The sequence below is a fragment of the Maylandia zebra genome, linkage group LG4 (assembly GCF_041146795.1).
Source record: "Maylandia zebra isolate NMK-2024a linkage group LG4, Mzebra_GT3a, whole genome shotgun sequence".
Taxonomy (NCBI): Eukaryota; Metazoa; Chordata; class Actinopteri; order Cichliformes; family Cichlidae; genus Maylandia; species Maylandia zebra.
Genome location: NC_135170.1, coordinates 14,951,503 through 15,068,490, shown reverse-complemented (window position 1 = coordinate 15,068,490; position 116,988 = coordinate 14,951,503). Strand labels below are relative to the sequence as shown.

Here is a 116,988-nt window from a genome sequence, read left to right as displayed (position 1 = left end):
AGAGTCTCCTGCATGGGGTGGGAGATGTTGTCCAACAGGAATGACAGCTTAGCCGCCATTCTCCTGACACTGGCCCTTCGGATCACCCTGTTCAGTCTCTTCCTGTCCCCTGCAGAGATGTTGCCACCCCAGCAGACCACACCGTAAAAGATTGCTGAGGCCACCACAGAGTCATAGGTCTTCAGGAGTGGGCCCTTCACTCCAAATGACCTGAGTCTCCGCAGCAGGTACAGCCTGCTCTGCCCTTTCCTGTAGAGGGCGTCTGAATTATGAGTTCAGTCCAGTTTATTGTTCAGATGAACACCAAGGTACCTGTAGCTGTCCACAGCCTCAATGTCCATACCTTGGATGTTCAGTGGTTGCAGTGGAGGATGTTTGTGCCTGCGGAAGTCTACCACCAGCTCCTTGGTTTTACTAGTGTTAATCTGGAGGTAGTTCAGCTGGCACCAGTCCACAAAGTCTTGGGTCAGTCCTCTGTACTCCTTGTCGTCCCCATCAGTGATGAGGCCGACTATTGCAGAGTCATCATAGAACTTCTGCAGGAAGCACTGGGTGGAGTTGTGGGAGAAGTCTGCAGTGTAGATGGTGAAGAGAAACGGAGCCAGAACCGTTCCCTGTGAGGCCCCCGTACTGCAGACGACCCTGTCAGACACACAGCCCTGAGTCCTCACATACTGTGGTCGGTCGGTGAGGTAGTCCAGAATCCATGTAGTGAGGTGATGGTCCACTCCAGAGTTCACCAGCTTGTCCTTCAGGACCATGGGAAGAATGGTGTTGAAGGCACTGGAGAAATCAAAGAACATAATTCTCACAGTGCTCCCAGCGGTCTCCAGATGAGAGAGGGAACGATGTAGGAGGTGGATGACGGCATCATCGCTCCAATGCCAGGCTGGTAGGCAAACTGAAGTGGGTCCAGTGATGAGCTCACCAGGTGCCGAAGCTGAGCTAGGACCAGCCACTCCAGGGTCTTCATCAGGTGGAATGTCAGAGCCACCGGCCTGTAGCAGTTGAGGTCCTTGGGGCGTGAAGTCTTTGGCGCTGGTACAACACAGGTTTTCCAGAGCTGTGGGACTCTTCCCAGCCTCAGGCTCAGGTTGAAGAGGTGCTCCATCACCCCACACAGTTGGTCCACGCAGGACCTGACCACCCTTGAGCTGATGCCGTCTGGACCCGCTGCCTTCTTGGCTTTAATCCTCCTCAGTTCCCTCCTAACCTGTGTGGTTGAGAGAAACAGACTGGAGCCTTGTGTTGAGTGTGCATTGGATGCTGTTGTTGGGGGTGGGGAGGAGTGAGCAGGGTGAGTGGAGGAGGTGTGAAGTGTCTGAGGTGTCAGAGGTGAGACAGCAGCAGTGGGGGTGAGTGAGTCTGCAGCCGATGTTGAAGACTGCCTCATGGCTGAATCAAATCTGTTAAAGAAATGATTCAGTTCATTTGCCCACCTCACATCCCTCCCAGGCAGAGAGTTCTGACCTTTGTGGCCCGAGATGGTTCTGAGGCCTCTCCAGACTTCACCAATGTTGTTTTGTTGAAGCTGGTTCTCCAACTTCTGCCTGTAGCTGTCCTTCCCATTCCTTATCAGTCCTCTCAGCTCTCTCTGCACCCTTTTCAACTCCTCCTTGTCTCTGGATTTGAAGGCCCTCCTCTTCTGCTTAAGGACGGCTTTAATGCCTGGGTTAATCCACGGTTTGTTGTTGGAGAAACACCGCACAGTCCTGGTAGGCACGGTGTTATCCACACAGAAGTTTATATAGTCCATAATGCATGTTACCAGGCTGTCGATGTCCTCTCCGTGGTCGTCACAGATCACCTCCCACACAGTCGACTCCAAACAATCCTTAAGAGCAATCCGGTCTTCTGTTGTCAGGACTGTCACATCGTGTGGTCTTCAGCTGCTGTAACCCATCTGCTTCAACAGTCAACGTGTTGTGTATTCAGATGATCTTCTGCATACCTTTATGGCAACCAGTGGTTGTTTGAGTTACACTTGCCTTCCTGTCCTCTGTAAGCAGCTTGGCCATTCTCCTCTGACCTCTCACATCAACATTGTATGGCACCCAGAGAAATGCAGCTCACTGGATATTTCTTTCTTGTCAGACAACTCTCTGGAAACCTCTGAGATGGCTGGAAAATCCCAGTAGATCAGAAGTTTCTGAAATAGCTTGGCTGGCACTAACAACCATGCCATGTTTAAAGTCAGATAAATCAGCTTTCCTCCCCATTCTTGAACTTCAACAGGTGGTTTAGACTGTGTCTTTATACTTAAATGCATTAAGTTGCTTCCATGTGATTGGTTGATTTGATATTTGTGTTAAAGAGTGGTTGAACAGGTGTGCCAAATACAATGATCTCTGCACGATTAACATAAAATTATATATTTATTTAAATGCATATGGTCATGGGCCAGTTGCCTTGAGAGCAGCCTGCTCACAAAAACTAGCATTTTAACAGTTTCATTTCAGAAACAGACACACCCAGCCCACACTGTGAAGGCCACTGTGAATTATGCACTGTTAGTACTGCTGCTTATGTCCCAACTGCTAAATTTTGCATTTACACTTTATTTTAAACATTGTGAATGATAGCAAAATAGTCTAAACTGTAAGAAACTCAAATACTCCTTTAAAAATTGTTCTTCACTTAACCACAAGTCATGGAAAATTGCCTCCCTGTGCACTCTGTTCTGACCTTCATCATGTTAATACTCATTCAAAGACATTTATGCTGTGTGTGACCATGAAAACTGAAATCCTCCCACTCCCCTCGAATTCGTTTTATTCTGCAGTGCTTCTACCACTAGAAGCACGCCAGACGCACACACGCACACACAGGCACAAAGAAACACGACGATCTCCAGCCAGACAGGAAGCACCCCCACCTCCTCTGTTCCTGTTTCTCATAGTGTGTACAAGAGTGTATGTGTCTGTGTGTCCGCGCTCACTCCTGCTACTTTAGGCAATCAGCAGGAGGCAGAATGAACAAGGCAGGAAAAAACTACACAAAGCCAAGAGATAGAAGATACTGCTGTACAGAAGCAATATTATTAGTGAGGGAGAAAAATATGCAGAAGATTATACATTGAAAAAGAAAGCAGTCAGAAACATGTGATTGTGGAACAATGCTGGCAGTCAGGCTCTTTTCTTCACCTCTCTCTTCCCTCCCTTCCTTTCCTCTGGTAGACGGAGGGAGAGGCTCAGGCAGTGTTGACACTGATGCAGACACATTTAAAATAATTGCATTTGCTTTTAGGATTACACGGCAACACAAACAATCATATTTTTTTTCAGTTTGCTGAAGCTGTGTCATCCAGACCTTTCAAACACTGCACGAAGTAACCTCATACCAGAATATTATCCGGGAGTTTCAATTAGGGAGGGCCAAAACTCCTCTAGCATACTTGTACAGTGTTTGTCCTGCACAATAAAGAAAGTCACAAATGTATCCAAGCTTCCTGTTTTAGAAGTCAAAGCTCCCTGTTTAAAATGAAAAGAGGAGGACCACTTTGGGGGTTTGCACAATTTCAGAGACATAATGAAAAGTCGCCGTCTTATTCGTGTTAGAATTATCCTTATGCTGCTATCACCAGCCTGTGTTAGATGCCAAGTATAAGCAGGAGAAATAATTCAGCAGCAAAACACCTGTCATTACTTTTCCTGCTATTATTTCCTTTCTCTCACCCCACCCTGGTGAGCTGGTTTAGCTAGGACAATCTGGTTGAAGCCAAAAGACTTCACACACACAAACAAACACAAACGGACTAACACAAGCTACTTTCCGTTGGATTTGCATCCCTAGATTTCCATTCATTTGCGTGAGCATCTGGCCACAGGAGGCACAGAACTTCATACACAGAGAGCCTAAAGAAAGTACACACAAAACAGAAAATGAAGAAACCGAGAGCAGCGACTGCGTGATTTAGGCAGCAAAAGGTCTGCGGCTTCCTAATGCATAAAAAAACCAGTCAGTCAAAAAGGAAATGACAACTGGAACTGTAGGTCTGATAAGAAGGCCAACATTGAAGATCTGCAGTTAGTCATCATGTTTTATCAGCAATTTCTTTCTAAGCTGATGAACATGGATCACTCACAAAAATATGCATACATGCAAACACACGGTTCCCGGCATTTTCACAATGGGCATGTTCTCTAATCACCTAATTATTAGCAAAACAAATATTTTGAGATCAAGGTGATATTGAAAGCCAGACGCTGTACACTAGTCTGGCAGTGTTCATCCTTTTCACTCTTGCACAAAGAAGCAGATAACAGTACTGCTGGTGGGTTAAGAGCCTTCTACGGCCACACCCACCACACCCAGCTCTCAATCAAGTCCATGCTCTTGGCACAGCAATGTTAAACTACCTGTGCAACCTCTGTAGGATCCAGGCATTTACCTAGAGTCACTACATATTACCAGTAGTGACTCTGACCCTAGCCAAATGCAAAAATGAGTGAAGTAAAAGTCAGAAAGGAAGAGGAGGGAAAAATGTGAGTGGCCTCCACTTGTAAAACCAGTTTTGTGTTGGGGTTTGTCTCATTTTTGCCCCTCTAGTGCACCTGTTGGTAATTTCATTAATAAAAAAAGCAGCTTAAATTGATCAACAACCCCCCTCTGCTATTTAACTGACCAGATCAATATCCCAGAAGTTAAATTGACTTGATGTTATACTCCAAAAGAAAAACTGTCCCTTTAAGAAATCCAGTGAGCTAAGCTCAAAATGTGTGTAAGTTTCATGCTTATAGATACAAAAAATATACAGTTACTTGCTGTACATGACAAAATGCTCTTGTTGGACAAGCTATTTTCATTGTGCTCGACCTTTGTGCCCCTCGACTGTTGGAAAGTGAATTTGTGAGTCCAAAAATAGCAAAACACAAAATTCCTTTTGTGAAACACAAAACTTACCATGCCTGTTAGCATGCGTATTCCCTGATATCAGACTGACAACACAATCTGCAAACGGCAAATATTGCATTTGCCATTTGTACGGTAACAAATGTATATATCATCATGTGTACATGAACGCAGTGAAAATACTCTTATGTCTAACATTGTGTGGCCAGAAATAGGCTGCTGGCCAAACTAATCTTCCTTCCTTCACGTAAACACTATCTCAAACACGCACACGCAACCGGCTTCCCGTCCTTGGAACAAAGATAACCCCCCCCCCCTCAGCCTGAACTGTTGCACCCAAGTACAAGAAGACATATAAAGAATCCAGAAAGACCAAGCAAGATAACAATGGTTATCCTGGAGCACCCTGCTCAGACAGAGACAGCTGTACTCGTGTTTTGGCGGCTCAGCTTCCTTTTTTGGGACACGTGCTGTAAAGTAGAAGGCTTAATCTAAGGTAAGGCTAAAAGTAAGTCTCCATAAATCAGGATAATGTGCTTTGACATGGTATTAAATTGTGTGTGCATGTGTGTGTGAGAGAGTGTGTGTCATCCCCCTGCACTGTGGTGAAGGCTGCAGGTCAAAGGTGAGGTATTATTATAGCAGTTCACATTTACACACACAATGATTACACTGTCTGTGTCTTACAAAAGTCCCCAGTTTACTAGCCCCTCTGATTACCCGTGTTTACTTATGAACACGAAGCAGATGCCATGGCAGTGTGGTGATTTTGTTTGGGGGGCACCATTTAATTAGCTTGGTCCTGGGAGCAGGGGGTGCATGTGGTCAGTGGTTTGGGTTGTTAGTGGGTGAAATGGAGGCTGGGGGATGGAAGTATCAAGAGTTGATGTCTGGGATTCCTCGTGCTACAGCCCGACCAAAATAACCACAAGAACCATTTGAAATTCTTCTCCCTCTACAAAATGCATGTACATGATGTATAATGCTGTTGCTTCTCTTCGTGTAGGATATTTCCCTTGCATGCAAAATGTGTTTTGTGAAATTGTGTCTTTAGGCACTTTCTTAATAGCAGCCTGTCACAATAACACATCATTTTTTCCCATTTATTTAGCTGAATCTTCAAAAAGTACCAAAGATAACACACCAACAAAGTGATTCCCACAGAACTATCATCTAAAAATTCAGCACAGTGTGTACTGTGCCCTTAGAAAATTTGAGTAAACTGGACGAGTGGAAGACGAAAGAAGGCCTAAAAATTCTGAATGAATAGAGTTTAAAAGTCATGCCGTTAAGAAATAGGATAAAACCCTATAGACGGGATCTCGAAGATGCATCCAGCCCTTCAGTTGTTCTCATCAGAAATGGTCCCAGTGGAAGGGTGGCTTTGAAGAAGCAATCATTAAGCAAGTGAAACAGAGAGAAAAGTCTGAGGTATTCTAAATTACACAAGAACTTGAGCTAAACAAGAGCTGGTGTTACAAAGGGATGTTGTTCCAAAGTTGGAATTTTTGGTTAAAATCATCATCAGTGTGTCGAAGGTTGGTCTGGAGAGAGGTACAACAGTGAGTGTCTACAGCCATCTGTTAAACACAGCAGAGGCTCTGTTATGGTTTCTCAGCCAGTGGTGTTGGGGAGCTTGTCAAAATTGATGGAATTCTGAACACACAAAAGTGCCATTGGATTTTAATCCACCATGCCATAACATATGAAAAGCATCTGGCTGCCAACAGCTTCGTTTGCTGGAGATCAGCATGGCTATGATCCCATGCACATAAATGGAAAACTCCTTCAGTGTGTCATTCAAGCTCAGCCATGGATTGGCCTCCTCAGAGGCTGGACATCAACGTTATTGAAGCAGCGTGGAATCATGTTGACAAAGAACGAAAGGCTGCCAAGATCCAAATGTAAATGTCCTGGAGAACTATACCTAAAGAGTACTTAAAGAAATGACAAGAAAATTGCCATGAGAAAGTTCATGCTGTGCTCAAAAATAAAGACGTCATTAGAAAGCTTGTTGGAATTACACAAATTGTTTTGGGGGTTTTTAATGCTCTGATAAATCAATGCAGCTATTTCTTGTAGAAATGTGGAGTGGGTCAAGAGCCATGGAAGTGTATTTCCAACTATATAAAACTAATTCTTTGCAGCCTCTCATTTGTCAGTGCAAATTAATGAATGGAGACTCCATGCATTCCAGGAGAAGTGTGTAGCTGTCTGCATCCCCGGACCAACAAAGGGAGTTGCCTCTAACAAGGCGTGGCTCTTGCAAATAAAGAGCGCAGTTTTATTTTATTTTATTTTTTGTTATATACTTTTATTTGATTTTGTCACACAGTGAGTGTGACCCAAAGTTAAGCCGCAAGTTGTCTCATCTGTTGACCGGCATATATCAATTCACTGTACGCTATTAATTAAATATGGCTTAGAAGAGTAACATCATTTATTTGCATGCGTTATCCCTTGGGCAACATCCACAGTCATTTATGCCCACACATACACAAAGTAATCCTTATGGTGTCGTGAAGCTGTTTTGCATAGCCTGTATTTAATCCTAATGTGGGAGTGGGTTACTTTGCATTTCCGTTGCATTGACAAAATGACAAACAATCCTTTTTCTGTTAGTGTTGAAGGAACCTTAAAAAAGGCAAAAATGTGTGAGACACTTTTGAGTTTACTAAATTTAAAAGAAACACATCTCTGCCAATGTCCAGAAACAGAAGCCATGTGGGTGCAGTTTAAGACAGTCTCCAAGGGAATGACCTTTCATGTCTATAGCAACTGAGAATATCATATGAGAAGAAGAAAAAGGAGGAGTTCAAACAAACAAAAAAAAGTGAAGAGGGAAGATCTGAAGCAGGAAGATCATCGAGGTCAAATGAAAACTAGTAATTCTGTTTCTGGAAGCGTATCTATAGACGCAAGCTCTGCTCTGTCACTCTTATTAATAACACCACAGCTCAGTCAAACAAATCTTTGTTTTACTGAGTTACTCTAGGAAAAGAAAAAGTGAAGAGTTCACCCTTCAAAACCTCAAATAAAATCCACAAACACTTTGTTTCCAACTGTGTTTCATTTTCTTCACACTGACTTGTTAACTTCATATCCTGGTAACACCCAAATATTTTTTTTTCTAAACAGCTTACTTCCTCTTTCCTCTTCACTTGGGTGACATCTCTGGCCCACCGCATACACACACCCACACACGCACACACACACACACACACACACAGAAAACTCCCTCTGCTAGGAAAATTGTGAGTTATGTTAAGACTGGCCGTTTGTGTAAATGTGTGTGTGGTACTGCTCCCAGTGTGATGGCTTGGGTTTTGTGCTGAGTAACTCTGTGACTGTCTGTGTGTCTGTGTGTGTGTGCATGCGTGTGTGTGTGTGTGTTTGTGTGTGTGTACCACTCGCTGAATAGACAAAATCCGCCTGACTTCATTATGTGGTATCTGGTCGGCTCGTATTGCCTGTGTAATACCGAGATTTGAAGATGGTGTCAACACTGAAAAGCTACCAAAACATAATGCCCCATATACTTAAAATGCCCAGAGGAGCTGCACGTAATGGTGTTTGTTGATGGTTAATGGTACACACACACACACACACACACCCACACACACACAAAGGGAAGTCCATTTTTTGTCATATCATCTTTCCTCCATTCAAATTATTCACAGAAATTGTTTTATGTTTGCACATCCTATGTTCATAGTTTTAATCCCTTTAAAGGTCCCCACAGCAGATCATCTTTCTCGATCTCATCCTATCCCTGGCATCGTCTTCTATCACACCAACCCTCTGCATGTCTTCACAGTAAGAAAAAAAAGCTATAGATTGTACAGCTAAAAACTGGCAGCAGGGTTGACATCGCCTTGCTATAAAACACAGCCACCATATTGTAATTGTTTTTAGTTTTTACTGTAATTTTTTACAGGAACATACTTTTTTTTAAATGCTGTAGTGGTGCTGTAAATCTTTACACCATTCTTTGCAGTAATAATGTACTTTTTAAAGTGTGTATATGTCTACTAATACTGTAACTTTATCTTTAGTACAGTGATAGTGTCATTTCTACAGTAAATTATCTTGTGAAACTGCAATATTTGAGAGAATATTTGAGAATAATTGAGCCCAGAGGAAATTATGTAACCATGTAATGTAATTATGTAACTCGTTGACTACACAACTGTCCTATCAGTGTTGTAAAAACAAACAACTTCTTGAAAAACTAAACTTTTATTTAAAATATAAGTTTTACATTCACAGACATATTATCAGTCTTCTTAATATTTTGTTAAAAACACTGATGTATTTATCACACAATTACACTGTAATTACACAGTGTGGCGCATCGATCACACATTCATAACACATTGAGTCAAACACTACATCCATTAACATCCTCTGACGTCTTCCTCTTTTCCTCTCTCACTGCGCCCCAACATGCCTTCCCACTCTCTTCCTTTTCCTCCATCTTCGGCCGACAGTACAGTTTTCACCTTGTTGGTCAACAACACCTGAGGCAGTTGTTGATGACCCAGGCCCCAACTGTTCCAGTATGGAAATCTCCTTTATGATCTGCGTTTTTGATCCCTCCAAGACTTTAGGGTAGACGCCCTTCCTGATGCAACTCACCCCATTTATCAGGACTTGTGATTGGCACAAGAAGTACACTGGCACCAGTGAAACCATGATCCTATATTTTGCAAAGATAATGTACAATTATATTTACCATTTAAACAGACTGGCACTATGCACCCCTGCAACATGACAGCTTATTTTATAACTTTTTTTTTTTTTTAATCATGGATATGCTGAGCTTTAAGTGTCTTTTCTATACCATTTTAACACTTACACCCCTGACATTAAAGGGTGTAAAGGGCAGGGGAGGACTTGTGAAAAGGAAACAGGACGGACATCAAAGCTATTTTAAGTACACTCTAGTTGTAATGCTGTTTTTCTCTTCATACAGTCATTACAGTCACTAGGCTCGTCTTAGTGAAACTGACTTTTGGCATCACGTGTGCTCCACTTATTTTCTGTGCAATTTGCAGTCATCTTTAGCTGTGTTCCTTTCGTCTTAGATGACACAGAAACATGTCTGAGAGGAGATCAACAAGCTGCCACACACGTCAAAGCAGTGCACAAAGCTTATTAATGGTTTGTGTGAATAAGTGTGACAGTTAGCAAAGGGAGGGCCAACACAAAGAAAATATCACATTACAAAGTCTGAACACTGCAAACAGTTGGAGGAGGGGAAGGCGCATACACTGAAAAATCACACAGACACACAGGTTCGAACCTTAGAAATGTGAATGAGTGCTTACTATAACAGTACTAGGTAATGCTATTAGACTACTTTGGCTTTTAACACATTATATCCAAGGACACATGCACATACTGGAGCAAACAACATATCTCTTTTGTTTCGCGGTTACAAAGGCGGACAAATGATACTCTCGCAAACAATCACCTTTTCCTGTGATACCAGAGAGCCAATAAGGCAGCCTTGTTCATAAAGTTTAAACGTGTTTGAACACAAACAGCTGCGAACTGTGAAGACCCACTTAATGTGGTGTGTAATACACGTGAACAATGAGAAGAGGAAAAAGGGTTTATATTTTAAATCTGCAGTTTAAAAGTAAAGATTTCAAAGTAAATGTTTGTGATTTGTCATTTTGGTCTATTTTAAGATGAACACTAGCTGTATTGTTGAGGTTACAGTCACTGAATTCTACAGTCCTCCTGAGTCACTGGACTTCTCAATATATTATTAGTCATGTACCCAAATTTATTGTCATTACAATGAAAACAGTGAGATGGAAATTCCATAAAAAGCAGCTTTAATTGTACAGGATTACGACACGGTTGGTCAGAAATATTTTGACTTCAGTAGTGGCTACTGTTGGCTTTGCTATGTTTGATTTGGCAGATTTTCCTTCCTGGTGCAACCTTAAAGGGATTGGTGTTTCCTTCCAGGATCGATATGGGAAGCTATTACAATACACTATGAATCAGGAGTGGGAAATTCATTTTCTCAAGGGGTCACATGAGAGACACAATAAGTTGAATTGAGTTCTGCTCAATTTTAATTTTCTTAATCTCTTGTTGTTCCGGCCCTCCACAACAGTCCATGATTCTCACATATCCCCTTACGAGAAATTAATTGCACACACCTGCAACTTCAGTTCAAGACTTCTAAACCTGAAAATTTGTACCCCACACCCCCACCCTGCACACGTTGGAGCATAATTAAAACAACAACGCTCCCTGGTGGACACACAAGTTGTTTTAGAACAGTTCATTAGGTTTTTTCTCCGTGTACTGTGTATATTTTCATAGAAATGTGGCATTATCACCACTTTTATAACATTATATTATCTTACATTATAAGATAACGCATTAATTAAAATTTTAACTACATTAGGTCCACCGTTACCACAGCATGTGTCTCTGTTAGCTTCTAGTGATACAATTCCCATCCATGGATAGAAAAAGTCATTATCAAAAGTTATTTTCTTCTGTAACACATCTGTGTGAAAGGCCATCATATCCACATCCTCCTGAGACCCAGTAATTCATTTTTGTGCACTGTAGTACACATTTAGTTTTTGCTTGTATCACTCACACTCTACATGCCACTCTGTTGAGTCCTGATGTTTCTTAGAGAGGTCAACAGCACCTTTAAAATGATGTCACATGTGTGGGGGTGTGGCCTTCCCAACTCTCTTTTTCCTACCTTTCAAAATGGCTGGCATGCCCACAAGCACATTTTATGGAAGAAAGACATGTAAGCATGATATCTACATTTAAGATATTTTTTTAAACTCAGATTTTGATTAATTTTCAAAAATAAACATCTAGTAAGTAATTTGAGGGGGTTTTCAGACCTAACTTTATTTAGTTTCACGGAGAAAATGACTAATTTATTAATGTGTACTCTGGTGCACGTCAGGACTTTGTACTTAAATTTATTTCACTTTTTTCTAAACAACTCTTTGACAGAGGCAGAAAGAATTCTTAACACAATCATTGAGGGAATTTCAGACATAGATCTTTCAGAAGATGAGAGTCATATGAGCCAGATAGGAGAGGGTGAAAACCCAGAGAGAGCCAGACAAAGATTATCAAGATGCAGGGTGTAATGGAGAACGACACAGGGTCAGCTGAAATCTGCCGTCATCCTATCTGGTACAAAACCAGCATGTAGGAGAATCAGGAATTTTTGATTTTGAGTGAAAAAAGTATGGGTAACGTGCAGAAATGATTTCCAGTAAATTGATTTAACTTATAAAGATAGTGTAAATGTGTTGCAAGTGAACTATATCGGATATTGGAGTATCTAAATTTTATTTTGCTAAATAATTTTCCATTATCTTAGGTTTATGCCTTTGTTGGAAGAATGCAGAATTGGAGATGATGGTACCCTAATGACACTTAATGATTGGAGCCCACAGCAGTATTTCCAGCAGTACATTGACAAAAAACTAATTCAGGACTTGTCCTTGTTGACCAACCAGCGTATGGTACAGGATTCAGGGTGTAGTTTAAACACAACACCAGAAGAAATCAATAGCTTTTTAGGAATCTCAGTGTACATTGCATGCCTTGGATATCCGAGAATTAAAATGTACGCAGTTATAGCTGATTCCATGACATGTGGTCATTTCTACAAGATCAGGTCTTCGCTGAAAGTAGTCGATGATCTGCCAGAAAATGAGAAAAAAAAAGGATCTCCTGGGGAAAGTCAGACCACTTCTAAAGAGAGTCCTTTAGGTTGCCTCAATCTGCCCAGGCCAACAAAGGTCTGTATGATGAACAGATCGTTCCATTCACTGGCTGTCCCAATTCACAAGTCCCAAGACCTGCAGTGGTTGCAAATATAATATCGACATGGGAGGGGTTGACCTATCTGATCACATGCTCAGCTTCTACAGAATATCTAGTCGGACCAAAAAGTGGACTGTTCGCACCACACGTTATTTCATTGATTTGGTCATCACCAACTCCTGGCTTCAGTACCAACAAGATAGCGAGGACATGCAACAAGCTCAGAAGAACTCCCAATACCTGGAGTTCAAGCGCCTCTTGGCTGAGGAACTGATAAACAAGGGACAAATATATGAACAAGACCTGAATAATACCAGTGATGAAGAGTTCTCTCTAGAAATCAAGAAAAGGATTGAATTTTGTTAGTTTCACATTCGTGATCAATGAACTCCCCTTGTGCACTGTAGTGCACATGTAAAATTTTAATAAAATTAGTTAAAAACAAAATTGTTTTTGCAATGTGTCTTTTACCAACCCAACACTTGATTTATATGGAAAAATCAAAATACTTTTTTTTCCCCTGGGTCTCACCGAGACCCCTGTTCGCTTAATGAATAAATTGTTAAAATGCTAAAATGTCTTTGTTACAACAAAGAATTACTCAAACAATCACAAATTGTCCTCAAAGTTTATCTCACAGACAAATTGCAGTCGACATTGGTTAATAATCTGAGGCTATCTAACTCTATCCTATTACTGATTAGTGTAATCTAACATCTTTGTGAATAAAATTTAACAAATTAATTTCCTCCTTGATGCAGCTGTGGCATCTTTAAGAGCGATAGGGTTGTCTTCATTGTGTAACGGTGAAACTTTTTACTTCATCAGTATTGTTATCTGCCTGTTGGCAGCGTGGACACCTAAGTTGACTGATATCACAGGTGTATCTACTAAAAATCGCGGATGAGTTTTAACCCTGGTGACCTCAACCTCAAGGTCAAAGTCAGAGATCAGGTTTTCTGAAAGTCTTTTGAATTCGACAGCACACCATAGGATTTTCAGATTGATATCAGAGGTGCCTTCACTAAAAATCTTAGACGAGTTCAAATCTCAGTGACCTTGACCTCAAGGTTTTTTGAAAATCTTGTGACCGGTTACAGAAGTAGTTTTAGAATTTGCAATTGTTATACTATGTCTACAGTGACCTCTAGTGGCCAGTGTCTTGTTGTTGCTTTTCGCGGGATTTGGACAGGATATAAACAGGAAGTAACAGTGATCATAATTAATAATAAATAGTGGAGAATACTGGATAAAATAAGAATATGCTTCTTCCTGCTTCTTTAATGTATCATGTTTTCTTGTTAAAATTTCCTTATGTCCTATCCTTTTCCTTTTTTCCTTTCTTATGTTTTTGTTTTGTTTTAGTTTTTAATCTAGCTGCTTTACGATTGTAACATGCTCGAAATAAAGCTTCACAAGCTGATGTATGTAAGGAAAAATTCCTCAAACCGATCCTGAGTGTTTGTATTCACAAGACCGGTACAAATGATATATCTATTGTTTATGTATGTATGTATGTATGGAGTTATTTATTTATTTCCATATTTATTGCTGTGCTCAGTACTGTATTGAGTACATTGAGTGCTGTTGTCACAGTCCCTCGATAAAACTGTTTAAAACTGTACAAAAAGAATAGAATCGACGTTTCACGTTGCGTATCCGGAACGTTTGGAGGGGAAGACTTTAATTGAAGGACACTTTGCAAACATGGCAGACGTACCAGAAAATGCTCCAGAGCGTAAGCCTTTAAACTTACTTTTCTTCAGTTTTAATACCTCAGTCATGTTGTTCAAGTTGTGTGTGGATGTAGGGAATTTACTTTTAACTGTAAGGTCGCGGTGATTGTTAAACACACGGCGGTTGTTCCTCTCTGTTGGAATTATCAACATTAATAGCTTTGAGTCTGTGTTTGAAAGGACATTAATAAGGATGTTTTAGATAAATTAATTTTCAAGGTGTTGTAATTTAATTTAATGAATTTATTACACGTTGAATTCGGGATATTCGGAAAGTTGAATGTGATGCTTATTTAGATCGATAGATAGCTAGCTAGATAGATAGCTTATCAGACATCGTTTGATGTATCACTAAAGTGTTTGTTTGTTTTTATTGCTGTGGGCAAAATGCGCATAATATCCACACAAGGGAATGTGAATAGGTATCGCAGTACGTCTTCCAGTTTTGCTGAGTCATGATGACAGTCTTCTACGCAGTTGTATAATTTATTATGTGAATAAGTTTTAATAAAGTCATTTTAGTAGTCTCTTGGCTGAATGTTATGTTAAGCTGTATATAAATGATTTTAAGGGACCATCGCATGAGAGCAGCTTTTCTTTTTGTATTACACGATCCCTTAGCAAAACTAGATGTAATAAGGTACCCATCAAGAATCTTCTAGAACAGTTCTTTCTGGATATTTGACCACTCTTCTGGGCAGGATTGCTAGAGAGCATTTAAATTTGTTTGACCTGGCTTTTACAGTTTTTCTCAGTTGCTTTGGTGCATTTCTCACAACAGAATTGATCTCTGCAACACTACTAAGGCTCTTCTCAAAACAATTAGTGCAAACTGCAAAACATGGTGGATAACTTGCAAAAGTGAGTCACTTCATCAAAAAGCAAAGTCAGTTGCTCAAAATAAGTAGTCAATGCTTCAAAAGCAAGTCCCTTAATCAAAACAGATAATATATTCATCAAAAGCAAGTACTTATATCAAAGTGTCAGGGCTGTCACAATTACAAGTCATTACACCAGCACCTTTGGTCACAAAATCAAATAGTTTGAACATGTTCTCATTGTGACGGATTTCTTTGTAGGTGCGTCCCAATGACATGTCAAGTCTGGACAGCATGCATGGCATGTTGAAAACCATAAATTGTAAAGGAAAATCAAGACACTTCATATGCACTCTTGATAATATTTAATTGAAACTGTTCACAGCATTGTGCAACTGGGGGAATACAGTAAATCAAACATTTTACAGCAAACACAAACTCACTTAGACAGTAAACCTTACTGCAGTAGTTATGAAACAAAAGAAAACTGAAAAACAGACACTGCTGCATATCAATCATTGCTCTCTAGACGCTCCCGTCTGTCTGCCCATATATTTGCATCAACATCACAGCGAATGTCAGTTCTATCGATGCATCGGGGAAAGTATCTTCTGGAGTGTCAAATCCACCCTCTGCAGGACTCTGCTGTGATGTCATCACAGGGATAGCTCTGTGGAAGGGGCAGGGATAGCTCAGTAGGTAGAGTGGTGGCCCCATGATCGGAAGGTCGGGGGTTCAACTCCACTGAACGGCTACCCTGAGGTACCCCTGAGCAAGGTACCGTCCCTACACACTGCTCCCTGGGCGCTGCATTGGTGGCTGCCCACTGCTTCACTGGGTGAATGGGTTAAATGCAGAGGAACTATTTCCCTATGGGGACTAACACACATTAAAACATTAAACATTATTAAAGCTGCATCCATAGCTGCTAGCAGGGTCATTTGGGTATGTGGATGCCTGTCATATACCTTCCACCTCCAGGAAGAGAAAAACTCCTCAACTGGATTTAGGAATGGAGTGTAAGGAGGAAGAAACTCCATAAGCATCCTGTCGTGTGCTCCATCCTGCAAACCACTGCCTCACTACAGCAGAGTGATGGAAGCTAACATTATCCCAAACCACTACATACATTGTCCGATTGTCACCAGGATCATCCCTTTCATTTTGTGGGATTAGGTCCCTATAAAGAGCGTCCAGAAAAGCCAACAGGTGTTGTGTATTGTATGCACCAATATGAGGAATATGGGTGTGAATGCCATTTTCTGAGATTGCTGCACACATTGTAATATTTCCTCCTCGTTGGCCTGGGACATCAATGGTGGCTCTTTCTCCAATGTGATTGCGTCCACGCCGTCTGCCTTTTGCGAGATTGAATCCCGCTTCGTCAAGATATACAAACGTGTGCAGGTGTTCCCTGGCTTCAATTCCAGGATACGCTATACAAAGGATGAGAATAAAAAAAGTCTGTAATGGTGCATTTGGCACAACAGATTGTACAGTTTGAATTGTAAATAGGATTACAGTAACATGCATAAATGTAAGTCCAGTACATGGCCTAAACTTTTACAGTAAACAGAGGTACATATGCAAACATGTTTTACCTGTACATACTGGTGACGGAGCTCCTTCACTTGATCGCTGTTCCGTTCAAATGGTACTTTGTACAATCGCTTCATGGACATTTCATTCCATCTGAGGACTCTGTCTATGGTGGAAATTGATATTGACTGAATATTTCCGAAGATGGTGTCATCTTCTACGACAGTTCTTTGTATTTCTCTCAGTCTCAAAGCGTTGTTTGCAGCCACCGTTGCACAAATTGTTTCCTCTTGCTGCGGAGTCAAAAGTGGACCTCTTCCGCCTCTTCTAGGTTGTCTGGCAGTCCTTTTTGAGATGCAGATGACAAAACAAAAACATAAATAAGCACAAACATGCTTACAGTAATTGTTACAGGACTATCATTCAAAACTCCTTTCTTTACAGCATTACTGTATTGTACCACAGCACACTATGCCACACCTGGGCCAAGTCTGCACTTCAGTTACAGTACGTCTATATGTAAAGATCTATGAGGTCATGTCCTAATGCAAGTCTCCTGTATGACTATGAAAGTGCAGAGCAAATTAGTTTGTGCTGAATAACTACATTACAGTATGCTCACCTGTTTTCCCGACGAAATGTCTGAATAATAGAACTTACAGTAGTTCTCCCAACATTTGGCTGCACCCTTCGACCAGACTCGGCCATTGTGAGGCCATGGTTTATCACATGATCCACAAGTGTTGCCCTGATTTAGTCAGGAACGTGTCTATGTGGTTGGTCTCTTCTTACCTGGTTTTGTCCTCGTCCTCCACCGATCCTCACCCCTCTTCCACAAGGCTGACGTTCCATGTTCTGCAGTTTTGTAGATTCAGTATGCACCTCATGCCAATCCTGTCTGTTGGTTTACATTATTTATATATATATATATATATATATATATGAATATGATAAACACCCAGCACGCCCCTGCGGGCGGTTTATCCTTCAAGCTCGGGTCCTCTACCAGAGGCCTGGGAGCTTGAGGGTCCTGCGCAGTATCTTAGCTGTTCCCAGGACTGCGCTCTTCTGGACAGAGATCTCCGATGTTATTCCCGGGATCTGCTGGAGCCACTCGCCTAGCTTGGGAGTCACCGCACCTAGTGCTCCGATTACCACGGGGACCACCATTACCTTCACCCTCCACATCCTCTCGAGCTCTTCTCTGAGCCCTTGGTATTTCTCGAGCTTCTCGTGTTCCTTCTTCCTGATGTTGCTGTCATTCGGAACCGCTACATCGATCACTACGGCCGTCTTCTTCTGTTTGTTTACCACCACTATGTCCGGTTGGTTAGCCACCACCATTTTGTCCGTCTGTATCTGGAAGTCCCACAGGATCTTAGCTCGGTCATTCTCCACCACCCTTGGGGGCATCTCCCATTTTGACCTCGGGACTTCCAGGTTATACTCGGCACAGATGTTCCTGTACACTATGCCGGCCACTTGGTTATGGCATTCCATGTATGCCTTGCCTGCTAGCATCTTGCACCCTGCTGCTATGTGCTGGATTGTCTCTGGGGCATCTTTACACAGCCTACACCTGGGGTCTTGCCTGGTGCGAGAGAGAGAGAGAGAGAGAGAGAGAGATATACACACACACACACACACACACACACACACACACACACACACATGTAGAGTAGGGGTTACTATAACGCGATTCACCTGTGACTGGGTAGAAGAGGCTTTTCATTGGTTGCAAGTAAGAGTAACACACACCAATTTTCATTAGTGTGAGATAAGGTTCACCTGAGAAAAGTAATTTATGGAGATGTTCATGGAAACTCCTTAAAAATAGGGTTTTCAAAATGGGTGTACAAATTGTTTGACAAGATGTTCAACAATTTTGAGTGCACTGACACAAGCAATGAAATGAAGACTATTAGTTGTAAGGACAATGACTATTCAACCGGTACAAGTATAAATAATTGTGACATTCATGATAAAAGCAGGGAGATAGTGATGAATAGCAAGTCAAAAGTGACCATTCTTTAGATATTTGTACTTACTCAACTGCTTCATGTCCAAAGGCATTTGGCAATGAACATGAAGCCGCCACAAGGTTGTGCCAAAACGACTACATGTTGTGAAGGTTGAACTAACTATGGTGCAAAGTTTAATTCTGTTGTGAGAAATGCACCAAAGCAACTGAGGAAAAACTGTAAAGTAGTAATTTTCAGTAGGGTTGAGGTTGGGGCTTCGGGAAGACTTAATATTAGTCTGCTTTATCCATTCCAAAACCAGTTTGTGTGTTTGGCTTAATTTTCCTGTTAGAACATCCAACTGCTACCAGATTAGCTGCTGATGTAAGGTGAAGTTGAAGACTTGGGAGGTAATCCTCCTCCTTCATAATTTTGTCCGCTTCATAAATTTCAGTCAAGTTTGAAGGTGTGGATTTTGGAGCAGGGACTTCTTTCTTAGTTGGCATCCTCACATTAAAACTCGCTTTACTGTGAATACAGGGAGTGCAGAATTATTAGGCAAATGAGTATTTTGTCCACATCATTCTCTTCAGGCATGTTGTCTTACTCCAAGCTGTATAGGCTTGAAAGCCTACTACCAATTAAGCATATTAGGTGATGTGCATCTCTGTAATGAGAAGGGGTGTGGTCTAATGACATCAACACCCTATATCAGGTGTGCATAATTATTAGGCAACGTCCTTTCCTTTGGCAAAATGGGTCAAAAGAAGGACTTGACAGGCTCAGAAAAGTCAAAAATAGTGAGATATCTTGCAGAGGGATGCAGCAGTCTCAAAATTGCAAAGCTTCTGAAGCCTGATCATCGAACAATCAAGCGTTTCATTCAAAATAGTCAACAGGGTCGCAAGAAGCGTGTGGAAAAACCAAGGCGCAAAATAACTGCCCATGAACTGAGAAAAGTCAAGTGTGCAGCTGCCAAGATGCCACTTGCCACCAGTTTGGCCATATTTCAGAGCTGCAACATCACTGGAGTGCCCAAAAGCACAAGGTGTGCAATACTCAGAGACATAGCCAAGGTAAGAAAGGCTGAAAGACGACCACCACTGAACAAGACACACAAGCTGAAACGTCAAGACTGGGCCAAGAAATATCTCAAGACTGGTTTTTCTAAGGTTTTATGGACTGATGAAATGAGAGTGAGTCTTGATGGGCCAGATGGATGGGCCCGTGGCTGGATTGGTAAAGGGCAGAGAGCTCCAGTCCGACTCAGACGCCAGCAAGGTGGAGGTGGAGTACTGGTTTGGGCTGGTATCATCAAAGATGAGCTTGTGGGGCCTTTTCGGGTTGAGGATGCTACTGCCAGTTTCTGGAAGACACCTTCTTCAAGCAGTGGTACAGGAAGAAGTCTGCATCCTTCAAGAAAAACATGATTTTCATGCAGGACAATGCTCCATCACATGCGTCCAAGTACTCCACAGCGTGGCTGGCAAGAAAGGGTATAAAAGAAGAAAAACTAATGACATGGCCTCCTTGTTCACCTGATCTGGACCCCATTGAGAACCTGTGGTCCATCATCAAATGTGAGATTTACAAGGAGGGACAACAGTACACCTCTCTGAACAGTGTCTGGGAGGCTGTGGTTGCTGCTGCACGCAATGTTGATGGTGAACAGATCAAAACACTGACAGAATCCATGGATGGCAGGCTTTTGAGTGTCCTTGCAAAGACAGGTGGCTATATTGGTCGCTGATTTGTTTTTGTTTTGTTTTTGAATGTCAGAAATGTATATTTGTGAATGTGGAGATGTTATACTGGTTTTACTGGTAAAAATAAATAATTGAAATGGGTATATATTTGTTTTTTGTTAAGTTGCCTAATAATTATGCATAGTAATAATCACCTGCACACACAGATATCCCCCTAAAATAGCTAAAACTAAAAACAAACTAAAAACTACTTCCAAAAACATTCAGCTTTGATATTAATGAGTTTTTTGGGTTCATTGAGAACATGGTTGTTGTTCAATAATAGAATTATTCCTCAAAAATACAACTTGCCTAATAATTCTGCACTCCCTGTAGTGATGCTGGTGTTTTAGCAGTTTCCACTTTACGGCAGGCTTGACCCTTAGTGGTTCCTGCATTGTTCCTGAACATCTGAACCAATTTCTCACCTGAATATTAAAGACAGTCAAGCGCCAATCAGACTTTGCAGAGATTCTAGATATTTTGTTCAACCACATTTTATTTTAACGACAACCACTCGAAGCAGATCTAGGATATTTAGGTCTCTTTAAGGTGCTCAGATCTTGATGACTGGATTCTGTTTTATCCTTGTTAGACTGTCCGGGTACAACAAGTGAGCAAGCTGGCAAGTCTGCACCATGCCAGGGCTGTCCCAACCAGAAACTCTGTGCCTCTGGAGCCACAAAAGCCCCTGACCCTGGTAAGACCGTGTGCTATTATCTCATCACTTTAATATTTTGATACATATTTGGGCTTCAGCAGATACATTAGGGGATTAGTTAAGAGCTTAAAACATCTCGTTCCCGTGTGTCTGCAGCTATAGCAGAGATAGGAGAGAAGCTGTCAACAGTCAAACACAAGATCCTCGTGTTGTCTGGAAAAGGAGGTGTGGGGAAGAGCACCTTTAGCGCTCACTTGGCTCACGCTCTGGCAAGTGACACCACAAAGGAGGTAATACAGAATATCAGTAATTGTCATGTTCAAGAATCGAGTTTGAGATGATTTCTACCACCTGAGCTACAGCCACCCACAACGAGTGGTTAATGAGTGGTTATTTTTGTTACTGTTCCCTTCCTGTTAGCTTGGTCGGTCGGTTCTCCTTCTACCTCTGACCTCAACAAGCATTTTCACTCAGAGAACTGCCGCTTGTTTGAAATTCAGCAGGTTGCATTGACTAAATGCTGCCGTGTGATTGGCTATTATATTTACACATTTGCATTAACAAGTGGTGTCCAAAGTAGCTAGTGTGTGTAAATCCTGATGCTCTCATATAAAACATTAAAATACACTGACTACTAGAGGTCACTGCAGACATAGAGTAACAATATATTTGAATTCTGAAAGTAAATTGTGTTACACAAGGAACATGGCTGTGGGTCGTCACTGATTTCTATAATAGGTTTGATTCGGATTCACAGGGTCCCGATTCGATTTGAATCTGGGAAATTTTGCCTCAGACAGTCAGAAATATTTTAATTCTGATCATTTATCAGTATTGACTTTTGTGAGACTTCATCAGAGGTGTGAGCATCACAGCAGATTCCTTTGTGTCAAAGTAACTGGGGATAAAGCACAGAAAAACATGAAGGTGTTCCTGGCCTGGATTTTTATAGCAGATGATTAAATTAATTTAAAAACATTAAAAATATTCTGTAATAGATAATAAGCTGAAAAAAACATGAATCAACATATGAATATTACCTGATGCTGCTGAAGTGAAGCAGAGCAAAGTTACAGAGGTTTTATTAGAGACACAGCTAAACATTTTGCAATTTGGTATAATTTTAAAAAGTTTAAATTTCTTCGGTATTGAACAGAAGAAATTAGGCTTTCTTGTCGCTGACACGCTGTACACAACGGTACACTTTTTGCGTAATAAGCAAGCAAATAATGCAGAAAACGGATATTTGAGATGGGAAACTGTTCTTGAAGTACACTGAGAGAGAGAAAGAGCTGTGCGGGAAGTGTGATTTTTATCATGGTGGAAGAAAAACAGCAATAGTAAGAAGGATCTTCTTTTGTTGCTGCTTCAGTGAATTTTGGTCTGAGAGAGACAAAACCTGCAACTGTATAATCAGTGAGCTGTGAGCTATCAGCACCGACGGCGTGTCCGTGCTGTCGGGTGAGAAAGCCGACAACTCACTGTGTGGAGCTTTGTGTGGAATCTGTTTACCTGCTCGTATTTGCTGTTTTAGCTTTAACCTGAGATTCTGGCATTTCTGGCAAAATACATTTATATTTAAAAATCAATTCAGGGTTTAAATCAATATCGCTTTATTCAAGCTAAAATTGATTTGAATTGGAAAATCGATCATTGAAACCCAGCGATAACAAGGAACACAGTGCTATCACTCTAAAAGAAGCCACAGCTTAATCAAGGAAGAAATTTATTAGTTCCATTCAAAACAATGATAGATTATATTAACCAGTAGGATGGAGTTAGATGCCTCAGGTTATTAGTCTATGTCTCCTGCAGTTTTTCTGTGAGATATCTCTCTTTATACGCCAGTTTCTTGTGTAGCTTTCACAGTTTCAAGTTGAACAGGGCAACAGTGTTTAATTAATGTTAATCAAATTAATGTTTTTATTTGTCTTGCATCAGTTGCAGAGTGAGTGCTACATGTATGTTTACTGTAAGCAGCGAACTTGACACTCGATTGTTGACATGAGCAGGACAGCTCTCAGTCCCAGGCTGATAAAAGAACTTGTGTCAAAATTTTGCTCAGCTGCTGTTTTTCATTTCACTTTTTTCCGATAGTATTATACAATGTTAATCACATAATCACAACCTGTTATTAACAGTGGAATGCAGTGGAATTATTATTATAATTATTAATAACAGAACTGACACCAGCAGCAAGCCAGTAAGCAAACCTTACAGATGCAGCACTCTTTCACACATTAAACCCACCTTATCTCATTGCCTCCATCACTACCTATAATTTACTGCACACATCCCTTGATGTACAAATATTTATTATTATTGGCATTATTACTGACACCTGTCTTGGTGATACGGCTAACACAGGGCTTATTAAAGCATTACCAAGTCATTAAAGTTTTTATTAACTTGCAGCCATAAAAGGCTGATGGGATCATTGCTGGCTTCCTGCCGGACGGCGACATGGACACCCGTGTGCGATAACTCAAGAAGGACGTCAACTAGGATTTTAAAACTGGCACCACAGATGTATCTGCTAGGAGGCTGAGGGGTACCACTGGCCGCCACCAGTAGTTTTATTTGACCTGTACAAACAGGCAGGTGGTGGGATCGCTGTTTTATAGAAAACATTTTCAGCTGTAAATCTGCATCAGTTATCTGAGTTTTTAATTCCATATCTCCTGCTCTATCTCCCGCATGAGATGAAGTGCTGGACAACTTTTCTGATGCCGTTTCTCAAATGAGCTGAGAGAGAAAATCATAAATCATCATAAACTGACTTTGAAATCTATAAGAATTCACTTCATTATTGCAGCAACGAACTAAAATGAAGCAGACAATCCTACATCTCACAACTTATTAACAATATTCAGCATAATTCTGCTTTTTTTTTTTTTTTATTCGTATCCACCGATAAACTATTGAACATTTCCACTTTCTAAATCTAACAAATTTCTTCTTTACTCTGGAAGAGTTGAGTTGTTTTTTCCCCCCACAGTAAAGTTTTTAATATTGGAGGTAATATGTTTGCCTCTTGTCCTAATTTATCTAACAGTATCTCTCATTCTTATCAAATTACTGCCACAAGCTCATTTCCAAAGAGTAGCTTCTTGACCGCCACCGTTTCACTGAAACCATGATGAGCCTTCAATGAACCGTAGATGGATAAACTGGAGGGGCAGATTCATATCTTGGGTCCTGTGTCAGGCCGTTGCTGGATTTATTTGTGAATCACCATGTTGGTGCAAAAATCCTATTTTATTCCTGTCAAACTGTCTTATGTTTGTTTTGGGGATTTTTTGTGGATTCAACTAAAGTAATGGGAACAAATCATGTGTTTTTGTGACAGGCCCCTAATAAGAAAGTGCATAAAGATAAAATATGCTTGAATGATTCATAGGTCAGTGTTAAGTGGCTGAACAAACCAAAAACACATTCCTCTGAGAGGGATCAGGGAGAAGGGCGGGAGTGAAGATTAGTGAAAAAGAAGCCAGTGTCCAAAGATAAAACTGTGAAAGACTTCAGGAAGCCTGAAGAACTAAATCTAACAAATTTCTTCTTTGCTCTTAAAGTAAAGTTTCCTCGTTGTTTTCAGAGTAAAGTTTCTAATATCGGCGGTAATATCTTAGCCTCTGATGGCAAAGTGCTCAACAGCACTTTAAATTTAATGAAAGTCAGGCTCCGGTCCTGCATCAGAGGCATCTCAATAGAAATCATTGTATATATTGTTAAGTTTATGTACATTTCTTTAAAAAAAAAAAAAAAAAAGTATCTCATATTGACTATTGCTGTCTCACCCGGAGGTATGTGTGGGAGAATCAGTTTTTTAGACATCTGTCAGGGCATTTTTCTAGAATCTGTCCTCATCTTTCTTCCGTAAGATGTACACCACTGTCTTCTGTTTAAAGTATTCTGTTAATAACACTTTGTTAGTGTCAAACTGGCAATCCAGTCATACCAGAGATGTTGCTTTCCTTAAATCTGCACGGCTTAAAATACTTTGATGAATTTGCAATATCTGTGCAGTTCGCCAGAATTAATGATCAAACCAAAAACCTGCTCGTCAGACCTGAATGTACTTGATGGCATGATTTTCACACTTTTCTCTCTTGTTTAAACACTTTGAAACCTCGGTAGAGAGCTAACTTCAGTATTATAGAATGAAACCAAAGGCACCCGCGGTTGCCTTTGACGGTGCAAAACGTTTCGTCGACACTGTTGTGTTTGTTGGGGAGAAAACTTACATACAGTGCAGCACTTCAGAGTCACATTGCTAGCGATCAAAGATTTATGTAAATTTGACAAGCTGAACGCATTCTGTACTGTAGAGGAGACACGGCATGAGATTGAGTGACAATGGCTACAGCCAATCAGGACACAGAACATAATTCGCTGGGGGGAGAAGCATGCAAAATTGCACAAAGCAAATCTGCGAAACAGCGAGGCTGCGAAAGGTAAAGGGATCGTGTTATAGCGAGGGACCACTGTATTACATAAAGTTGTTTCTTAGGCTGAATATAGGTGAATTTGACATATGAAAACTTAGTGTAGTTTGCGTAAATCATTATTTCTTAGTTGAAAGAAAATCTCATGTTAGACTTAGCAGGAGTTTTTATCTTTGACTGTTACCCATAAACCACTGGAGTACAAAGGTTCATTCACAATGATGTCATCCATAGTAAGGGGATCAACTGGACACTCCCACGCAAAACATTCCACTTCCCAAAGTTTTAGCAGTTCCTCAGAGAAAATGCTGATAAAGCAATGCTTTAGGATGGCTCCTAGTGCTGGGATACAGCCCCATTGTTTTGATGTGCTGCCCAGTCAAGCAGACAGGAAATGCCTTGTGTAGCCTTTCGGGAGACAGTTGCCTTCATTATACTGGACTGCCGATTTTTCATGCTTCCACTTTCTTTTTCCTTTTTTTAGATTGCCCTGCTTGATGTAGACATCTGTGGTCCATCCATTCCAAGGATCGTGGGTTTAGAGGGAGAGCAAGTAAGTCAGTAGGCAGCTGTCAGAAACGGCTGTTATATCTATTGGTGCAACATTTTAATCATAATCTCACATGGACACAAAGATTGAGCTGTCTTTCTGTCGTCTCCTGTGTAGGTTCACCAGAGTGGCTCTGGATGGTCCCCTGTGGTGAGCTGATTTGAACTATTTATTTATTTATTTGTAATTATTTTCCTTATTTAAGCATAATAAAACAGGGGCCTCTGCGTTGTGTTGCAGTATGTGGAGGACAACCTGGCAGTCATGTCTATTGGCTTCCTGCTAAGTAGTCCGGATGATGCTGTGATCTGGAGAGGACCCAAGAAAAATGGTGCGGTAATGTGATGTGTGTATGTGAGATGCTCATGTTTCCAGATCTCACATAGCAACAACCTGTGTGGTGCTTGTGTCCAATCAGGGATCATTAAGCAGTTTTTAAGGGATGTGGACTGGGGGGAACTGGATTACCTCATCGTAGACACTCCACCCGGCACCTCTGACGAACACCTGTCCATCGTCCAGTACCTAAGCGCCACCCATGTTGATGGAGCCATCATCATCACCACACCACAGGTACAAGTCTCGGCTTTAGTGTGAGCAGGTTTACGTTAGTATATGAAGTGCTCTATGGGAGCTTTTTAAAGTCAATAACCTTTGAAAACGCTGCTGTGGTGCAATCTAGGGTTTTCCCTCTTTGTACACACCTGCTTTTATAAAACATTCTCAGATGTTGTTTGACTGATGAGCAGCCAATCATCCTCATACATGTCCAGTTATGAGCCGCTGGGTTTCATGTTCATGTCTGTTTTCACACATAGGCAGTCATGCTCAATGAAGACACACAAACTCCAGGATGACCACCATGAAAACATTTGTAACCTAATGCTAATCAGATGCTTAAAGCCCCTTCACCCAGCTGAACATGGAAATAACAAAGGCGACGTGGCTAAAACTTCAGCTATCCAGGGCTTAGAGTATGGCGTTACTTTTGTGCCACTATTCTGAGCGCACGTAAAATTGAGCGCAAGTGTTGCATTGCATTTTGAGGAGTAATTCATTGAATTTCAGCAAAATTCATAGCTGCGTGCGAAAATGTATTTCAGTGTTTGCTATTATCCACACACACACACAATAACAGCCCCTCTCGCTCAGTTTTTTGCATTTGCGCTTGCTCGCAATGTGTTGCTTGCGCTCTCAACATTTCTGCCCGTGCGCGTTCAACTCTTTCTGTACACCGTTATATTTGCAGTTTGGGGGAAATTCAGTTCAGTTTTATTTCTATAAATCTCAACGATGTTATTGAAAGAAACCCCAATAATCAAACGACCCCATGTGAGTGAGCACTTGGCGACAACGGGAATGATAAGCTCCTTTTTCACAGGAAGAAACCTCCGACTTTATGAAAAGCTAATTTTTGTTTGAATATGCTGTCAGTTATAGTTCTTAGAAAGACAACCAGACAAGGAAATTCCAGTCATTATATTTCAAGATACCCCCTTAATGCTCGCACACACACCTGCAGCTAAACTTCAGCATCTTTCAGTTAACTCTGAACCGTCTGTGAGCTCATTTGAAACTGAAACTTTAGCAGCCCGACGTTTAGCTGCATAGCTCAAGCTGTGTGTCCTAAAAGCTCTCTAATTCTCACTCAGAGGTTTCAGTGTTATTAAAAACTTACTCAGTTTTAGCTCAGCTATTTTACATTAACAATTGCAGCTTTAAAAAGAATAATCTATAAACATGTATTCAAATACTTATGAAAACTACCTGCTATCAGCCTTAAATTGAAATTTGACCTGCAGATATGTCTGCTTTCAGTCCAACGGACTTCACTTGGTGATTCCCTAAATTCCCCCCAAATGATTTTAACAACCTGAACTTCTGTATACAAGTTGAGTCATTTCAGTCATGTAGTATTGACTCTGAAAACCACAGGTAGGCAACTGGCTTACCACAAAAAAAAACTCCGCTCGTTGCATCTTGCCGTATGCAGCTGCCTTCTGTTATGACTAATGCTGCTGCTGGTTTGTGGAATTGGTGGTGCTCCCCCTTTATGGCTTTACAGTATACTGACATGTTTAGGATGTCCTTGAGACCCCTGCTTTTTCAGCCCACTATGAAACGTAAACACAGATGAAATTTGAATTTTGCACCAGCAAATGCAGAAGTCCGTGGATCATCCAGAGTAAGGGCTTTACAGCGAATCCACTCGCACTAATGGTTGTCTTAGAATGCACACGTTAATGCACAAAAATAGTGTTTTAAAAATATGATATGACAGGTTTTAATAGGTTGGATTATATGGGACAAATACATTTGCTGTGCAGGTGCTGTTACTGTTGGCAATAAAGCAATTCCACATGGTCATAATCATGGCGCTATGGCCGAGTGTCAATGAAGATGAATTGCTTTTGAGATGCTTTTAGCATACCACAACCAACAGAGGATGCTGTTCCATCATGAAACCATCGTAAAAAGAAAAGCGAGAGCCCATCGCACAGTAAAATGTTATACAGGTTTTTTACAGGCATGTTTGTAGACAACAAACTGTTAAAGAAATGGCATGCTACAGAGCTGTGCAGAACAAAAATAAATTCAGAGTGTTCTATTGTTGTCTTCCACGGCATGCTTCCTATAAATTTTTCGTATTTAATAGGAAGTCAACTCGGCACAAAAGCGTTTTGCTTCACCTGCTGACATCACATGCTTTTGTTACCTGGTTTGTAAAGGTGATTTTGGTGTGATAAAGCCACAGACAGGATAGGCACAGGGCGGTGTTTTTGCTGAACGGGCAGCAACATGTCTGCCAGCAGGGCATCATGATATTTACACACAAATACTTGGAGGTTAACCCAATGTTGTCCTGCATGCAGACAGTAAAACGACTGTGATCCAGCAGCCGTACTAGTTCTGTCAGTCATGTTTCCTGCTGATGATTCTTAGTGTGGCGAACATTTAGCGCCATGTCAATAAATGTGGCTTACTCTACATGTGCTCAGTTAAGAAGACCTCACTATAAGCTGTGTCAAAGTTCTTATTGTACTTGGTGAAGTGAAGCACCAATTTCCTGCTTCTTAGATTAAGCTCAGTGCGGTGAAGTCAGAAAGCAACAGACACACTTCCTCATTCCGCCTGATCTCACTAACCCACGACCGACCACACACACCCGGTGGGAATTACCAAACAAACAAGCCAGACTAGTGTGTGTGTGTGTGCCCCTCCCTGTCCACCGTATGCTCCCCATCTCCACCCACACATACACACAAACTTCAGCCCTCGCTTTTGCCTTTCTCTTTCTGTGGTTCCTGTTTCCACGTCTGTCTAGGAGGTATCGTTGCAGGACGTGCGAAAGGAGATCCGATTCTGTCAGAAGGTTAAGATGCCGATCATCGGGGTGGTGGAGAACATGAGCGGCTTTGTCTGCCCTAAATGCAAGGTCACTCTCACACACGCACCTGTGCAAAACACAGATAAGCTAAAAATGCACCAGATCCATGTCTCTGTTCATTTTACATCTTTTTTGTCTTTTGTTTTGTTTTTTTGGATAAGATAATTGAGCAAAAACAAGACAAAAATTTACAAATCTGATCTAATCTGGTGAGAAATGTATACAAGCACTGCGAGCATACGCTTGATTAGTTCTGGTAAGTAAAGAAGTGGAGCACACAGAAAAGAGGAACGAAGCAAAGAGGTCTGAAATATGTGCTCACATCTGTGCTATTTTAGCTCATTACAAAAAAAACCAGGTTGTGAGGAGGCTTCGTCTGCTATCCTGTGCAGATATACTGCAGATACACTGAACAGGATACAGTGCACTCATTTTCACAACCACAAGCAAGCTCACCTTGCACAAAATCAAATCAACAAAGTTCTGTTTCTCTACATTTTTATGTCTTGTGTTTTTTCCTTTTAGATGTAATTTCCTGAGGCTCTTACATCCCTTTAAGGGAGGGCCTTATGCCGTTTCCTTTCTATTCAACATCTGACATTTTATTTTTGGGAGGGGAGATGATATAACAGGACCACAACGTCCTTTCCTATCACTAAACAGTGAAATCACCACACTTTAAAGAAAATGTGGGTGAGTGGGAGATGCCATTTAAGCAACTCTTTTAAATCTGATCTCTCTCTGTGCAGCGTGTTTTAGTTTTCCGGGTTACGGCCTGAGCTTCGAGCTAGAATTCCCAGTGGAAAAATGTCGTGTTTACACAGTTAATCAATCCCAAATTCCTCGTGTGTAGATTAAGAAAGTACCTAGCTGATATAGGCATATTTTTTTCTTTAAACTCTTCCTTGTAGAATACGTCACAGATCTTCCCTCCCTCAACCGGGGGAGCTGAGAAAATGTGTGCAGACCTCAAACTACCCCTCTTAGGAAAGGTGCCTCTAGATCCCAGGATAGCACGGAGCTGTGACGAGGGCAGGTCTTTCCTGAGCGAGGTGCCCGACTCCCCCGCTGCGGAAGCCTACCAGAAAATTGTGAAAAGTGAGTTTGTTTTTAGAAAGACACCCACACAAATGAGCATCGTACAATCAGTAACCATAAAAGGCCAAAACAAATCTTGTGTGACTTAAGTGTAGCCGTCAAGGTCAGCTGGACTTGCCTGGAAATCCCCTTCTGACCATCAGCTGGCAATCCTGCAAATAGAATAGAGGTTTTGAGAAGTGGGCGAAGTCACAGGATGCCAAAACTGGTGAATGGGAAGATGGTGTGAAACTGTTGCCAAAACAACAAGAACCAAAAAGAAATCATCTCAGCTCACTTGCAGCAATGTCAACACTATCCCCACCGCTCAGGATGTTACTGTAGAGCTGTCATGTTGTTTTCTCTCAGCTGTAAATGCACACAGTGGTCAGATAGTCAGAGCAGGGATCCAGGAGATGTGCCAAGTATAGAGTTCTGCATTTTATGACTCCCACCCCTTTATTTGCACATCATAAACAAACCCTTTGGCACCTCATACGTCATAGTTTTTCATTTTTCTTAAGAAGGAAGTTAGATGCGCTGTCAGGCATATTCCTCCTTCCAGTGAAGACCCCCGCCGGTTTTGATGACTGGATCATTTAGCTGACGGCTCAATTCCTGATTAAACAATGAAAGAGGAAGCGGTCGCTGTATAAATGGGAAGCAGCCAATCAAAAGAGGAACAGTAGGAGTTGTATCGAAATTCAATTATGCTTAAAGCATGAGATCAAGTTTGTGGAGTCTAATGTGGTTTGCGTAGCAGCTGATTCACTCCTAACTGAAACCATCAGTTGACGCACATTTATTTATCAGCTTCATCAAATCTCCTTTATCATCATCATTCTCTTCTCTCCTCTTTCTCTTCCCCCCCAAAGCCATCCAGGATTACTGCTCCAACAGGGTAACAGAGGAGCAAAGCACAATCTGACCACATCAGATGGCATCCATACAGGAGCAGAACACCGTGGCTGATCACATGACGGCAGACGGGCACCGAATACGAGGCACACGAAGAGCACAAGAGCTCGTACATATCAGAATCGCAGCATTTCTGTTTGACAGTCAGAGAAATCTTATCATTCTTTGTTTTCAGTGATAGATTTCATGCATTGATCAGATGCTGCCGTGCCAGAGCAGTATTTCCTGAAGAACTACTGAGAGTAAATGAAATGAATACATAATAAGAGTCTGTAGAAACTGAAATTACTTCCCATTTCATAAAACAAATAAAGTCATCATCCAAATAAGCACCTGTGCCCGTTTTGAATATGAATGCACTCATTATGGAATGATCTTTATGAGGCTGTCAGGGTTTACAATGATTTACAAATGTGTGTTTCTTTGTTTGTTTTGAAGGAAAGCAATATCACTTTGAGCACTGTAGTTTTAACTACCAGCACATTTGTCGTGGGCTGTTTGCCAGCTGCAGGTTAGACGAACGGTAGTAAAACTGTTAATGGTAGTAAAGGCCCGGCCATGCAAGATGTCAATTTTTGGCGTTTGCATGGGTTTTTTATCAGTTTTGGTGCAATGAATGAAGCTCAGTGGCAAAAAGGAAAAATATGCAGCAGAAAACTCTTTGCCTGTACTGACAATACCGTTTGTAGGATCCATTTTTTTCCTACAGCTTCATTAAGCTTGTATTTGCTTAGAGTGAGTCATTTGCTTCAGGTGCTTTTGTGTACATTATGTCAATCCCCTCAGTAGATGAAAAGGAATATAAGAATATTCCACAGTGCCTGAGCTGGTGTGGTAATGTTTGTGTTAAGAGGAGGTCAGCAATTTGTTTTGTTTTTTTTTGTTGTGTTTAAACTCTTTATGGCATCAGGTTACTGTGATCAAAGTGCAGATAAAGCTGCCAACAAAGAAAAAAAAGTAACTTGGATTTTAGTTCGTCATTAATATCGGTGCTTCTGCATTTCAAATGAGCAGATTGTTTATATTATCCCCTCCAAATACTTCCTGTTTTTGAAGTATAAAGAAGTACAGGTAGGTTCTGAAAACATAATTGAAATTATACCCGAATTTGCTGAAAACAAATTAAAAGCTGGAAAAAAAAGTAGTAAAGCACATCGTTGTTATTTTTTTAATATGCTGATTTCAAATCATTTTCTTGCATTTCTGAAGAGAGAGTGCAATTTTAACAATATGGTGCATTACTAATTTACAGATGACGGTGCAGGGGCTGCTTAAAGGTACAGAACAGCTAAACCAAACAGTTTTTTACTTTTTAAAGAAGTACACTTGCAGATTTCTGGAATTATTTTTAAATTGTACATACATTTTCATACCTGTGTGGCAACGCTGGCATCGAACTCCAGGAAAATAAGTTGGGTTTTTTTTTTTTTATTGAAAAATGTTCAAAGTTAAACTTTTGCAATTCAAACCGAGCATCAGAGATCAAAAGTTACATTTAGGGTTAGGTGATTTTTCACATTCTCAGCTGTCATAAATATGTGGTCATTTTACAAATTTTGAACCACTGGATGTATTTGGTGTTTTCATAATTGTGTTAAAATCTTCATGTCTAATTATTGATGTGACCGATGACCAAATGAAAACGGCATCCATTCATTAAACACGCTTCATTTGCGTTGTAGTATTCAAATTATTTCTTTGTTTTTTTTGGCTCTTTGAATTGTTTTAGTATCAGTGGTGTGGCATCAGGTTTGCCAGGTGTGTACTGACCAGTCTGGTTGGAAATTTTTGTTTCGCAGTCTGTGTGTGTTTGTGTCCTTATGTGCACTACACTCTCCACACTTGTAGTTCCTCCAATGCTAAGCAGAAAATACATGTGAAACTGTATCTGCATCCTGCAAGCAGACAAAACAATCATAACCACACTCTTATAGCTAATGTCTTTCCCACAGTTATGATACATAAAAGAGTAATATCTTTATTGTAAAGCATACCTGTAAAGCTTCACCTTTAGCTTGTGAGTAAAGTTAGATTTACTCATTATAAAACACTCCAGGAAATGGTTGGAAAGGTGAGACAAAGCTGGTAAAACTGCTTTTTCTTCCATTATTTGAAAATAAATCATTATCACCAATAAACAATAAGAGCATTTGACTCCCAATTACTTAAAACGACAACAAACTGGCTCCTCAGGTACACAAAGAAGGTGCAGCTCAATTTCTACTAAGCAAATGAGCAATGCTAAACATGGCACTGAGGCATGCGTAGTTTTGCCAAACCGGTTTTAGTCCCTGCCTAAAAACTTCACAGTATGGTGCATAACATTGTATCGGTTAACACAAGGACTGCACCTTCACATTCACAATGTGACCCGCAGAGAAGGCTTTACATTTATGTGGGGGGGGGGTTCTGTGTGAATTTTGTGTTTGTTCTGTTTATGAGCTTAAGGGGACAAATAGGTAAATGTGCAGCCTTGGTGATTATTTGGTGATTAAGTCCCCAAATCATAACTAAATAGTTTAATAAAATCTATTGCGTGTGATTGAGCTGAAAAACAGCCCACTTGTGCAGAAGAAAGTGTGCAGTGTGGCACTGCCTCTTTCTTAACATGAAAAAGCAGAAAAATGACAGCCATGTAATCGAATTTGGGCAAAATATTAAACCAGCTGTTAAAAAAAAAAAAAAGACGGGTAAATTTGTTTAAAGACAAAATGTGTGATGATGAAAGTTTGAGACTGCCATAATGTCTTCGATCAGACTCCTTTTCTTGTGTAACTTCACTTCCTTATGATACCAATAATAACATTTCTGGCTTTGGGAAATAACACCTCCTACCATTCATGCGACCGCCTCCCGGATAAAATCACAGAGTCCCTTTAAAAATAAAGAACAAACTCAAATAACTCCAATACGCTGCTTCTATTGTTACTCCTCCATGCCCAGGGAGCCGACACTCTTGTCATGGCTCATTTTGAGGAGGTCCTGGACGAAGTCCGCTCGGCTCTGACCTGGGCTTCACCTGCTGAGATCCGAGCTCTGCTGGAGGGTCTGGTGGAGGAGCAGATAATCTCAGAAGCGTACAGCAAGAGCTTGGGTCTGCATCGATTCATTGACGGGCTTGCGCAGGAGCTGCTTTGCGGGGAATCAGGGTTTATACCGGGATCTGATGAGACCGATGGGGAATTTGCTTCTCGAGCATCTAGCACCCACCAGCATCTCAGCCATGGACCGCTCATTAAGGTAGGGAAAGGTGGGTCACAGTCTCCCTCCGTTGACTACCACCTGGCAGGATCAGAGTTTGTCCCATCAGTGGATGATCATTACAGCACAAGACTGGAGCCAGAGACTTGCTCACTATATGAGGATCAAGTTATTTCCAGAGATAAACTCATTCAGGAATTGAGGGAGGGGACAGCAATGGACGAACACTACCCCACACAAAGGCTCTACTCTGTCCCCACAGTGTTTAATGGCAGACTTTCATTAAATGATGAAATAACTGAACTGCTGACAAGTGCACCTTCAATGCAGAAGCTGGTAAGTGATAGTGAAAGGGTAAATCAGGGGAATTTGGAGATTGAGGGGGAGTGGTTAGAGCAGATTGAAGAGGCTGCTAGGCGGATAGCTGTACCTCTGTGGCAGCACTGGGACAAAGGAAGGAGGATGTTACAGCCTTTAGTTTATTATAACACAACTGGATGTACAACTAGTGATAACACAGTGACATACAGCGAAGCACAATGTGCTATTTTAGATCTGGAAGAGGAAATGGAGCTTGCAGCCACTTGCAGGACACTCGATGCGTGCACTGGCAACTTTAACGAAAGCTTCACGCTGGATGCTGAGGACACACCTGAGGAGTTCTATTACCCTTTATATGATGAGTTGGCGACACCTGGAATCTGCATTGATCGCTTTAAAACTTTCGAAGAAGGAGGAAATGCATCACCTGTGGAAGCCTGTGAAGCCACAGACTCAAACAACAACGTCACAGACAATATGGGGGGCCTCCTGGATGCGTGGTGGCCAGGTGAAACTGCAGACGACCTGTGTTGTCTGCCTGAGGACACACAGTGTGGCGCAGGTTCGGCACTTGCACAATTTACCTTTCAACATTTGAGTCCCTCGTTTGCACCACAAGATGCTTCAGTTACAGCGGAAGATGACATGATGGCAGGGGTCACCGAAAATGTTTATGGAACAGCAATCTGGGACATAGATGGAATAACAGGCATAAAGGACACTATGGAGTCACACTGTGGTAAGTTTCATTTAAGCTTCTGTTCAGATGCTTCTAACTTTCACTGGTTTTCCTTCTTTTTCCTTCTATAATTTATCATTTATATGAAATGCCCAGGATTACAGGAACAAAAGCTGCTTTCATTCAGGCATCAGCACAGGGCAGGGACAAATATTTATCCTCTGGTGTTTTCAGTTTGGTCTATTTGGAAACAGAAAGCCTGCTCCAGGCTTTATTCCTGCCAGGGCATGAGTTGGTGGTTAAGGTGTGGTTCACTTTCAGTTTCATTTTGACATTCTGATTTTGGATCCAGTTAAAAATAGGATGTGGTGAGCTTCCAAACACATATATCCTTTTTATTTCCAAGGTCCCCCGAGCTGGTTACTCACTCTCTGACAACAGCTGCAAATTTATGACTTCTAGGTGTAAATATGCCATTGTCAAGAAAGCATAGTGCTGTGAAAAGTTGTTGCCCCCCTTTTGATTTCTTTTTGCATATTTAAGCCACTTAAATGTTTCAGATTGTGAAACAAATGTGATAATTAAGATGACCAAAATGCTGTTTTTAAATGATGATCATTTCCTAAGAAATAGAAGTTATCCAAACGTATTGAGGCCCGTGTGAAAAAGTATCCCCATAATCCCCAAGGTTTAGTTTCAGTTTCACTGGTTACTGCCAGGCCTGTTGAATCAAGACTCTACTTATATAGAACCTGTCCAATAAACCGAAGGAGGCTAAAGCATCTCAAAAAGCAACACATCATGTCACAATCTGAAGAAATGGTTTGTCAGCCTGGAGAGACAAAGACATTTCTAAGGCTTTGGGACTCCACTGAACCACAGTGAGAGACATTGTCCGCAAATGGAGAAAACGTGGAACAGTAGTGAACCTTCACAGAAACAGACAACCTACCAAATGCTCTTACTCCAAGAGGGCACCAACGACTCATCCGGGAGATCCGGAGGTCCAGAGCAACATCTAAAGAACTGCCACAAAAGCCTTACCTTCTCGAAGAGTGGTGGAATGGACTTGGAGAAAGAATTCGACCACGGCCGATACGTTTTTACCCTTAATCGTTTAAATCATCATTTAAAAATTCATTTGAGTTATCTTTGTCATATTCGTATGCAACAAAAAGCTAAGACATTATGAAGGCGTGAATACTTTTTCACGTGGGCCTGACAAATAGACGACACAAAAAGGTTATTCTTTAGATTTGTTAAGAAGGTGAAGCCGGTCAGACTAGTAACCGGCCATGTTCAGCTTTGCTGTGGTAACCTACTTTTGGTTTGCACACAGTTTGGCAAAGAACGCTTTCTGATAATGTTTAGCCTGGTAGAGGTTACCACCTTGAGTCAGTTACAAGGGTGGAGCTTTAGTTTCAGCTTCAGGTTTCTGTGTTATAACTTTGCCCTGTTAAAAGGTAGACGTCATTGCTTAGTTCTGTTACTGCTGCAGCTTTAAAATGAATAAAAAGATCAAGTTTTTGTCTACCACACCACACAAATCTGCAATGAAAAGAAAAGGATGTACCTGAGTGTCTTCTTGGCATTTTTTGGCATTTACAATTCTTTATGATAAGAAAGGGGGGACAAAGAGCAAAGGGAGTGGCATGCTCCACATTGGATCCTTGCCTACTGGAATAGCCTTTTGGCATACCTGCTTAACCCACCGAATTACACAGAGGCCCAACTTTAATTCCTCCACCCCCTCGTTTTGTCTTTACCCACATATTTCTTAACCTCAAATGTGTTGTGTGTGTTTATATTACTCATCCTGTGTGAAACAGAAATCTCTCCGAAAGCATCAAACACAAAAAATCAAGTTGGTTAACTTAGTGTAATGATAAGTCTCAAGGAAATAAATGTAGGCCAGTGCGACATTAATTACAGACACATTACTTTCTGTAAAACGAACGCATTGTTTTTTAAAATGCCTTCCCTCTATTATGTAACTGTGTGGATCAAGCTTGATATGAATGGTATGAGCGTGATGTAAACGTGTCTGGCAACAAGGCACAATCTATTTGGTTTATCTGCCTGGCTTCGGCGAGGTGGAGGTGGAGCAGGTACTTTCCACTCCACTGTTGAAAACTACCCATGTTTCCTTGTCAATTCCAAAGGCCTGGCAGTGAACGCTGATGCTGTTTTTCGGTTGTCTTAAGGTGGTCACAGAGCAGAAACTGAACAACACCTCACTGTGATCCCCAAAAGGCAAACTATGAACATACAGTATTTAGCATACTGTTAGCAATGGATAGAAAACAATGTCATAGTTGTAGAATGTAGAAAAGGGATGACTATTAATGATGATAATATTAATAAGAAAATTAAACAGTAAGAGATTAAAGCAAAATGTGATCCATTTTGGAGCTACTGATGCCTGTTGTCCCGTCCAAAATCAAGCTTTAGATTTGAGGTGAAGTGCAGTTATATCTTAAAATCTAAAGACTTCCAATGCAGGAATGAGGGAGAATATAGTTCACCTAACTAAAACAACAAGCTTTAACCTCCTAAGACCCAAACTCTTTCATTGCATGCATTTTTAATTTCTCTTTGCTATTTGAGCTGATTGGGACCTGATGAATGTAAAAACAAATAATTACGTAATTTAAAAAAAACTTACTTGATTTTTGTTTCTGAGAAAAATGACATCCACATATGAGGACATTGGCTTTAAATTTCGATAGAACAGTGGCAGTATAATGTCCTCGTAATTAGATATCAGGCCCTTGTAAAACAAAATGTAGTATTTTGGTCTAGACAACCTAAAATGTGATGTCCACATATGTGGATGCCAGGTCCTAGGAGGTTAATTAAAAGTCCATCAAAACATGTCATGCAGGCTACATGAAGCTAAGTAGCCTGCAAAATAGTTGAGCCCCCTTTTGACGCTCATGTTGCCAGGGAAAAAACAAAAACAAAGGGATATTTGAGGATGTTGTGGCGACTGTAACGCACGGTGACCTGTTTGCTTTACATCACCGTTGTTCCTCATCATAAACCGGTCCCTCGTGGCGCGCCTCTTGAACGTTTTCTTTGCTTCTTCCGTTGTTGTTAAAACAGACCTAAAACAGTTGCAGGGTGCACTCTGCACACAGAACCGCCCTTTAACGGTTTGGTGCGTTTGGTAAGGCATGTTAGGCAAAGTGAAAGCAAAAGCATTGTGAGCCACAGCAGGTTGCGCACTCTCAGTGTATAGGTCATCTGAGGATATATGCAGCGGCTGATGGAACTTATATGAGACACACAGACTATACATCACATCAGGGCGTTTACAGGACCTGAGCATCACCCAGAGAGACCCGACAGGTAGGAATATCAGCCATGGTGAGCTCCGGTGGGTCTGGGTTTGCGCATTCATGAAAGTGCGCAGGAAAAGAATAATAAGATTTGTCGGGGATTTTCCACACTTTTTTTTCTTTAATTTACAGGGGCCACTTTAGTCATTTTTAAGAAAATTTAGGTTAAAGTTTTAATTGAGCGGCTGCTTCAGCACCTGCATTAATTTTCTGCGTTTGGCTTTGAAAGTTTCAGCCATGACAAGAAGAATCAACTCCATTATGCTTTTGTGTGACCAGATGGAGTCGCACCCACCATCATAGACCCCCACACGTGAAGAGTGCACAAAAATAACAGATCAGACGTTGTCGTAAGTGAAAATAAGTCCAGTTGGGGATTTGCGGGGAATTCCGGGCAACTGAAGTACATTAGCTGTTGAAAATCACTTTCAATGTAACTTTTAAAATATTTTGGTAATAGTTGGCAGCCATTTAGTGTGGGACTGCGCAGGGACAAAGAATTTCACGCACTCCGACTCAGGACTAAACAAAAAATTTCTTTCTTTTCTTTTCTTTTCTTTTTAATATTTATTTTTCACTGTTAGTTTTTAAGGTCTTGCTCTTCTAGTTGTGCAGACAGCATGGTGCTTTGTGTGCTTCAGGTTCCCGAGTTCCTCATTAGAGACATATTTTGTGTGCGATCAGTAACTCAACTGGTTGCACTGTTATTTGTTTGTTTGTTTGTTCAGGGAGGTAATGGGCACATATATACTGCTTTATTTTTAGTGGTTCTCAGAAAAACAATGACAGATTTTAAACAAGGATGTGAGTCGAAAGTCCATAGTCGACTGTAGTCCTCTGTTTCTGGTCTAATAAACAAGGTGTGTGTGTGTGTGTTGTGAACTACCTGGTTACCTGCTCAAATGGCACCACACATGGGCACTGGTTATAGACTGCTAGACAACCACACTGCTCAAGGGCAACTTTATGTGCATGATCTCCTTTAAAACAACTGGAGTGGGGTTTTTTTGCATGAAATCCTTTTTGTCTTTTTTAACTGCCTTCCTGCAATTTGGGTGATTTGTAGAATTAGTCAGTGTAGTGTTTTATTGTACAAGTAATGATTCATCAGGGCAAAAAGTTGCTTTTTGGTTTTTCTGGTGTTGTTGGGTTTTTTCTACTGTCCACATCGTGGTTATCCTAAAGGTGTCTTTAGGCTGTAAAAGATCGCAGTAGTCATCTCTGCAAACAGGTTTACCTGAGCTTCCTGCACAAGTAAAATTCCAGCACAGGCGTTTTTTTTACCCCCCCAGAGTCAAAGTGCATATTTGTAAACACAGTTTGAACAGTTAACCATACAGTGATAAAGTCAAGGTGTTAATGGTTTTCCAGACTGTGGCCGGATACTGTAGTGTATCGTGTACTGACAGGAAATTGATTTACTTCTCCTGCTTTCCTACTTTCTTCTCTTTCAGTAAATCCTCTGTTGTTTTCTCACATTACTATTATTACAACAGGCATTGTGTTTTTAGGGTGTTTCTGTCCAACCCATTATTATTGTGATGGCATTATGTTAGGAATAGCTTGCGGGAATTGCAGCTTTGACAAAAGCATCCCCCTGTACTCGATCTTTAACTACCAACATTTATTCAGCTTATCCTCAACTCCACTCTAACCTACAAATATAATAATAACCAATCAGGATATTTTATTTCTTTCCTATGCGTGTCACCAGATGTCAAGATGCTGGAAGTGGATCCCAATCCCATCGCAGTCCCTTTGGACTTGGCGGATCTGTTGATAGGTTTGCATTGTCACTACTTTGTTTTTCTGCATTGATAATAAAAAGGTGAATTATGTGTTGAGGCAGTGAAAACGCAAACAAACACTTCTAAATAGAAGAAACAGATGGTTATTATCACTCCTTTCTTTCTATTTTTCTATCTGTGAGCAGACATTTTTAACACCAACTATTGAATGAAATGAAGTTTAATCTTAAACAGTTTATATACACTTGTGCTCTACACGATTGTGCTGCATGCAACTTTAATAATTATAAAAACAAGAATTAGGTGCACAAGTTTGAAATTATCTTTGTTTTCCTCAAATCCACACGGGGTCAAAAGTTCACATACAGGCTCAAATACATGCATACTCCACCACTATTAAATAGCTAAATGTCTTTTAGGAAGGTGCACCTCAACCATTAAAACGCTACCAAAAGCTTTTGGCAGTTCTTGCTAATTCTTGCTAGATTTCTGACAGTAATTCTTGGAAGAATTGGTGAATTTTATTTAGTAGTCCAAACACTTTCAGTAGGGTTGAGGTCGGGGGCTTTGGGAGGATCATTGCAGAGACTTAAAGTTAGCCTGCTTTATCATTCCAGAACTGGGTTTCATGTGTTTGGGATCATTGTCTTTCTGTTCAGTTGAAGTGAAGTTGATGAATCCATCCACTTTGGAAAATATACTAGTACCACTGGTAGCTTAACAGTTGAGATAGGGGTGGTCCAACACCCCAAAATATGATTGAATATTTCACTGAAGCAGCTGTTACTGTCAGGAAGGCAGCACAGGACAGTAAAAGCTTAAACAAACAGACTGAAAAACAGCATGTAACACAGGACTAATAATAAATAATAAACAATAAATGAATATTGACTGTCTAATATATCCAATCGATTCCACGAGTAATTAGTAATTAACATATTTAAAAGAGGCAGTGTTGTATAATGAATTCATCAACTTTACATATTTTATATTTTGAAACTGAATTTCTGTTATCTGATGATGGTATTGTTATTTTTTCAGATAATTTGGATGATGATATAAATGAAAAATTGCTGGGTAAGTGGCAGCCAAACATCTATATGTGTTTACTCATGTGTAGTGTACTATATGTAAAAACGCACATAGTAGTTTTCTATTACGTATCTCACATGTATGTGAAGTTTATTATCTAATTATAATTACCTCTGTGCACTTTTTCAGATGTTGATTCCCTCTTTGACTACTTAGAACTCAACGACAGCCGTAAGAACCTCCTTTTGTTACTTTGTACCTGTTGTCACATAGTGCTTAACAGAGCCCACATAACATAATAAGGCTAAACATGTTCTTCATTTGATGTCCTAAAAAAAAGAAAAAACGAACACTTCACTGTTAATTTTGTATCTAAATCCTAGTGTAGATACAGACAGGGGAGGAGAGCTAGAAACATGAGGAAAAAGAGAAGAAAACAAAGAACATGGCAGTGAATCTCTGATGTCAGTCACAGACAATCACTTGGACTCATAAAATAACTGCGTAAAATTAGTTGATATTCAAAGGTTATGATTATTATGATCTTAAGCTATGACTAAGTTTCACACAAATGTCAAATATGATTCTTAATAAGTCATGACTTAATTCATTTAATACAAAAGTTCAAAGTATCAGTGTCATTACTAATCATTATTTGGTCAGATACAGAGAACATGAATCTTTCCTGTAAATTTATTAATTTCATGGTGAGTCTCATGAAGGAAATCTGTCACAAAGACTCGTTCAGCTAAAACTGCTACATTTCCACAATGGATAGTGAAAACAATGGCTCTTTTCTGGCATTTAATTATTTTACTATTACTTTGGTGTAACGTGAATGTAGCAAAAGTTGTAAAATTGAGCAAAATACAATTAAAAGTCCAAAATTTATGACACCCTTCACATTTTCAAAGTCATGCATGATGGGCCGGATCAGAGTCTTTGCCAGGCCAATTCTGCCCACCTGGGCCTTATATTGGACAGCCATAATCTAAACTATAAGCAACAGTAAGGCATAACATTAAAACTGCCACCATTAAATTAGGTAATTCCAGTGTATGTAATGTGTAGGAATCTTACACATTACATAGGTCTGAGTGGTGGAGGCCTACAACCACAACCTGGTAATCTAGTTGTAGAAATGCACCAGTGTTGTTTTGGCCTTCCCGAATAATGAGGAAGGAAGACAAAACACAACAAACGCAGTAGTAAAGAAATGTTTGTGTTTTTTCAGTGTCACAGTCGGAGGTTCACTTCCTCATCTGAACGTTCAGGATGAGGGGCTCATTGAAATTTAGAGTTTCTTAAGTGACGTCAACAAGTAATTCAGTCATTTCAGTCTGTAGTTATAAATTAACCTTTAAGAAAAAAAACATCTAAATGATGACCCAATCACAAAGCAGAGTTAGGCTACTGCTCGAATCTGAAGGCCGGCACTTTGTTGCCATGACCCATTTGGCTTTATTATCCATCATAATGCTTAATATTGCATAAGACAAATCTAGCAATAAGATAAGCGTCTCTTTTGTTGATTATTTTTTCTGTAAGAGTAACTGACCATCAAAGTTACTGTTTTATCTTTTAAATATGAACCTAAAGATTTTTAGCAGAATCTCTTCAAAGGTCTTTGAAGGGGACCACATTACTTTTGCAGCAACAAAACATGTGCACAGGCTGTCATAAATCGTTATAATTGTAATTATGATTATTTATAATTGTCACCTAAACCCTTTCATGTATTAATTTAGTGTTATCCAATATAAGGAGCACAATTAATTATATTTATATAGATTTTTGTATGCAAGTTTTATGCAAGTATTACCTGTAATAGCTTTTACTTATCAGTAAGTAAAAGTAAAATTTCTTAAGTAAACTTAAAATTTCTTAAGTAAATATTAAAATTTTACATTAGTTGCAACAGTGTTTTCATGCAACTAAAAAAGCTATTTTCATCAACATCGATCATTGTGCAGAGAAGCAGTGGTTACTGGATATGTGAGGTGGTTTGCCAGCATTTCTTAATGGTGCTAACCACCTAGCAGGCTAGACAAACAGAGGCGGATCTAGAAACATTTTCTTAGGGTGGCATGGAAATCAGAAAAATCAAAGCCATTTCTTTACACATTTGCAGGTCTTGCATCAGGTAACATTATGCAACATACTCATATTCAGTGTTACTTGTAGCTAGGCTCAAAGTGTTAATGCTAGCTTTTTTGAATAAACTAGGGTGACACTAAAGGTTTTTTTTAAGGTGGCACATGCCACCTCATGCCACCATAGTAGATTTGCCCCTGTACATAAACAATGGTGACTAGATTGCACAGTCTTCCTAAAATAAATATCTACTACAATATACATTTAAACACCTTTGTCGTTATCTTAGTACACAAACACAAAAATCTCCACCCAGCATATTGTAAATGCACGGCCCATAAAATGTAAACCTCTCACAACATCATCAAATGTGATTAAGCCCACAGACAATGGACCGGACTCTGGTCCAGTCTTTACATTTTGTTTAGTATCCACAAAAGAAATGAAAGCAGCCCATGTACATCCTGGTTGCCCCCAAAACTGGGAGGCTGTGTCAATGTAAATAAAAACAGAATGCCATAATTTAAAAGTCAATCAAATCCTACTGTTTATCTAACTGTCACATGATGCCTTGAAGAGCTACTGATTTTTAATTCAGTAATGAAATGCCATGACAATGACAACACGTTCGAGTAGGGGCATCTGCTAAATGCTACATCGACTTTTTTAGTTACTCATCCATGGACCTTTGATGACCTCCCCACAGCAGCTGAGGTACCCATCGCCAACAGCATTGAGCAGATACAGGAACCCAAAGCAAAAGGCCAATCACGAAGGAGAAAAAGACCGAGAGGTAATGATTGGCTCGTAACTACACAAAGAACAGCATCTACCCTACCAGCATCTTTTTGTTATATAAAACTTAATTTTAGGATTCTAACTTGTCATTTTCACTTTATTGTTTAAAGTCCTGCTTGCATGTTTTTCCCTCTCCAGATTCTCAGCCACAGCCATGCTCGGATGAAAGGCCCAAAGCAAAACAGCCAAAACCATCAGGTGACTAACCCAGAGTCTTCCTCTGATTGTTTAACAAACGATGGAGTTTCCAACCCACATTACATTTGGGACCCAGTGGAATAGACACATTCTTAAGCCTACTATAACTAAACTTATAATGACAATTTATCATTTTTATGGTAGTCATAATACTGTGGTGTTTATAGCACTTGACACTGCACTTTCTTACTTTTCTAATTACGTTGGTATGTTTAAGACTAGTGGAAAAAGTTCAAACACTCAGAGCTTAAAATTCAGCCACTAGTTTCCATTCATATCACTATATTAAGAGATGCTTTGGGTTTTTTGGTTTTTTGCTAATCAAATCTGGAATAATACTATTAATAGAAGATCACATGAAAATGAACTACCATCTGGTACAAAAAGAAAAGGATATGTTTACAAATAAAAGGATGTTCTGAGCATGTTTTGTTGCTGTCATGTTGTAATGTTGGTTCTTCAACTCCTGCAGGTCAACCAAAAACCAAAGAGTCACAGGCTGAGCCAGCTGTTGAGCCAGGTGAGTCATGAAAACTGAAACCGTTTTTGAGGCAACATCTGGAGCTTTAAACTTGAAGCGCTGTAAGTGATGTTGATCTGAAAAAGTGAAACTCTGCAGGATAGCAGTTGAAAGAGGATTACCAGGGTTGCAAGATAGGTTATTAAAGTCAAATATTGCAATTCATATCATATCATATCATATTACAAATATCCCTCGAATAGCTCCATGGTAAAATGCTAGCATGAAAAAGAACCACTTTCAGCACGTGCATGTGAGAGTGACTTTTTACAAAAAAGGTAATTCAGATGAAATTTCAGTGGTTAGACTTTTGGATCACAGGGTGATTGTTCTCCACCGATGTGCATGAACCAGTTAGTTTTTTAAAAAAAAACAAAAACAGGAACTTGAAGTTGTAAGTCATGAGTTTACGCCGATGAATTAGAAGAAGAACTCGCACCTTACCCACCTCGCTTCACATGAGTTTGGTGCTTTTTATAGTTCCGATTTACCACGCAATGTGATAAATAAAAAAAACCCGAGCATGTATTTTCATTTACATCAGCAGCTGCTGGTCACTGAAGAGATTTAATGGCTCAGCTTAGAAGGAAATACTACACCACAAATAGAAATAGGAGACTCAAATTTAAGTATACATGTCTGTATTTGCAGAGTAATGCACTTTACTTTGGTCCATTTGTCTTTGGCTTAATCTCCCTTTTCATTTGCACTTGCATGATCACCCAACATGATGATAAGAGAAATGACAGAGCAGAGTGAAACCTTTCAAGGTTAGAAGGTTAAAGAAAGTGATGGTTTAGAGCAAATACCGAATCTATCCTCTCCTTACTGAGTTAATCATTTTTGGAGATATTGAATGTAAGATTTATTATTTCATTCTTGGATGGAAATTGTGTGACAGTACATCTGGGATGAAGTGGTGAAGTAATGCAGAGTAGTGTAAGAAATAACTTTCAATAGGAGGTAAATAGTGCAATGCCTTTTCACAAAGTAATCACGTTTCAAAGTAAATACATAATGCGATTGTCTTTGAGTAACAAGTTCAACAGTGCTCTGCAATGAGGATGTTTGTGACCGTAAATCTTTCGCTGTTTTTTGAAAAACAAACCATTGTTGTCATTTTTCCAACTCCCTTTCTGATAACTCTCAAGGCTGACTAAACCAGTTCCCAGAAACTGATGCCAGCTCTGGTTGTTTTGCAGGCAGTCATCCCGCATCAGGGCCAAGTCCAGCAAAGACTTTACCGATGTCCACCGCCACTCCACCAAGAATTTTTCGCGTTTACCCTTCCCAAACAAGCTCTGCGATTCCCATTCAGTTTATCACTATCTCAGATTCCGCAGGAAATCCAGTCCAGCTTTCTCCTCCTCCTCCGCTCATTAGGTTTCCACTCCCCCGCAGCGCCACTACACCTACATATATATTAGGTGAGTTAAATACCGGCATGCCAAGAGTTAACAGTGTTTCCTGTGTACTGCTATGTCATAGCCCAGCAGAAAGTGACATTTGTGACTCTTCTGGTGTTACGTTTTTATTGACACTGCAGACTAGGGGTGTTGAGCATTATGCAAAGAAAATGAGTTGATGTACAGTTTTAATTACCTTGGCAATCTGACCATAAAGCTTCTTCTGAAAAACTGTAGCTTAGCTACAGCCTTGATTAGCAATCACACCTGTAACACAATCATGTCTATTTACAATGCAAAAAAAGTTCTTTTCAATCAGAATTATTGATTTGCCATTGTTGTTTCTGTCCACTGGTGGTTGTGTTATTCATGTCAGTGACATCTTTAATTATTTAATGTGTACTGATTATTGTGTACACCCTGTACAAGTAGTCCATTGTCTAACTGTTGTTTCTAATATAGTTCCTACTGTGTCACCACCCTCTAAATGCCAATTACCACCACTCTCCCCAGGTAAGTAAAAAAAGGTTAAATCTTTTATCTGGGATGGTTGCGTGTGAGTGTTCATGTGTGCATGCTATTCTCTGCTTCTTGTCTTCTCTGGTGGTGTTGTGCTATTTGTTGTTCCTCATTATGGTTTTGCTTCTGCCTTTTAAGAGACAACATGGAAACTGCTCTCTGTAACATCTGCTTTGTTTGTGTGCCGATGCAGTCATTTCACTCTTTTTTTTTTTTTTGTAGTCGATGGCACAGTCGCTCCGGTCCAAATGAGTTCGTCCCCACTGGGTTCTCTGTCAGAAACAGCTAGCAAAGCCATGTCTCCCCCTTGTACCTCACCTGTATCCCCAGGCAATGGTGAGCATCTGTATCTGTCTCAAATCTTCCTCCTTGTGGTTATGAGTTTCTGGCATGTGACAAACTTCATGCTTTGTTCCACTTCAGAAATGTCTCCATGTAAGGAATCACCTCTTCCTCAGTCTCCCAAGGTCCTTGATATTCCACGTAAGTTGCCGCATGGCTTTTAAGGATCTCTTCTTACTTTGTCTACAGTGATCTCATGAATATACAATGGTTTGTGGAGGACCAGCTTGGTACTCAGTCCTGTTTCTTTTTTAGAGAATGTCAAGGACTACATTCAAGAAGCCAAAGCTCACATGAGTCAAACCTACCAGGATATGGAGGCGGGCCTCAGCCTGTCTTCTCATTATGTAGATGTTCAAGTGAGCCAAAGAGAGGTAGTTCGCTCTGGGAAAAATACAAACAAATGCCTGGACAAGGAGCTAGTCATCAAGGGAGACACAGATCGGCAAAAAACCATGCTGGCACTCAGTCAGGTAGGAGCGTCACTTTTACTGAACAGATTATATCACAAAAGAATTTAAAAAAAACCTTGTTAAACTCATTGCCTGCTTATCGTTTTCCACTCAGATCTTTGATGGTTCAAATGGAGAAAAATCCAGACGTTACATTTTGCTGCTTGGCAATGCCGGCATGGGAAAAACCACTCTGATCAAGAAGCTGTGTATTGATTGGTCCAGAAACTGCATCCCTCAGTTTGACTTTGTATTCCTATTGGATGGCAAAAAGCTCAGTGTGACAGAGCCGGTCTACAGTCTTCAGACACTCCTGCTCAACCTCTCCTCCTCCGCCCCATCCTGTGTGGACCCAGAAGCAGTGTATGCTCAAATCCTGGCAGCCCCTAAACGTGTGCTCATCATTTTTGATGGTTTTGATGAATTGCGCAACTATGAAACTCTACTTCAAGCTCAGGAAAAAGACCTAACAGCTTCACTGCAAAAAGACAGCAAGGCAAAGACTTTCACAGTAAGGCAGTTGTATTCTGCCATTCTTCAAAGGGTCCTGCTTCCAGGCTGCACTCTTCTACTCTCCACCCGGCCACGGGGAACTGCCAGCCAGCTGCTCAGGCGTACAGACAGCCTTCTGGAGATGTGTGGGTTTACCCCAGCAAATGTGGAAACATATTTGTCCCAGTACTTCTCTGATCCTGGCCTCAGAGAATCAGCTTTGGAGAGTCTAAAAAGCATGAGCTACCTAAATCTCCTTTGCTGGAACCCCGGACTATGCCGGCTGGTGTGCTTGATTTTAGAGCAGTCTAGAAGTGTGGATGTCCTGCCAAGAACTTTAACTGGGCTCTGTCATCAGGTGCTGTGTTTAAAAATGGATAAAGACGGCAGGAGTACTCCCACACACACCGAAGCTCAAGCTCAATCCATAAGAGACACTGAAACACAAATTTCAAATACCTCTCAGGCGAAGAAATGTTCGAAAAATAATCAGGGGAAGTCCAGAACGCAGGCACGCACTTCCTCTCGCACCCAAAGGGTAAAAAAGGCACAAGAACAGGAGGCGCAAGCAGACAAAGTGGATCAGGATCTCAGGAGCAGTGGCGGAGAAGCTGTAACGGAGGACTTTGACTTGTTGTCCCAGCTGAGCTCTTTAGCCTGGGAAGGGGTCAAAGCCAACTCTTCCATCCTTCCCACAGGACGGGACATATCTGGCAAAGTCAAGGCATTTGGTCTGAGAACAGGCCTCTTTCTCTCTCATCAGCTGAGAGCGAGTCCATGCCTCTCAAATAGTACCAAGGAGGAAGGAGAAAATGAGACAGAAGCTGGAGAGACAGAACAGAGGACTGAAAACAGTGAAAGGACCACCAATGATTTAACTGATCACCAAAATGACCAGATCCTCTTATGGGCCAACCCTTTCCTTCAGAGTTACATTGCAGGAGTACATCTGGCTTTGTCAAGGTAGAAATCAACCGTTTACAGATTCATCAAAAGCCAGTAGGGCTAAAATATCATAATATCCACTGTTTATATGCTGTTAGATTAAAAATGAAAGCCTTTCCACTTGCAGTCTATTTTCTCTTTCACTTTCAGACTTTTAGAATCCCCCAATCTCCCATGACACATTTTCTCTTTCTCCTTCTCCAGGACTTTAACAGACCGGTCCTTTCTCCAGACCCTCCCTTTCCAGTCTGGAGGGAAAGGTCGTCGGCGACCTCAAAGGGAGGAACTTGAGCTCACTCAGCGATTTGCAGTTGGCCTCTTGTTCCACAATAGGACAGAACTGCAGCGATTCCACACGCATACAGAGACAGCCTTTAGAGATATGGTGGCTAACAAGCAGGGGTTGGTAACAAAACACCTGGAAGGGCTTTCTTACGCTGACCTTACTCCCTCCCAAATCTTGGAGGCATGCCACTACGTCTACGAGGCGAGTTTTACTCACAGTGATGGTGGCCGAGAAGCTGGCAGGACTCAGCTGGTGACACACCTAGCAGCAAATCTTCCAGAGTTCCTGACGTTTCATGGAGTTCAACTAAGCCCGCCAGATGTGTTCACTGTTCAGAAAGCACTTGAACAGGGGGGAACTGAAGGCAGATGTTTCTGTTTGGACCTGGAGGACTCTGGCATCCAGATCTGTGGACTTCGAGCTCTGGTTGGCCTCAACAACATCAACACATACAGGTAGTGCTTATATACAGCTCTAAACCCTACCCTGCTACAACTATCCCACAAACTGTGGCTGTCCAGTCATAGTTTACTTATCCTGTTTAAGCCTGTCCAGAGAACTAATTTGTAATCTTTTGTATTTCTTTACGTTTTTATGGCTCAATCCTCAGGATTTAAATGGTTAAAGGATAGTATTGGGAACTTTTTTGTGACTTGATAGTCGCTGATCTTTACCAGCACCAATAGCAGTGTTAAACACAGTGTTGTGGGTCCTCCAGGTCATGCATTGCTGACGCCATCACCCTCTGGGAGCTGCTGGAGCAGAGTGACGAAGAAAGTCTCCTCCAGAGGGCAGTGTCCAAGTTCACAATCCATCCTTTGAAAGCTAAACAGGTGTGTCATATAGAGCACCTGGAAAAGCTGGTGAACATACACATTCACAAGAGGCTATCAGACAGGTAATACACCACACACTTATGCACACACATTCAGATTTACACTGCAACATACTGGTTTGTGAAAACGTGTTATATTCACTTGTAGCTCCAGCGAGTCTCACTCCATCCTGTCTGAGGGAGTGCCAGCAGTTAAAGAGCTACACAAGCTGGAGTTTGAGTAAGTAGCTCAGATGTTTGATATCTGAATTTATTATGGTTGTCACTGTAAAGCTGGTGACGATAATGATGACACTGTTCCCTGTAGACTTGGTCCAGATAATGGTCCTCTGGTTCTTCCGAAGCTGTGGGATCTCCTGCCAGGGCTGCATAACCTACAGCACTTGGAGTAAGTATACAGCGCACTTTTTCTATTTGTATTACGCTTAAAGCATCGCTCTGTGTTTATGAGATGTTTCTAGTAACTGACAGCCTGATTCTCTCACCACCTTTAGCTTAGAGAACAGCAAGATCGGGGACAAAGGAGCAGAGAAGCTGGCCAGTGCTTTAGTCTCACTCCCTTCTTTGGAGATACTTAAGTGAGTATTTGTCATTGGTGGTATAAAGACACAATTAGTTGAGCTCCCATGACACCCCCCAAAATCATCACAGTCTAGCTTTTAACTTAGTTTTGATATGTGTGTTTAGTTGTGTGTGTTTTTTCTGGTTTCCAGTCTATCACAGAACTGCATAGGAGACGAGGGTGTGAAGAAGTTAGCAGCCACACTGAAGGACCTGCCTAATCTGCACTGTTTAAGGTAACATCTGCCTACAGAGGAACCTAAAAGTGGCACTTACTTTTGACCCACATAATTTCACTTCCCTCTTTATCTTGCTATTTTTTCCAGTGTCTACAGCAACATGATTTCTGATGAAGGGGCAGAGAGTTTAGCAGCTGTTCTCCCACACATGGCTTCCCTCACTGACCTTGAGTAAGACTTGACATTTTTATTTGGAACTGATGGCTAAGAATTAGGTTCTTCTACATTTCAGTGTAAAAGGTTCTGTTTTAGCAAAGGTCTTCCCGTTTAAAAGACTGACAAATTCCACTTACACAGGCAGGGACTGGGTGTAGATGGGAACTGACCACAAGACAACTCATTTGTTTGACAGTTATTTTTCTACATAGTTTCACTTAGTTAATTTTTTTATATACTTGTAAGGTCCTTTTTCGCTGGCTGTTTAGTTATGTTTTCACTCACAGTAACGCACCAGTGACTACTTAAAATTAGGAAGGGGTCTTTAGCTTGTGATGAAAGTGAGTCAGTCTAGCAAGCTTGGATATCAAGGTGCTTCCATAGACTGTACAGATGTATTGCAGTGAGACAAGTTACGAGTTTAGTGCCAAGTAATGTAAAAGTTACACTACAGCACAGCAAACATGACTGAGAGGTGCGGTTCAGTCATTTGAATTAGCTGACATGATGACAGCAGACAGGAGACCCAGGTTTGTAGGTGATGCTCACCTGTCAGTCAAAGTGGCCACACCCCTAAGAATGTATCACTTTAATATGCTGTGAAAGCTTACTTGCCCCTTCCTGACTTAGTTTTTTGCATATTTATCACACTTAAATAAATATGCAAAAACATATTTTGGTATAAGTCAGAGATAATCTGAGTAAATACAAAATGCAGTTTTTAAATGACAAAGCTGAGTTCAGTTTTACTACCCACGTTCAGGGCTGATTACTGGCAGACTTGTTGAATTACAAAGAACCTGTCTGATGAAGTGAAGCAGGCTAAAAGATCTCAAAAAGCAACATCATCCCACAATATAAAGCAACAATTTAGAAACCAAGTAATATGAAAAAGGTTATAACGTCATTTCTAAGGCTCTTGGACTCCACTGCTTGCTTCTGCTTCTTATCCACAGCTTCAGAAAACTTAGAACAGTGATGAAACTTTCCAAGACCACATGAGTGACTCACCCAAGAGGTCACAAGAACGACATCTAAAGTGCAGGCCTCGCTTCCCTCAGTTAAGGGCAGAGTTCATAATTCATCAAAAAGGAAGACAGTGGGCACAAAAAGCATCCATTGTAAAGCTCTGACTAAAGGCAGATGGATTTGGCTCGCGTTTGCCAAAACACATCTTGATGAGGTTTTGGGAAAATATTCTGCGGACTGACAAGAGAAAAGCTGAACTTTCTGGAAGGTTTGAGTCCCATTACATCTGCATAAAACTGACAGAGCATTTCATTAAAAGAACATAACATGGTGGTGGTAGTGTGATGGTCTACTTTGCTGCTTCAGCACCTGGAAGACTTGCTGCAATTGATGGAACCATGAATTCGGCTCTCTACCAGATAGACCTGAGGGAGAGTGTCCAACCAGGAGTTCCTGGCCCTAAGTACATGCATCCTTTGGTTTTGCAGTAGGACGATGATCTGAAATACACTAGAAAGTACACCTTTGAATAGCACAAAAAAATAAAAAATAAAGATTTATTAGCAGCCTAGCCAGAAGAGAGAGGGGGCAGCGACAGTCACTGTTCTTTCCTATCACTGGGATTTCTTCTAGCACGGTATCACTCGTGACTTACTCCGGAGGGGCAGAGCTCTCAACTCTGCCCACTGCTTTGCTGTGTCTCACCTGCACTATTGTCTCACCGTGAGCAGCGATAGGGCGGCGTCCTGCTGCCCTCCTCCAGCGTCCACTCCCTTGTCTCTGTCCTGCCAGGCCCTCTTGTTGGCCCTCTTATTTCCTCTGTGACCTCCCAGGTGTGTCCAATTAGTGATCAGGAGGGGGCTCAAGTTTCTCCGGGACAAGTGAACAAATACATACAATAAAAACATGCAATAAAACCATAAGAATAAAACACTGTACATTATTAAAAGATTGAAACTAATAAAACACAGCAACACATGCAAAATAAAAAACACTCAGTTAAACTTGTCCATTCCACCTCGTGACATATGAATAGTTTTTCCCTAATAAATCAAAATAAATCACTTAAAAACTGCATTTTATATTTATGTGGTATATCTTTGTCTTTGTACGGTGGTCCCAAAGCTGTTTTTATACCAGGTTGCAAAAATGTTTATTTCTGCGATGAAGCATTTTCAAACAGAAGTTCACTGGGAATTCAAGTGAAAAGCAAAGAGCACTTCCACATTTTTTGCTACTTCTGCTTTGGTTTTATTTTTAGCGTTCATGTATTCATATTATAGACAAAACATATTGCGATGTCTGGATTTGCGCTATAGGCTTTTTTCTGTTAAAACACATCTAACTTCTGTCTCGCTTTTCTTTGACAGCGTAAAGTTTAACAAACTAACAGATGTCGGCGCACAGAGCTTAGGAGCCAGCCTAAGAAACTGTACAAAAGTTAAGACTTTAAGGTGAGGAGCTCTTTCATGTTACTTCATCACACATCTTTATTTTTTCCAATTTTTTATGGAGGTTTTTTTCTTACCCTGTTTCATCTCATTTCATCATCCCAGGATGTGGAACCAGTGCATCCCCTTCGGTGTGCTTGAGAGACTCATTCAGCAGGACAGCCGCATCCTATTGCACTAAAATGCAATACCTCTCTACAAGCATATGAACTGTTTTCATCATGCATCTCATGATGTATACTTAAATTGCACAATACATTTTCAAACGTGTGTGCTTGCAAGGAAAGGACACAAACAAATTATTATGTGAAACTTGAGATTGCACTACAACTGACGTACTTGCTGCTTGTTCTCTGCTGCTGGTTCTTCATAACATTCCACTATCTGCATTACAAAATGTGTGTGTGTGTGTGTGTGTGTGTGTGTGTGTGTGTGTGTGTGTGTGTGTGTGTGTGTGTGTGTGTGTGTGTGTGTGTGTGTGTGTGTGTGTGTGTGTGTGTGTGTGTGTACTGTTTTTCAGTACTTTCAACTTAAAAAAGCACAATTGCACTTTTATAGTCACCCTTTGTTATTAAAGGTGGCTGTTTTTTTTCTTTTTCTTTATAGTTGTCTGTCCAAGTTTTTGCCATTATCTGCCTTTATTCGTGCATTTGTGGTGCTGTGTGTGTGTGTGTGTGTGTGTGAGAGAGAGAGAGAGAGAGAGAGGGGGAGGATAACGGTGTTTTTCTGGCTATAAATTATACAGTACTGATTGTTGGTTACTTTTATAATAATAAAATGCTTTGACACTCACCCTACTACTATTTTTATAGTGTTTTCTTTCCACTGATGCCCCTGTGTTCACTGAATTCAAAGGGGTTTTTGAAAAAAATCCTTCTTTTCACTTCCTTCACTGCATGTTTCTGTTCTCCATTTCGATGCAAACTGACCTTTAAGAACGTCAGTCTCTGCGTGCGCACTCAACGAAGTGATAAAAAACAAAATTACATTTGTGAGATACTTCATTACTAATCTCACACGTGAAGCATGAATTGTTGGTAATGAAAGAACTGGGTCGAGATTGAATCTCAACAAATAGAAAGGGAAAATACTGGATTCACATTATGAATAGACCTGAAAGTAAGCAAATGTCCATCTACAGTTCCTGGCAGTACCGCTTCTCGGAGTCAAATCAAATAACAGGCCGTCATCTGGCAGTTATCACGCAGAGCGTACTCCCACCACGCTTTGCAAATTCTAACAAATCTGAACACTTAGCATTGTTGGGGATTTCCATCATCGAATTGTGGAGACTTCAAAGAATTCCCACAATTTGAAGCCACTGCTGCTGTTCTCTGTTGCACTCACTCCCTCTTGTGGTTAAAAAGCAATATGACATCACACTGATGCACATGATTATTAATAAAACCCTCACACCTGCAGAAATACACAAGCTGATGGTTTAAAGAAAGAGGCTACAAGCTGGCATTCGCTCAAAGTTTATTAAATACACAATGGAAAATAAAACTCTACAGTTCATTTGAGCATGTGCATGTCTGCAAAGAAGCCGATGCGGTGGGACGACACAAGCACAGGTTGTATGTTTCCCGCGAGATGATGATGATGATGGTGGCCCTGAACAGGGTAGCATGCCTGGGAAACAGCATGGCCACTGACTTTTGTACAAAATTAGGAAATCTGTTACAGCTTCAGATGCTACTGTTTTCATACCAAAACTAAGAAGCACTGTTGTACTGACATTGGTCAATGAAAAGAAAGCCGCCTGCTAACATTGTTTACAGCATGAGACAGCGAGATTACATACTTCCTTAAATATTATCTCCTATTCACAGCCTTACCTCGTATTGATTCTGTTCCTGTTTGATTAAATTCCACATAAACGTATGGAATACACACAGTATTCATACTATATATTTTATTAGTATCCTGAGTTTTAGTGCCCTGTGGTCTAAATACTGTTTCCAAACACATGTTTTCCCTCCAAAAAAACTTAGCTATGGACATCTTGACAAAAACAACTACCAAAATATCACCAAGGCCTTAACCCACATAAAAAACGATTTGGTATCAGGTATCAATGATCGGCTTTTTGTTAAACTCTGGTGCCAACTCTCTGAAAAACATTCTTAAATTACTTTGTTTTCATCCATGTTCTTGAATCACAGCAAGACTTTTTATTCCCTTTTTCCCTATTAGTTAATTACACAGTGTGGCTGTGGATTATTATCTCCCTATATTGAGTGCTGACGAGGGAAAATACCAGCACCAGCAATCTCGGTGAAAAGCTGCCTAGCAAAATATAGACAATTTATATTTACTTTCTCCCCATCCACAATTGGCCAAGCTCATGGATGAAATGGTTACCTGTGAACCATTTCATTTGTATAACTATGTAACTGATCCATTGCTTGAATCCAGTTTATTATTGCTGTTGAGAATATACACTTCATAAAAAGCAGCTCTAAATTTGTGACAGCACAAGCAGGAGAACACAAGGAATTAAACAGCTGGCTCAAAATCCTCTGAAGACGGTCAGCATAATGCATCTCGTCTCTCAGTAAATTGTTGTTGTTGTTTTTTTTAAAAAAAAAAAGAATGAAGCCTTTCTTTAGAGGCTCCTTTTCAGACATTTGACAGGTTTGGCCAGCTGTGATCACAGTGGTCACCACTCCGCCTAATTACTGACAAACAAAGGGGTACAGCACTAAAGAAATACCTCTTTCTCGACACTTTAATACTCTGACTTGTGGTGAATGGCGTAGTGACAATATTAAAAAGTTTACGGCACTTTTATGTCCTACATCTTCCCCGCCTCAGTTCAGAGACAGTGTTATGCTTCACCAGTGCTTCCATAATCCTTAGCTGTGCTTCTGAGAGTAAGGGTGATGTTAGTGGACCCAAATCTCCGCGAGGATGTTCTTAAGAGAGAATTGGATTCTGTATTAGAGGATAAAACGGTGACTTAAGTTGTTCTGTGAGTGATTAAGTATTCATCATGCTTATTGGACATTGTTTTCCTGCACTTCACCAGTTCTACTGCCATATGTCACATTGTAGGACATCACACCGTGGCTGATGCGGCAAGTTTCAAACACATTTTGCTTTTAGAGTGAACTTCCAGTTCCTGGATAGATCCACATCCCTGGCAACATTAATTTTTCTTCCAAAGGGAACAGCTGTCTCTCTCCGTTCTCCTGCACCATGCTGTGCTTCCATTTTCGTTGTATCCAAAGCGAGGGTAGCAGAGGCCAGCGCTAACCTCTTGTGGTTGCTTGATATTCTGCTGGGAACACGCCTTCCCAAAGTGCTCTTTCCATCAAACAGTCACGGATCATAAGTCTGCAAGAGATGAATCCTCAACCTACCTGTGGACACAAAAAAAACATTTACCATCATAAAAAGGTAGAGCTTGATTTTTAAATTTGACTTTATAACAGATATACTGGCTATTAAAGTGTGCTGAACATATGGTGCTTACTTATTGACTATTACAATCTGGTGTTTGGAGAACTACACAATCTTTGCCTCTGTACACCACCACAGTGGATTTTAACAATCAAACAATCATGTGCAGACTTTCAGCTTTAAGTCAGGGATTGCACAAAAGTATTTAACAGTTTAGAAACTACAGCTGTTTTTATGCAGTCCTCCGTGTTCAGAGCTTCGATAGTAACTGGATTTTAAATTTTAAATGAAAGAACTGCTTGGATAAATATCTTTTGTCTAGAAGTCTTGAACCCATGGAAATCATCACCAAATGAACACTTGAAGAACTACTTTTCAGCCTATGTAAATGGGTGACTATGTATAAGAAGAGGCTGTAATTCCTAAAAAGTTAATGCAAAAGAAAAACTGACAGTCTGTACTTCAATCACAGTGTCCTGGTGTATGGAATCAAAATTGCAAAACTATGACTGTCTAAATACTTAAACGTTTGACTGCACTTGTGCCATTTGCTTACTTTTTGCCTGATGTGCCTCTCTGAACAAAAAGCTTAAGAAACATCCACTTTGAGCCATTTTCCCAACAAACTGCTGACCTGGGAGCACCAGCCTGACCTCTTGATCCCAGCAACATCATTATCAAAATCTGATTATTCCGTTTTTTCCTTCCAGGACCGCCTTGTCACTCCAGATATCCCTCAAACACATCCAGCTCCGTGTCCGTGTCATAGGGAACAGAGGCCGGGTCGGACAGCACCCCGAGGTCCACCAGTGCCTGGTCCATATCCTCAGGCAGGAATACTATCCCCACATTCAGGACGATGTACTCCATCAGGAAGGCATAATAGAGGATCAGGACGTTGACAAAGAACAGGCCCAAATAAAACATATATGGGAGATCGTCCAGGAGCGATTCCACCGAATCTAGCTGGGCATAAATTTGGTGTGTCATAGAAAATAAAGAAAGCCACGGATAGGGGTTCTTGTGTATGTGTGTGTGGCCTGAAGTTGTTGCTGTCAGCGTTAGAAGTCTGTGTGGGTAGCTGGGATTGGGGCATCCATTTCGGCCCGTCCTGGCCTGCAACGACGATTCAGAGGAAGCCCTCAATGTAGTAGCTTATCTGTACGGTCCAGAAGAAAACGACAGGAAATCATGCGGGCTAAACAACATAAAGTCCATAGCTAATTATAACCAGAGGAACACATTCAAATATCACAGCCAGTTAGCTCGACGCATTCTTGGCATTGACTCCGTGAATTTGTTGAATTCACGCCATGCCAGCTGGTGGCTAGAGCTAAAAAAAATTAAAAATAAAAATAAAAAAGTAGCATAGGAGTCGGTCTAAAAAATGCAAGAAAACTACTGCGGACTTGTTGTTTACACACCCGGACAGAAAGAGACGAACTATTCACAAAACACACGTCGAATTATTTATAGTTTATAATGTCCCGTCTTAACATTTCTGCCAACCGCATCAAAACAGTCCCAACCAGCAACCAACCAAAGCGTCGGCATTTGATTGGCCTTAAGAGCTGTCAATCACCAAAACAGTTATGGTCGCGTGCTTTAACCATCATTGATAGCATGGGAAGTCATTGGTTGTAGTTTTTTCTCAGTTCTACTGTAAACCCTCTCGTAGGGAAAAGAACTACAACTCCCTTTGCCCACGCTATTACGTAATGACCCCGCAGTGGCTACCATCACCGCCTATCACCCCCTGTTTGCTAAGCAGCTAGCCGAACGGGAAAGTGGGTGTAATGGATAGATACGAACACTAACACTAGCAAAACAAGGCGCCCGGCAAAATTGCAGTCCCATTAAAACCGCAACCATGTTTGGCCGGTCACGGAGCTGGGTTGGAGGACAGGGGAAAGCGAAAAATATCCACTCCCTGGACCATTTGAAGTGAGTAGTTAGCATGAAATAAGCTAATGTTAGCCTAAGTGGTCGCTGGTTGAAAACGACAGTCGTTTTTTACCAGCGTTATATTTAGCCAAATATTTAGCAGTAGTGAATGTGTGTAAATGCATTTATTCAATCAAATTGTAATAAAGCAAGGATTACTGGATTTTTTTTATTATGTTTTGCGAGGTAAGTAAAATCTGATGTAGTCCTAGCAGACAAAAACCGAATTGACACTATAAATTAAGACGATAAATTAAGTGTTTAAATTAAATTTTAATCTGAATATCATTAATACACGAAGAACTGTATTTACCAATTTTGTAAAGCTTGCATGGAGGCTGAATTAAAAGAGCTCATGCTGGAAAACACTGGCTTTTACCAGAGTACGAAAACATGCATTCGTTTAACCCCAACAGGTGCATGACATTGAGGGGTGATTTCGATCAACCTGAATCAGGACATAAAATCCCGAGCCAGGGCTCTAGTGAGGCTAAATGAGGGAAACCTCTTGTGTGCACAAGTTTCTAGGTTAGTGGTTATTACACTGCACCAGCCCAGTAACAGCGCTACTGCATCTATCAATATTCCTTTGAAACGTTATTAGGTTTATCTAGCAGCTTTCTGCAATGTCACGCGATTAGTGCAGTCTTTGTCCTGATAGGTTTAGATACAGATATGTGAATGTTAATGACTTCAGTCAAATTTAAACAAATGGCTTTTGTCACCTCCTCTTTCACATTTTCACCTTATTTCTGTAACTCTCTCTATCAGGTATATGTACCACGTCTTGACAAAAAACACAACAGTAACAGATCACAACAGGAACCTTCTGGTGGAGACCATCCGCTCGATCACAGAGATCCTCATCTGGGGGGACCAGAATGACAGCTCTGTGTTTGAGTAAGTCCCAGTTCAAGTCTTAGTGTGCGATTCATCACTTTTAAATACAGATATGAAGGTGGTACTCTAATGTGGGAGTTAAAGTGACATCTTACTCTGCTATCAAAGTGATGATTTTAAACATTATCCAGTTTCTATGATGCAAAGTACTGAGGTGTTTACTTCTCTAAAATGAGAACCTAATATTAAACAAAGAATTAGTCTGAGAGCATTTTTTTTAAAGGTGAAGTTTGCGGTCTGTAAGTGCAGAAAGTCAGTATATCGCTGCACATAAATTATGATGGTCTAACAGTGTTGAAATATTCTGGAAAGTAAAGTGAGAGTCAGCTGAGATGCATTTGGGTGTAGTGAGTAGAACAACTGCGATAAGAATAAGAATTACAGTACTGTGCAAAAGTCTTTAGCCAACACTCAGAGGTTGTTCAAGTGCACAGTGCTGTAAATTAAGAATACTGTATGAAAATGATAAATAAACACCTAACCATAATATTAGTAAGCAGGGTAATGTCTCTCTCTCTTTTTTTTTAAAGACATTGTCCATTTTATGATGGTTGTATGTTATTCAGTCAACTTGAATTAAAAAAAAATTTTTTCCTGCTTGTGTCTTATGTCTGTGACCAGTTTCTTCCTGGAGAAGAACATGTTTGCCTTCTTCTTGAACATCCTCCGTCAGAAGTCTGGACGTTACGTGTGTGTCCAGCTCCTCCAGACCCTCAATATACTTTTTGAAAACATTAGCCATGAGACTTCCCTATGTAAGTAGTATTACATCATTTCACTCTCTGACTAATGCTGCTAATAGACTGACATTAGTTTATGTTAGGTAACTATTAATAGAACTGTTAACTCAGGGAAAAATAAAGAAGTCTAAGGGGGTCATTTCCACTTTTCTCTTTTACTCTTTTCCTGTTTTTTGCAACTGCCTACTGCTTACCTTGTAAAAACTGTAAAAGCAGTAAAAAGCACTGACGGTATAAAGTCTGTGAAAACTTTCTTTCATGTGACTATGTTTCTAGCTATTTAGTTTGTGTTGTTAGCTAACAAATCCACAGTTTATCCATACATTAATGTAACTATATGTACTTTAAATGTGTACAGCTAATAATTAAACCGCTAACCATTTCTAATAATATACAACTTTGTATTCACATTTTTAGCAAGCTGTTGTTTTTCACTTAGTTGTTTATCCGTTGTTTTCTGCTAACAATTTAACAGATTTTTATACCATTAATTAAATACTTGAAATTAACATAATCACAGCTAGCTTCTTGAACCCTTTATTCTCTTTTCAACCGTATAAACTTTAATCGTGTTTCCATTTTTTTTACCTTATGTTTTCTAGTACTACAGTTTATGTTCAGTTGTTAACAAACCAAGTCTCTACTTTGTACTTTAACTCTCTGTCTGTTAAGCAGTAAGTGGTTCTTCATTGTTTGGCTAACTGCACTGAAATGGGATAATCCACCTGTTAGCTGCAATATTCAGGTTTATAAAGCACTTTGTAAATGAGCTATGTGTGAAGGAGAATCTGTTTTTCTCAGGTGACAGGTGGTTTACTGGACCAGCAAGCTGGAGTCAAAAACCCAAGTCAATGAGGCCTGTTTTATACAATAAAATAGTCTCTCTTTTCCCAAGCACACCTAAACAGTTTACAACATAACAGGTTACCACATGGTCAAACATAACAAAGTTTCTTACTAACGCAGGAAAAATAGGTTGATGTATGCAATGGACAAAAAAAACTATATTATTTTATTTCATAAAATAGTGCTGATTGCACTTGGCGAACATCTGATTTGCGAGTTGATCACGCGGCTCAGTGCATTCTGTATAAGAGCTTGTCGAGCTGGTGATTGAAACAGACTGTCCTTCACGCTGGTTTCAAGTGCTTTGCAAACCCGAATATTACAGCTAATACATGGCAGTGAGGGGCAGTACAACAGTGATCCCCTTAGACTGATTTTTAAGTTTTAGTCTCCTTATATTCCACTGAGTTATCGGTTCTAACGGTGGTTAGGTAACATAAGCTAATGTAAGTCTGTAACTGGCACAAGATGGCACTAAACAAGTTCTAAAAACTTTAACTTTCAGCACTTATTTCTTAAATCCAACTTCACGGACAGTTTTAAATCTGTTACTGGGGAACCAAAATCTTAGTAGATTATATACTGTCCATTTCACAATGGGTTGTTATAAACATAAACTAAAGTTGGTATTTCAGCAAGGTGTTGCAGTCACCACAAGAGCTTTACCTCACCTTTGCTCCAATAACAGTGAAAGAAAACCTAAGGTAGTGAAATGAATCAGTCCACCTTCAGCTTTTAACACTGTGTCATTTTCTGTAAATGCTGAGCTATTAGATAAATTGCATGACAATCTGGAGGCTTAATAAAAGCCATCTCTTCTCTGTACCCTAAACGTGTCGCCTCCTTTCTCATTACAGATTATCTCTTATCAAACAACCACGTCAACTCCATTATTGTCCACAAGTTTGACTTCTCGGATGAGGAGATCATGGCTTATTATATCTCCTTCCTTAAGACCCTGTCACTCAAACTTAACAACCACACCGTGCACTTCTTCTATAATGAGGTAAGGCTACGGGGGGGAGAAGGGATGGTGTGAGAGAGGAAAAAGACAGGCTAACAAAACATGAAGAACCTTCTGCTCAGTGTCTGCATATCTTTATGAGAGATACGAGGGAGGGAAGGAAGTGGTGAAACATAAGACACTAAGGATGGAAGCAGTGTGCAATGAAGCAAATTTGTAATATCAGCCAACTGTCTGAAACTGCAAATGATAAAACTGGAATTTTTTTTACCCCTCAGTAAGTAATTTTAAGGAATACATATAATACTTTATCTAATTTACTACACACATGCACTTATTTTAATATGCAATTATATACAAATAGTGCTTGGGGGACAGTTGTGCAAACTTCAGTTCACCTCCTTATTGTTAACTTTGTCATTACATTTTGCCACTTTTCAAACTCTCTTAGCAACCCACTGACAAATCAACTCAAAAGGAATTGTAGTACTGACTTCCTGTTGCCCTGCTGTAGGCATACTTTTCATTGTGTGAACTCTGTTCAGTGAGGGGCAGAGAGTAGCATGCAGCTGCACCAGCAGGCCGAGCAGGCTGTTTCCACATGTGCAGTGTTGTTTTTGTGGTTTAATGAGGAAGCTGTAGACTGCACAGGAAAAAATAAGGCATCTGAGTGGTTATTTTGTGTGTGTATATAATCACAATTACTGCACAACACTTGAACTTGTGGCTGTGTTGATTTTGTTATAAATTCACAATCCTTAGAAATGAAATGCCTTCAATTAAACAAATAAAAACACTTAAAGTAAGTTTCAGTCTGGAACCGTATTTGTCACATGCATTTTCTGCCAGTAAAGCTTATCAGTGTGCTTATCCCAACAGGCAGATTAGCAGCAGAACATAGAAACAGAGCTTCTGCAAATCAGCAGCACATTTTCTCTGTCAAAATACTGGCTTCCTGTGTAGAAGCATTGATTTAAGAGATACTGCACACAGCAAATAACTGAATTTTTAGAACGTGGCACGGACACATTATTTCTTGGGCTTGTTTCTAAATCTATTTTTCTATATGATACATATTGTGTGTTTGTGTGTCATTTGTTTGCAAATGAGGTTTTAGATTGTTGCCAAGAACTCTGACCACACTATTCATTTGTGATGTTGCTAACCTCTGATGTTTCAGTGATATCTGTAGTCTTTCCCTTGGCCTCTTTGTGCTGGGGAAAGTTATTGGTGTACTGTTGATGGTAGCGTTACCCCTGAAGCCAAAACCAGACCTGTTGTGTAGATCTGAGAACATTTATGTCTTTTTAAGTTAACTATTACATTTTTGTTTTAATTTGTGTGTTAACAAATATCTAGTGTTAATAACCAACTTGACACATTGTTGGTCTAAAGTCAAATATATTTTTTTATTCTAAAAATAATTAAAACCTTTTTTAAGCAGTTTATATTATTATATGTTATATAAATATTTTAAATTAATCTATTAGTTTGATTATCATTATTATTCATATTTTGGAGTCTTAGCTATAGTTTATTCTCCTGCAGATGGTGCCGTTTGATAACTGCTCAGCTTTCCTCCTTCTCAGAACTACACAAGTCACATTTTTAAAACTATTGCAAAAAGTCGGTTTGGGTTTGGTGTCAGGCTCAGAACTCCTCATTTGCTGTGATTCTGGGTGACTGTTTAAATGCTTGACTCGCAGCTATGACTGCCTGGAGGTCACAGCAACTGAGGAATGGTCGGGTGGACAATCGGGCACTGGCACAGAGAGAGATAACAGTAGTATCCAGAGTTATCAGGTTGTTGTGCAGAATTGCTAAATGGAGCGTGCTGGTATGTTGAGACGTGTTGAGCTTCTAAAATCTTATTATGGTTAGAAGAAGAAGTCCCTGCTGTTAAGCTCATTATGCTCAGAATTAAGTACATTGGTTTGTTCAAATTTCTTGTTGGAACTGGTATGCCAATACTAGAATTTTATAGTTAAAAGATGAAAACTTGAAAAGTTAATGGCAAAACAAACAACACTGCACAAGATTATTATGAGTTATTATGAGTCTAGCAGTACGTGAGGTGGTCCAGGGGGATATACTACGAGGGACGTTTGACACAGCTGGGCTTTCTTTAGCTTAGCTGGCTTGATTGGTATCACAACGGTGGTTATAAGGTCTCTGTTAAGTTGGGTTCTCTAGTCAAGGCTCTGTGCACGCTCATATAAAAAGGAGCATTCCACAGGTCATGTGACCCTTTCTTCACACGCGAGTGCCACCTCTTCCAATCAGACATCGTCAAAGTAAAGAAAAATAAAAACCTTTCAACGGTGTTGCAAAAGGCCAAGAAATTAATGCTGAAGAAAATCATTAATCTGAAGAGCACACATAGCAATAAAATTACAGTTTAATTTTAATTGTATCACTGAGTGCACTCTCTGCTGTGCTGTTTATTTGTAAGTTGACAGCTGCACATTAGAGCTTTGAAACTTTAAGCTATAATAGTATCCAGTTTAAACGTTACTGTCAGACTGCTTAATAAAGGAGACATAGAAATCGCTTTAGATTGTCAGCGCGTAAAAGTCAAATCCATTAGAATTTGAATGTGTGTACTGTGTTCTAGTAGCTCCAATTCCAGCTGTTACTAAGCAGCAGATTAGAATCAAGGATACTAAGATTTAAAAAATATTTTCCGAACCACCAAATTTATGCAAATTGGTTTTAGTGATTTTCAGCTTAACAGTTTGCATATATGAAACTGCAGCAGACAATCTATAAAAAAGAGTGGTTCTTCCAGCCAGTTTAAAACGAAACTCTACAGTGATTTAGCCAGTGGGAAAGAGAGCCACTTGCATGATACAGAAAGCTCTTGATTTTAGAATCAACATAGCTCACTAACTTACTAATCTAGCTTTGTAGTGGACCCCTCTGAATCTCACAAAACAGTGTTTTGTATTTTTTTTTAAGTATTTTCTCATTAAAACAACAGTAATGTTATAAGATTACTGCTCCTGTTAAGTTTTAACCTTCAAAATTCAGCACTCTTGTCTCCTTTAGCAGCCTTCTATCTCTCTCTGTGGTCATTTGCATCCTGAACAAAATGGTGCAGTGCCTTGTCTTGCTCACCAGCGCCCACTCTCTGTCTCCCACACACAGCACACTAATGACTTTGCCCTGTACACCGAGGCCATTAAGTTTTTCAACCACCCTGAAAGCATGGTCCGCATCGCAGTCCGAACCATCACACTCAACGTCTACAAAGGTGAGTGCCGTGAATACGCACGTGCACACGCTGCTTACATCCACACACTCTCACGGGATGCTGGGACCGCCTTTCTCTGTTCTTCCCTCTTCTTGCTGCTGCTTCTGGTGCATGAGCATGACTGACAGGTAACACTGTAACAAATACACACTAAAAAGCAGTCTGGCAAATTTTCTTTCTTTTAATGTTTTGTTGCTTATTTAGGGTCAACATGCAACCCCAGTTGCAAATAATTGGGGACAATGACTAAAATTTTGGTAACACTGAAAGCATTGATTTGCAGATCTCATAAACCAATAATTATATTCTAACGCTAATGGCAGCAACATGTTTCAAAATGTGGGGCATCTGTATCATATCTGTTCAAATTTGGATTCTTCTTTGCGTGATAGAACTTTAACCCACGTTTTTGGATGGCACTGTGAACTGTGCTCACACACAGTGACTTTTGGAAGCATTCCTGAGGCCAGAATTATGCCTGTTTTTAATAGAGCACCGACTGAGAGCCCGGAGATCACGGGCATCGAATTCAGAGTTTTGGCCTTGGCGCTCACACACAAAGATTTCTCCAGATTTTCTGAATCTTCTGATATTAAGTGCTGTAGATCAGCGGTCCCCAACCTTTTTTGCGCCACGGACCGGTTTATGCCCGACAATATTTTCACAGACCGGTCTTTAAGGTGTCGCGGATAAATACAACAAAATAAAACTAGTACCGGTACTGAAAAAAATAAGATTTATTCATAACACACGTGAAAAGACCCAGGAAAACCGAGTTAACGATAAAAACGATAACAAAACAACGCTGAAAACCGATAAAAACCCTGAAAACCATAAATTTCTCACCTAAGCCTCAACTCTCGCGGCCCGGTACCAAACGACTCACGGACCGGTACCGGTCCGAGGCCTGGGGGTTGAGGACCACTGCTGTAGATGGTGAAATATTTAAAGACTAATGTTCCATTGAGGAACATTGAAATTGTTCAAAAATTTATTAACAAGGGTTTTTTTTATTTTGTTTTGCTTTTTTCTTGTGCACATTATTGCATCTGCACATTTTTAATTCTAAACTGTTGCTGATTAACCTAATTAGTTGCAAAATGTTCTTCCAACTGTTTCTTTGTAGCACCAATTACTCTACCAGCTTCTTACCTCCCCCCTCTTCAAACGTTTTTGATATCAGTTCCTGCCATCAAATTAAACATTATTCAGTGCTTTTCATGAGAGTTAAACTTTTCGGTTTTAGTGTTCGGGTTGAATCTGTCTTCTACTGTGAATAAAATAAGATTGGATTTATAAGATTTGCAAATCACTGCATTCTGTTTTTATTTACGTTTTGCTGGATATCTTCCTGGTTATACGCATTAGCCTTTTTAGGAGAATTATTCATTACAAGATTTTGTCCAAGCGATGTTGTTATTTATAACCATGACATGCATTTACTTTTTATAGAATTCTAACTGGATATGATAATATGAATATTAGAACTTTTTATCCACACTTGCAAACTAAAACTATTTATTCTTAACGTTTTTAAGATTCTCGTGTTATTCTTTATAGTCCCTGGAAAGCTAATTGAATGCTTTTACACTTAAGATTTCATTAAAAGTAAACAAGAAACATTTTGATGTAAAAATTTAAATTAGACAAAATAGCAGACTTGTTGTAGTTTTTTTGTTTTTGTTTTTTTGGTTCTAATAAAATTACCTGAGGTTTCAACACACAGGGTTAAAGTTCACAATAAGTCGTGGTAGAATAAACGTTACAATCACCATACTGTAAAGAGACTCTTCACACAGTCCAGCACCATGCACAGTTAGGTGTTGAAATCCCTTCACCTGTAGCTCTGTCATGCGGGGGGCTGCAGGTCTTTCAGAAAGACTACAGAAAGCAGTAGCAGTCTGAACATCGGCACCTTTTCAGCAGCTTTTTCAGCAGCAGTGTTTCTCCTTCCTGCCGTCAATGTGCGATCCTTGTGCGTCCAAGCTATCTGCATTTCATTGCAGGGGAAGCTGGTATTGCCTTGTATGGTTTTGGCTTCTCTGTACATGTCATGCTTATTGTCACCTTAAATGAAACAGCTGCTCAGTGTAAAGGCTTTAAAGTCTCACAAGCTGTTGCTTTGTGTCCGTATCTGTCCGTCTCATCCCGCATGTAACACTTTGTTCTGTACAACATGGCTTTCTTCCGCCGTCCATAACATCCTGATTCTAACTCCCAAAGGTACAACTTTTTTGAACAATATAAGAACAAAAGTCATTTATAAATCAATGTAGTATTAAAGGGGATGTGTCATTGCTAAACTGACCACGGGCTATGCTTTAATAAGGAATCTTTAAAAGCATCATTTTAATGTAGCAACTCTGACTTCAAGTCTGTGAGATTGTCATGGGACCACCCACAACATCTGAATTTTAGACTGCCTACTACACTTGTGCATAATAATAATTTAATTGTGGAAAACCCTTTGCTGATTTAATAGTTGTAATTAGTTGGATTTTTAGAGTATCACAACACTAAAAATATTGCAGTGAAGGTTACTTCGTATTGATGCTCCTTAATGATTCCTTAGGACATGCCTTGCAACAGATGGCCACCTGAAAAAGGATTTAATTCAGAACCCAAAGCATTTAGTCATTGCGTAGAATCAAGTTTTCTTATTGCGCTGATTTTTCAAGTAATGTAACTGTTCTTTTTGGGGGTGGGGGCTGCTTGTTTCAGTGTCTGCTGTTCACATAATCCTCCGTAAAATCCCAAAACAAGTTTTAAATATGTACATTACATATGCAACTCCTTTTCCAGGTGTGCCCTTGCTATTTTTTAATAAATGTTTGTGAGGTCGTTCCCAGCCTCCACCCCTCCACAGCCGCCCCTTTACTCACATTGAACCTGTGTCTGTTTCCCCCCCCCCCCCCTCTCCTTTATCAACAACCACTCTTCCTCTTTTGTCTCTCCCCTCCCTCTTCCTCCTCTTTCTGCGCGTCCCATCTGCCTAACTCCAGTTTCATGTAAGTTGGTTCCATTCATTCAGTCTTTTTCTCAGGGCTTGGTATCCTGTTCAGTTTCTTTACAGTTACTCTTCTTCATGTGTTGAATGATGTCAAGACACCTCAGCTCTATAGTGTTAACTTAGTCTCGGGGTTTTGGGGGGAGCTTTAATGTGAATTGTTACCCTGCCCTGCTTGCTCCTAATGGTGTATTTGTTCTAAATGTATGGAGTATTAGCATAATTCTTTTCAATCATTCTGTATCATCCACTTCATTCATGCAGTAAAAAACAGTCTCATTTTGTTTCTTGGGTTTGTTGTTCCAACGACCTAATTTTCAGCTAAGCCCCACATGTTGGTTTTTATTTTGGTGATGGGCTCAACAGTTTTGATCACTGTGGTTATTTAGTCAGTGTCTCCCTATCCATTGTGTAATTCATGAATTAAATTTGGCTGCTCATGCATTACTTGTCTCAATTTGACCTGTCTGGATTGGAAGTATAATAACCATGTGGTTTTATTTGCATTTTGATTTTCCATGAAAAAGTGTTACTATAATTCGACTGGTGGTGTTTACTACAGGATGTTGCTTTTGTCATTCACCTAAGTCAACACTTAAAGAACATTTACTTCTGTGTTTCTTTTGATTGTCTGTTTTCCCCTGAAAAACCCTTGTATGTTAAAGTTCAAATTAAATTAACAAAAACAAAAAACAAAAAAAAGTCTATTATTGGAGGAGTTCAGTGTAACTGTGCTTGTTAAAGTTCTGCAGTTAGACCCATAAGCACCAGAAACCATATTGACTTGACCAGATTTTTTTTTAAACAAGTTTTTTTCTCTAAATAAGCAGACCTGCAGAACTTTGATTGCATTGTCAGGTTTTAAAAAAACATTTTCACCTTCCAGTTAACTGTGAACAAATTCACTTTGTTCTGTGTATATTTGCCCCAAATAAAATCTGCGCTCTAACACTGAAAGGCTCGCAATATAATAGAAATAAAAATTATTACAGCAATAGGACAGATAGTTTCTTATTTTCTAGTATTCTTCCCCAAGACATGGCTAAGCCTCAATCTAATCTGACTGCAGGCAGTGCAGTGGTTAAAGACTGACCGATTTATCAATAAAAGTTATTTGATGATCCAGAAGTATCAGCATTTTTAATGACCAATAAATGTAATGTTTAAGTAGTAATGACAGAGGAGAAATACTTTTCAGGCATGCTTTCAGCATTGATGTTGCATAGTTTGGCCACCAGAGGGCACTCTGCACCTGCCTCTTGACAAAACACGTGAACAAATGATCCAAGTAGAATGTTAACAACTTAAATGATTCTTTACTAATAACAGATGTTTAGGAAACTTTTTCTGTTTTGTTTGCCTGGAAGAAATAAAATATCAGCAAATATCAGTGTCAATATTAGCCTTAAAAATATCGGTCAAATTCTAATTGTGGCTAATAATCCTGGAGCTGCCTTTCTCTAAGCAGACGTTAGGAGCAAGCCGAAGAGGTCAGGCCCATCCTTCAAAGCTTTTTTTATCCTTCTTTAAATTTGCAGGCCTCAGTTGAATAGCATAACTTAAAGCAGGAAATCAGACTGTGCACCCATTTGATGAACACTCATTCCACCAATACAGTGGTAATCCCAACATATGTAAACACACCTAATGTGTGAAAACTGCTCTTACCTAAACTGGCCACCTCTCAAGAGGGTGCATCTGGAAAGCTCAGGCCACAAGCTTGGGTTAAACAGAGCAAAAACTGATTGGCAAAGCATTTTATTCTTGACTAATTAACATATAAAAGGGAAATTCATCTGGCCTTATTGATAGTGGATTGACAATTTGTGTCCTTATTTTGACCCTTTGGGTATTTTTTTTTAAAATAATTAATTTTTTTTAATTTTAATATGCTTTTAAATGTGTATAATTATCTGGTTATATTCTGGTATTCCTCGAGGATCACATGTTTTGTGTACACATGAATGAGTCTTTGTATTTGTGGAACTGACCTTGATAATAACTCTCCATGCCTCTACTCTCTCTAGTGGACAACCAGCACATGCTGCACTACATTCGAGATAAGACCGCGGTCCCATATTTCAGTAACTTGGTCTGGTTTATCGGCAGCCACGTCATCGAACTGGACAAGTGTGTACAGACGGATGAAGAGTAAGTGTTTTTCTCACTGTAGCCTCTAGATGTCAGCAGTGTCCTTGTTTGAAGCCTTGATCTGGCTCATGCTTATTATTCTATGTTATATATATTTATTTATTTTCTGTCTGTCTTAGACATAAAAACAGGGGGAAGCTAAGTGACCTGGTAGCAGAGCACCTTGACCACCTCCACTACCTAAACGATATCCTCATCATCAACTGTGAATTCCTTAATGACGTTTTAACCGACCACCTCCTCAACCGTCTCTTTCTGCCACTCTATGTTTACTCTTTGGTCAGTCCTGAGACGGTACGTTACTCTGGAGTGCATTTCTGAATACATCTGGTTAGACTGATGTTCACAGGTTCAAAGTTGAAGTGTGTGTTGTGTTAAAGTGGTTTCCTCCTTTCATTTCACACATGCAGTGTAGTACGGTTCTGTTCCGAAGCTAATTATCAAGTTGAAAAATTAAAAAGTTGAAAAATGTTCAGTTTGCAGTAGTAGTTTTTTTTTCTTAGCTTGATTAATGACTAACCAGTGGTTTTGCTTGATCACCTCAGAAAAGCTATGAGTTAGAAGTTACGGTTAGGTTAGGTATTTGCCAGTTTGTGCAGGTGGTGCTGTGTGGGTGACATAGAGGTTACCACTAGGTTTTGAGTTCAAACCATTCAGGGGCCTTTCCATGTGGAGTTTGCATGGTCTTCTGTGCCTGCATATGATTTGGTAAAATCTTAAATTACATAGAACATAGAAAGTATCCCATATGTGTGGTGTAAAGTGCTTCGATTGGTCAGTAAGCCTTTTAATACTCTCTCCCTCTATCCCAATAACACTATATATCATTATAATGCATTTTCTATAAATTCAGTGAATAGTTATGTAATCACCGTATGAAAAGTACTATTTCTTTTTTTACATTTAAAGTAAATAATCAAAAATGAAATAAATATGGGCCTTATGTGGCATTATCCCGTAGTGCAGGGGTGGGGAACTCCAGGCCTCAAGGGCCGGTGTCCTGCAGGTTTTAGATGTGTCCTTGATCCAACACAGCTAATTTAAATGGATAGATTACCTCCTCAACATGTCTTGAAGTTTTGCAAAGTCCTGGTAAACAACTAATCATCTGATTCAAGTGTGTTGACCCAAGGTGATACCTAAAACCTGCAGGACATCGGCCCTTGAGCCCTGGAGTTCCCCACCCCTTCCAGATTTACACACTAGATGACCACACACAACTTCACTCTTCACTCTGGCTATCATTACTGCTCCTGTATGGTTGTCGGGAAACTTGACTCAAATGCAGAGTGTCCTAGCACACTGTTAAGTTCATTCAGAGACGTGTTGTTCTGTTCTTCCACATATCTTTTGCATAGTATGCTGCATTGCAGACACTCCTAATATAAATGAGGCAACTCGGCTTGTGTGAAGTGTTTTCAGCTGGGCATCGTATACCTGGGGTCGAGTGTTTTGACCAGTGCATGAAACCATATATATTTATGAATGCAAGTTGTAATGACTAGTTATCTTGATCTTTATTATATGGTGTGCCATAGAGAAAGCCTATTCTAACATTTAAATGTAAAGTTTAGTTCGAGCACCTGACAGCTAATTTTTGCTTCTCATTCATAAACTCTGCATACTATTTTACACCGTGGTGACTATTGCAAATCGTCATATAAAGCAATGAAAAAATATTGCAACATGTTTTGCAACAGCACAATGTTTCATCATCCAGTGTGTTGTGTCATATCACACAGCCCTAACATATCTATAAAAAAACAAAGGTGAGCTGAAAAGATTATATTCCAGGTGAAAGCGTAATTATTATGAGTTATAAATGCAGATAGTTGAACATTAGACAGTTAAAACACTGTTTAAATCAAATTTTCTTTTGACATGATAAATGTTTGCAATATGGGTCATGACTGTTATATTCGTACTACTAAATGATTATCACACACATTATGTTCTTGTTGTTATTATATATCACCTTAAATCTTCTTGTTTCTTTCTCTCTCTTTAGTCTGAAGAGCGGAAGATCAACCCTCAAGTGTCCCTTTATCTGTTGTCTCAAGTAAGTTACACACACACCTGCCTGCCTGCTGACACTCTTGTGAGTGTAATCTTGCTGTGGCTGCTTAATCCGGTGGTGTATTGTCATACAGTCAAGCTGCTCTTTGTAAAGCCTTTTCTACTAGCTTTATTATGTGAATAATGGAAATAAAACTTTACTTTATGCTGCATTAGTTATTACTTACACCTTATTATTACTTGCTTTAACCAACTTTTACCTCCTGGACTGTCTTAGTTCTGCATGGAATACATTCAACAAAAGTCCTGGAAATATTCCTGAGATTTTGATCCATATTGACATGACAGCATTACAGGTGCTACACATCTATGATATGAATCTCCCGTTCCACCACATTCCAAAGTTGCTCTGCTGGATTGAGATCTTGTGACTGTGGAGGCCTTTTGAGTGCATTGAACTCATAGTTATGGTCAACAAACCTGCTTAAGATTATATGAGCTTTTTGACATGGTGCGTTGTCCTTCTGGACACAGCCATCAGAAGATGGGTGCACTATAGTCATAAAGTATCAGCAAGAATACTCTGGGAGTGTGCACGAAAATTTCTCCCGCACCAGAACTACCAGGAGCCTGAATTGCTGATACAAGGCAGGATGGATTCATGGAGAAACTCATCAGACCAGATGATATTTTTCCAATATTATGTTGTCCAGTTTTGTTGAACCTATGCTCCAAATTGTAGGCTCAGTTTTCTGAGTTTTCAACAAGTGGTTATTTGAGTTACTGTTATCGAAGTTATCGAAGCAGTCTGGCCACGCTCCTATGACCTCTGACATCATCAACAAAGCAGTTTCTCCCAGAGAACTGCTGCTCACTGGATATTTTTGTTTTTAGAGATTATTCTCTGTAAACTCTAAAGATGTTTGTGTGGGAAAATCCCAGCAGATCAGCAGTTTTGGAAATGGTCAGACCAGCCAGTCTGGCGCCAACAGCCACGTTCAGAGTAGCTTAACTCACCCCTTTCCCCTATTTTGATGCTTGGTTTGAATTCCTTGCTCATGTTTACATGAATTCCTGCCAGGTATTTGCATTAACACACACTTAATAAAGTGGCCATTGACTGTAAATCGTGTTAACTAAAGGGAGCCAGTTATATTTGTGTAATTTGCAATGCTTACATGTTGGTGCAGATGATCATGTCTAAATGAATTTTTAACAGTATAATTTATTTTCTAATCAGCTCTAGTGGCCCAGAAACTGATTTTACTTATTTTGTGTTTATGTTCTTGTTTTTCAGGTGTTTCTAATCATCCACTATCAGCCACTGGTCAATGCCCTTGCAGATGTTATTTTCAACGGAGATCTGTCTGTATTCACCACACCGACAGATATTCACAGCACGCACAAGAGCACGGTAACACACACACACACACACTTTGACTGTATATGTTAATGTACTGTAAACTGTACTGTACTGTAACAGGTAAAACTGTGAGTGAGTACAGCATACAAACAAGAAATGTGCACACTCACACCTACGAAGCAACCGCATGGACACATACACAACACACACACACAGTTGTGTTCCAGAAGTGTGCGTAGGTGGTTATGAGATCGAAGGGTCATGGTTTTCTCCATGATTCACCCACATCAAGGCAGCAATATGCAAATTACTTGACTTTTCTTTTTCTTCCCTTTCCATTTTTTGAACACTCCTGATTCCTGTCGTGCTCTCGGTCTTCCTGCCACGGCGTTGGATAGCAGCATTCGGTTTCCTTTTACTGCTCCGTGCCCTTTAATTTCCATCTGCATATTCTTGTAATTTCCCTCTTCTTTTCTGCCACCGTTTTAATCTTCCCCTTTCATCACCTAATGTTCCCCATCCAGTTCCCCTCACCTCTCATTTTCTACTCTTGATTCAGTTTCTCTTCCTTCATCGCCCCGCCCCTGCTTCTTACATTTTTTTTTTGACCATCTGCTTTTAAAGCCAGGTGGGTGTGCCGAGGTAGTGAGCGTTTCTGAGAACCCTTGTGGTTATTCTCTGTGCTGAGTGTGTGTGTCTGTGCGTGCGCGCGCAAGAGCTCTCTGGCTGTTGTAAGAAACGGCCTACCTTTTCAGTGAATATAACTAGAGGCGTGATGTCTTCACAGCTTTGGTGTACCACAACAGGAGGCAGCCAGACCCAAATACGTACCTGCCAGATATTCATTCAAGATCACTTTCCCTGTTTATATATTTTTCTCTTAAGTAAAATCAAGTAGATTAACAAATCATATTTGTTGTGTTTATCCATGAGTTACTGTTTTCTTTTTTTACCGGGGGTAATTTATTTATTTTTTCCGTTCCACTAGGCAACACAAATTTGCGTTTGCACATTAATTATTCTTTTTCTGACTGATTGACATTGATAAGATGGATACCGGTGCAGGTTGTGTGATTTACTGGCATTTACCCTGCAGCAGTGTATTTGGCATTTTGTTCTGGTGCATGTAAAAACGCTAATGAGCACATTAGTGCAGCGAACAAGTGTTATGCATGCCACACATTTGTGTGACATCACCATGGTTAATTGAGGAAGTTCTACTAACTATTCCTAAAGATGCCAAGTAGATACTCAGAAGTTGCACTCGTATCTGCTAAATCACATGTACCGTGTTATAGATTGATTTATTGTAGATAAAACAGCAGACATATGAGGTATGGGCTCTGTTTTTGCGCAGGTGGTCAAATGGCACCTCCTGTTCGTCTTTGATGTGGCAGGAAATTAGGTCACATGATGGAACACTGACAGAGCTGGCTCACCTAACCCAGATCTCTTTCCTGGAAGAAGTGTTTTCTCTCTCTTTCTCTCACACTTTTGTAGATGTGTTTACTTGCAAGTGCACCAGTTAGATACATGTTTTTGATATTTGCATGCATGTGGCAGTATTTTTTTTTTTTTTGCGTAACGTAAGTTCGTGCAGTTCGTTTACTGTGCAGGAAAATTGGGTTTATCTTTTGACCTGCAAATGGCACCCTACTTTCAAGCGGGTGTGTGTTTGTAGATATGTCGTGCATGCTCCCTGACCTCCAGTAATTTCTCAGCATTGGTTTAGACTGCGAGTGGTTTACCAGAATATAGTCAGCTAGCAGGTGTGACACGCACACACACATACATGCACACACACACACACACACACATACATGCACACACACACACACACACACACACACACACACTGATACTGGTTTGTGGTTTGTCTCTGACAAAATACACACTGTGTTTTTAGCAGTAACTACAATGTAATCCTACCAGTAACACACAGTGTATGTGAGTATTTTTAAAGCATGGGGAAAAAAACCTAATAACTAAGGTTTTCTGAATTTTAAATTAAAAAGCGTGAAATAAAATAATAGTGGCAACATGTTTAAGACTTTAATTGTTACAAGAATACCTTTGTGTCATAAGAAATTAATAAAAAAGAAAGAAAAGATGGAGGAGAAAGGGCCAAAGCGAGGGTTTTAAATGATGTATATAAATATGCAGCTTTTTGCTGTGATTCATCCACAATACCTTCACCAGAGGTTGATGGAGAGAAACTGATACTGGGTTTATCCTAGGCACACATTTGAATAAGGAGGATGGTTTCAGACACCTGCTCGTATGTAAGTGCATGTATGTTTTGACGTGGTCACGTGCTCATGTTTGTGTTTGGTGGTTTGTGTTAGCACAAGAACTTCAGTGAAATCAGGCCACCCAGTTTCAGTGTGAGATACAGAGTTTTCTTCCTCTCGGTGTAAGAGCAGGTGAATCTTTTCACGAAATGAAACCAGAGAGAAAGGATTATCTTGGAATTCAGTCCTGTTTCGCATCATCCCTGAAGCCATTAAAGTGTGTGTTTTGTATAGTTTTATAGCCACTACCATCATTATTGTAATTCCTTAATAATCTGATAAATACTTAGTAAATTAATTGCTAAATCAGAGGATGAATGAAATATATCAGTTCCTTTTACGATGTTCCGTAGTTCCTGTTTTTGCAATGAGTTGTTGAAATAGTGGTTGCTCATTTGCAAGTGCACGGTTAGCATATGTACAAGTAGTCCCCATGAGCCCCTCTTACTTGATACTGAAATCTTTTTTTATTTGCAAGGGGAGCCAATCAGAGGACCGATGGCTTAAAGGAAAAAGTAAAGGAGCCAAATGGCTTGTTTCAAACAGTGAAGGATTGCACCAAGGTTTGATAAAAGATCAGGAAGGATGCTGTTTCAACTTAATCCTGCTAAGCTTCTCTGGTAGAACATAAAGCTGAAAATACATGGATCAACGTGGATCTCAGAAGATACCTCGTCATCATTTTCTTATAATTTCTAAAAGAGAAAAAGTGCTGATAACAGTAGTTGCTCATTAAATATCAATCAGTTAGTTAATAGATTAATTTGCTAATTATTGGCTTTATACAGTAATCACCCACAAATTTAAGCTGTTTATAAAACCCTAAACCAGCTCTGACCTATAAGGACATGGTGTGCAGAAATGTTAACACGGGTAACACATGTCGACGTTACATCAACATGAATATGAGACGTTGTTTTCCACTCTTAACTGTTTGGTCAGCTGTTTGTTTAACTGTAATCTTACCTGAAGTCATAACTCCGTCAGACTAGACTATTAGTGCTGTATGTAGAAAATGAACTAGAGGATCATCAAGTTTTGAAATGACTGCTTTATGATTACTTGCAGTCTCTGAAACGTCCTGGAGTTTCATATTCATGTGCAGCAGTAAGGAGTTTGTGATTAAGACGTGCAACAGGAAGATTGTCACAATTACACATGTTATACTTACTGTAAGTGACAGCCCTAACAGCACTGCTCAGCATTTTTTTTTATCATTTACGAGTTGTTTCCTGTGGGATTGTGTGCATGTGCAATTTGGTGTCGGTTTGGGGGCTGTATGTGGAAAGTGGGTTTCTCAAAGTTCGAGTATGGCCACACAGAAGGGCCTCAAAGCGCGTGTGTGTTTTTGTGTGTGTGAGAGAGGAACTAGTCCAAAAATGTATGAAGTGGGAAGTGGCTTTTTGATTAACATCAGTGTATGTTTACTGTAAGACTTTGTAATTAGTGTGACAATAAATAGACACAAGTAAAATTATATATAGATGGAATTAAATACGCAATTTCTGCAAATACTTGTGTTCATGTGTTAATTTTTTTTCGGGGGCTCATCGCATTTCCTGTTACCACCTGACAGCTTTCCTTTGTTGTTTCTCTTGTTTGGACCACTGCCTATCTTTTGCCCTGCCAAAAAGACTTAAATACATGATATCTAGTTTACATAACTGATTTTAATTGCCCTGCAAGTGGGGCTGTTGGATATAACGATATATATCGGATGACGATATAAAAACATCTATCGTTTCATTTTACGCTATCGTTTGTTTCGTGGTGTCGCAAAATAAACTGTTTACGACAATATTTTTTCATGGTTTTGATGGTCACTGTAGTGGCTATATTAATTTCTTAAACTTCTCTCTTTCTCTTATATTTAATATAACCACACTACGAACGGACAAGCGCCTGTTTTTATGCGTTGTGGTTACCAACAATGACGGTAACAGCATCGCGTGTCCGCTTGTTTATGTTCCACATAAACCTTTCATAGTAAAGCTCAAGATCCTGTTGAGACTTTTCAAAATAAACTGAATCACGTGAAAGAGCAGATTATTTACGGATGAGAATTAAAGAGCTGTCAGGTGCTAAAAAATAAACCTTAGACTCAAACGTTAGAACAGGCTTTTCCCTGCAGCACGCCGTGTAATAAATACTCACAAAGAAAACGGCGGCCGTTACACCTTTTGTCTAAAAATGTATCGTTTCATGCATCGGTTAAAAACACTCGACTCCAGCTACATGATGCGCAGCTGGAAACACTTCCCGCAAGTCGAGCTGCCCGAGATTCACAGAATTTACAGAAAATGTTACATTTTTGTGATTTATATCGTTATCGGGCCGATAGAATTCTTATATCGGGATATGAGATTTTGGTCATATCGCACAGCCCTACCTGCAAGGCTTTCTCTTTGTGCACCTCTGGGCTGCTTTCTGTGCATCTGCTGTTTTAGATGGATGTCCTGTTGTGAACACACGTGTGAGTGTTCACAGTCAAATTTCTGTTTTGCAGAAGTTTGAAGTCTACATACTTGACATGCATATCAGCAGTCATCATTGCTGGGTCTCTAGCTTAGAACCCAGAGAGCAAACAGCAGCTTTGAGCATAGGAGTCAAGAATTTATGAGTCTAAAGATGTTCGGTCAGGTGAGGAGTGCAGTTGGGAACATTTTCAACAGCTCATACGGTTATTCATAGAGTCATACTGCTGACTCGAAGTAATGACTACTGACTACTCTGATATCCTGAAGCATCTGAAAGAAATGACTCAAACTTTGTTACAAGCCATCAAAACATTGTACCCCAATCGCATTGCATTTAAAGTGCAAGAATTTTTAAGCTGCACCAATGGACTCTTCTCTCAACACCAGCGGTGGTCCTCTGATTTGAGCTTGAGTTTCTTTTTCTTTTCCAAAAGGAAACTCTTGAGGCTCTCTGTTTTGAAACAGTGGAGAAGTTCAGGCTTGCATTGCAGATACACATGTGAAACTTGTCAGAACTGGACTTCCACAGGTTGTTTTAAAAATAGCATCAGCACTGAAAACAGCCTAGAGGTGCACAGTGAGACAACCTTAAAAATTTGATCGACCACAAATCAGAACATCAGGAATTCCTTTGGCTTTTTATGGAAAAGTTTTGTATCTGTCTTTTGGATTGCAGCTCGTACATTTGTGATGTTATTTTTAAAACAGTTTTGAAGGTTATGGTTATGTGTTGTTGACTAAAATAATAACTGAGTGATCCACAGGTGATATATTCCTTTTCTCCTCATACCCTGGCCTCTGTCCTGTTTTGCTTCTATCCATCAGGCAAGTGCGGGAGGTATGCGCCGCTTCATCAAGCCTCCGGAGTCTCTGGAGCGCTCACTGGAGCTGTCCCGCCATCGTGGCCGCAAAAGAACACAGAAGAGGCCAAACTACAAGAACCTGGGCGAAGAGGAAGATGATGAAAGGGCTGGGGGCGGAAGCAGCAGTGCAGGAGGAGGACTAGAAGAGGGCTGGGATGATGACAGTGGCAGAGGAGGAGAGAGGGAAAAGGGAAAAGGTACAGAGGGAATAGGAGCAGGTGGGAGTTCTAAGGGAAGCAGAGCGAGTGGGGAGACGGCGGAAGGTGAGTGTGTGTCTCGCTGGACACAGCAGTACAGGACTGTGTTTGTGAGTGTTTCTTCACTGCCATAAATCCAATGTGGTCTCCCATGCACTCTGGTTATCCTCAAGAGAAAAGAGAGAGAACTCTTTAAAGAAAGAACACCTGACATTTTTCACTGGAAATGTGGTGGCTTTGCTGCTTTTCATTTGCAGCTACAAGAAAATGCTGTGTTTAAATTTATATTATACAGCCTCATCATATTTTTTTCAGGAAATAAAAGATTCCTGGAAAAAGTAACAGGAGTAAAAAACAGGCAACGCTGCACAATCAGAACAGAAGCCGTCTCTTTAGCTTGTTTTAAGATGAGGACTCCCTCTTTTTGCTGCATCCTCTTCTTGGCACCATTTAATTTCCCCATGATCATCATGGCTACCACTGATCTTGTGCTGAGCACAATCCACGTAGCAGTATTGGTTCCCACAGCGATACTCCATCCTGTGCTCCTCATCTCTCCGCCTGTCTCTCACTCCTGCTCTGTGTGTGTGTGTGTGTGTGTGTGTGTGTGTGTGTGTGTGTGTGTGTGTGTGTGTGTGTGTGTGTGTGTGTGTGTGTGTGTGTGTGTGTGTGTGTGTGTGTGTGTGTGTGTGTGTGTGTGTGTGTGTGTATTAAAATGTGACCATTTCACGCATCTGAAATGATTCTTTTTTTTATGCTTTGATTTATACTGAGGCATTAACAGCTTCAACCTTTTTTTTCTTTACTCATTTTTTTTAAAAGCACAAATGTGGTCATGGGCTGCAGGGGAAGATGGTTTCAGAATGACATGAGTACCATTTGGGATGGAACAAAGACGCCTACCACTTTTAACTGATAAAACAAGTGATAAAATTACCAACATTTTAAAGAATACGTTTAAAAATAGATCTGTTTTTCTTCATAATAGATTTAAATATTCCTTTGTCTATTGATGTGTTACTATAAATTACTAATTTTAACCTGCTTGCTCTAAATACTGTGAGGAACACATGTGAGGTTTCCTGGCAGCTTTAGTACGTTTTAAGACCTTCACACTTCAGTTGGTCCATACGTTTTAGAGCCTCTTTGTTCCGTGTCTGTAAGTGTGCTAAATTTGTGATGTGAATGATACTCTGTGAGGTAGGTGGTTCTCCAAATATGTGGAGATTTATGTAAGTAAATACTAAGTATGCATCTCGCGGTGTGTGTATCTGTGCAGAGATAGAAATGGTGGTGATGGAGAAGTGTAAGGTGTCAGAGCTGACAGAGCAGAACATCACTGATGAGGAGAAGACAGCTGCAGCTACTCGCACACACACACAGAGGAGCAGGTACATGCACGCGCACACACACACACAAACACAAACACACGTGAGCGCAGTGCGATGTAAACCTCATCTAAAAGTCTAAAGAATTGAAAATGGGAAAGACAGAATTGTTAACTGAAGCTATGTTCTCTTTGTTGTCTCTTTCTCGCTCCCTGCAGGCCGTTCTTAGACATGGTGTACAGTGCCCTTGACTGCACCAGTGACGACTACCATGCGCTGTTTGTCCTCTGCCTACTTTACGCTGTCTCACACAGCAAAGGTAAGCAAAAGCTCACTGTTAACATAATCTGTCCACTGGCATAAACCTTTTGACATGTAATAATAAGGCTTTTGTCTCTCTATTTAAGTGAATGAATATCAAGTAACAAAGAAAATTATTGACATCTGTTTGCTTCAAGGGCTGTGTGATTGTTCTCTTTAAAATACATGTAGATTCATTTGTTTGTATACAGCAACTGGTAAATGGACTGGTTCTTATATAGTGCTTTTCTACTCTACCTGAGCACTCAGTGTTACACAGCACTGTGCAAAGGTCTTGGAAATAGGTGCAGTAATTTATTAAAACATGTGAAGGCATACAGTACATGAAGCAAAATGTTTCTGTTGTAACCAGCTTGAGAGTCAGTGTCTGGTATGCCCACTGTTATTCTTCATCGCAGCCTGAACTTTCTCAGGCAACTTTCTTCTGATTTCTTTAAGTAGTCTTTAGGAATACTTCTCCGGGTTTCCTGAAGGACATTCAGAGCTCTTCTTTAGATATTGGCTGCCTTTTGTTTGGTTTTTTGCCAAGGTGATCTCACACTGCTTCAGTAATGTTGACGTCTGGGGAGGCCAATCCATGACTGATAGTGATCCACTGTGTGTATTTCTATCCAGATATGCTTCCACTGCAATGGCAGTGTGTTTGGGATCAATGTTAGGCGGAAAAATCTATACTTTTAGTATTGCATGGTGGATCAAAATCCATAAATTTTGACCAGATTTGCAACACCAGCTGGAAAAATGACACCTCAAACTAAAACTGAGTCTCCACACTGTTTTACATGTGGCTGCAAACCTTTGTATCTCTCTCCTGAAGACCTCTGTAGATACTGACAACAATTTGAACCAGAAATTTAAAATTTGCATTCATCACTCCATCAGACCTGTGGCCACTGATTTCCTGTCCGGTTCTTTTGTAATTTAGCATACTTCAGTCTTTTCAGCATTTTTCCTTAAGAATGGCTTCTAGACAAGTCACCTTTCCACTGAGACTATTTCATATAAGGATTCAGTGAACAGTAGAAGGATTTTTTCCTATTTCATAAAACATGCAGTTTCTTCTCTTGTAGAATAGAATTAAATGCCTTTTCACTATACAGATGTCCCCCACTTCTTTAGTTTCTTCACAGTTTTTAAGAACACACTCCACATTTTTGGTAAACAGGTCTTTAGGAATCAGCGTCTTCATGCAAAAATACTCTTTACTGCCTGTCAAACTGTTATCTTTTCATTCAGCTAAATACATGGGATTAAATGATGTGTTTCTGCAACGGGCTGCTAGTAACGAAGTGCCTAAAGATACAATTTAAAATTGGTTCTTTGCTAGTTTGTCTGTTATTTGTGGACACAGCAGTCGTTTATCTCGTGTGTTAGGTCCCTTTTTTATGATTACACCTCAGTTTTGACTTCATAAATAATTTTAGGTTCTAAGTAATGTCTGTGTCATCCTTCAGCTAAAAAAACCTAAATGTGGTGGAGTGGTGTCGCAGCTGTTTAGGAAGTAAAACTCTACGGCTTACAGTGATTTGCCTTCCATCTGTGCTGCTGATGAACCAATTAAACATATTACATACGTTAGATTCCCAGAATAAAGACGAGTCAAGATGACAGCCTTAATGATCGTGGCTCAGAATTGGCATTTTCTTTTACTTTGTTTTTCTGTTTAATTTGTTTGTAGGTATCAACCTTGATCTTCTGGAGCGTCTGCAGTTGCCAGTTCCAGACCAGGAGAGGAGTTCTTACAGCGTGGTCCTCGTAGAAAGACTTATTAGAGTTATGAGCCAAGCTGCACTGCCAGGTAACACATACACACTTCCACATTTGGTGTGGTGTTTCATACCTTTAAAAAAGAAAAAAAAAGTACCTTCTTTTTTTTTCTTCTTTTGATGTTCATTTTATTTGCATATTGCTAAGCTGAACATATAGTGTATGCACTGGCACACTGAGCAAAAACATTTGTTACGAGAATTTCTAACCCGGCAAATGCAAATGAGGTAGAAACTTTAGCTGCTAAAGCTCACAAACCATGTATAGCCATTTTGCATGATATGATGCATGTGATGCATTTCTTAGATTTTTGACCTAACAGGAAACAATGTGTTATATTTGATACTTATTTATGCATTTCTCTTACTTGTGTGCAGATGGTAAAGTGCGTCTAGCTACCCTCGAGCTGAGCTGCCTTTTGCTAAAGCAGTCTGTGTTGTCTGGGAGCAACTGTATTATCAAAGACGTTCATCTGGCCTGCCTGGAGGTACAGCACACCCAAGCATGCTCCCGTGACATTTCAACAGTCCTGTTAGCAGACTTTATGACTCTCACAAACTGCTTGAGGGAACATGGGACCTCAGCAGGAAGTGAAATGCTGAAAATTGTGTCATCCATAGGAGTGAAACAAGCCCTTTCCATGTAATTGTGTCACTTCTGTAGAATTCACAGCTGCAAGGCTTCTTGGTTAGAGCCACTTAGTGACTGATGATATTTTTACAGACCTCCCATCTGCCCCCTGTTTAAACACTGACATCCATTTTTTCTGCAGCCCACACAGTTTTACATATCTGGGTTTTGTTTTTTTGTGATCATCCTTCAGGGAAGTTATATTTCCTTTTCTGTCACTTCATGGTAATACTGCCTTTGTTTTTTGCTTTTTTGCACGCACATAAAGTTCTAGGAAGAAATTGCACAGCTGTCAATGAGTTCCTTTTCCTTTTACAAAATTCACAATTTTAAACTGAAACCTTATCTTGGTCATTTTAAAAGCTTTTATTTTTTGCAGCGGGTTTGGTGAAACTAACTGTTTTTTTGGTATCGGTTAAACATCACTTGGGGGGTTTCTGCTTGGAGGATTTCCCACCTCTGACACAGTTTAATAGTAATGAAGACACACTTTTTTTTTGGGGGGGGGGGGGTCCAGGCTGTTTAAGCTTAAATGGTTATGTTGACGGTTGAAGTGCTTGTTATGAGCATTATTAGCCAAACAAGCAGGCTTTGGACTGCTATAAACTCTCAGTTTCCAAGACTGGCTTTCCTGTTCAATTTGTACAAAAGATTATCCTTTATACGGGCATTTTGGGCATCAGCTCACAGGAGGGGCACAGCAACCCTACCACATGCTGCACATCAAGCCTCCTGTTTGCTTAATTTAGGTCTGACGGCTAATATCACACAGATGGTGATCTGACCATGGCTATAATTCATCCTACCCTAATTCAGGGTCTAAGGGGAGCTGGAGCCTATCCCTGGACAAGTCCCCAGTCTGTTGCAGGGCTAACACATAGAGAGAGACATCCATTCACATTCACACCTACAGTCTATTTAGGATTATTAATAGGGATGGGTATCGTTTAGGTTTTATCCGATACCGGTGCCAAATCGGTACTTTTGAAACGGTGCCGGTGCTCAAACGGTGCTCAAACCGGTGCTTAAAGAATGGAGAACACAAAATTGGTCCAAAAACCTCTGTTCAGCTGTTTTTTGTAAAAAGATAACAATGTTAGCCTTTTCTGCAGCTGTGGGGCATATATGGTATCACTCTTGGCTGGAAGCAGTGCTTAAACAATGGAAAAAACACAAACTTTATCCAAAAACCTCTCATGTTTAACTGTTTCCCTCTTTTTCTTTGGTCATTTTAGCCTTTTTGGCCAGGGTGATGGGAGTATCTGCCATCAAACAAGAAGACAGCCGCATGTAGCTATGATGATGTTTGCTAGTTCACCTTACATGCATTAATGTAATAACGTGGTTAGCCTACTCAACGTAAATTACACACGAACAACATTAAGCTACTCACGCAGAGAAGAACGGCTGCTGCTGTATCATCATCCATCATCATTTCTGCTACACTGGCAGGGCTAGGGGCCAGGACTCTCCTCTTCGGGTTTTTGGGGATGTTGCTAACTCCGGGTCTGATAACAGGCAACCCACCCGCAGTAGATGCGCTCGGTGTGAGGTCTCGCAGCAAGCTATCAAATACGGCGCATTTCTGGGCTTTAAAAAAAAAACGCTATGCGTCGCCAGGTGTTTCATCGGATTCGAGGTGTTACCTCCTTTGACAGTATCACAGTATCAGCTTAAAGCACTTGTTGCAGGCTGCTGAGTTTGCATCTTTTGCTGTGAAGTACAGCCAGACTTTTGACCGCTTCGCCTTGGGCATTTTTAATCTGTAGCTCTGCTCTAACTGAACGTACGTACCTGGACCCGCCTACTATCCTCGGAAACGTAAAATGATTGGCTAGAAGTGTATCACAGCTCAGGAAAAAAAAGCACCGAAATAAAGCACCGAAATGTGCGCTGCTTTTCGGTCTGGTTACTACCGTTTATGTCAGAACCGGTACCCATCCCTAATTATTAATTTACCAAACCCTATGCTTGTCTTTAGACTTTGAGAGGAATCCAGAGAGGACTCTTGCAGGAGAGAAACCACACAGAAAGACTTCAGATTAGATTCAAACTTAGGACCTTTTTGCTGTGAGCTGGCAGTGCTAACCGCTGCACCGCCATATGGCTCATATAATCTAAAACTTACATTTTAAACTCATTGGAAGAGCTTATAATCATCCATAATCAACCATTTTACTAACTTTCAGATCATTACTTTCATCACAGCAGCATTTAAAACGCACACAGGCAGTGACGTTACAGTTGCATTACACTTACAGGTTCCTGTGAATGTAATTCACTAGTGGGTTTTTATTAAGTATTGTTGACATGTCTGTCTTTCTCAGGAACAGCAGTCAGTAACACAGTTTTTGCCTTTACAAGTAAAGTAAGTTGCTGGATAAGTGGTGCTCACTGAGGCGATATCTTATCAGTGCCCATAGAACAACTTATCTGGAAAATTCCATTGCATATTTGACATTTTGTTATACTGTGTTATTTTCCAGTAATGGCAATAGCAGAATTATTTAGAGGAATTGAGCCATGTTATGGGAAATACACTTATTGGCTTTGAAAGATTTGATATGAGGTCTTTCTGTTACCATCTAGCTGAGAGACAATAAATAGTTAGATGAAGAGGGGGGAAAAGAAAAAAAAGATTTGCAATTTGTTTTTTAGTGTTTTTGTGCAGATGAAACCACAGATATCTGACACAGATACGGACTTGAGCTTCTAGTAGAGGAAAAACTGCTTTCGGTTGAAGCACAAAATATAATGCAAAACCTTTACAGTTTTATCTCACCCTGTATCCTCCACTATTATCTGTACTGTGCTTTTTGCATGCTACATGTTTATTTGTGACTCTGTCTGTCTGTGTGTGTGTGTGTGTGTGTGTGTGTGTGTGTGTGTGTGTGTGTGTGTGTGTGTGTGTGTGTGTGTGTGTGTGTGTGTGTGTGTGAGAGATACCCGAATGACTGTTCAGACTGTCATGTTTGTGCTTGCAGGGTGCCAGAGAAGAGAGTCTGCATTTACTGCGACAGTTCTACAAGGCGAGTACATAATAACACAGATTCACTCATTCATATGCTAACCTACAAAAATAAGAGCCTTGCTTTTATGTCTCACCTGCCCCCACATTGAATTGTATATCAGCATGAAAAAAGTGTAAAGAACTTGCACAGCGATTAACATTGACATTAGCGTTAAACATTTAAGTGTTTAATGTTGCAAAGAGAGATTTTTGGCACTCGTACAATGTAAAGTTTGTTGTTCTACCAGACAGACAGGGATAATTTACAAGGACTCTAAATAGGAAGTTAAAAAAAAAAAGTCTGGTTTTAAATCAAGTCCTTCTTGAATAGTCTCTGAACTGAAGTTCAATCAGCACCTGCCGGTAAATTCTGGTTTGTCTGACAATGAAACTTTACAAATGAAAGTAAAACCTTCTGGAGATAAGACTTTATTGTAGGTGCATGAGACACTGACAATAACTGGAGCCATTTCTCTGAAGGTACTGTATAGGAGACAAAACTGAAAGTGTTTTCCATACCCTATATGTCATAGTTGCATGCTTAAATAGCCGGTAGCTGGCTTTCTGTTTCATTTTGATAATTTGAATATCAGTTTTGGCATCAGTCATGATTCTGTTATTTGCGACATTTGGGAAAATGTTGAAGAGAAGTGACTGAAAATAATACCAAAAAATGTTTAAATCTGGTGACTAAACAAAGGAAAACTACTCAGAAATGTTTAATGCTGGTTTTTTTGTTCATTTGGAGGTTTTGCCTTCAGAGAAAAAATTTTTATTGGTGCAGTTAAAAGCTCAGAGTGGAAATTTTTATGGTTCTGTGAGTTTGAACAGGGTTTTCTGATGAACCACAAAAAAACAAACCAAAAGAAAAACAATAGTTAAATATTCAGAAACTTTAACATATCCAGTGGACATGGACAAATTTGAAGAGATTAATTTATTTGGACAAGAGGATATTTGATCATCTTTAAAACAGTGCTATATAAAATTTAGTGTATTTAAGCAAAAACTAACGGGGGAAGCCTTTTGTTCAAAGAGCAAAAACATCAGCAGTGCTATAATATTCTTCTGGAGGAAAAATGAGCACACCATTGGCCTTAGAAACTGGAAACTCAGCCCACTTTATTAATGACATAGTCTTTCATTTGAAATGTGATTTAGGTTTTCTCTCATATGGCCTTCCTGTTTGTACCACCCCCCCCCCCCCCAGCTTTTCAGTGAGATTCTGATTTTGTGTGTTTACTGCATTGTAAAAAAGAGGAATAAATCATTTTTGTGACTGGTTGCTAGCAACAAAGCTCCTAAAGATACATATTAAAATTGGTTCTTCATGTGGACACAACACTGGGGCATAGCTTGAGTTAGCAGTGGCGTGTCTAGAAAATTTTTGTTGGGGGGTTTCACACGAGACAGATACACGAGACAGATACAAACTTTATAAGATTTATATATATCTTTTCCATATGTACACTGTCTTGTTGGTATATGTATGATTTCTATACATTTTACGTCAGATAAAAACTTTGGTTGTAAGATTTAGATAATTATTTAATAAAAGCTAGATATTTTAAATGAGAATAAGAAAGAAAAGTATTTCTTTGTGCCCCACCTTTCCCTGTTAATGCCCTACCTGCCCCCCTGGCAAAACTTTGCTAGACCCGCCCCTGCACAGTTACCAGCTGTCAGCTACCTAGAAAAGGATTCTGGTGTTATTTGTCTCTCAGAAACAGTTCATAACTTCCCTTCAACTCATTCATGGTAAACCTGTTTCTCCATCACCTGTTCAGCTCTGATGATCCAGTAAGAACATCTCCTGGTATCATCTTCATGTGTCCCTCTCACCACATATCCAAACCGACATCAAGACTAGCAGCTTTACAGCTGTGGCTCCAGCAAACATCAGCTGATACTAGAAAGTAATATTAAATAAATTCTAACAACAGCTGATCAAGCTTAAACGTGCTGCTGTTGTTTAGCGCGACATCTGCTGGTTTCCTCTTTCTGTCGCAAAGTGGGCGATAAACAAACAAGAGAGAAAAGCGATCAGCCGATCATTGATCAGTTTCATGATTGAAGTAGCAACAGGAGAGGCAGGGGGAGAGAATGAGAGAAGAGGCAGCTGTGCAGCGTAACGACAGAATAACTCCAGCTTTGTGTCTTTTTTTCATTATAGCGAAAGTCCGGGACAAACTGCGTCAACCAAATCTGCAGCTCCATACAGCAATGTTACGACTTAGATTATATCTTATAACTCATAACTCTTATGTTAGCTCCCCTCAGTAGCATACTGTCTGAAATATTCGACGGCTGCAATAATTCTTTAAGTGTTATTTTTTCCTTGGTATTCTAATTTCACCGAAGTTTACTAAACTCAACAAACTTAATATTACTTACTGGGACATTTATTCTGTCCTCATTTTCTTTCACCGAAAAATTGTTTCCTGCAGTGCTGTCTTTCGTGCTTGGCTCTCCTACCTTTGCTAACATGATGCACATAGCGCAGAAGCCGATGCTGCATTCACTTACACTCGGATATCTGAGCTTCACCGTGAAAACATAATCGGACATTTGATATTTGATTGAATTTTATTGTTTTGCCTTTGGGGTGGCACCTGGGGTGGCCAGTCTGGTTGGGGGGGGTGGCCTGTGACCCCCCAGGCCACCCCGCTGGACACGCCACTGTGAGTTAGGTGTTTTATTTATTCTTGAATGATTCATTGGTCCGTGTTAAGTGGTTAATCAAAAAAAGATTCTGAAAATGAGCAGATACTGGCTTTGAAAGACCTTTTAGAAAGTCTGCAGTGCTCCAGGCACATAATATGAGTAAATAAAAACTGACCAGAAAACTGCACTTGGACACAAAAAGTAAAGAACTAACAGTCAGCTCAAGAGTTTTCCACACTTTCATATGCAATCATAGACACTTGGTAAAAATAGCTGAAGCAATAAAATCAGTTAAGCTGGCAGTATACTGATAATCTATTATCAATATTCCACGGATCACACTACGGTTTTGACTTGAAAATCAATTTTCGGTCCGTTTAAGTCATGTCTGTGTCATCCTTCAGCTAAAAAAGTAACAGAAAATAACACATTTGAGTGTTTTGCTTTCTGCCTGTGCTGCTAATTAACCAAGTTAATGCTAAGTATGTTAAAAGACAATACCTTCAACCTGCACAGGTCTTTGTGTTTTTACCCTTCAGCTGTTAAAGACTGGTAGGCTATTGTTGTCACCCCGCTGGATGGGCCGACGTGGACACCCACTTTTGTGAATGTGATAAATCAAGAATGAGACGACTGATTTTGAAATTGATACCATAGGTGCATCTACTTAAAATCTCAGACAAGTTCGAATCTCAGTGTCCTCAACCTTAAGGTCAAAGTCAGAGGTCAAGTCTTCTGACAATCTTGAAATGCAGTAACTCCAGAAGGATTTTCACATTTATACTATACATGTGTCTACTAAGAGACTGATTGGTAGCACTGGCACCTGCCAGTATTTTTATTTTTTGTGGCAAGCACATTTAATACAATTACTAATTTATATTATATAATATCACATCATATTATATAATACCGTATTTTCCGGACTACAAAGCGCACCTGAATGTTAGCCGCACAAGCTAAAATCAGGGGAAAATCCTGTTTTGTACATACATTAGCCGCACCTGACTAAAGGCCGCAGGTGTTTCAATGTTGACTTATCATATGTAAGAGAATATGCACAAAGGGAATTGTCAGGAAAGAGATGGCTGTTTGGAGACACACCCCTTTTATTAATATTTTGAAAAACAAGTTATGGGTACATATTTGCATAACTTTTTAGGTATATGTACAAGTAGCGGTAATTACAAGTACAAAACATGTACTGTGCTTCATAAACGAGTAACAAATGTAGTACATAACAATAACCTACAGCACACCAGAAAAATAGATTCAGACAACCTTTTAGGCTCAGGTGCAGTGACACGGCTTTAACAAGAAGAAAAGTCACCACCATCTTCCTGCGCACTAAAACCACCAAAGTCCTCTTCTCCAGTGTCGGAAACGAACAGGCTCAGGATGGCTTCGTCATCCACTCTCAGCTTCTTTCCTTCGTTGTCACTTTCAAAACAAAAGAAATCCTCGTTGTCAGTGTCAGAGTCGAACACCCTCAGAAGGGCCGTGGCGGTGTCCTCCTCTCCATCATGCAACAGTCCAGCCCTTTGAAATCCGTTGGTGATCCTGGATGTTTTCACACTTTTCCACGCTGTCAGAATCCACCGGTGGAGTTGAGCATAACTTGCTTTTCGCAAGTTTATCGCCGCTCGTCATCCACGACTCCCGCTGAACGCATAGCGCTACTTTGAAGTTTGTTTTTCGCGCTACTTGTACGGCACTATGTTGCCTGGCGGATGGACACGTGACCAACATACCACTCTTGAACCCCGATACTGTGTGTCTGATCACATGCCCTTCCGCCAGGCAACGTAGTGCCGTACAACAGCGGAACAAACAAAACAAATCGTCTTACGATATGACAAAAATCATGGACAATCCTTAGAAAAGCCGCACCTGACTAAAAGCCGCAGGGTTCAAAGCTTGTGCAAAAAGTAGCGGCTTATAGCCCGACAATTACGGTACTTTTATATAATTTAATATAATTGCCATTTAGATCTGACCTTTACTTGATTTCTTTTTGAGAAATTCATCGGTTGTTTGGCTAATGTGTTTTGGATCATTATTCAGCTGAAAGGTCTGCTTCTGTTTGAACATCACTTTCAGATCAATGATCGTAAATCTTAGAGCTTTCTGTATCGATCTAGAAGGTCGGTAGTTGATCTTTCGGCTCCTTCAGTCTGCAGGTCAAAGTGTCTTTGGGCAAGATACTGAACCCAGAGTTGCCCCTGATGTATCCACTGGAGTGTGACTGTGTGAATGTTAGGTTAAAAACACTTGGGCATAGGACAAAAGCCCTGTCTATCCGTGTCTCTGTTTATAGTACATTATGCCAAAAGACCCGCCTTTCAGTTGTTTGACAAATTGTTCTTTTTGGACAGGAAACAGCTTGCTTTCTACAAAGTGAGGTTTTTTTTTTTTTTAGTACATATTAATTTCAGTTTTTAAAATCTCAAGTTATTTTGATTATATCACCATTAATATACACTGTTTGAAAGAGAATCAGGTGGTGGTGTGTTTGAACACATCGGAAAAGTCACCAGTTCTTTTCTACGTCTGCCAATTCTGAATGTACTTTATACTGAAGAAGAACACCTTGTTCTTATTAAACTGTCATAGACAAACTGTTCGCATAGGCAGGTAATGCAAATGTGTCAAAAGGTAAAGGTGTCAAAAAGAAACCGAAACCATATCAAGTGTCTCAAAAAAGATCCTCGTGAACTCTGTAGACCGTAAACATGTGTCTGTGTCTTGTTTCTTTCTGGCCTGGATATTCTGTTTAATATTACACCTTAATTTTTTTGATGGGAATTGACAGATGAGATGGACTTGTGCCCTGTGCTCCTAATAGCATGTTTATTATGACAGGGCATGCATAAGCTTGTTATATTAGCTTGGGAACAGTACTTTCTGTTTCTTGTGTGCAACAGTAGAAGAATGTCATTACACTGGGAAGTTTACCGTGGACCCAAATAAACCAAGCACAGGATTATATATAAAAGTGTTACTTAACATGTATCTACGGGAAAATGTGCACTTGCATATGCTGTGTTTTTGTTTTTTTTCACACTCTGCATGCACAGACTTGCACCCACAAAAAAAAAATCCCCAGAAAGCCTTTCACCCAAAATGGTTTTCTTTAATACTGATTGTATTTATTTTCTGCCCCCGTTTTCTCTTCTTTTTAAACGTCTTTTCAATGTCACTGTCAACACAGGGCGAAGAAATCTTTCTGGACATGTTTGAGGACGAATACAGGAGCATGACGGTGGGTTAGCCTTCGTTTAATATTTGCTTTCCTCCCCTCCCTGTTCAAAATGAAACATCAGCCCGACTCTGCAAGCACATTTCTCTTTCTGCTGTTAGGTCTGGGTGTTCTGATACACAATGTCGTCTCTATGTTGCAGAGTAAGCCACTGAATGTGGAGTATCTAATGATGGATGCCTCAATACTGCTGCCACCCACTGGCACTCCTCTGACCGGTATTGACTTTGTAAAGAGACTTCCTTGTGGAGACGTGGAGAAGACACGCAGGGTGCGTCCGCCCACACACACAAGCTCAGTGACGGTGTCCTGGATAAATCTATTGTTGTAGCTCATGCTGGCTGTTCTTGGTACACTTCCAGAAATCTCAGTCCTCCCAAATGAGAAGCAGACAGGCAAAAGAAAATCCACTCACACACCCAAGTTCAGTGGACATACACAGACAATCAGGACTTGTAGTTGAGTTGTTCTTGAAGGGTTGTGGCACATCGAAGCAAACCAGTGAAATAATTTTCACTTAGAAGAATTTTAAAAAAGGTTTGGAGGTTTTTTTGTGATCAAAGGTTTGCATCCGTCATCTAAAAAAACTCTTATTAGGATTTTTAGAGGAGCACTGTTAGGTGTTTATTCTTAACCTTTGTTTAAAACTGCCAGTTTTAGACAGAAGGTTTATTGTAGCATGCAATTTCTCTGTATGTGTTTGTGCCTGTTTGTTTATGAGTGGGCTTTCTCATCTCTTCAGGCGATTCGGGTTTTCTTCATGTTGCGGTCCTTATCACTTCAGCTTCAAGGAGAACCCGAGACACAGCTCCCTCTGACCAGACCTGAAGATCTGATCAAGACAGACGATGTCTTAGACCTCAGTAAGACGCACACAGAGACACAAAGGCATACTCAATGTACACTGTGTAATACCAGACCACAAGCTACAGCTGCTGTGCAGATTTATTTCCATGCTTACAACAGGATAAAAGAATAACGACACGAGATTGTCACATTTCTTTTCTCACCCTCTTTCTCTCAGTCACGCTCTTCACCCAGTAGGTAACAGCACAGATGCAACACACTACTGTGGGTAAATGCACATACAAGCACTCGTACCCACAGCAACACAGCGATGAGCTTGAGGAACAATCACAAACACCTGTGCACAGAGGTTTATTTTACACAGAGATAACCTGAACCGTCTTCTCATATTGTGCACAGGTGTGTAGTTGTTACATGCAGACGTAATAGAAACTTACACGTGGTTAACTCTGCTCTGCTGTTGAGGATCGCAAGTATAACTGCAGAGTAATGCGAGCGAGAGTGATGACAGTGTCTCACACGGCAAATGTTCAAACTGTGCAAATCCATACTTGAACATTTCTTGTGTACGTGTTTCTGTATGCATCTGTGGCTCCTTTTTTTTTTTTTTGCACGGTTTTCCGAGTACAGGTGTCAACCTCATAGCAAACCACTTCTCGATGCAAGTCCGCTTTCTACCAACAACAACATAAGTGTGTGTGCGTGTGCACATGCAGCAGCATTAAAAACATTGCATTTCAAGAAATGGAGTAGTGCAGAATCGATATTCTTTAGCTGGTACAGGTGTTGTATCTAAACAGAATATGAGAACCAAACATCTGAAAACAGTTTGAGAGAGACTAAGCGCACCTTTAGAGAAGTAACAATCAGCACAGTCACAACAGCTCGCAGTATAAACACGTCATGAAATCTTTATGAAGATCAGAGTTATTCCAAAAGAAATACACAGATTTGCTAAACACTAAATCATCAGCATAGCTTCTTAAGCAGCATGTGCAAAAACCATTAATACTTTTAATGTTAGAAAAGGCCAAATGACACAATACTGTTTCTGAGCCAGGGCAAAGGCAAATCCATTTCTTATCATTAAACCAATATCAGTTGCATGCAGTTGCCATGCCCTTACAAATTAACACATTCCAGTAAAGACGCGAGACTGAAACTCCCTAAACCATACAGAAAGGATAAAATGAGTCAGTAAAAGCAGACTTTACTACAATCATAGCAGCAAAATTATATAAAGAGCAAGCATAACATAATAAATGTATTTAAAAACTTGATATAAAATTGTATTTGCTTGATTTCTTTCCATCATTTTTATATTTTTATTCATCAATAAGTAGTTTTTTATTTTTTTGTTTATGTAGGCATGTGTATCCCCACCTTAGTTCCCCAAACATGAGCATTTCTGCATATCTGCTCTATTATGCAAATTATGGGGCTTTTATTCAGGTTGTCTATCACAGAGTCGGCTTTACTGCTGTCGTTGATTAAGACAATCAAGATGTCTTGTTTTTTGTAATGATAATATTCTGATATTGCACAGGCGTGTATTTGGGGTTTTTTTTACATTGTGTTTCTTAATCGCCTTAAAAAGATAGTACCAATAAAATCGACTTCTTAGAATTACCACAGAAAGCGAGAGGGCTTAATAAATTCCACCGGGGTTGTTACCTTAGTATTGAGTATTGGTGAGCTGCGGCCTTTATAGTTTTATCACTTCATCTGTTGAGTCAGCTGCACTGTCGGTGCTTGGAAACCATGTTGATGTAAACCTGTGGCCTTATGGATGGAACAAACCAGTGTCTCAGCAATTTGTCTTTTTTTTCTCTTTGTTTTTTTTAACTTGCTTTCAGTCAGTGTCACAGTTGTGCTGCAGTTGGCTTATGTTAAGTGATCTCTTTGTCTTGTGATTGTGTGAACAGGCTATAAGTGAAAGATGTCTCTTCACGCCCGTCTTTTGGGAAGCCGGGCTGATGCCTCAAACACACTCGTGACAAATAGATGGCAATACAGCTATTGAAACCAAATGGCTCCCTTTAGCTTTCAAGTCTAATTCAGTGGTTGAAACCACGAATGTTTTGATGATTCCAAATGCCAGTCAAGAGTCTGTAGCAGATTAAGGTAAAGATAGCCTTTAACAGAGTCTTGATCATATCAGGTTTGACTTGATTTCCAGTAGTTTTATGCCTCTTGATTTTCTGTCATATATCTTACCTCTTGTATGGTTTGAAAGATTTTCCTGTGTTTGCTTTGTCTTTAAAGCAAGGTGGTTGACTCAGAACACAACTTCTCAGAGTAATAATGCAGGGTGGAGGGTTTTTCCTGTATACGGGGGATTTAAACCTGCTACCTTCCACCCACAAAATTCTTTTTCTGACCATTAGGCTGCCTCCGCCTCCATTCACAACATTTTTCTTACTAACTCTTAAATTACACAGCATATATGTATTTTAGTATATGTAGTCTCTGGAGGAATAAATCTGTGGTTGCATAGTCACACACGCAGTGGAAGTGTGACATTTTCATTCATGAACATTGCCCAAAATGTAGGGTGTGTGTTTTTGTGTGGGTTGGATCCTTTATGTTTTCTTAATTAGCCCCCCTAAGGGCTGACAAACTTTATTATATTGAACAATGGATAATGGAGGAAAAAAGCTTCCTGATTGGGCCACATTTTTGGTGAATTTCAAAGCACACCCTGTGTTGCAGAGTGGGAGAGTATATAATTGTGCTTTTTTGTGAGGCCACAAATATTCAGTTGCGTGTGCATGGAGTTGTTTTAACCTTGATAAATGTCTGCGCTCTACTATTGCCTTTAGAGTTCACGTGGGCTGTGTTTATATGGAGCTTAATGTTTATTATCCCTGTAAAGGTCCACACAGTAAAAAATCCTTATTATCACCTCAGCCATAAGAAATAAGACCAAACCCTTTGAAAGTTAAAGTGAACAATGTTCAGTTGCATTCACAATTCATTTTTCGTGCTTCTCCGGTTTCCAGAAACCAGCGTCGAGTCTAAACTGGTCCTCCACAGAGGACCTTTTTCAGTACAAACTTTTCAAGTTCGCTGGAGAATAGAGCAGGGCGATATGGCCAAAAATATTTATCACGATATATATTTGAAAATTTGCGATAACGATATAACTGACGATATAATTGATGCGAGACAAAATACAACTCCACAACATTACTAGCGCAAAAGGACAACCTTCCATTTATTTTCACTTAAACAAGAAGCTGGTTTTTATGTACATTAAAGCTTTATAAAAATTTAACAGTGCAAATGCAAATTCCTTGCTGAAAGTTTAACCAAAAGGCATTTCCAGTAGAAATGGGCTGACATATCCTGAGCATAACCATGTATAATATCCACTGAAGTTAAAAAGAGGTGCTTTGCAACATTAAACTGCAGTGTGCAGTAAGTGTTTTTCGGACCATAAGGTGCACGGGATTATAAGGCACATTAAGCGAAACAAAGCAGTCAGATAAATCAAACTTTATTAAACTCTTTTTGCTTCCTCCACTTCTGTACCATTGATTCATTAATGTTGAATTCTCTGGCAGCTGCCCTATTCCCATGTTGTTGCAGTATATTAATGACTAACCTCGTATTGTGGATGGATTATCTCAGTTGTTCTCCTGACTGAAGATTGGTCCTTTTATAGCATCCTGCCATGCGATTGCATTTGTCTCTAACCATGAGGAACCTTCACGTTAACTTTTATAAGTGGAAAAGTGTTAGTGTTCGTCCTCCAGCTTCACCGTTTATGTTATGCTAACATAGCTGTGTCGCTAGCGATCACGTAGCACATCATTATATACCAGCTAGCCGAACTTCAGTAACCCTACAAACGTCACTGCTGTTTAGTTTCCTGTCTTCATTTATGTTGGAAGTGATAGCAGAGCTGTACGTTTGATTTTTTTTCAGAAATCTCTCAGTCAAAACATGCAATATCATGCTTGGGTAACTAGCGAAACTAGCGAGCTAACTTCCGCTAGCTTCCTGCTAACTTCTAACTCCGTTAAATGTAATACATTTTGTTTTCATGGATGCCTGGAAGTTAAACTTCATAGTTACACCTGGTAAAGCAGCAATGCTGATCTTTTTTATTAAAGATGAAAGAATTTAGACAGTTTTTAACTCTCAGTGCAGTGTTCGTTTGACTCGAAGAGGGGGGTTTAGGACCCAGATTACTCCCAGATTTAAGAGCATCTTAGTCCGACAAATACGACAATAACGACGGCCGCTTGCATGTTCTGCAAAAAAAAATGTGCTTTGTCGTGTATCTGACGGACAAACACCAAACCAGTTCCACATCACTGAAGTTGCACCATTTTTACAAACCAATTCTGGTTCATCTGTTTCACTCAACAATCGGCCATGTGCGTATGAAAACAAAGGCACTGCGCATGCGAGTTTTACTTATATTCTATCGCGATATTTCATTTTCCTATCGTTGTCTAACATTATACCGGTATTACCGTGAACAGTATAATATGGCCCAGCCCTACTGGAGAACATGTCATGTAGGTGTTTCGTAACCCTAACCAATGTAGAAAAAAATGAGTAAAACAAATTATTATACGTTTATGTAACTCAGAACTGATGATATATGTTGATATTTATTTGGAAATGTGACCAGCTGTTGCTTGTGGGTAAGACGGCCTGTAACGAAACTGGAGTCACATGTTTTGCATTTTTCTCTTCTCACCTTGGTGAATAGGGGTATTGTTCATGCAGCCTACAGCCAACTGGGAACACTTAAAAGCTGAAGAGAATACTGAAGTTAGGCAGCCATATGCTGTTTGATTTTGTTTAGAGTTTTTTTGGGGGTTTTTTTGGCTGAACATCCAAGTCATATCTTGCTTTTTTGCCCAAGGTGTCTCATTCGAATTACCTCAAAATCTGAATCAGAAAAGTAGAACAAGAACTGCTTTTGTGAAGACCTTTCTTCTTTTGGACTAATAGATCAAAGGTTCAAGTCTTTCATAGAAAAGTCCTTCTCTAACAGTTGTCTGTGTTAATAAAAGTAATTTTAGTCTTATTAAGTTCAATGATAAATGAATGGAGTTGACTTGTTTTCTTTTAAATGTCCTGCGTGTTTTAAGCCCTTTTGACCAGGCAGGCTTTCCACTATAAATTAGGTAGGCATGGGGGGTGGCACGGTTTTTTCCCCCGTTTATTCTGGGGATTGAGTGTGCAGAACTTCCCCTGGTTTCTCTGACCATTTGGTTGTCGGCATCCCTTGTGTTACCATCGAAAATTGATGACTGTATCTCCAGCTGTAGGTACTTTCACTGCTCACTGTTTCAGTAGGAACTGTTGAGTTCTTGGTATTCCCCATTGATCTTTAAATAGGCCGCATGTATGAATGAATGTGCAGCAAAAGCTTGCTGGCCCTGTGTAAGAAGCATATTGCTGTTAAATACCTAAATTTAAAGCCACTAGTTTTCTCAGATATGTGAATCTGAGTTGCTTTATGTTCATAGTATTAGTCATGTTGCACTGTAAAAGTAGATTAGTCAGAATACTTGAGAATTCAAATTAAGGAATAAAAATGAAACATAAATATCATCAAGTGGAAGGGATGTGTGAGAGACTGCAAGAGAAATTCCTCATGGGGGTTGTACGTCAGTCTAATGTTACTGGTTTACATTTAGAGTCAGTCGAGGTGGGTGATAATTAGATCAAAACCAGTGGTGTCACATCAGATCATCAGTTCGGTATTTCGTGTTTACTTTACAGTAGGTTTTGTGGTAAATTGAAATGAAGAACTGGACATGTGGGCTTATTTTGTCTTGATGTATTTTCCAGGCGTGGGAGCAGAGCTTCTTCACTGTCCTTTAAAGCACTCTGTGTGTTTTGACTGTGTGTGTTTGTGTGCGTCAACTCACTGCCACTGTCTGCCCATCAAATCCGAGGTCATTTATAAGCTTTATATATAATGGAATAACACGGTAACAGCTCTCTTCTGGCCATGAAACTGCTTGTCAGTCAGATGTCTGATTTACTTTTGCAAATGGGGTACTGAGTGCAGTGCTAGTTCTAGTTTTAAAGTGCTTTTAATAAAGGGCAGAGGTGCTCCGAAAGTGCTGTACAAGTTACCACAATACAAATGATACTTGTAGGGAAGCCCTCTTCCATACACTGAGTATAAAAAGGGCCATAATTCCTAAACACTTCATGAAATGCTTTTGTTAAACTCCTTAAATTAAAGATGAAAGTCTGGACTTGAATTGCATCTTGATTCATTGATACTTAAGGACCTATACATTATGCAATATGCATTTAATAATACATATAAAATATTATAACTATTGCTATTGCTAAATATTGTACGCTGTCTGACACACTTTCTGGAAACACCTTTTTATTTTTTAAGTGGCCAAACTGTCTTGTTTTAAATGTCCTCCATATTTTAAGACCTTTTCACCCGACAAGCTTTCCAAAAGAAATTAGGTAGGCGTGGGGGGTGGCACAGTTATTTCCCACTACTCTGGGGACTGAACTCTGGTGAATAAACAGTCCCATGCATGTGGTGTGTGGACTACTTGGGGTGTTCACCTCAGTCCCCGAGAGCCTCATTACCTCTTGGAAAAGTTTTCCCATGGTAATCCAACTACTATTGGCTATGACATTACTATGACTGTATTTAAACACTTGGATTACTGACATTAGATCTCACCTGCCTCGATACCTGTCCAACAATTATTGTCATGTGCTTTGCTACTGCGTTGCATTGTGTAATCGTGTCCAGTTGGCATGTCCAGTACTGCAATGTTCTCACTTTTCGTGAGAACATTGAGCGCGTGCTCTACTGAGCATGAAAAAACTTCCTGAACACCTGCGATCAGCTAAAACTTGCTTCATTTTGATCTCAGTCATTTAAATCGAGGGTAGCAAGTTTATTATTTGAAGTGGCTTATCAATAAATCATGTCTGTATCCTCCTCTTAAACTTTTGTTTGATTATATTTCTAGTGGGTAGCTTCCCATGCACATTGCAGAGTAAAGCAGCTGTCCTGGGGCCATAACATACAGGACTGGGTCCTCTCACAGTGTTTGACATTGCATCTACCAAGGTTGTAGTGGAAACAACCTGGACTGGTGGTGACATAGTAAACACATCTATAGTAAACCCTAGCGTGGCAGATGTAAATAACTAGACGTCTTTGAACATGGAAACAAGTCTAGTCGAGGTTGCTTTTTGCTTGTGATTTTTATCAAAGTTTAATTTATATCATAACCTATATATGTTTGTCATTTTTTCCTCTTTCTATCCTGCTGTAAGGCCCTCCAGTGCTACACAAATACATTTGACATGAGTCAGTACATGACAAATGTTTGATCTGTCTCTACAGACATGTCATGACATTGACTGGTGTGTGTGAAACGCCTCAGAGCTAACTTGAAACACTTTGGCAGAAGTAAATAGTCCTTTATTTAATAATATACATATTATTAATACGCTGTTTTGGGCTCGAACTCCAAATGCCATATTAAATATGTTGTAAACAGTTTAAAAAATGGATTACAATTTTTATATATGTTTAAAAAAAAAGATCTAAAAAAACATTTAAAAAAAACCCATTGATGTTTATGTTTGTGATCCCTTTTTCAGATAACAGTGACCTGATAGCCTGTATGGTGGTCAGTAAAGATGGGGGACAGGCCCAGAGATTCCTTGCTGTAGATGTGTACCAGATGAGTCTGGTGGAACCAGAAAGCAAACGCCTTGGATGGGGTGTCGTCAAATTTGCCGGCCTCTTGCAAGTAAGAAAAAAAAAGTGTACACGTTTGTTGTTTTGTTTTTTTCAGTTGAAATTAAATGTTGATTGAAAACCATGAATTTTTTTCTGCAATATTGTACTCATTACTTACTCACTCTTGTTCATATTGATTTATCTCTTTTTTGTTCTCCAGTGTAATTCTGCTCTTTTGTTCTCTAGCACAGGATGTTTTGTATTGCTGTCTTGTTGCGTTCTCATTACTCAGGCATTTTCTTTGTATACTCAATTCATTGTGTCCTTTTTACAAGAGACATGTAAAGCTCTTAGTGATGCCTTGAGGGTTTGTGCAGTTGCAGTTCACCTGTTTCAGTGAAAATGCGAATTTTGTTCCGCATACTATTGCCAGCAGGTAACTCTTCAGCAGCCGAAGTGAAAGACTTGTATACGCTTCCTGTCCTCTGAAAATAACCATAATTCCAATTAGAAAGAAACCATGTCCTAAAGAAAATAGTGGATTTATACTAGTGGCTTTAACTTGTCATGAAATGTTTTGAAGCATTTTAGTAAAATGAGAATGCTAAACTGAATGTACAGTTTGCTTGCAGGCATGAAAGGAACACAGATGACGCAAGCACCAGCATGACTCAGCTTATTCATTACACCTGGAAATTCCCAAGGCTTACGCCCGTATATTATCTGTTGATTGTTTTAGCATGCTGCAGCCTCATGTGCTTTAACAGAAAGCACAGAAAGAGTCAAATACCTGTCTCACCTCTTTTATTTAATTTTTTTCTCCTTTTTAACAGGTAAAAGTTTTATGGTTAATAGTACGCTCTCCATCTTCAAATCCATCACCACTGGCGTATACCTAAGGGCTGTGTTAGCTCACCTACTATACTTTAGAGATGGCACAATAACACTTTTTAATGTCCGATACTGATTTGGATATCTGCCGATACCGATATGAATCCGATATAGCGCATTTTGTAATCAATAAAACTGTTTTTTATAAATATTTTGCTGCATTTTGTGTAAGTTCATACTCAAGTTTTAAAAAACAAGAGACTTAAGCTATTCTGTTATACCTGTATGCAAAAAAATGCACTCCACCCAAAACATTTTATAGTTCAGCAACATTGATCAATCTAATAAATTTAAACCTACACCATCCTCCCCATTTTGGTATTTTAAAGAGTACTTACCTACCTAACTAATAGGGTTGCCAACTCCCAGCAAAAATATTAGGGAACCACCCCCCCAACCCTTAATCGATGTAATGAACTTTAATTTAATGCAAGTGTAAAACAAATGCACAGAAATCAATTATTTTTCTACAATAATTAGTTTCTCTTTCAGTGTTTATTGACTCTTTGTGAAGTCAGCTTTTGTTGTCCCTCTGGGGACACTAAAATGCAGATCTATTTCACACAATTTGATCCATCTTATCTTGCATTTTTTGTCCTCTTTCAACAGGACATGCAGGTGTCCGGCGTTGAGGACGACAGCAGGGCGTTAAACATTGTCATTCATAAACCCAGCTCCAACCCCCATGCCAAGCCCCTGCCCATTCTGCAGGCCAACTTCATCTTTGCAGACCACATTCGTTGCATCATCGCCAAACAGAGGCTAGCCAAAGGCCGTATCCAGGCCCGGCGGATGAAGATGCAAAGGATTGCCGGTTAGAAAACACAGAGAAAAACCACCTTTTAAATCTTTTGTTTTTACCCAAAATGACCCTTTTCTCGTTAAGCTAGTAACTTGTTTTCGCTGAGACTGAAAGTCTTCTAGAAAGTGCTGTGAAACTGTTCAGTACAGCAGCTTTTACAAGAAAACACACTTTATTTAAAACAGAAAGTCGCTGCTTTCTGGTGAACATGGTAAAACGGCCAACAGAAACTTAAAAAAACAGAAGTAACCTACGGTGAGAATTTAACAGTGAAAAATTAAATCAGTAATCCAGAACTGAAGCAAACATTAGGAAGGCTTCACAGCCTCAACAAAATGCTAAAATTCAATTTAAGCAAAATTTTAATTGAGACATTTATTTATTTAGTTAGTTAGTTAGTTAGTTAGTTATTAAAAGACATTTCAATTTACTAAATTTTGTGTTTGGGAAACTTCAGGCCAAGAGAAGTGAAAGTTCATCTCTTTGTTAACTGACGTAGTGTAGGTCATTTCCCTGAATTAGCTTCTGGCTTTCTTCTAAGTTCTAAAAGTGATATATTTCCCCTTTTTTAAAAAGTTGTCAGTCGTATGTCTGTTTTCTTTTTGTGACGCTCTGATGATCTCAGAGTCATTTCTTACATTGCTATAATAAGCCTGCTGTTATGCCAGGATATGTTTGACCATCTTCTGGCTAAAGTGGTGGGTGTTTCCTTTAACACAAAAATTACTAAAAAGTCCTTTGGCAAATAAGGATGGATTTACCCGTCAGTCCCTTGTACTTCCCCCCACTGAAGTCCAGATTCTTTAGAATTACACAAAACTCATAACAATATAAAATCCTGCTAATGCAGCAAAGTTGAGGAGGATGTGATCCTCACCAAAATAGTCAGTGTGGTCACAACAACAGTGTCAGATTGACTCATTGCCGATATAATTGTGCATACAAAAACATTTCTTGCTTAAATAAAATTTACTGTACTGTACAGAAAGCCGTCACTCCTGACTTTGTTTTGCTTCCATGGAGCCAGACTTTCGCTTTTAATTTTACAGACGTCGTGAGCAACAGTTCTCCAGGCTTGCTGAATGTATTTTTTTCTTTTATCCAAACCCTTGGAATACCTGAGTATGGTGTGTAATGTGCCCTTTAAAAAGCCTCATCAGAAATTATGTCAGTGGAAAGATAGTTCCCAAGAAGCCATTCTTAAGGAAGGGAAACTGGGAGAAAAGCCTGAGTTGTGCCTAATTCCACAAGAATTGGACTGAAAGTCAGTGGCAACAGGTCTGATGGAGTGATGAATCCAAATTTGAACAATTGTACCACCATGCAATACCATCTGAAAAGCTTCTGCCTGGCATCAGCTTCATTTTTTCCTTGTATCCTTTATACTGTTTCCATGTATGTTTGCATGTTATGACGTCTTTGCACTGGCTTTGCAAATTATAAAAAGGAGTGGTTCAAGATTCTTGTGCAATACTGTCATTGTATTAAGGACAAGTGGGTATTTTGTGTCCTGGAGTTTGCACTGGATCCTTAACTGTAACATGAACCTGTCCCACAGGTCAGTGCTACACTTTCACTTTTTCTTTCTCTCTTTAGCTTTGCTGGACCTGCCTGTGCAGCCCAGTGCAACAGAGGTGTTGGGTTTCGCTCAGACTGCAAACACTTCAGCCAGTGGCCTGCCTTTCCGGTTCTACGAGCAGTCTAGGCGGGCACCAAATGATCCCACGGCAAATAGATCAGTTTTTGCCTCTGTCGATAAAGTACCAGGTAACACACAGATGCACGTACCGTCTCAGCTTTTATCTCAGACCAGCTGTTTATAGCGTCTGACCCAGTGGTACTATGGTTTTGTTATTGCTTTTATTTCTTTAGTGTTGAGGTGAACATTAGATAAGTGCTTCACTAAAAACATAGATTAGATGCTTTAAATAGAAAAGGGATTCTTCAGAACTGAGCTGAAAAGTCCCTTCATATTACTTGCATTTTAAAAATTCTTGCATTTGTTCATCCTTTACAGGGCGCTCATCGAAATACTTTGACATTTTTATGTTACAATGAAGGTCAATTAAGTTAATATACACTGTTTACATGTTAAATGTACAAGAAAACACATAGAAATGTTTATTTTAACTTCCTTAACTGACATGTCTGCTTGTCACAAATATATCACCCACATCAAAGTACAGTCCTGCCCAGTGACTTAACTTCTTCATGGTTCTTAGTGAGGCTGTAATGTCACACAACTGAAGGTTCAAGAGAAATCAAACCCAGCTGAGATATTTATACTCGTATTCAGAGCGTTAAGATCGCTTCAACTCTAAAATTGAGTATGTGTGTACTCTCAAACACAGGATGTTCTATTCTGTAACACAGAAGTTGTTCCCTTGGGTATTGTTGGGATTTCTGCTATAATAAACCTGAATTGAATTGCAGTTCCCTTATTCCATAAAGAAGCCGAGCAGACGGCTTTAAAGAAAAAGTGTCCATTTTGAAGTCTATACTTAGCCCACTTTGAACAAAACATTAACAGTGAAGTGTAGATCTACTGAAAAATACTGAGATCTAAATTGTAAATATAGAACACAAAGTCAATCTTAACTAAATAAATCATACATATTGAATTACTAAATCAACTTTAGCAGACAAGATACCAGTGTAGGCAATGTAAGTGCAATAAAAGGTGTTATAAGCTCATAAAACTAAACATAATGACACTGTTCACTATTCGTGGCTCGGAAATGTCTAAATGTGTTGAATTTCTCATTGTATTATAGTACACAATCCTGTGGCAACATCCAGTTTACTGGGATTTACTTATTGAGCGCTACATTATGATGTGCGATACCTTTTTTTTTTAATACCCAAAGTATGGCTTAGTACATGCATCTGGTGTACATCTAAAAATAGACTTTCCAGTTTTAGTTGAACGTGTCAAACGATCAAATGTGGCGCCACCTTTTTCATTCCAAAATTTCACTCATTTCAAGAAATCCTACACAAACAACACATATCTGAACATTTAGGGCAACTATTCAACCACATAATGTGTGAGTTTCATCAACCCACCACTGTTAGTTTCAGTATTATGACCACAGATGAAAGAGTGGGCAGGGGCGAAAAACCAAATTTCCCAAATTCCAAAAGAACTGTGAAGTCGAAATGCTGTGGGTTACTGCTGATTGGTTAGAAACAATGATGTCACTATCGGTTACATAGCCTGATCTATGCTGATTGGCTTAGAGAAATCCATGTGGTTCTAAAACCTAACAGTGATGTGGCAAGGCCTATTTTGAGATCTTGTGAAGTTCCCTGTATATGGTTCCTCACTCGATAAAGTAGTGAATACTGTTCGTACTGTTGTGCTTTACTTCGGTCGCTCTGTCTGTTCCTGTAATATAATCCCTGTGAGTAAGTCCCACTGGGTACACTAATATAATCCCTTTTCAATGGATTTCCGTGAGTTATATCACTGTACTCACTGTATCTTCAGCTCCTGAATACGACTCTTTTGTCCTCCTTAGCAGGAGAATTTCCTCTGGAGTTACAAGGCACCCAATTAGTAGTTTTATTTTTCCAGAGGGCAACAAGTGGGGTAGATTACGAAGCCTGTTCTTAAATCTTGACACGGTATCATTACCTCAGCTGAAACAGTTTGGAGCTTCAATTAATACGACTGTATGCCCTTACCATGTCAGTCCAGTGTGTGTAGTGTGTAAGCAGGTATAAAGGGCTTGTTTACCAAATCTGTATCTGCCAAATATTAAATATGCTCACAACTGCTGCTTCTGTTGCTGTGTTGTGGTGGTGAATAATGTCCTGAAAGTGTCGCAGTGAAATCATAGTTTCATCGTTTTTTGCAGTGAAATAGTGTAACGAATAGCACTGAACATCCTGAGGTACGACCGCAGGGTTTTTATTCAGGTGCAGGTCTGACTGACCATCAGATTTCACTCAGTTCACCCTCTTATCCAAATGGAGTCTCGTGCAAGATAATGAAGCTTCCCTCCACAGTAACTTCGAGGTCACTGTGACCTTGACTTTATTATTTATTTGTTCACTAAATTCTAATTAGTTCATCCTTGCAAGTAAAAGTTGGTGTCACACTTGAAGAAATTCTCTTCAGATGTTCAAGAGATTCCACATTTAAAAGGAGACAGACAGACATCCAAAAACATATCGGCTTTGGCCACAGGTGTCCCAGTGGGTACGTAAAAGTTATCATGACATCAGTAAATGCTTGTGATACGCTGACCCTTATGCTAATATTTAACAGCCATGGGCTTCTAAGAAACTGAGCGAGGAATATGCAGGTTAAGCAAAATAACATCTGGATGAGCTGGATTCATTGTGGAAATATGTAGCATGCAGATGAAGTTAAAATCAAGCCTTTTCTAAATCAAGAACAGACACTGTTTCTTGGGAAATGTTTGCAAGCTGTGGGATCTGCCCAAGCGTAGAGGTTTCTAAATTTTACCCAAGCTTTTTTACGAGCCACATTAATGAGTTTATTTTGTAGAATATTGGAATAAAAACGCCTCTTTTTATGTGTGTTTGTAGCAGAGAACACTTAAGAGACAGTTTGAGTTGCTAATGGCAAGGGTCTGTCTGTTGCACTCATTCCAGGGTTTGCAGTGGCTCATTGCGTGCCCCAGCACACTCCCTCACCCCTCTCCTCACCCTCACCTCCCTCCAGTGGAAGCGGGAGCACGGGGCGATGCGACTCTGTTACTGCAAGCACGACATCAGCTCAGAGTCCTGCAGGTAACGCTCACACGGACGCACACAAACCACCACAGCTCCTGCAGGCGTAAGCATGAAGACAAACTTATATTACACATGCTCTGAATTTAAATAAAACGTTTAAGTGACAAAGGAACTCAGTCCTTTGCAAATTATTGTAGCACGCCAGTGTGCCGAGCAACTATATTTGTGTTACAATGCATGCGCACACACCTCCTTGACATATGGAGAGTTTTGTAACTATAATACAACTACATACACAAACCTCCAAAACCACAGTAGCTGGCAGTGGTGTTTCACTGTGTCGTATAGATGCCTATGTGTGGTTGACGTGACAATGTAAATGATCATATTGGCTCCCTCCCACATCAGTTAAATAGTTACAACACAGCACTGTTCCCTTGCAGATTCAGTAGATTCCTGCTACATGAAGCAGCTGTTGTTGTGGATTGGTGCCGAATAAATAAAATAAATTAACAGCCATTTTCTTGCTCATGAGTCCACTGTTATGTCTTTCCAAGCAATAGTCAAGCTTGCAAAGCAACGTTGGCATGACAACCTGTGCTTATCAGCTGTTTAAGGGACTTTACACAGAAGATTATAAAAAGCTATAATCTGCGTGTCTCTACACAGACATGTCTGATGATATACTGATCATTTTTGGGGTTTAGTAGTTACACAATAACACTGTCATATGTAAGGGCCCATGATTGAACCACCAACCACATGATAAACTGGGAATCATTGAATTGAATACCAAAGCAGGTAAAGGCTGCTCTGATCGGATTCATTGATGGGATTGATAACAGTAGAACAGCGATGCTTGTGATGCAGGAGTTGAATAGATGAAACTGTTTTGTTTTTGTTTTTTTTAAAGACAAATGTGGGTGGAGAAGGAGCAGGCTAGACCAAATGTTTCCAAATCATGCAAACATACTCGTCTAGTTTATTTTATTGCTCTAAAACAGCTTTTCTGTTGTTGTTTACTCTTGTGAAACATACCTCACACTCTCACGATGTAAGTATGCCTACATCGTAGTTTATAGTATACAGTCAGGGCTGGGTTTTTGTTTAAAATCAGATTGTGCAGTGGTTCCATGATGGAGGACATTTAGGCTCTAAGAGGCTTAGAAAATAGTCTTAACCTTGTCAGCGGGGACTGGCAGATTCTTTACAGTGTAAACAGAGCGCTTTGTGTGCCTCAATTTCCAGTTGATGCAAATCCTCAGTGGTCTCAGGTTCCTATTGGCTGGGTATATTTAAAATTTTAAAGGTTTCAGAAACCTTTAGAATTGGAAAATACTGAATTTTGCCAAAATGGAATATGGTACAGTTGTACACATTTAACCAACAAGTGAAAGATCCCTGGTTTGATCCCAGGAGGAAACACAGATTCATTTGGGGTTTTATCAGGAAGGGCACTAGTGTGAAAATCTGCCAACTCTAACGTGCAGAGTTAGCGGTGGTTCTGGCACCCTGTGAATAAGGGAGCACTGAAAGGTTTTTGCCTGTTATGCAAAGACTTCCGATATGAACTTTCTTTAAATTGACCTTGATACACTCACCCAGTGCCTCTGTATTTTTATCTGTTTCCTTTAATTCGAAGCTACTCTTTTTACCCACAGTCCCCTGTGTGGACTGTGCTACAAGCTACATCATTTCCCACCCCAGTGCTAATCCGTAGAAATATCTGCCTCTGAGTTTAGCTCCCTCACTGTCTTCTCTATCACTCTCCTAGATGACGGTATACTTTTGGAGCACACTCCGCCCTCGTCCTCAGGCGGAGAAAGTGAAGGAGGAGGTGGAGAAGTAACATTAGTCTCCTCTGCTCCCTCAACCCCAGCTCCAGCTCCAGCTCTGGCCCCGAGCCTCACCCCAGCCTCCCAGCCCACTATCTCACTCCTTACCGACAACAGCGCAGACACCCTGAGCGTCGAGTCGCTCACCCTGCTGCCGCCTGCCGACCCACCTCGCCTGCACCTGTGCACCGGCCACGTCACAGCGGCTCAGTCCCTACAGAGACCAGATGCCTCTATCGCAGAGGAGGAGGAGGGGGACGACGAGTTGGTTAGGAAAGACGAGGAGGACGGCTCGCCGATAGATGAGACTGAAACAGATGCAACGGTAAAAGAGGAAACCACTGAGACGACCGAGACTGTCACACCCACAGATGAGGTTCCAGAGAGAACAGATGAAATACAAGGTGAAGGCACACCTAAAGAGCTCAATGGGGACCTCGAGCAAGAAAGAGAAGGCGTGACAGCTGCAGAGTCTGATAATGCAGAGTTAGACACTGAAACACCAGACTCACCTGAGCTGGATTAAGGAACATGCAGTACTCGTGCAGTCACCAGTGTGATAGATAATATACCAAGCTCATGATGGAAACTGTAGGTTAGAAAGTGATGTGAATAGTCCAAGAGGCTTTCGGAAGCATCTCAACATTTTGTATTTGCACATGAAGAAAGACTCAAAACAGACACTGGTCAACGAGGGCTCAAAGCACATTTGGCTTTCCGTGCTTTCTAAGCTCGTGTTTTCTCTTCTTTTTCTTCTTTTTTTGGCACATGTGTGTCGAGGCGCGCAACCAGCAACGTTTTTTACTCATTCTGATTGTGTATGAGCTCAAAACACATACCACACGCTACTGCTGCGAGCTGCACTTTTCGAAGACCTATTTTTGTGTCATATTTTCACATACCGGGTCACCACATGCATTTCGGTGGTGTTCACGACTATGCTAAACACAGAACACCACTGCAAGTCAGATGGGTTAGCAGTTTCTGTCACCCTGCAACTGCTGCTGGGTTGGGTGGGGTGTGTTTGTAGGTTTTACATATTTTTCCATTTAGTGAGCAGCGCATTTAAAAATTTATCAAGTCATCTCTAGCATAAGCTAGGCGGGAGCAGGTCTCAAATTGTAAATGTTCACCATCTCATCTAATTCATAAAGCTGAATAACCAATCGGTGCCATGACTAACCAAAAGAATTAATGGGAAATCTGATCGGGATCGCTCAAGGGCTGTAAAATAACTGGAATAGTACTGCTCAAGTCTGTTCATTCAGTTATTCATTCACTCTGAGAGTCTGTAGGGACACAGGTTGCTAACTGAGAAGCTATTTATTGTTTATTTTAGAAAAGTAAAAGTTGGTTTGTTGAATTAAACTCACAGGTTAATGTTAGTGATGTTGGATGTTCAAGTCTGCACAAAACAACACTTGGGTTGAATGTATCTGCTGGTTTCCTCCTGACACGCTAACGTGAGCTCATTCTCCATGGATCTGGCTTTGACTAGATGAATGCTTTCACACCTTAATTTGAAAAAGAGGGTTATTTTTAAAAAGAGCTTACTGCCTCCAAAAATTTCTAAAACACAATGTTTGGATTTTTTCGTTATTCTTGTGGCATTACAGATAAATTTTTTCAGGAACAAGTCACAGCTCTCACATGAGTGTCACGGGGGGAAACCCTCACATGCTCCTCTTCTTTTTCCTTTTTCTTTTAATCAGATGAATGAAGCTTTACTACTGCAATAATCTTAAGAGCTAACAAACGAGGGGAGAAATGAATGTAATGGGTAACCTGTCTCTCCAAACAGCAGTGTTTGATCAATTTGAATGAAACTGGTGTGTTTTAACTTGAATTTGTGACTTGATTTGTAAATTATAGGATTAAAGCACACTCTTCAGTCCATCTATTCCCATAATTTCCTGCCATTCTCCTCCTCGCTCACACACCATCTTTTTCTGTGCCATCCTCACGCAGCTGAAGTCTTAATGCTCGGAACATTCTTATTTTTTTAACTGTACAGTCCTCAACAAGTTTCTAAAATGAGAACTTCGGAGCAATACGGTCTCTTATTATTTCCATCTTGCTACTGTAAATAGCAGCCGAATGATAGTGAAGTTCACGGACATGCTGAAGAGGCTTGGCACAGTTTGGAGAGTTGATAAGAGGCTTTGTAGAGAGCATATTTTCATGTTCCCTGCAGCCACTACCAATCTCTACCAGAACATGCAGTCACAAGCTTCCATAAGTCTCTGATTGTAGTGTGTGTGTGTGTGTGTGTGTGTGTGTGTGTGTGTGTGTGTGTGTGTGTGTGTGTGTGTGTGTGTGTGTGAGAGAGTGAGAGAGAGAGAGAGAGACAAGTTTGTTTGCTCTGTAAATGCTATGAGCTTTTAAACCTGTAATTATTGTTAATGAACTGAAACAGATGACTAAATAAAGAAATGCAATAAATTATTCTACTTAACTACAGTGACACTGCAGTGTGAGCCTTATTATCTCTGCCAAGGAGATTATGTAGCTGACTGACTCACGAGTCAGGGAAAAGGTGGCGGGATGGGCAAGCCACAGGCTGTATATAAAAGATGTGCATTATCCAATGGTTTGTAAAGCCAGAGGTTATGAGAAGCTGGATTTATACTTATCACCTAAAGCTAGCTAGCTTTTTAGGTCAACAGATACTGCAAATTAGGCATAAATGGTGTAAAACAGTACAGAGTACAACCTTTTACAATTAAACACACAGTTGTTGGGATTTTCCCTGCGCCCTCAAGCAGGAGGCCCTGGTTATACTTGAGAAGTCTTATCAGGCCTGGGAGTGCCGGAGAAAGAGGTGGGTTTTTTTTTTGTTTGTTTGTTTGTTTTGGGGGGTTTTTGTGTCCCGTTTGGATCTTTAGCCATCAGAATTGTTGTCTTAAGGCCATGAAAGATGCCAAGCGGATTTATTTTACCAAGTGGATCATCATGGCCTTGCCATATTGGTCCATTTGATTGACCTTTATTATAATTATGAATTTATTTTATTTTCAGTTGCTACAAACGGGACAGACATGACTGGAGGATAGGACAGGGAGAAAGAATGAAAGAAAGAGAGGGAGAGAAAGAAAACCAAAGGGGAGAAGAGACAGTAAGGGGGGAAGAAAGAAAAAGAAAACAAAACAAAACACCTGGATCACCTGTATGGAGAAAAAAAACAGAAGAGAAAGCAAACAAAGAGCAACATAATAAAAAATTTAAAAAAGCACCATCACAATAAACTAGCTAGCAGTAGATATCAGTAGATACTAAATAATAAACGATATTGTGCAGCACGCAAGATAGACAGCGCACAATGTGCTTTGAGGCAGCAGCCAAGAAAGCTGTAGTCCGCGTCTATGAATACCCGTGTGTACACCTGTGTGCATACCTGTGTGGATCAGCATGCTTGTATTCCAAAGGTTTCTCCATGTAACGATCTGCTAGGGAGTGTGGGGGGCCACAGCCCCGTCCTCCAGGGTATGAAGCAGGTATGGAGGAGATCAAAACTCCAGACATCCAGAGGCCCCCAGAACACAAGAGACCAAGGAAGACCAACAGAGGGGCAGCCGCGCCACTGTCCCAGTAAGAGCTGAGGAGAGTCCCAGATGAGGCTCACTCAGCAGCCGCGGAGCAGAAGTCAGGGGGAGTTGCAGTGACGCGACCGCAGTCGGACGGCCAACTCCTCCTAGCCCCCCCGCTCCAACAGGCCGCAGAGAATGGGGGTGAGAGAAGACTCCAAACCTCCCTCTGCCCGCTCATATGTAGTGTTGATGCATGTGTGTTCTAAGGTGCATTTAAAACCCAGGAGGGCATGGAGCTACCTGCCAGAGAGCAGCAGGTAAGCGCATAGTCCCTCCTGCTAGCCCTCAATGTCTACGTGTATTTAAAATTGAGAGGTGGGCAACGACGCCAGGGGTGGGGTGTACACCCTGATGGTAATTTGGACTCCGTGTATCGTGCCCACCCCCAAGATCCTATATGTATGTGTAATGAGAGTGTGAGTAATGTGAATGTCTAAGTTGTGGGATAAAATTGAGGCAGAGGCAGCCAGAAGGGGACAGGGAGGGGGGGGGGACAGAGGGGGTAGCCTCCCCTGCACCCTGGTGACATACCCCTACTCCAAGGCCCTGCATGTGTGGGTGGTTGTGGAGCGGGAAGAGGGAGGCAGCTGGAGATGGAGAGGGAAGGAAGGGAGGGGCAGGTGACCCCTCCCTGGGGCCAGCGGGGGAGCTTCCCCCAGGGAGGGAAAGAGGTGTTTTATGGAGGAGGATATCTGGAATAACCTGCTTAGCCTTCTGCCACTGCATCCCAATTTCACATAAGCAGAATATGATGATGCTTTAAAAGCAATGAGCACCACAAAGAAAGGTCACCTTCGGGTTGCTAGTCACACAGGCCTAGAGACCTGTCGGCAACAATCCAGCAACCTCCAGTCGCAAGGTAGAAATGTGCATTTCCCACCCAGATGTAAGATGCTGGCAGTCACTCAAAATTGATTACTAAAGCCCCATTCACACAGGCCTACAGACTGGTCAGTCACCCCATGGTAACCAGCAGTTGCTAGGGAAAAGTGTGTATTCCACAACTAGTTGGCAAGTGGTTGCTGGTAGTTGCTAGAATAAAACTGGTTGCATAGAGGTACACACTGTTACAGCAAACATCTGCCTGGGGTTGGTTTGGTCAGTAGCTCCATTTGCCAGTAGCGTGCATGGAAGATGGAAGAGTTGTCTACAAACTACAAGCAGTGAAAATATGAAAAACATAAATGGAGAACTTTCACCTTCAAAGTAAAAGTTGTGCTGAGGTATAAATTTTCCTTTGAAGGCACTTTGAAGATAAACCGTCTTTCCAAACCCACGCATTTAAGTCTCATTAACGCTTAAAGTAATGCATCATAATTAGCACTTTGAAGTACAGGCAGGTACTGACTTCTAACGTTTTAAAGGATTTCTGTGCCACAATATACAGCAGAAAAAAAGTCATCTCTATTAACCTGGTACAACGCCGGTAATGGCGAAACTGCTAGCTCTACTTATCACTTGGAAAACTGCACATTCCAGGAAGTGCATGCACACTGCTAAGAAATGGTTCAGCACATGACCAGATCTTTTTTACACTGTAATTTACAGTATTGTGCAAATGGCACCTCATTTCTTTAAATTTCACATCCCAGGCACCAGACTTGTTTTGTTTTTGTGTGTGTTTTTTTTTTTTTTAAAGTGGTCTTGAGTAATACTTCCCTACGTTGTGTCATCCTTGTTCAAGTTTCACTACTGCTCTGAGAGTAAATAGGTAAGTTTTTACAGACAAATCAGCGCCTTCCGTACAAGCTACTGGTGACCACAGTAGTAGTTTGGACAGCACCAGCTTTGGGACAATTGTCACCTGGCGACAACCCGGAACTTCCAGCAACCTTTCACCAACCACTTGCGAGTTACAAATTTTCCCTACCAACTGGTGGTTGGCAGGGAGTCACTGGCAACTCTCTGGGCCTGTGTTTGACGAGGGTTTAGCTGAGGTGACACCTACCTTCCAGCTAGCAGCCAAGTCCGCCCTCACCTGTTACTCAGTGTTGCAACAGGCTTAACTATGTATAATTTTAAGCAATATTAAAATTTAAACAGGCGAGTTTTAAAAGTAAAGGTAGTCACTTTAATAAAAAATCCTCTGCCGACTGGCTGTTTGAGCTGAGCGTTTTAGCATTAGCTTCACTTTTTATATAACATGTTCTTGCTACAAATGTTGAACTGATTAAATGGTGTTTTCTGTGCCATAAGCAATGTAGCACATGAGGTACCTTTGAAATCAATTAATCAGGGCAAGTTCACAGATCCCTTCGTTGGATTTCATGAAAACATGTCTCAGATTATCCTCAGACTTGCTAGCTCTGCAGTAGACTGCCAGCATGTCCACTTGGTAGACATGACTCTGATAAGTGGAATAAAGTTGACGCATTGATGGATATTTACAGACTATAAAAAGGCTAGCACTTACACTTCTGTGTGAGTGGTATGAGAGTTGTGTCCATGACCTTGTGTTCAAACCCCCATACAACAAACTTTATATGGTGTGTGGATCAGTCTGTTTTCAGCTTTGACAGATGATCCCTAGACCAAGTCACATTATCATATGGATTTTGGCTTTTAAAAAGTACTTTTCCACTGCACTTAATCGAAACATTGTTTTGAGAAAGCTAAAAAAAAAAAAGCCTGTCTGGCTTTTGATCACTTTGGGCATCCACTTTACAAAAAAATGCATTTAGCCCAGTCCACTAATGACAATAGTGGACTACTGGCCTTGGTCGAGGTCTGTGCTCTCCGAGTGCCCTTCAGGTTTTACTTGCAGACAGAAAGTGAGAGAGGATGGTGCTCATTTCTTTTGCTTGTGGTTTTCTTTCCCCTCTTCACAGAATCACAGCTCAATACTCTAGCACAGCAGAGGAGGTTCTCCTCTGTGTTTCTGAGAGTGTGGGAAGATTTCCACTGATGTTTGGGTTGCATTTCCTTTCTGCCGCTGACTGAGTTTGGTGTCAAGTAACACACACACACACAAGGAATTCGCAGAATATTTTTAAGGCCGATTTGTCATTTGATTCAATTTTAGTTCAGATGTATTTGGTTTTGAAACATGGCGATTTCTGAGAAATCAGGCCCTCAAAATCTGGTCCTAAAATCTGGGGAGTCATCAGGAGAGAGGTGAAACAACCACCTCGATGTCACTATGAAACTTCAACAG

At 40.2% G+C, this 116,988-nt stretch overlaps 4 protein-coding genes and 1 long non-coding RNA gene across 11 annotated transcripts; 4 read left to right on the top strand and 1 right to left on the bottom strand.

Moving 5' to 3' along the window:
- Nucleotides 1-11,600: 11,600 nt before the first annotated feature.
- LOC143418493 (uncharacterized) lies at nucleotides 11,601-13,131 on the top strand. The gene is made up of 2 exons (XR_013098486.1): nucleotides 11,601-11,644; nucleotides 12,236-13,131. It is a non-coding gene; the product is annotated as an uncharacterized LOC143418493 (long non-coding RNA).
- Nucleotides 13,132-14,282: 1,151 nt separating this feature from the next.
- On the top strand, nucleotides 14,283-31,851 carry nubp1 (nucleotide binding protein 1 (MinD homolog, E. coli)). Its single transcript, XM_004560710.2, has 10 exons — nucleotides 14,283-14,422; nucleotides 21,079-21,183; nucleotides 21,301-21,434; nucleotides 26,074-26,142; nucleotides 26,257-26,289; nucleotides 26,380-26,470; nucleotides 26,558-26,712; nucleotides 29,465-29,575; nucleotides 30,439-30,625; nucleotides 31,480-31,851. The coding sequence occupies exons 1-10, from the start codon at nucleotides 14,392-14,394 to the stop codon at nucleotides 31,530-31,532; spliced, it is 969 nt and encodes a 322-aa protein (XP_004560767.1). The 5' UTR covers nucleotides 14,283-14,391; the 3' UTR covers nucleotides 31,533-31,851.
- A 2,589-nt stretch (nucleotides 31,852-34,440) lies between these two features.
- On the top strand, nucleotides 34,441-54,897 carry ciita (class II, major histocompatibility complex, transactivator). 4 transcript variants are annotated; one of them, XM_004560792.3, is made up of 22 exons: nucleotides 34,441-35,783; nucleotides 40,779-40,847; nucleotides 41,854-41,889; nucleotides 42,034-42,075; nucleotides 44,645-44,731; nucleotides 44,875-44,934; nucleotides 45,407-45,454; nucleotides 46,657-46,881; nucleotides 47,323-47,373; nucleotides 47,602-47,715; nucleotides 47,803-47,862; nucleotides 47,977-48,194; nucleotides 48,289-49,628; nucleotides 49,815-50,351; nucleotides 50,615-50,794; nucleotides 50,880-50,951; nucleotides 51,039-51,119; nucleotides 51,226-51,309; nucleotides 51,445-51,528; nucleotides 51,619-51,702; nucleotides 54,027-54,110; nucleotides 54,213-54,897. In XM_004560792.3, the coding sequence occupies exons 1-22, from the start codon at nucleotides 34,484-34,486 to the stop codon at nucleotides 54,286-54,288; spliced, it is 4,932 nt and encodes a 1,643-aa protein (XP_004560849.2). In that variant the 5' UTR covers nucleotides 34,441-34,483; the 3' UTR covers nucleotides 54,289-54,897. The 4 variants fall into 4 exon arrangements, with proteins under 4 accessions (XP_004560849.2, XP_012777151.2, XP_012777152.2 ...); XM_012921697.3 differs by having other exon boundaries at nucleotides 44,609-44,731; XM_012921698.3 differs by lacking the exon at nucleotides 34,441-35,783 and adding an exon at nucleotides 38,937-39,074 and having other exon boundaries at nucleotides 44,609-44,731.
- Nucleotides 54,898-55,569: 672 nt separating this feature from the next.
- Nucleotides 55,570-59,063, bottom strand: dexi (Dexi homolog (mouse)). Of its 2 annotated transcripts, none has more exons than XM_004560711.2 (2): nucleotides 58,069-59,063; nucleotides 55,570-57,472 (listed from the first exon to the last, which is right to left on the bottom strand). In XM_004560711.2, exon 1 carries the CDS (start codon nucleotides 58,500-58,502, stop codon nucleotides 58,233-58,235), a length of 270 nt encoding a protein of 89 aa, XP_004560768.1. In that variant the 5' UTR covers nucleotides 58,503-59,063; the 3' UTR covers nucleotides 55,570-57,472; nucleotides 58,069-58,232. The 2 variants fall into 2 exon arrangements, with proteins under 2 accessions (XP_004560768.1, XP_004560769.1); XM_004560712.2 differs by having other exon boundaries at nucleotides 58,147-59,063.
- Nucleotides 59,064-59,224: 161 nt separating this feature from the next.
- clec16a (C-type lectin domain containing 16A) lies at nucleotides 59,225-112,707 on the top strand. Of its 3 annotated transcripts, none has more exons than XM_076883031.1 (23): nucleotides 59,225-59,456; nucleotides 60,228-60,356; nucleotides 60,978-61,111; nucleotides 62,800-62,948; nucleotides 66,054-66,159; nucleotides 71,194-71,317; nucleotides 71,437-71,611; nucleotides 73,326-73,376; nucleotides 74,631-74,747; nucleotides 80,290-80,590; nucleotides 81,804-81,915; nucleotides 82,071-82,171; nucleotides 83,852-83,971; nucleotides 84,318-84,427; nucleotides 87,555-87,599; nucleotides 93,456-93,506; nucleotides 93,646-93,774; nucleotides 94,246-94,366; nucleotides 101,934-102,085; nucleotides 103,516-103,720; nucleotides 105,305-105,475; nucleotides 108,332-108,469; nucleotides 110,292-112,707. In XM_076883031.1, exons 1-23 carry the CDS (start codon nucleotides 59,383-59,385, stop codon nucleotides 110,771-110,773), a joined length of 3,297 nt encoding a protein of 1,098 aa, XP_076739146.1. In that variant the 5' UTR covers nucleotides 59,225-59,382; the 3' UTR covers nucleotides 110,774-112,707. The 3 variants fall into 3 exon arrangements, with proteins under 3 accessions (XP_076739146.1, XP_076739145.1, XP_004560771.1); XM_076883030.1 differs by having other exon boundaries at nucleotides 59,226-59,456; nucleotides 80,290-80,524; nucleotides 110,187-112,707; XM_004560714.4 differs by having other exon boundaries at nucleotides 59,226-59,456; nucleotides 110,187-112,707.
- The last annotated feature ends 4,281 nt before the right edge of the window (nucleotides 112,708-116,988 follow it).

Excerpts from the sequence above, each read along its gene's own strand:
- clec16a (XM_004560714.4), top strand. The coding sequence starts at position 59,383 with ATGTTTGGCCGGTCACGGAGCTGGGTTGGAGGACAGGGGAAAGCGAAA. Across the intron at positions 93,507-93,645 it reads ACGAATACAGGAGCATGACG|AGTAAGCCACTGAATGTGGA; the intron begins GTGGGTTAGCCT and ends TCTATGTTGCAG. Across the intron at positions 93,775-94,245 it reads ACGTGGAGAAGACACGCAGG|GCGATTCGGGTTTTCTTCAT; the intron begins GTGCGTCCGCCC and ends TCATCTCTTCAG.
- ciita (XM_012921697.3), top strand. The coding sequence starts at position 34,484 with ATGGCTCATTTTGAGGAGGTCCTGGACGAAGTCCGCTCGGCTCTGACC. Across the intron at positions 45,455-46,656 it reads TGAGCCAGCTGTTGAGCCAG|GCAGTCATCCCGCATCAGGG; the intron begins GTGAGTCATGAA and ends GTTGTTTTGCAG. Across the intron at positions 51,310-51,444 it reads CCTTCTTTGGAGATACTTAA|TCTATCACAGAACTGCATAG; the intron begins GTGAGTATTTGT and ends TCTGGTTTCCAG.
- dexi (XM_004560711.2), bottom strand. The coding sequence starts at position 58,502 with ATGACACACCAAATTTATGCCCAGCTAGATTCGGTGGAATCGCTCCTG.
- nubp1 (XM_004560710.2), top strand. The coding sequence starts at position 14,392 with ATGGCAGACGTACCAGAAAATGCTCCAGAGC. Across the intron at positions 21,184-21,300 it reads CACAAAAGCCCCTGACCCTG|CTATAGCAGAGATAGGAGAG; the intron begins GTAAGACCGTGT and ends GTGTGTCTGCAG. Across the intron at positions 26,143-26,256 it reads TGGGTTTAGAGGGAGAGCAA|GTTCACCAGAGTGGCTCTGG; the intron begins GTAAGTCAGTAG and ends TCTCCTGTGTAG.